The sequence below is a fragment of the Lupinus angustifolius genome, chromosome LG16, assembly GCF_001865875.1.
Source record: "Lupinus angustifolius cultivar Tanjil chromosome LG16, LupAngTanjil_v1.0, whole genome shotgun sequence".
NCBI lineage: Eukaryota > Viridiplantae > Streptophyta > Magnoliopsida > Fabales > Fabaceae > Lupinus > Lupinus angustifolius.
The window spans coordinates 723,455-863,226 of record NC_032024.1 but is presented as its reverse complement, the minus strand read 5'-3'; the positions used below and the strand labels follow the sequence as shown (position 1 = coordinate 863,226).

The 139,772-nt window shown below is 31.8% G+C and overlaps 23 protein-coding genes, 1 long non-coding RNA gene and 1 pseudogene across 43 annotated transcripts in view; 12 read left to right on the top strand and 13 right to left on the bottom strand.

The window, feature by feature from the left end:
- Window positions 1-1,399, top strand: part of LOC109329152 (external alternative NAD(P)H-ubiquinone oxidoreductase B2, mitochondrial-like) — a 4,384-nt gene extending 2,985 nt beyond the window's left edge. Inside the window, exons 7-10 of the mRNA XM_019562826.1 lie at window positions 96-359; window positions 464-585; window positions 820-939; window positions 1,073-1,399. Coding sequence (XP_019418371.1) covers window positions 96-359; window positions 464-585; window positions 820-939; window positions 1,073-1,160 — 594 coding nt within the window. The 3' untranslated portion in view covers window positions 1,161-1,399. The remainder of the gene's footprint in view (window positions 1-95; window positions 360-463; window positions 586-819; window positions 940-1,072) is intronic.
- LOC109329907 lies at window positions 3,431-5,566 on the top strand. Its single transcript, XM_019563799.1, has one exon. It carries the CDS (start codon window positions 3,579-3,581, stop codon window positions 5,295-5,297), a length of 1,719 nt encoding a protein of 572 aa, XP_019419344.1. The 5' UTR covers window positions 3,431-3,578; the 3' UTR covers window positions 5,298-5,566.
- LOC109329906 (probable serine/threonine-protein kinase abkC) lies at window positions 7,369-12,135 on the top strand. Of its 2 annotated transcripts, XM_019563798.1 has the most exons (6): window positions 7,369-7,458; window positions 8,446-8,571; window positions 8,674-9,796; window positions 10,563-10,829; window positions 11,196-11,351; window positions 11,948-12,135. In XM_019563798.1, the coding sequence occupies exons 2-6, from the start codon at window positions 8,453-8,455 to the stop codon at window positions 12,065-12,067; spliced, it is 1,785 nt and encodes a 594-aa protein (XP_019419343.1). In that variant the 5' UTR covers window positions 7,369-7,458; window positions 8,446-8,452; the 3' UTR covers window positions 12,068-12,135. The 2 variants fall into 2 exon arrangements, with proteins under 2 accessions (XP_019419343.1, XP_019419342.1); XM_019563797.1 differs by having other exon boundaries at window positions 8,446-9,796.
- LOC109330112 lies at window positions 13,136-19,060 on the bottom strand (annotated as a pseudogene).
- On the bottom strand, window positions 23,763-27,543 carry LOC109330113 (cation/H(+) antiporter 15-like). Its single transcript, XM_019564145.1, has 3 exons — window positions 27,124-27,543; window positions 25,449-26,447; window positions 23,763-25,234 (listed from the first exon to the last, which is right to left on the bottom strand). Exons 1-3 carry the CDS (start codon window positions 27,346-27,348, stop codon window positions 23,921-23,923), a joined length of 2,538 nt encoding a protein of 845 aa, XP_019419690.1. The 5' UTR covers window positions 27,349-27,543; the 3' UTR covers window positions 23,763-23,920.
- LOC109329514 (putative cyclin-D6-1) lies at window positions 32,322-34,150 on the top strand. Its single transcript, XM_019563199.1, has 6 exons — window positions 32,322-32,657; window positions 32,742-32,828; window positions 33,027-33,122; window positions 33,220-33,418; window positions 33,520-33,650; window positions 33,751-34,150. Exons 1-6 carry the CDS (start codon window positions 32,490-32,492, stop codon window positions 33,874-33,876), a joined length of 807 nt encoding a protein of 268 aa, XP_019418744.1. The 5' UTR covers window positions 32,322-32,489; the 3' UTR covers window positions 33,877-34,150.
- On the bottom strand, window positions 34,555-61,342 carry LOC109329747 (protein PLANT CADMIUM RESISTANCE 8-like). Of its 2 annotated transcripts, XM_019563536.1 has the most exons (6): window positions 61,211-61,342; window positions 37,502-37,721; window positions 36,772-36,835; window positions 36,480-36,644; window positions 36,055-36,120; window positions 34,555-34,985 (listed from the first exon to the last, which is right to left on the bottom strand). In XM_019563536.1, the coding sequence occupies exons 2-6, from the start codon at window positions 37,675-37,677 to the stop codon at window positions 34,791-34,793; spliced, it is 666 nt and encodes a 221-aa protein (XP_019419081.1). In that variant the 5' UTR covers window positions 37,678-37,721; window positions 61,211-61,342; the 3' UTR covers window positions 34,555-34,790. The 2 variants fall into 2 exon arrangements, with proteins under 2 accessions (XP_019419081.1, XP_019419080.1); XM_019563535.1 differs by lacking the exon at window positions 61,211-61,342 and having other exon boundaries at window positions 37,502-37,932.
- On the bottom strand, window positions 41,693-44,062 carry LOC109329745 (nitric oxide synthase-interacting protein). Its single transcript, XM_019563533.1, has 2 exons — window positions 43,763-44,062; window positions 41,693-42,611 (listed from the first exon to the last, which is right to left on the bottom strand). The coding sequence occupies exons 1-2, from the start codon at window positions 43,999-44,001 to the stop codon at window positions 41,936-41,938; spliced, it is 915 nt and encodes a 304-aa protein (XP_019419078.1). The 5' UTR covers window positions 44,002-44,062; the 3' UTR covers window positions 41,693-41,935.
- On the top strand, window positions 44,930-48,307 carry LOC109329746 (ubiquitin thioesterase otubain-like). The gene is made up of 9 exons (XM_019563534.1): window positions 44,930-45,032; window positions 45,142-45,377; window positions 45,757-45,822; window positions 45,925-46,008; window positions 46,146-46,268; window positions 47,243-47,295; window positions 47,462-47,511; window positions 47,586-47,686; window positions 47,856-48,307. The coding sequence occupies exons 2-9, from the start codon at window positions 45,213-45,215 to the stop codon at window positions 48,120-48,122; spliced, it is 909 nt and encodes a 302-aa protein (XP_019419079.1). The 5' UTR covers window positions 44,930-45,032; window positions 45,142-45,212; the 3' UTR covers window positions 48,123-48,307.
- LOC109329750 lies at window positions 46,283-46,874 on the top strand. Its single transcript, XR_002105579.1, has 2 exons — window positions 46,283-46,696; window positions 46,738-46,874. It is a non-coding gene; the product is annotated as an uncharacterized LOC109329750 (long non-coding RNA).
- LOC109329749 (probable NAD(P)H dehydrogenase (quinone) FQR1-like 1) lies at window positions 53,934-56,461 on the top strand. The gene is made up of 5 exons (XM_019563537.1): window positions 53,934-54,061; window positions 54,667-54,760; window positions 55,257-55,519; window positions 56,129-56,382; window positions 56,440-56,461. The coding sequence occupies exons 1-4, from the start codon at window positions 54,039-54,041 to the stop codon at window positions 56,358-56,360; spliced, it is 612 nt and encodes a 203-aa protein (XP_019419082.1). The 5' UTR covers window positions 53,934-54,038; the 3' UTR covers window positions 56,361-56,382; window positions 56,440-56,461.
- LOC109329744 (transcription factor bHLH112) lies at window positions 58,433-67,736 on the bottom strand. Of its 9 annotated transcripts, none has more exons than XM_019563523.1 (8): window positions 67,186-67,727; window positions 66,498-67,077; window positions 66,105-66,218; window positions 65,929-65,994; window positions 65,702-65,767; window positions 65,494-65,547; window positions 64,941-65,076; window positions 58,433-58,484 (listed from the first exon to the last, which is right to left on the bottom strand). In XM_019563523.1, exons 1-8 carry the CDS (start codon window positions 67,548-67,550, stop codon window positions 58,465-58,467), a joined length of 1,401 nt encoding a protein of 466 aa, XP_019419068.1. In that variant the 5' UTR covers window positions 67,551-67,727; the 3' UTR covers window positions 58,433-58,464. The 9 variants fall into 9 exon arrangements, with proteins under 9 accessions (XP_019419068.1, XP_019419075.1, XP_019419071.1 ...); XM_019563530.1 differs by lacking the exon at window positions 64,941-65,076 and adding an exon at window positions 58,753-58,765 and having other exon boundaries at window positions 58,439-58,620; window positions 65,522-65,547; window positions 67,186-67,731; XM_019563532.1 differs by lacking the exon at window positions 58,433-58,484 and having other exon boundaries at window positions 64,757-65,076; window positions 67,186-67,286; window positions 67,347-67,725.
- LOC109329436 (pentatricopeptide repeat-containing protein At1g55890, mitochondrial-like) lies at window positions 80,913-82,400 on the top strand. 2 transcript variants are annotated; one of them, XM_019563106.1, is made up of 2 exons: window positions 80,913-81,404; window positions 81,558-82,400. In XM_019563106.1, the coding sequence occupies exons 1-2, from the start codon at window positions 80,947-80,949 to the stop codon at window positions 82,102-82,104; spliced, it is 1,005 nt and encodes a 334-aa protein (XP_019418651.1). In that variant the 5' UTR covers window positions 80,913-80,946; the 3' UTR covers window positions 82,105-82,400. The 2 variants fall into 2 exon arrangements, with proteins under 2 accessions (XP_019418651.1, XP_019418650.1); XM_019563105.1 differs by having other exon boundaries at window positions 80,913-82,400.
- Window positions 83,501-89,070, top strand: LOC109329430 (kinesin-like protein KIN-14C). 3 transcript variants are annotated; one of them, XM_019563096.1, is made up of 18 exons: window positions 83,501-83,606; window positions 83,642-83,701; window positions 83,856-84,065; window positions 84,157-84,301; window positions 84,772-84,881; window positions 84,970-85,089; window positions 85,296-85,499; window positions 86,044-86,253; window positions 86,365-86,439; window positions 86,598-86,744; window positions 86,857-86,992; window positions 87,100-87,209; window positions 87,333-87,494; window positions 87,585-87,802; window positions 88,043-88,124; window positions 88,211-88,315; window positions 88,412-88,516; window positions 88,632-89,069. In XM_019563096.1, exons 2-18 carry the CDS (start codon window positions 83,657-83,659, stop codon window positions 88,812-88,814), a joined length of 2,367 nt encoding a protein of 788 aa, XP_019418641.1. In that variant the 5' UTR covers window positions 83,501-83,606; window positions 83,642-83,656; the 3' UTR covers window positions 88,815-89,069. The 3 variants fall into 3 exon arrangements, 2 of the variants coding, with proteins under 2 accessions (XP_019418641.1, XP_019418640.1); XR_002105535.1 differs by having other exon boundaries at window positions 83,531-83,701; window positions 88,632-88,883; window positions 88,921-89,070; XM_019563095.1 differs by having other exon boundaries at window positions 83,531-83,701.
- Window positions 89,978-91,729, top strand: LOC109329444 (thioredoxin-like protein CXXS1). Its single transcript, XM_019563119.1, has 3 exons — window positions 89,978-90,126; window positions 90,324-90,446; window positions 91,319-91,729. The coding sequence occupies exons 1-3, from the start codon at window positions 90,028-90,030 to the stop codon at window positions 91,469-91,471; spliced, it is 375 nt and encodes a 124-aa protein (XP_019418664.1). The 5' UTR covers window positions 89,978-90,027; the 3' UTR covers window positions 91,472-91,729.
- On the bottom strand, window positions 91,989-94,080 carry LOC109329435. Of its 2 annotated transcripts, none has more exons than XM_019563103.1 (4): window positions 93,339-94,080; window positions 92,986-93,126; window positions 92,731-92,871; window positions 91,989-92,403 (listed from the first exon to the last, which is right to left on the bottom strand). In XM_019563103.1, exons 1-4 carry the CDS (start codon window positions 94,014-94,016, stop codon window positions 92,095-92,097), a joined length of 1,269 nt encoding a protein of 422 aa, XP_019418648.1. In that variant the 5' UTR covers window positions 94,017-94,080; the 3' UTR covers window positions 91,989-92,094. The 2 variants fall into 2 exon arrangements, with proteins under 2 accessions (XP_019418648.1, XP_019418649.1); XM_019563104.1 differs by having other exon boundaries at window positions 92,731-92,877; window positions 92,992-93,126.
- LOC109329442 (pathogenesis-related protein 1-like) lies at window positions 100,552-104,957 on the bottom strand. Of its 4 annotated transcripts, none has more exons than XM_019563116.1 (2): window positions 104,407-104,957; window positions 100,552-100,577 (listed from the first exon to the last, which is right to left on the bottom strand). In XM_019563116.1, the coding sequence occupies exon 1, from the start codon at window positions 104,915-104,917 to the stop codon at window positions 104,420-104,422; it is 498 nt and encodes a 165-aa protein (XP_019418661.1). In that variant the 5' UTR covers window positions 104,918-104,957; the 3' UTR covers window positions 100,552-100,577; window positions 104,407-104,419. The 4 variants fall into 4 exon arrangements, with proteins under 4 accessions (XP_019418661.1, XP_019418659.1, XP_019418660.1 ...); XM_019563114.1 differs by lacking the exon at window positions 100,552-100,577 and adding an exon at window positions 104,037-104,214 and having other exon boundaries at window positions 104,401-104,957; XM_019563115.1 differs by lacking the exon at window positions 100,552-100,577 and adding an exon at window positions 104,037-104,202 and having other exon boundaries at window positions 104,406-104,957.
- On the bottom strand, window positions 100,799-101,342 carry LOC109329443 (pathogenesis-related protein 1-like). Its single transcript, XM_019563118.1, has one exon. The coding sequence runs from the start codon at window positions 101,300-101,302 to the stop codon at window positions 100,805-100,807; it is 498 nt and encodes a 165-aa protein (XP_019418663.1). The 5' UTR covers window positions 101,303-101,342; the 3' UTR covers window positions 100,799-100,804.
- LOC109329441 (basic form of pathogenesis-related protein 1-like) lies at window positions 111,151-111,771 on the bottom strand. Its single transcript, XM_019563113.1, has one exon. The coding sequence runs from the start codon at window positions 111,754-111,756 to the stop codon at window positions 111,235-111,237; it is 522 nt and encodes a 173-aa protein (XP_019418658.1). The 5' UTR covers window positions 111,757-111,771; the 3' UTR covers window positions 111,151-111,234.
- LOC109329440 (uncharacterized protein At3g49720-like) lies at window positions 113,310-117,219 on the bottom strand. The gene is made up of 7 exons (XM_019563112.1): window positions 117,117-117,219; window positions 116,149-116,295; window positions 115,928-115,967; window positions 115,524-115,565; window positions 114,345-114,719; window positions 114,206-114,261; window positions 113,310-113,683 (listed from the first exon to the last, which is right to left on the bottom strand). Exons 2-7 carry the CDS (start codon window positions 116,269-116,271, stop codon window positions 113,531-113,533), a joined length of 789 nt encoding a protein of 262 aa, XP_019418657.1. The 5' UTR covers window positions 116,272-116,295; window positions 117,117-117,219; the 3' UTR covers window positions 113,310-113,530.
- Window positions 118,760-121,372, bottom strand: LOC109329438. Of its 3 annotated transcripts, XM_019563109.1 has the most exons (5): window positions 121,288-121,372; window positions 120,340-120,518; window positions 119,543-119,724; window positions 119,310-119,446; window positions 118,760-119,203 (listed from the first exon to the last, which is right to left on the bottom strand). In XM_019563109.1, the coding sequence occupies exons 2-5, from the start codon at window positions 120,506-120,508 to the stop codon at window positions 118,885-118,887; spliced, it is 807 nt and encodes a 268-aa protein (XP_019418654.1). In that variant the 5' UTR covers window positions 120,509-120,518; window positions 121,288-121,372; the 3' UTR covers window positions 118,760-118,884. The 3 variants fall into 3 exon arrangements, with proteins under 3 accessions (XP_019418654.1, XP_019418652.1, XP_019418653.1); XM_019563107.1 differs by having other exon boundaries at window positions 119,310-119,724; XM_019563108.1 differs by having other exon boundaries at window positions 119,310-119,724; window positions 121,283-121,339.
- LOC109329431 (myb-like protein X) lies at window positions 122,649-126,505 on the top strand. Its single transcript, XM_019563097.1, has 9 exons — window positions 122,649-122,905; window positions 123,311-123,375; window positions 123,480-123,541; window positions 123,880-124,962; window positions 125,075-125,150; window positions 125,246-125,335; window positions 125,425-125,610; window positions 125,708-125,913; window positions 126,008-126,505. Exons 1-9 carry the CDS (start codon window positions 122,743-122,745, stop codon window positions 126,273-126,275), a joined length of 2,199 nt encoding a protein of 732 aa, XP_019418642.1. The 5' UTR covers window positions 122,649-122,742; the 3' UTR covers window positions 126,276-126,505.
- On the bottom strand, window positions 126,861-130,734 carry LOC109329429 (receptor-like protein kinase HAIKU2). Its single transcript, XM_019563094.1, has 2 exons — window positions 128,014-130,734; window positions 126,861-127,534 (listed from the first exon to the last, which is right to left on the bottom strand). Exons 1-2 carry the CDS (start codon window positions 130,568-130,570, stop codon window positions 127,179-127,181), a joined length of 2,913 nt encoding a protein of 970 aa, XP_019418639.1. The 5' UTR covers window positions 130,571-130,734; the 3' UTR covers window positions 126,861-127,178.
- LOC109329434 lies at window positions 134,090-136,147 on the bottom strand. The gene is made up of 2 exons (XM_019563102.1): window positions 135,662-136,147; window positions 134,090-135,057 (listed from the first exon to the last, which is right to left on the bottom strand). Exons 1-2 carry the CDS (start codon window positions 136,115-136,117, stop codon window positions 134,239-134,241), a joined length of 1,275 nt encoding a protein of 424 aa, XP_019418647.1. The 5' UTR covers window positions 136,118-136,147; the 3' UTR covers window positions 134,090-134,238.
- LOC109329439 (soluble inorganic pyrophosphatase 6, chloroplastic-like) overlaps window positions 137,317-139,772 on the top strand; it is a 3,256-nt gene continuing 800 nt past the window's right edge. The window contains exons 1-5 of the mRNA XM_019563110.1: window positions 137,317-137,690; window positions 138,207-138,367; window positions 138,899-138,999; window positions 139,098-139,279; window positions 139,568-139,666. Coding sequence (XP_019418655.1) covers window positions 137,427-137,690; window positions 138,207-138,367; window positions 138,899-138,999; window positions 139,098-139,279; window positions 139,568-139,666 — 807 coding nt within the window. The 5' untranslated portion in view covers window positions 137,317-137,426. The remainder of the gene's footprint in view (window positions 137,691-138,206; window positions 138,368-138,898; window positions 139,000-139,097; window positions 139,280-139,567; window positions 139,667-139,772) is intronic.

Genomic DNA, 139,772 nt, shown 5'->3' with positions numbered 1-139,772 from the left:
TGACTTACAATTAGTATCAATATATGGCTCCATTAATTTATACTTACTGAAATATTCTATTCATGTGCAATGTGAATTGGTTTGTGGAATTTCAGGAAGATATTGCAGCCATATTTAAGAAGGCTGACAAAAATAATTCCGGAACACTAACGGTCAAAGAATTTCAAGAGGTTATGGGTGACATCTATGAAAGATACCCTCAAGTGGAGCTATATCTGAAGAACAAACAGATGAGCAACATTGCTGATTTATTAAAGGAAGACAATGTTGATGTTAAAAAACAGCTGAATATTGAAGAACTAAAAAAAGTACTTTCCAAAGTGGATTCTCAGATGAAATTTCTTCCTGCTACAGCACAGGTTCATGTTATTTTGCTTGTGTTATTCTCTATATAAGTATTTATTTGATGCATGTTTCATGCTTCTCAGTGAAATAACTTGTAGTTTCTGAATATTCATACCAGGTTGCATCTCAGCAAGGTATTTACCTGGCCAAGTGTTTTAACCGGATGGAAGATTGCGAAGAGAATCCAGAGGGTCCTCTCAGGTTCAGGGGAGAAGGTCGCCATCGGTTCAAACCCTTTAGGTATACTACAAGATCAAACAACAATAATGTTACACTTGCTAAGGATTCAGAGTATAAAAACTTAGTATTCAAAACAGAATTCTTAAGGCATCGAATACACTATTTCGAAAACAGTTTCTATCCTTGATTTCTTAACCTGTTAGCATTCTACTAATAGTAATAAACAATGATTCAAGTTTTATCATTAGTTGGATAATGTTTTACTCATTAGAACATGGTTGCTTGTGCTTGAAGGTACAAACATTTAGGCCAATTTGCTCCTTTGGGAGGAGAGAAAACAGCAGCACAGCTTCCTGGTGATTGGGTTTCAATTGGCCATAGCAGTCAATGGCTTTGGTATTCTGTCTATGCAAGGTACTATTCTCTTCTTTTTTTTGCCTTACATTTCTAAAACTGCCTCAATGAACTTTGAGACATTCTCATTTCAAGTTATAAAATTGAGTTTGTAAATTACTAAACATGCTTCATTCTATCATTTGAACTGCAGCAAGCAAGTTAGTTGGCGCACACGGGCGCTAGTTGTTACAGATTGGACAAGGCGTTTCGTTTTCGGGAGGGATTCAAGTCGCATCTGAGTAAGGGAATCGACACATTTTCTACAGGCTTGCATTGGCAAAAATATTGCAGAGCTCATCAGTCTTCAAATTCTTTTGATACAGCAAAAGTTTTGCTTTGATCCCACCAATTCCTTGACTAATTATAGAGCCAGAACTCATGATTTTTTCCCTGCTTCTTGTCTTTGAGTTGCAGTATTATTTTAGTAGTTATAGTCTTGCATTTTTTTACTATGTTTGGTCCTGAGATACCATCAAAATGTTCTTCTAATTATAATTATTCGTCTTATAACTAATCATTGCATTGGGTTCTTTTTTACTTTAGAGATGAAATTTCTCAAAGGTGAATTTATCAATGAAGTGTGTGAGTAAATAAGAGTATATTCAACTTTGAATTAATTTAGTAAAGTGCCCATATATTTCCAAAAATTAAAAAGCAAATACATGAAGGAATGCTCTAGAAAAGAGTGACATGACATGCATGCAATATACCTACATGAGAGGGTTTCTGATTATGTCCTCCAAATTGAGGCAATAGGCATGTGCTGATGGCAGAAACTTATACACAAGAGCGATACTTGTTGAGAAGAGTAGTCACAAACCCCGAAATATATTAATATTTTACTCATAAAAGCGAATGTATATATTTAGTAGTACCAAAAAAATCATATTATATATATATATATAAGTTATACAATATTCTTTTTACTTAGTAGTCTAGTACTAGTAATGTCTCATTTGTCACGTACCAAAGTTAAGAATATGCGCCTTAAATTGATGGTGATTAATTATTACCTCCAATTTTTGATAGCCGACAAGCATAAATTTTGGAAAAGTTGATATTGTTGGAGAATGTTATTAGTGAATAGTATCTTCATGCTTTTTTTCTAGGGATTGTCATCACATATTGTCACCTTTATCCTTTTGCTTTGAGTTTGGCCACTTCCTTGGTCCTTACGCTATCTCTTCAACACCCATCTTGTCCCTTAAAACAATGCACAATGCTTAGAATACAATAACTTTTTTCCTACCCAACACCTTATTTTCATCTATTTTAAAACAACTATTTTTTAAGAATAACCAAAATACATGTACCTATGTTTTTCTAACATTAAAAAGATCACCATAAAAATAAAAGACATTATTTATTGTCTCACTTTAGTTATACACAAAATAAATTATTATACCCCTTAAAAACATATAACATTTATTTAAAAGAAAATGAAATGGGTAAGGAATAATAGATAGCAAGAGTTATATGACTCACCAAATATGTTGATCATAAGATTGTAATTTGATAGTTGTGTATTACCCTATTAAATTATATTTGTTTGACAAAATTAGTTGTAAGTAAAATTTGTTAAATGAATAAGGGCATGTAATATTTCATTGAATTAAGTAACATTTTGTCATATGTGGAAAATTAATGGAAAAAATTAAGAAAACAATTATTGAAAACTTACACTTGCTATTTTTATTCACCAATAAGATGCATGCATGCTTTGATTGAGAATTTGAAGATGATAACGTGGCTAAAAATTCATTGCAAAATCTTCCTTAGTGAGGGGTGCTTGTATGGTAGTAAATTCTCCTTTGGGTTTTGTTGGAATGTTCTTGGCTATACGTATTTTATAATCAACAAAAAGAGGGTAGAAAAAGAGAGCAACTTTCTCTGAAATAGTTATGAGAGTAACTCCCACTTTCAATACAAAAGGTCATACAAAAAGATTGCATTTTTAGAACTGAAATTAATTGGATGATGTTGATTTGAACACATGGTCTATATGTTCATTATTATGTATTATAAGAGAACTTCAAATATAATTTTCAATCTAATTGTACGAATCACCATTATAATAAGCACCCCTTCTAATTGATTTAGACGTTAAAGCTAGAGTTAGTAGTTAATAGAAAAGAACAAAAGTTAACCAAAAATAAAGTTTTGCTTTGGAAAGTAGTGAATTTAAAAGTACTATAAGAACCCATAAAGTGAACCTATTAATCTAAACTTTCCTTAATAAGTAGCTTTAAGACACCAATTAACCTTACATAATAAAAAGTGCATTTTTAAAATGCTTCAAAGTTCAAACCCACTTGTCCATTTCTTGATTCATAATTCAGTTGCCTTTTCCTTCATATGTTTAAGTACTTCATTATACTCATTTATACAATATAATAATACTTTTATTATTAAAAATATATATAAAATTAAATATTTGTCTAACAATTAATCGAGAGGATTCTTATTCTTAATGTAGAGAGAGTAGAGTCCAAGTTTGTATGATGTAATGTAGTTGAAATAGGATAAGTATAGATCTGTAGTCAGAACCACATTCTCTCTCAAACATTCTTCTTTACTTAGATTCTATAACCGCCGGAATATTCTTCAGAACCCTCTCACCGGAAAATCAAATGGGTTTCTACCATTGACTACCCAAAATGGAAAGGACCTCGCCGGAACCATCTACTGCCGGAAATTCCAATCTCCGGCGAGCCATTCACTTCATTTCCTCCCTCATTTCCATTTCTCATTCCATCAGAGTCTTCGCCGGAAAATGGAAACTCATTCGTACCAACCTCGAAGAGCTTCATTCTGCACTAATCGCCTCTGATAATCCTGATTCCGGTGAGAATCCCTCACTTTCCGGCATACTCCGTTCGTTACTAAACACCGCCGGCGAGTGCCATGACCTCGCTCGCCGCTGCTCCGACGTGTCGTACAGTGGGAAGTTACTGATGCAGAGTGATTTGGATGTAACGTTGGTGAAGCTCAACCACCATGTGAAGAAGCTCGATGAGATGTACAATACGGGTATTTTGATACGTAGCCACGCTCTTATTGTATCAAAACCTTGTCTTGGTGCTTCAAAAGAGGATATGAGGTTTTACATAAGGGACCTTTTGACAAGGATGAAAATCGGTGATGTGGGTATGAAGAAAATGGCTTTGATTAATCTTCATGAGGTTGTTGTTGAAGATGATAGGTATTTGAAGGTTATTGTGGAAGTTGGTGATGTTGTTCATTTGTTGGTTGAATTTCTTGGTTCTTCTGAGGTTGTGATTCAAGAAGAATCTGTAAAGGTTGTTGCTTTGATTACTGGGTTTGGTGATTCTTCATATAAAGGGGTTTTGATTGGTGCTGGGGTTGTTGGTAATTTGATTAAGGTTTTAGAACGTGGGAGTGAGGTTGGGAAAGTTGGTGCTGCTAGGTGTTTGATGAAATTGACTGAAAATTCGGATAATGCTTGGTTGGTTTCAGCTCATGGGGGTGTGAATGTTTTGTTGAAGATTTGTGGTAATGTTGATTCAAAAGGTGATTTGGTTGGTCTTGCTTGTGGGGTTTTGAGGAATCTTGTTGGTGTTGAAGAGATCAAGAGGTTTATGGTTGAAGAAGGCGCGGTTTCGACCTTTATCGGGCTTGTTAGATCCGAGGATGAAGCAATTCAGGTTAGTTCCATTGAGTTCATTCAAAATATTGCCTTTAAAGATGAATTGGTTAGGCAAATGGTTGTTAGAGAGGGCGGTGTTCGTGTTTTGTTCCTTGTTTTGGATCCTGAATTCTCTTATTCATCTAAAACTAAGGAGGTAGTAATGAGGGCTATAGAAAACTTGTGTTTTTCTTCATCTAATTGTGTAAGTACTTTGATAAGTTATGGATTTGTAGATCAATTATTGTACTACATTCGAAACTACGAGGTTTCGATTCAAGAGTTGGCATTGAAAGTAACATTTAGATTGTGTGGAACATCAGAGGAGGCTAAGAAAGCACTAGGTGATGCTGGCTTCATGCCAGAGCTTGTTAAGTTTCTAAATGCCAAATCATTCGAGGTTCGCGAAATGGCCGCTGAGGCACTTTCCGGCATGGTCATGGTGCCTAAAAATCGAAAGAAGTTTGTGCAAGATGATCAAAACATTGCCCTTATTCTTCAGTCGATCGACCCCGGAAAGGGAAATTCCGGTATCAAAAAGTTCTTAATCTCTATCTTAATATCATTAACAAATTGCAATACTGGGAGGAAAAAGATTATGAGTTCTAGTTATGCCAAGAATATAGAAAGGCTTTCAGAGAATGAAGTTTGTTCTGATGCCAAGAAACTTGTAAGGAAACTAACCACAAACCGTTTTCGCAGTATGTTGAATGGAATATGGCACTCTTAAATAAATGTAATTCTTTTTTTCCCTTAACTGTATAATTCACATAAAGTTTACCATAAAGTTTTGTTTTTCTTGTTCTTAATCTGTTTTCAGAGTATATTTAACTTTGTTGTAGATTTTCTTGATCACACCCTGGCATTGCTTTTAGCATTTAGCTATGGCAGTAGTATACAGAAGAAGGAAAGGATTAGATTATATGTATTATATCACAGAAGAATGTATTTACTACTGTAATATATTTACATAGTTTGAGTTTTACTTGTGTTCCAAGTTTGCAAATGTTCTTAAATTGATGCACATTACCTTTGTTATATTTATTCTATTCATCATTCTCTATATAGCATCTAGCGCTGAAAAAGATCAGTTGTCTCCGACTCTGTCCCCATTCCTGTCTCAGCCGATTAAAAACTGATACTTCAATAAAATAAAAAATTATAAAGTGTTGGCTCTCATTCTTATGCCGAGTGAATGCAACCAATGCGAGAGGGCAAGTGAATGGGAAACATGCAGTGGTGAATGTGAGAGGAGGTACAAGTTGCATTCACGGTCCAAAATACCAATTATCGAACCGATCATGGTATTGATATAACAGTTTAACTATTGGTTCATTTATTAAATTGCATAATAATGACGTTAGATATAAATATATAATATATTAACATTGATGTTGAAAAATCAATAAAAAAACCAACAATTTTTTATTTTCATTAAAAAGTTAATTTTAAATAAAAATTAGCTAGCATGATTGATACAGTTCAATTGAAACCAGTTTCTATAACTGGTTTCGACCGGTATAATTGCATGATCGATATAGTTGTTGTACCGTATTAATATTGGAACCAGTTTAACATTTGAATCGACAAGCACGAACCAATTTTTATAATACTGCCAAAATGTATTGGAATAAGACAAATGAAATGATATTAAGGCAATTTTATATAACCACATGTGCAAAAAAAAAATATAAACTATAAGAATTGTACATAACCATGTATGGGAATAAATATAAACTATATAAGATTAGGGATACAACTTTATTTCATGTACACCCTCAAGTACAAGTGACCCTAGCCACTAGAAACATCTGAAAATGTGGACCAAGTTGGATTATACTGAATCTCACAATTTCCAACTTCTCATCCCAAATAAATTATATGGTGTTAAATAATTCTATAATGTAAATTTTAAGACCTTAATATACTTTTTTGTCATAAGTAAGATTTGAAAAAAATTACATTTGTAATTATACTAATTAAAAGTTAATGTGGGTATATCCACAAATTTGTGTTGGTCTAAATAAAAATGAAGTGCACAAAAAATTTAGGAACCAAAACCTATCTTTGCTTTGGCTCCACTTTCTAGAATAAGAATACAATATGATAAACCATAGGTTAAGATAAGATCAAAAATTGGCTTATATTTTATATTAAAGACGACTTTTACTTCCCAATCTTGTTACAATGCATAATTAATTAGAGAATATACTATCTTATCATATTAAGAAATAATTTATCTTCTTAAATACATATGATATTTTACATGTATTTTATTCTCCTTTCTTCTAGAAGCTTTTATTTTAAAATATATTATAAAAATAAAAAACAAGATACATGTCAATTACTAACTTAATTTAAATAGATAAGTTATTCTTTAACATGAAGAATACTTGATTATAAATTAATTGTGTTTGAAATTTATATTACAAGATGTTCACCAGAATGAAAATATATTATAGAATTCAACATGTATATTTTTTGCCAAATATAAAAAGCTTTTTAAAAACATGCTACTTAATATATATTTATTTAGATTGGAATGAGTCTCTGTTTAAAATTTAATTATCTCAACGTGCTTCAAACTTCACCTAGTTTGAAAATAGCTATATTTTCAACTTGATTGAAGTATGTAAATTATTATTTCATTCAACTAGTGAGTTCAAATTGATTTGATTCTATAAGAGTTCAATTTTTTTAATTAACTATTAACTTAATTAGTTTAATTTATTGATGATTATTTATATAAATTTCGTATAGCACAAGATATAAGAGGATATATTATTAATTTAGATTAAAATATTAGATCTTAGGTTTCTTTGTTATTGTATGAGATTGAATCAATTGTTCTATCTCACAAAAACTAGCATGTTCTTTTCCTTCACGCACAGGTTCTCTCTTCTATCAATTATTCCCCTTTTCATTTTATTGTTTCCAAATTGTTTCATTTTTGCGTACTACGTTTTTTATTTTGTTTTTCTGCTATTGAATTAAATGTGTTAATTAGTGATGTATGGTGTGTGCTTTTTTGTTTAAAGGATTAAACTTTAGTGCGTTTTAATTTTGGGGTTGAATCTGGATTTTAATTTTATAGTGGTATGAATGATAAAGCTTGGATCTTTTACACCATTGCTAAATACCTTGGACAGTGGAGATATATTCCATGTAACTTAGCTACAAAAGTAATTGCAATACAAATATATCATGAAAAAATTTGGGAATAAGATTGGGTGAAGGCTCCAAAAAGTTAGGAACAAATAGTAGGTGCATTTTGTACTCTGTTTCAACCTAGTTTTCAACTATTTTTTGTCTTTTGTTAGAAGAATTGAAGAGAAACTTTTGTAGCTACCAGGATTTTGGTATGAATAAGTCAAAAAAGCTTAATTAGCATATGTATATTGTATGTAAGAAATTTTAACATCATTCACTCTCTGCTTTGCTGCAATTGCCTTGCCCTTTACTTCTCAGTTCTCGGTGAGCTTATCGAAACTGGGGCGCATAGTCGCACCCTTTGTAGCTGCCCTTAACTCCTTATTTTAATTTCTAGGTTTCTTTTCTCTATTTCTTTGTAGTATATCTTCTTTTTTTAGGTTTTCCGGTAAACAAATAATTAAGTGGATGGAGAAAGTAAAAGAGGGAATAAGGGATGTTCTGTTTTTTTAATAGAGAAATGATAGGTATAAAAGACTATTAGAAGAGAAATGGGCAGCGCCGACAATTTTTTTAAAATTGGGGGTGGTCATAGCATCAGCCACTCGTGCCACTGGTAGCTAAATGACGATTTATTTATTCACTGTATTTATGAATAAAATAACTGGCAATTCAGTTGAATTATGTGATAAAACATTGTTGTGATTGACATAATGATTGGTTTGCAGACTTTAGATGCTTGGGGATATAAGGAGAGTTGCCCACTCTCTTCTTAGAATCTATAGAAGCAGACATGTGGATGTGAGTAGAAATGGAGCAATTGCCTCAGTTGGACCGAATATCCGTCAATGCAGGTTGTACATGCAATATAAGTTTCCTAGTCAACTACATAATTCATTTTTGTGGTATAGGTCCCATGGGACTGGGCAAAGCTTTCACAAATGCTCTTCTTTTAGGAACTTTTCTGCAACCTCGGCGAGTAATGCAGTCATACATCATTCTCTGGTTCCATGGAAGTTGCTATACAGAAAGTATTCTTCCAGTGGCCATGGTTCATTTTCTACCATAAATATAATTGCTCAGGCAGTGAGCTTGGCTTTATCTCGTTCCTATTTGCTAGTTCCTGGTATTTTTGCATTTGCGTGTGGAGAGCATGCATTGGCTCAGCATAATTGGGTAGATGTAGAACGTTACCAATCACAGAGTGATTTGTATATGCGTGCTCAAGATGGTTACAGCTACATGTTTTCATTTGTATTTATGGCAGTAGAAGGTCTTGTCTTACTTGTGAGAGCTCTCTATCTAGCAGTACTATTCTCTCCAAGCATCGTGATGGCACCATTTGCAGATTACTTTGGACCAAACTTCAGGAAACTCTGGCTACGGGTCATTCATCGTACACTAGAAAAATCAGGTCCGGCATTCATAAAATGGGGCCAGTGGGCAGCTACCCGGCCTGATCTCTTTCCTCGAGATTTATGCATTAAACTTTCAGAACTTCATACCAAAGCTCCTGAGCATAGTTTTAGCTACACAAAGAAAACTATAGAAAGAGCATTTGGTCGAAAAATATCTGAAATTTTTGAGAATTTTGAAGAACTGCCTGTTGCATCCGGAAGTATTGCACAAGTGCACCGTGCTTCATTAAAACAGAGAAATCCTGCTCAGCAAGCAAAGCCCCTTGTGGTTGCAGTGAAGGTCAGACATCCTGGTGTGGGAGAATCAATTAGGAGGGATTTTGCTATTATTAATTTGGTGGCAAAAATTTCAAAGTCTATTCCTGCTCTCAATTGGTTAAGATTAGATGAGAGTGTACAGCAATTTGCAGTTTTCATGATGTTTCAAGTTGACCTTGCAAGGGAAGCTGCCCATTTGAGCCGTTTTATTTACAATTTCCGTCGGTGGAAAGATGTTTCTTTCCCTAAGCCAGTCTACCCATTTGTGCATCCTGCTGTTTTGGTGGAAACATATGAAAAGGGAGAAAGTGTCGCACGTTACATAGATGATCTTCCAGGGCATGAACAGACTAAATCTGCTCTTGCTCACATTGGGACTCACGCACTTTTGAAGATGCTTCTGGTAAATTATTTCATTTGCAAATTTTTGTGCCACTGCTAACTTCTGGTCGGTGATATAATCATTTTTAAAGCTTTCATTTCTAACACAAGATTTTACTAGTATTTGCATTTGACAAAACTGAAAATACAATACTTAATACCGAGTTTATTGCAATGAAAATTTAAACATTGGTTTTTAGTCCTATGCACATATAATTTATTTAATTTTAAAACATGCACGAGTTTATTATTGGCTGATGCTAATTTTTGAGTGCTGCATTAAGTTGTAAATGCTTAAAAGACAAATAGAACTCAGCATAATATTTTAAAATGTGTTTGTCCATGCGTATAAATAACAAGTAAGCATATCCCTAGATAATACAACTAGCATTTAGCAGGTGTGCTTTAGACAATCCAGATTTGTTTCTTGAAGCTGTCTTTGCTATGGGGTAATCTGGTTTTCTTAGCACTTTACGGTGTTTAGCTAATGACTATTTGGAGGGGTTTTCATTTTTTAATATAGATCTTTATGAGAACCATTTCTTAGTAATTAGCTTGTCTTGTTTATTTTGGGAGGATAATTTCATCTATGGCTGTAATTGCTTATCTATAATGATTTCCTTCTGTCAAAATAATAGTCCGTATTTTTTACTGCACATGTTGATCAATTAATTATCATTTATATCCCAATCCTTAGTTGGAACTGAAAGAAGGCAAGTTCTGTAGCAGTTTTAATTTTGAACACCATATAGTTTTAACTTCCAAGATTTTGGAATGTCTTCTTTCAGGTGGACAACTTCATTCATGCAGACATGCATCCTGGAAATATCCTTGTTCGAGTGCCTCAGAGCAAGTCTCGCAAGCGGCTCTTCAAATCAAAGCCTCATGTAGTTTTCCTTGATGTAGGCATGACTGCTGAACTTGCTGGTAGTGATCGGGTAAATTTACTTGAATTTTTCAAAGCTGTTGCCCGCCGAGATGGCCGGACTGCTGCAGAATCTTGTCTCCGTTTATCAAAGCAACAGAACTGCCCAAATCCAAAGGCTTTTATTGAGGTAAAATATTGTTTCTTTTGTTTTCCCCCACTTGCATTTACTTGTTTTTAAATATGGTTAAGTTCTGTGACATTTATTATCAACATTTGTATGCACATGAATATATTATATATAGACTAATACACAATGCAGACTTTTCTGGTCCTTGGACTAAGGCTTGCTTTTTGTTACTTGACACACAAAAATGGGATAATATTTCATTTTATCACGACTTTGCAAGTAGCCATTGACAATGTTTTTTTTTGTTTGACTGATTGATTTCTAAACAATTATGTGTATTGTTTTCTTATATTATCGCCTGTATTTTGGACTCTCCTTGAATATGATTTTTGACAATCTATACATTTCCGCTTGTTTTTTAAACAGGAAGTGGAAGAGGCGTTTACATTTTGGGGCACCCCAGAAGGTGACCTGGTTCATCCTGCAGATTGCATGGAGCAATTACTTGAGAAAGTTAGGCGTCATAGAGTTAATATTGATGGCAATGTTTGTACTGTCATGGTGACTACCTTGGTTCTCGAGGTAATTATTTTTCTTCTTTTTACCGTAGTCAGTAACATTGTTCAAGCATGATACCCTTCTAAATTAAGCTTGGTGTAAAGTAAGAAAGTGAGTGTGTATCCACCTTTGATAAGTGCATCAAGATCTCAACCCATTAAATGTTCTAACTTTCTCACTTCACATTCAAGTTCACTTTAGACTTTACTACCTGATTGACATGCATGGAAAACAATACTGTATATGATGATAGCATTAGAGGTTTAGGGTGTGTTTGGCTGAAGAGTTTAGTTAAGTGCTTATTCAATAAGCCTTTTCGAAATAAGTTGATAAGAATTTATTTTCATAAGCTTCTCTAATAAGCTTATTGTAATAGCTAGAAAAAGACCATGGAAGGTAATTAGCTATTTCCATAAGCTTATAAAAACTGTTCTCATAAGCTCTTGCAAAGGCTCCTTTAAAAGATCTTCCTTTAAGCTCTTTAGCTTATGTAAGAATAGCTTATTGAACAAGTACTTAATAAAGCCATTTACCCATACTCATCCTAAAGTTCTTATCCCCTTTACAATATGTATTTGCTTATGTGATTGACCTGTTATTGGTAATTATTCATTTTGTAGGGTTGGCAGCGGAAGCTTGATCCTTCATACAATATCATGAAGACACTGCAGACATTGCTACTTAGAGCTGATTGGGCAAAGTCTCTTTCTTATACAATTGATGGACTCATGGCTCCTTGATCAACTTTCCTTCTTTGTTGAAGCTCTAGAGAAACAATTTTGACAGCATAATCCATAACATTTTACCTCTCCTAAAGGGTTAACCCACATTTGCCCTATTTTGGCATTGTACTTATTTTGGTTTGGTTGATTTATATTATAGAAATTCGACAAAATTTTACGTTGGTAGTTGATTGTATAACATAACCTATCTTTTATTCAGGCTTAGGACCGATTATGCATAAACTTGGTGTAGCAAAGAATTGTTACGAGTGAACACAAACCATATAGGATTAATAATCATTGGATATGATTTATGATATAATATTATGCATCTTTCGATTCATGTAATTATCCCATTAATATAATGAGACTAAGGTTTGGTTGAATTTATTTTGGTTAATTTCCAATAGTTATTACTGTGAGCATCACAATTTACAAGAAAAATGTAAGTTGTAAGAATAGAAGCAGTGAGTATTTCTCCCCCCTCTTAAAATGCTTTTTTAGCAAGGGATCCTAACATATCACACTTCATATGATTACTATATATATATAGAGAGAGAGAAAGAATGAGTGCAATTTTGAGTAGTTGGTTCATCACAGGTTTTGTTGTGTGGATTTGGGTGAGTGTTCACAAATTTTTTAAGGTGAGTTCAAGGTTAAGTGATTTATGTTTGGCTATTTTATTGAAAAATGATATTAGTACAATAATATTTGGATCAAAATTGCATTTAGATGTGTAAAAAAAGAAAGAAAATAACCCATTGAGTGAGGAAAGTACATTCAATTCCCTCAACCACCAAATAGAAATGCTCAAATTCCTTGCTTATTATACTCATGACCCTTAGAACCACTGTTTCAACAATGCAAAGGTGATTTTTGATGGCTTCATGACATATCTAAGCATGTGTTGTTTTTTATTCCATCATGAATATCTCACACACCATACTTTTTTCTTTCTTCTCACTCTTTAATTTCCTAAAATTTCTCTTCAAAAGTAAACATTTGTAGAAGTATACAGACCATACTTTTTTTTTATCCAAGAATAAGGTAAGATAAATATCACAACAAACAAAATAGAATTGAAAGTAGAAGTAATCAACTTAAGTACCATGCTAGATCTTAATGAATAATGGGGTTGGGAATTATAATCTATATACCAAAAACAAGACATGGTTTAAAGCCACAGACACGAGGTTCAAAGGTATCTAAGAATATATGTTGGCTTATGGAATCATGTTCTGCATGTAAGTTCATGTATTTCTTTTATTGCTGTACTCATGCTATTAAGGGCCATTTTCTTCACCTGTTTTCATGAAACACAACCTTGTCAATTCATGCATACATCTAAGAGAATAAAGTAGTAACTGGAAATTAATATTATGAAATCTACCTCTAACTTGTCTACTTTTGCTTTATGGTCTTTCGGGAGTAGACGGACCTCATCGATCAATTTGACACACTCAGTAACATTCTCAGGGGACACAAATTCCAACACCACATGAACACAACACTGCAGAGAATCAAATACACTGGTCATAAATTCAGACAACTTGAGAAAATCAAAGGCCTAAATATATTAATGCTGGGATAATAATATCACCAACAATCATGTAGAAAGTAAGGTCATTAGTGTGTTCATTCTTTGTTTTTCCTTCTAACTTCATGCACACAAAGCAAGTGTTGATAGGGGCATACACTGATACAATCTTGAGGAATCATTTGCTTAAATGCAAGACTTCGAATTTGAGATTGTCAAGAAATTTCAAAATGTAAAAATCACGTTAACAATGTTGTATATCAAGTTTAAGAACAGTTGAAAAATTCTGTTGTTTAAATTAACCAGAGAGAAGAGAATATCATATATTAATGTAAAAAGAGACCTTAGGATTTCTAATCTGGTATGGACATCCAGCAGGAACGATGACAGCTTCTCCAATATGTTGCTCAAAAGTACATGGTTCAATTTCTGTTAAAAGTGAAGGTGAGTCAATTAAGCTACCTAGGAATGTGATAGCTTATGAAAACACATAGGTATACTTACTGAACTCCTCTTTTAGTCTCATTTTGTGAGTATCGTCAAGGAAGAAGCTCTGATCTAGAATTGGATGAACCATCTGCATAAGAGAAACAAAACCAATCATCACCGACTCAAACAAGATCATGCTTAGGTAGTGTCTTGTTTTGAACTTACCTTCTCATGATATGCATCAATATAAGAGAACTCATTGTGATGTCTTTTAAGGTATTCTAAGAGCTTCGGTACATCTTCTTTTCGAAAGACATCCCATAGGGCACAATTCTCTGTAAGCATTTTACTTTTATAACCGGCTGTGTTTTCAACGGGATTTCCAGGATCATGATCTGGAGATATTTCGTCATGTTGAGTTGTCCCTTGGTGAGTTAAAGAGCTTTGTACTTTTTCAGTATCAGAGTTGGAACCACATTCTCCGTCTGCAGAAATATTTGTATTTGAACACTGACTACCGACTGTTCTGTCTTCAGTGGAGATGCAAGATGTTCTATTAACTCTCCTGAAAAAGTCCTTTCTGTCTCTTACCATACTCCACAACACTTTTTGTTCTGTGTCTTCTGCATTGTCTGTAGTATTTTTAGAAGACTCCCTTTGACACAGAGCTTTGTGCTTTTTCAATAGCCTTCTTATTTTAGTAAGCTGCTCTGCAGACAGAGGGTCGTCTCTGGCATGTGCCATAATATTAACCTGGTAAGACACAGTAAGCAGCACCATGTAACTTATTATGTGCACAAGAAGATTTTGCTAAGTGCACCAGGAACTGCTATTTCACACTAACATTTTGGAGCAAAACCAATTTTTTGTCTAGTATTTTTGAAGCATCATCTACTGCATGCATCGTATTGGAAAACAAGCATGGGAAGAAAAAAAGGAATACCTGAAAGGAGAGAAGCTCTCTCCCACATATATTGGAGTATGCAATAACTCAAAACACGACGATACTATGTACTTCATACTTCTTTTTCTTTGCATAGACCAATATTAAATGCTTATTAAAATAAAGCTAGGTAAGTTCACAAACAATTTTTTTTTATTTGGACTAAGGAAATAATTTCTATTAAGCAGATTATCTGAATAAGGACTGGGGTAATTTTTGGTTTTAATATATACTTTTCGACATAGTTGAGTGGTCTGTTGAATATAACTATGAACAGCAAGGCTACTAAAATAAAAAAAACTAGCAAAATTTGTACAACTGTAAGAATAAGAGGTGCAGCATGACTTAGTGGGAAAAGTTGTGTTTTCACATACAGACATACAACAAGCACATATACAAGGTACAGGGTCTCCGTTGCACACATGGGGTAATCAGTCTTCCCGAGCAGGAAGCATTACATGAGGATGCTTATTACTTCAGAATAAGATCCTATATGAAATATAAAAAAGAAGCGCATTCCATACTAATATAGTAATATACACCACTTTTCCATTCTAGATTTCAATAAATATATAAACTATAAGTTCAGAGAAAGTATTATTCTAGATAGATATATTTAAGAAGTTAAAAGAAATATAACAAAGGGAACACACCACATCATATGAGTCGTAATAGAGCTTTGTCACAGAAACAGCTTCTTTGTCAGCACAGTCATATGAAATATAGACATATGGTCCTGTGTCATGTTTTGAACTCCCTTTTGGCAAATTTGCAGCTAAATTCAGAAGACCAGACACGGGGTTCATGTAATCTCGAACTGGTAGAGCATTAATTACTTCAGCAAAATAGGCTGGAAACTGTTCTTTGAACAGCTGCGAAGACAACCACCCCTTTAGTTTCAGCATCTCATGGCAAGTATTTTTATGAGACTGGTATTTAAGTGACCCAGTAAAATACTGCTTAATGTTGATTTCCACCTGCCACGGAGTAAGATTTCCCAAATTAATAATACTACACTTATTAACATTTTCTGTTTGGGTTTAAAGTGCAGCTCCACTGTTATTAAGTACATAGATCAAAGATTCAAACATGATGTGTATAAGCACCTATGTATGCCAATTACCACTAGCAATAAGTAATAACTAGGCAAACAAAAATTAATCTATATTAAGTCATACATTAATTTGAAGAAATACCTTCCTAAGCTAGCACTGACTTTTTTGCTATACTAAATAGTATCAATTTAAAAAGATTACAACTTAGAGTTAATGGATAAACTGACCTCGCACCAATCCAAACAGGCTTCAAGTAAGTCCTTATCATTCTCATATCTTGTAATGCTCCTCTCAAGATAAGCACAGATCATTACCAGTGGATCCCAACTGAGCTTTGATGTACTTTGGAGTACATCTAGCACTACTACAGGATGACCTTTACCCTAGTGTTTCTGAAAGTGTTCAAAATGATTGTGTCTGATGTCCAAAACTGTGGGATAAAACAAGCAATTATCGTTAGAATCTTCTCTTTGAGCGGCTTCTTGCAACTGCTTATACCCATTAGTTTCATGATCTTTGTCATTACATAGTGAGCAGCTTGAATTTTTATCCAAAGTTTCAGGAAAGTCATAGCTGCAAGCTATTTCTTCTGCCTTTACTTCCATCTCTTTGACCCAACTTAATGGAAAAATACATCTCAAATCAAGGTGGCTGTCACCACAACCACCTAGCTCTTTAGGAGGGCATGATACACTGCCAGTGCCGTTAGAACTCGTCCACTCAGGCAATATTGAAATAGCACTTAAATTGCTACTAGAACTGGCTTTATCGTCTGAAAGGTGGCTTTCACTGGCAATGCAAGTGTTCATTTTGTCAGGTAGCTTGGACATAGAAGAGCTAATTTCTTCAGAGGTGCTTCCTTGGCTAAATTCCTGACAACAACTTAAGCAAAGGCTATAGGAACAACTAAGGCAACTTCTATGAAGATCCAAAATGGTTGTTTTGCAGTGATTGCTGAGACAAGTGTTACACAAAATTACATTTGTTAGCATGAAGCACTATGAATGGTTTGAACTTAATAGCATCAGAGGAAGAGATCTTACCAGAAACTTTCCTCATTGCAACCAAACTGGACCTGCTTGATGAGAATATCAGAAACTCTTTTCCCTGTCCCAAACAAAAGCATCAAAGATAATCATGTTGTTATCAGTAAAAACTAATTCAGAAATCATCCATGTCTGAAAATGATGTACTACCTTTAACCTTTGCTTCTATTTCTAGCTCAGTCTGCTGGTCTTCACTTATTTGTTTTAATACAGGAAGAAGCATACAGATCAAATAATGGAAATGCAATATTCTATCAACTCTGCTTTTACCATGCAAATATTCCTGGAAAGAAAGGGAAGAAAATTGAAGTGTTAGAGTAGAAAAGCATCCAACATTGATATCAGACCTTACTTTCATTGTCTCTGCGTTGACTTGCAAAACAATCTTTACAAGTGCAAGTTCCCCGGCAAACTGGACATGCCATCTTAACTTCATCTTGAGTCTCAGAATACCTAAATTTGTTTCAAAAATTAAATTTGCAAGTACCTAATATTCTGAACCTCAACATCAAAGATGCAGACTGCATACCTCAAACTGGTAAGTATATCAGTAGTTAGTATTTAGTACTGATCATTGTTGATCAGTGTGGTATCACCGTTTCCAAAAATTACCACAAAAGAACAGGGGCAAGAAAGAAGTATGAACTTTGATAACTAATTCAAAAGGATATCCTTTCAACTAAGGAGTTCTAGAACTGCCACATGAAAAATCTCCAACAAGGTATTTAACTGATCAAATCAAACTTAATAGCATTGTCCAAAATATAATACAAAGTTAACAATGAAGCAGGACATTCAACATGAAAGTAAGTATATGCACAAATAATATCACACAGTTTCAATTTTTCATGATAAAAATCGGTGTAAACAAACTAAAAAGTCCTAACCGTTCTTTAATACAATCCATGCAGAAGAACTCCTTCTCACAGTTAGAACACTTTATAAAGTTCCATGACTCACTCCTCTGGCACCAATGACACCTCCTCTTTCTCTTACCCTTCTTCAAGTTCCTTCCACATGAAACAATCTGAAAAAACAAGCACCGGAATCATTTTCCCCCTTTTCTTAAAACACATAGACCTGAATCATTTTTCCGCTTTGCGTAAAAGAAAACAAACAACCTTAAAAAACATAAGCACAAGTAGTGTGACAATCAAGAATTTAAAAAGCAAAGAACACTTACATTGGTGTTCCTGTCAACATTCTTTGACCTGAAGTAACGAGTTGTAAGTGTAGCCGATCTCCGATCAAAGCTCGAAACTTTAGCATCAGAATAAGAACCCACATTGTGCATTGAAGAAGCAGGAGCAATTTCCATAACGCCATTTGGCAATTCTCTTCTTAACTCTTCTTCACTGTAACACAATTCATCTTCATCAACTTCTTCTTCCATAATATTCCTCTTCTTCTCTTTCTGATTTTTCTTCTTTGTCTCCTTCTTCTTCTTCTTCTTCTTCTTCTTCTTCTTATTATCCCTTTTCTGAATCTCTCTCTCCAGAACCATCGTTAACAATTCTAGCCTTATATCACAATTTTTCTTTTTCTTCTTCCTCGCAGGCCCAATTACATCTTCTGAATTCTGCTTCCTCTTCTTCTTCTTCATCAATTTTTCCCTAATTTCCACGTTTTCTGAAACGTCACCGTTTTGGTTGTTGTTGATGTTGTTGGTGCTTTTTCTCTGAAGTTTGAGTGAATCAGGAACCTTCTCCTTATTCTGGCGATGACGACCTTGAAAATAGTGAGTATCACACAGCTTCAAGCCTATCATCACTCTCCGCCGGCATCGCCATTTCCGGCCGTCGGTGCGGCTGCAACGGAGGTGGTCCGGCAGAGGCTCCTCCTCTTGCTCTGTTGATTTTCTTCCCATAAAAAAAATCAGTTATTTGAAATTGGGATTGATTTTGATGCAGAAAGTGAAAGTGGGAAGAAAGGGTTTTCAGTTTTTAGACCCCAAAATGAAAAGAGTGTATTGTATTTATTTGTGAAGAAAATAAATGAGAGACAGAAGTTTTACGATTTCGGAAACTTCCAAAACCTTGATGTTTCGAATAGTTATGGGCTAATGTGACCGATGGACTATAATTAGACCTTGATACATTTTGGTGATCGCAAAAACCTTAATGTATTGACGTATGTAATAGTCGTGATCAAATTTAAAACCGTAAGTTTTGTTCGATCTCTAACTCTTAATCTTTTGGGTTTTTTTAGGATTACTGTTTTAATCTTTTTTACCTCAGAGATAAAGTGAAAAGCTTTTAGAACCAATGTTGTTATGGATCATGTTGATTTTCCTTATTTGATTCATATAGTAGGGGGTATATGGTTCTTGTTGCTGTTTTCATTTTTTGTTCTAGTTTATTGTAGTTTCTAGCAACAGGAAGTTAGAAATAGAAGGGTTGATAAATCTGCATACCATGTATTGCATGGTATATTATATGAAATTAATATTTGCTGATACAGTTTAAAATCTATGCATCGACAGTATAAAATTTTTTATACTATCAGCACATATGACTCACTCTTGATTTGAATCTGTCATCATCATATTCCAGCATGAATCAACCTGAGTTGTTGTGTTACTTATAAACTAGTACATTTTGTAAGAAGTATGATTCTCATCATTTTTATTTACTCTGTGATTCTGATATTTGTTCAGGGTCTCCATATGAAATTTGGTTGAATTTCTTATTTAAAAAGTTTAGTAATTTGTATATTGCATGAATCTGACTTTGTTAAGGCTTTTGGAAAGTAAACATGTTTTACCTTAATCAGTATTATAAAATGAGTTGCATTGCTTTGTATTATAATAAAAAAATTGTTGGGTTTGTTCAATTATGAAGTCCCACATTAGATATGCGGGAAGGAGTGAAAGACTTTATAAATAGGAAAAATCCATTGAACTAATGCCTTAAAGTTTTAGTTCAAGATGTGATTTGAGGCCAATTGCAGTCTAATATGATTTCTTGTCCCATGTCAGCAAAAATAAAGCAGGCACAGCAATAATAGCGAAAGTTTGAAATTTTCTTGTATGCGACAGAACATGATTCCATCAACATGATGCTCCATTCTTGAATTTCTACATTTACATGAGCCTCAAAATTCTATGCACTGCAGAATGAAATCCTTCAATATTGTTCCCTGAAATTCAATAAATTGAATAGAATAAAAAAGAATGCAACTTTAAGATTTTATATGCACTAGACATCATAGAAATCAATATAAAAAAGGTAGAAGAAAGAGAGAAACATAAGTTAGCTACATTAAATGCATAAATGCCATCACCATGCTCCATGACCATACATATACCACATTCCCAAAAAACATGATTGAGTGCAGCGTTGATAAAATCATTTGGCATCTACCCGAAACTTCATCAACGCTGCACTCAATGATGTTTCTCCGATGTGGAGAGTTTATAATACTTTACGAGATCCACATTTCTGTTAGAAATTTTCTTTCTATTGCATCTCTTATATATAAATATGATTTACCACTTGTAAAACTAAACTAGACAATGTAGTAACACCAACCTCTCCTATAGATTTGTACTACATTATTATTATTTGTACTGCTCTTTCTATCTGTACTGGTCAATTGTACTGTAATGGAATCTTGTACTACTATTTTTGGTCTAGAATAATTATATTGTTTCCTGTCATAACTTTTGTTGAAATCTGCATATATATAATAAGGTAAAAGACACTATGTTAAAGACACATACTTGATGTGAATAGAAAAATGTATATACTTTATAATTTGTAATTATATGCAGATGATAAATTCAACTATAAGATGGGTTTTGGGCTTGAATGCATTGAGCCTTTTTCAAATGATATAAATTTCATCTTCATTCTTTCTAGCATTTCTTTTCTTTTTTGTTTTACACAGTTTCTTTTTGCTACATACAAAAAAGTGTATAATGTTTAATGTGTATGGTGTATTCATTATCAACTTTATTGTTTCATCTGGATTTCTTTATCATTCTCTTTTACAAAATGATCAAGTTTATTACTTGCAACACAAGTCACTTCTATTAAACTCATTAAGAAATTAACCTTGTCACCATATACTTTTTCAGTTATTGACCTTGTAAATTGTTGAGAAGACCCTCCTTTCAGTTAGAATAATTGTCACTTTAGCCATCACACAACAATCATAATTAGAATATGAGATTAAGCATCACAAATATAAGTCATTACAATCTGAACTTTGAAGAAATAGTTGCTTCAAACTTTTTTCTGGTCATTTGCATTTTCAACAAATAGTTCATTCCATTTCTATCTATGTACATTCATTATCTATGTACAGTTTTATATTACAGATATATACAAACACATTCACTATGTACAACCAAAAAGTTAGTAATGATATGTACAATAATTTATAATTTATGATCTATAATCCTTTCCTTCTATGAGCAACTTTACCTTGAGCATCTTCATGCATAATAGCCAAAACTTCATGAGGAGGAATATCTCTCCAAATTGTAGGTTCATTCAGGTGATGCCCCATTTGAGCAAATTTATCAGCTACCCTATTCCCTTCCCTATATATATGACTCACAATGCAGTTATTAAACCCTGATAGAATTGAATTTATATGATTTATATGTCTTCTTACTTCCATGCATCTAACTTGTCTCTTTTGCACTATAATTTCAACCAATGTTTTAGCATCTCCTTCAAACCAAATATCATTGTTCCAACCATTTTCAAGGACTAATTCAAGGCCTCTTCTAAGTGCTAGAAGCTCAGCAATATTGCTATTTGCTTGTCCTATGGATTCAGCATAGCCAAGCAAAAATTCTGCATTGTGATTTCTTACCACTCCTCCAATGCTAGCTTTTCCACTTTTACCTTTGCATGAACCATCAAAATTTAATTTGGTCCAACCAATCCCTGGTTTTTTCCATGCTACTGGAATTGGTTCCTTATGGAAATACCTTATCAGCTGAGAAACTGGACTATGAACAAGTTTTTGGCACCTTAAAATATTTATGAGGTCCAACATTATTTCTTCTCCAATATTTTAATTTCTGTCTAATATATTATAAGAACATAACCTACCAATATATATGTACAAGTTCAAAATAACCTTAGAACATAACTAGTTTCTGATAATCATAAAAAAAAAGTATGCAACTAATTACCATGCCCTAATAGTAATATAGAAACTTCTTGCAAAATGGAAACAAAACATTTAAAGAAGAAATTCAATGTTGCACCATCATATATATTACTAGGAAATAAAACATTGGAACTTTTCTTGTTGCTGTTTCCTATCTCTGAATGAATTTCCACTAAATACAAAAATAGATCATGAATGTTAAATGCATACCAATTCTGAGAATGGAATTTGAAAAACGATGATGTAAAGACTAGGTATAATGAAACCAAAGCCTTCAAACTTAAAAGGTAATGTTATGGAAGAAGAATACTTATAATGAAAGCAAATAAAACTTGCTTCACCGAAGTTCATATTATAATGAAGTTAGAGTGATGAAAAAGTAAAGAAGATTCAGAATTTTACACGCTCAAGGCAACATTTTGATACCGGAATAATTGAAAATGGCCAGAGAGGTTTCTTCAGGAACTCTCAAGCATATTCTTTAAATATTTAGATAACCAACTTTACGTGCATGAATTTGAACAATACCGTATATAAATTTTGCCCTAAAAGAAGACATGTAACAACCATTGAATTGTATAATTAGTAAAAAACTAAGAAAAAGTACTTATATTCCAAATATGGGAACTGAAAAATGGCTATATTTGTCTGCACATGCAACAACCATACAACAATGTCTGCATATTAATTAAATAACGTACAAAATGGCATTAATGTAAAGAATAAATAACTATACTCATATCATACATAGTACAAATTACAAATTTGGTTTGAGAAAAAAATATATGCACTGAAATATAATATAATTAACTCAATTGGAAATCAATAAGAGGTATGATAATGCAGCCATTGTGAGAATTTCTTGGAATTTTGTAACATGTTGGGCTATCTCAACAAGAACAGTATTGGGATCTTGTTTGAATAACCCTTTGCTTTGGAAGATCCGTTTAACAAACACATTGTGAATAATGAATTAAGTAAACTTGCATTTATAACCTCATGGTGTCACTGTGAAGTAGAATGCTATTAATTTCCAATTTCAGCCATCTCACAAGGGGGAATATATATATATATATATATATATATAACTTCCTATTAGATATCCACCTTATTATACATTGAAATAAAAACAATTGGGTACCTAGAAAGATTACCATTTACCAGTGACAAAATAAAAATTATTAATTTTTACCTATCAATTTCATGTGATATCAAAGGGACATAACAGACAAAGATATCAAATATAAGGTTTTTAGTTATATTATTTAATATTTTGAGGTCATGTTCAGCTTATATATCAAATCATGCTAGTTAATAATTTGGATGAGATTGAGAGGAAACTAAGGTTGGAGATTGCAATATTTTCAAGCAATCATTATTAAAGCATTTACCAAACTATAAGGTTACCAATAAGACGTTAATCTAGTGGTATAAGGCTCCACTCAATTTTCGCTCCGAAAGAGATTAGTTACTTACCCAAAAATATGAAAGAATGCCTTGGAAGTAGTAGGGAAAAAACTATACTCATTGACTCTTATGTTGGAAACATCATCTTGGCTTACAAGAATAACAACACCTCATACATCTATTACAAATTTTACTTGTTGATAAACCTATTTGAGTCCTAAAAAGATAAAAATCATGAGCTGTATAGAACACTGAAACTTTCTTTGAAAAATCCATATAAGAGTAGTTTAAATCAAAGAAAATGAAGTGTTTGATTGTAACATGTAATTAAAATAGATGATTGGCCATTGGCATTGGCATTGGTGCATATCTTGTTGCCATTGACATGTGTCTTACAGAAGGATGGTTTTCATTTGAATGCCATGGTTTATCAGATACATAAATCTCTTCTCCTTCAGGCCCTTCTCCTATATATTGATGCATCACTAATACTGATGCTGATGTTTCAAAATCTGATGAAGCCAACAAATCTCCAATTGCACCAAGTTCTGGACACTCACTCCAATCTGTTAGTCCTTCTGTTAGTGTTGCTGATGATGTTGAACCTTGTCCTCTACCAACTATAAACAAATCATTCACATTGTTCATTGATCTTATTGCTGATACTGTTTCCTCTCCATTATTCACAACTTTCTCTATGTATTCAACTGACTCATCATTTTCACACATAATCTTGAACTCATTTATATACTCCTCATTTAGTCTTTTCTCTTTTACACTTCCATTGTTATAGTTTATACCCATTTCTCTTTCATCATCTACTTCTTTTGCTAGTGTCACTGTTTTTGCATCAATCCCTGGAATAAAATGCATGACTGTGAGATGAACCCTTGGATTCCTTGACATTCTCCATCCATAGGATAGTGCCTCCCTATCATCTGGTCCTCCGAAGTATAACACGGTTATCTCGTGTGATGCGAGGCTCGCGGTTAATCGGTTCAATCCGTTTAGGCCTCTATCAACAAGTATCCCAACTGAGCAAGGAGAATTCTGTACTAGATTATGGTTCACCATTCTGTATGCTGGATTTGTTTCTTGCATTTCTCCATCAACTGTTTGTTGCTTGTGGAAAGGAATTATGATGATGGATACTCTTTTCTCTTCGGCCAAGTTGCATACGTCTTCATGCATTGTAGAGTAAGGTGAAACTGCTGTTAAGGGTTGGACTGAGACATAACCAATTTGCTCCTCAAAGTTCTGAAATGAATTGATGATGTGGTCTGTTTGTGCTTGTGTTTTGTTGAGGGCTGGTCGGTCGGATTTTCTACTGGCATGGACAATGAGCATGGCAGAAGCTCTACCAGTGAGTTCAACTAAGTGGAGCACATAAGCACAAATTGGAGACTTTTTGCTTGGGTGAGTTGCTTCAAGGAGATTTATTATTGTAGGGACATTTCTAGGAACATGAACACACACTAGCACTCTTAACTCTGCATCAAGTTTTGAATTTTGCATTGTTCTTTTTTTGTAAGGTATGAGCCTTTTCCTTGGCTTATAAATCAATGTTACAATGGGTGAAATAAGTGCTGTCATTACAAGTGTTACAATCACCATAATTGAAAATGTTTCATCACCCAAGACCTGCATATAAACAATAAGATTAGCATGCCTAAGCCATAGTTGCGATCATAATATTGTGACTTTAGTAGTCTTCACAATTGTATGCAGCTGCAATTGTGACAGTATTTTTGCACAATTATCGGCGATTGTGATAAACGCATAGTAACCATAACTATAACGACAATCACAACTGCAATTTAAACCAAGATTTTGTTATTGAAAGTGAGGTGCGCACCTTTTGTTCCCTCCCAACATTGAGCACAATCATCTCAACAAGGCCTTTAGTGTTCATAAGTAAACCAAGGATAATACCTTCACGAGTTGGTATCTGGAAAAGCAACGAAATAAGTACAGTTCCGATGACCTTGCCAAGACAAGCAAGAGGAACCACCATGAGTGCACCAAACCATCTATTTGCACCTTTAACTAAGCTGATATCAGTCTTAAGGCCGCTAAGGGCGAAAAAGAGAGGTAGTAAAAGCCCTGAAACAAAGTCTTCAAGTTTTTCTATTATAGTAGCTCCAAGTGGACCATTTGGAATTACAAGGCCATATATAAAAGCTCCGAAAACAGAATGTGTTCCAATAACATCTGTAATGAAGGCTGAGATCATAACACCAGTGAGTACAAAGCATATTTGGAACTCACTGAAAGGTTGTCCTTCTGGTGTTCTCCTTATCATCCATGAGATTCCAGGCCTAACAACAACGAAGCAAAACGTAGCGAAAACACCACTTGTTAACACAACCCAAACTGAAGCCCATGTGTTAACACTATTCTTCTCAGATAAGGCAATAGCTAGAGCCAGCAAAATCCATGCACACATATCATTGATTAGAGCAGTTGAGAGTGCAAGCTTGCCAAGTTCTGTGTTTATGATCTTTAGCTCAGCGAGTATGCGAGCGAGCACAGGGAACGCAGTTACGGATAAAGCAACACCAATGTAGAGTACAACACTGGCTCTGCTCATATGTAAATGGTGTTCATCTAAGAAAAAAGAGAAGAAAATACCAAGGATAAAGGGCAATATCATTCCAGCAATGGCTATTGACACCGCCTTTTTTCCGGTTCTTTTGACAACAGCAATGTCCATCTCTAACCCAACTAGGAACAGGAAATATATTAGACCTATGCTTGCCATTGTCTCTATCACCATCACACTTTTTAGAGGGAATACTTTAGAGGCAAATTCTTCATTTCTTCCCAGCACTGATGGCCCCAACAATAGCCCACCCTGAAAATATTATCACACCAGTTACAATGTTAGTCGAAACCAAATTTTCTCTCGATTACATGAATTAAATGACGCAACAGTGTCCTACCGTAAATCATGTCTATACCGATAACATCATTGTATAAAGATTCAACAAAGTTTTAAGTTAGTTCATTCTGACTAGCCAACTTTGCAGCAAAGCACAACATAGACAGAGTATATATAAAATATTTGAAACCAACAAAACCAATGATTGAGGTCATGTTCTAGCTATATTGCCACAACTTATTGTTGGTGCAGCAGAAACTGTGTCCACATCCCCAGAAGCGTTGATCAGCTACTATTATATTATTAGAGAATAAGAATTACAAACTCTAGCACATCATAACTAAAGACTTGAGTTCAATATATAACATTGGTTACCCTACTCTATTCTAATACTAGACAATGTGGGACTAACACAATAACATATTTTAAGCATCCAAACACTTATAAGGCTGATGCTTATACTTATTTACCTGCTCTTATGACAAATCATGTAACAAGTCCTTGATAGTAATAAAAGGAGCTATAATTCATAACCATGTCTTAATATTAATCTATACATATTAGAAGGTGACAAAGTTTGAATTTGACTCTATATGTTTGAATTCATAAGAAGCATTTAATTAAAAAGAAAGATGAATAAGATAATTACCATGATTTCACCAATGACACGAGGTTGATGAAATGGCTTGAGAATGAAGACAAAGAAACGTGTAGAAAGAACAACTAAGGTTAATTGTAGAATGAATAAAGGAAGAGAATATTCTAAAGGGTTATCACCATCCCATAATCCATTTGTTGTTGTCATAGCTGGTGTATAACATATTAATGATTTATCTGTTGAATTTGTTGATGCAATAATGCTTGAGTTATCCATTTTCTCTTAACTCCAATATCAATAATATGTAATAATCATGCAATAAGGAATAACCACCACCACCACCACCCTTTATTATCTAGGTAGAAATGAAGGTAGCAGCTATATCCTTTGCATGCATGTGTTATTAATTTTGTTATTGGAATTCAGAGAGATCAAAAAAGATGAAATGTGACAGGACAATTTTATGGATACCCTGCCACACAAATGAAGGACATGTTCCTAACTCATCATGTTAATGTATACAAATCAAAATGCATGTACCTATCTATCTATCTATTTTTAAAAGGTAAGTGTTGTGGTACTAGAATGCCTCCAAATATATCTCATATGTAATTTTTTGTACCACTTCATGTATTATTAATTTTGATTAGTTTAAGAAAATTATTTAAATTAAAATTATAATTATTAAATATTTTTCTGGTCAATCATATCTCTTGACACATAAATATAAAGGGCAGAAGAACAAAGCTGTGAGATAGCGGATGTGCTGTCGTGCTATAAACTATTCGGTAAATATAATAAGAGAATAAAAAATTTTGTCCATAACTTATTTACTCCTATTAGTAAAAGTATGACAAAATATTTCTACAAAATCATTTTCTACAAAATATTTCTAAAACTATCGGTAAATATCGTTACTTTTACTGACGAGATGAGATAAATTATCTCGAATTATGAGGAGATATTTTATTCTCTTATAATAAATACTAATCACCACCCTCTGATTTATTTTTTATTTCCTTTTTTGGTTTATGATCCGCTTCAAGTGATCAGAAGTTTATAATGTTTCAACTTTCAACTAATTCAAACATGGAAAGGAAAAAACTCATTACCAAAACTCAAATTAAATGGTTATAAAACTCAATTTGAATACAATAAATGAATAATACTCAAATTTTGAGACAAAATCATGTGTCACCATGGGTAAATGGATTGGATTCCTAAAAATACATTTAATAAAAGTAAAACTTATGCAAATTTGGTCCTTGAAATATAAAAGTAAAACTTATGCAAAAATTGGTTTCTGTAATTTTTTTCTCAGCCTCATTTGATTTCTAAAAAAAATAAAGTAATTAAATAGTAATTGAAAATTCTATCTACGTGAAAATTTGGTCCTTGAAATATAAAAAATCTGTCCAATAGGCTTTAAATAAAAGTTTGGTGTGACAAATTGATCTCTCAAAATTTATTTCTTAGAATAATTTCATTCTTAGAAAATAGACTAAATTGACCGAAACCAAAAATGTAAAGGATGCATTTTTTCCATGTAGAATATAAGTACCATCAAATTATTTTAATTTTTCAAAGACAAAAATGTCCAATAAACAAAATTATAAAAAATTAATTTTTTTCCGGGAATTAAATTTTTTCCGGGAATTAAATTTTTTCCAACCAAATAGTATACACTACACTAGATCTTTACTATTTTTTGTACATTTCCCAACATTCTTTGCAAAAGTGTTTTTGGGATTGTGTCAAATGAAATAAAAATGTTAAATGAAGGTGTCAACTGAAAAAAAAAAAAAAAGCATGTTAAATGAAATGTGAATGTGACATATGAAAAACAAATTATAGGATGGTGTTAAAGGAATTATCCATTAAATATGGACTAACATAGCTTTTATGCCCTTCACTGCCAATAAAACATATTTAATAAAATATTTGGGTAATACATTTAATCATAATAAGAGTTGCTACATTGTTATTGTATCATCTACTATTAATATTTAATCATTATTAATTATTAAGTAAATATAATATAAATGAATGATGAATAATATATTAATCATATATAAATATTTACACTAATACTACATGAATAATATATTTCAACAAAACATTTTTCCTTATTACAATGAGGATCTCATATATTCATTTTATAGAACACAAGACAAATTATTACTTGCTCTATGAGCCCATAAGAATCATTTGTATATCGAGTAAGTGCATGACATACATTTTACTTAGTATTTAACTAGTCACGTGTATTCTTATGTTAAGTTTAATAGAAAAAATATACATAAAATAAATAAATGGTCAATGAAGGGGAATAGAGATTTGGGAAGAAGAAAATAATGGAAAATGAGGAATAGATATAAAGGTTCTGGATTAAAAAGACTGTGTACACGTAGCATTTTATTTGCTGATTATAAAATTAAGAAGTTGTTTGCGAGTTGAACTTTATAGAGAAAAGCAGGCTTCAAATAGAGATAACAAAATGGGTATTGCTCACGGGCGCGCCCGTATAGTCTGTATTTTTTTGCGGGCGCATGCAACTTTTGTCCATTTGCCCATTTTGCTTGCCAAGCCCACGGGCATTTCTATTAGGCAATGTAGGCGGTCCACAAACATAATTTAAGGAAAAATTAAGAAAATTTCAAATAAGTTACGATGTAATGTGATTTTTAATCTCTACAAAAATTGTAATATAAATGTGATTTGATCAACTTCATATAAAATATCAAAGTTTTTGTTAATTTTTTATCTTCAACTATTTTATTTTATTTTATTTATTATATAAATCTTTTACTTTTTTTTAATTATTCAACAATGTCGCGGGCTGTCCGCAAGCCCGTTAACCCATTTTAAAACGGGCTAAGCATTAAATTTTGTCCGTTAAACAATGCGGGCATGCCCGCACCCACTTAAATTATTGCAGGCACGTGCTAAACAAGTCGAGCGGCATGTTTTACCATGTCTAACTTCAAATTATGAAATACATTATAAAATGACTTTGAAATATTTTATTCTCTTTTAAAACTCAACCTCAAAATAGACCTTAAATTCGAATTATTAAGTGTGAAGTGAATCTTTTAATCACTTGAACATCCTCTAGATTTATCTTTTATCTTTCATACATGAATTTTTCATAAGATATTTTCATATGATGGAAAAAACCAAGGAGAAATTCCATAAGATTTGACACTTAGTGAGTACTAAATTGGATGATTGTGACATACAAGTCACATGTAATGGTACCCCTTGTTGGTAAAGACAAGTGAATGTCCTTCAACATACCCAATACCATTAACATTTTATATAATTCCTACAGCATGAGTGTCAATTTATGTGCCTACTTTCTGACACACTCTTCTCTTCTTCATCATCATGTGAATAACTCTGCTCTTATGTCTTTTAACACAAATGTCCAATCACCATTACATTATCACATATTAAATCTATATACCAATTGTTCAATATTCTTCCATATGACAAATATACCAACAATAATATCATTGTTCTTTTGTATAGAACTGGGGTAAACCGGATAATTTAGGTCTGACCAGGTGAGAGCTGATGAAGAAGAAATGGAGTTGATGTTGATTGTTGTTGTAGACCCATCGGGAAGATAGGTTTTCCGACGTTCAAGTCAGTAAGAGTTCAGAGAGATAGAGAGGCAGAATATAAGTAGAGAGAAGTGATTAACATATAATATATTAGAGATAAAATACTCCCTTATTTATAGAAGCAATGCAGCTGACGTGTAGGCGAGTAATGCAGTTGATGTGTAGGCTGCCCATTGACCAGATTGGGCGGTGCTAGACCTGAGGTGGAGCTGATTTGGGCCTTGAAGCCAAGCCCGTAGGCCCAACCTAATGTTCTTGGCCTAACTCTGAAATGCGGGACAACCCAGAATGATTGGATTGCCATGTGGCATCTTACTCTGACCGGACTGGATAACCCGAGACTTGGTCGGGGACAACATCGTACCTGATTTATTCGAATATTGCCATCGTGTGGCTGGATTATCTGGGCCGGAACAATCATACATTCTTAAAGTTTATGACTATGGTGTAGTAAAAAGAATCAAAACTAGTCAAAGTTATTTATTATCATTGAGTATGTCATAGTAAAAGAGGGTTCCCTTTTGTTAGTGTTGGGATTCAAATAGGAAATGGGTCAAAGGGAATAAAGTAAAGAGATTTCATAGCTATGATTGAGGGAGAATAGAGGTTTCTTGCTTCTTCTTTTTTCCAAACAAAAAGGGTGTGCCTTATATAAAAAACACAAACTAAAAATGGGTATAAATTAGGACATAATTATAATGTCATGTAACATTTTTTATCTAATAATAATAAGCTCATTTGTTCATCAATTAAAACACAAAGAATTTACATAATATACACAAAGGTTGAAAACAAGTCCTAATAGGACAAGTTGGATTTACCAGCTACTTCTATAGAGGTATATATATAGGTTGTACTTAGTGGTGGATTTATGCAGCATGCCTCAAAGTTTAGCAGTTCTTTTTTTGGGTAAAGAGGGGAATATATACCACAAATATCAAGCATAAGACCACTTCTTTTACTCTCTATAGTGATATAAAATAGACATGTTTTTTAAATTCCCTTAGATTTTGGATTTTTATTTGTTATGGTCAATTTTGGGTAAAAGGAATCATGTCTTTGAATCCAAGGGCTGATAATGTATGAACAGATTTGAATATGTTGCAGTCAATTTTTTGGTTCACTTGGTATAGTATATACACATAGCGTTCGGATTCTCTGATATTAGGTCTCCAATACTGAAGTATGATAGGAAGTTAAGTATATACACATAATGTCACGTGTAAGTATCTGCATCCAATATTGAAGATCGTCTCTATTCATACACATACGGGGTTAAAAAGTATGGCTAATTGGGGTTTTAAACTTGTCTCAAGTAATCATCTTTTGCATGAAAAGTTAGAGTTAAAATACAAAATGTGTTACCTACATTCCCACATAAGCAAAATAGGATTGCATGGTTATGCAATTACACATATAATTTTGCCTAAAATATGTAACCACTAATTGTAGAAACCTATGATTTATGAACATCATTGATATGTGTGGGGACATTGGGTTCAACTAACATAGTACTCCTTAATTTGAACCAAATTATTGTCACAAAGAATGTAATGCTAATAAATACTTGGTCCAATTCTTAAGGTCCTAATAAATAACTGAGGCAAGGAACAAAGAATGCATAACATGGAATGTGTGAATAATTTTTGTGCCAACTAAGAAGTGCAGAAAGTGAAGCTTCTCTTTCTTTCTTTTACCACTTTTTGTCTCAATATCTTTCTCATGACATCCTTAAATTCCTCAATAATAACTATAACAAGTTGAGTCTAGCATAAGAAAGTGAAAGAAGATATGGAGTTTGATCTTGAAGACCCTTTTGCCAGCTTCAAAGAACACCAAAACTGTATTGTATCACAACTCTTTGCATCAGAATCTGATCATATGCCCTTCACAAACTCCTTAACTGCAACACATTCTCACCTTTCGTTACGCTGCGACGCAGTTTCTTTCATACTTCAGGTGAAAGTTATGTGTGTATAATATGTTAAGTACATCTTCTTTCATATCACATTTGCTATAGTTTGCTGTGTTATGCTATTTCAGGTCCAATTTTCATGCAATTTGGAGCCTTCTGTAACTTATCTTGCTATAAACTACTTGCACCGTTTCATGTCCAGGCAAGAAATTCCGGTAAGCAAATTTCTAGTGGTTTGTTTCCCTTTAGGAGAGGTTTTAAATTGCGGCTTTATATAAGCGCGGACATTTACAATTATGGTCGTGGATAGCGATTTAAATTCTTGTTTAGCTTAAAATTTGAAACAATTTTACATTGTCAATAAATAAGATTCCAAGATTTCCATTATTTCAACTAGTCCTCTAAGTTTGCAGCAGGGGAAGCCTTGGTTACTTAGGCTTGTTGCCATATCCTGTCTTTCTCTTGCTTCAAAGATGAAGAACACTCGGTTTTCGCTTTCGGATATTCAGGTAAATCTTCAAGTACATCTAATTACAACCATTAGTACAAGTACATGTACAATGGCATAGTAACTTGAACTAATGGTATTTACAATCAATGAAACAGAAACAAGGTTATGTTTTGGAGGCTCAATGTGTTCAGAAAATGGAGCTTCTAATTCTTGGTGCACTGAACTGGCGTATGAGGTCAATTACACCTTTTCCTTTCTTGCATTTCTTCATCTCTTTATCTGAATTCAAAGATCAAGCACTGAAGGAAGCACTTAAAGAAAGAGCTTCTGAGATAATCTTCAATGCTCAAAATGGTACTACTTGAAATATTCAAACATGTAAAATCCACTATAATCTTTAGCTATTCAATTTCAATCAACACAAACTCTGAATTGCATGATTCTTATGGTTGCAGAGTTTAAGATTTTAGAGTACAAACCTTCAACTATTGCAGCATGTGCCCTTATGTCTGCATCTCATGAACTATCCCCGGCGCAATATTCTATTCTGAGAGTTTCAATTACATCTTGTGAGTATATAGATGAGGTAAGTTTACATTCAACCACTACTTCCCTTTAAGATTTAAGGGAAGTGTTTTGATTCTTTGATGGTTTTAGCATAATAAAGTTTATGATAATTATTGTAGGAGACATTATCCAAGTGCTTTAATTTGATACAAGAGATGGTGAATATGGAAACAAATGAGTCAATGATGGATACAACTACAAGCTTTTTAAGCACTGAAACTCCCATCAAAGGGCAGAGAATTTGAGGGTCTTTTTTGCAATAAAGAAATCTAGGAGGACTGAAGAGAAAATAGTCAATATTATTTGGTCCATGTGTTTTTTGTGTATCATTATTTCCACTTAGTCCAAAATTGAATGGCTACAAGGCTTTGATTTGGACTATGGAGAGTTGAGAGATTCATACACTCCTAGTCACATTAGCCAAAAAAGAGAAAAGGGAAAGAGAAAAAACTACTGCAATCTATTGCATAGAATGATATTCAGAAATTATTTACAAAAATGCCATGTGGAGAGGGAGGGATTCATTTGAATGTAATTTAAAGTTTGTGAACATTATCTTATAATTATTGTATCTTTAACATGTCATATTTCTCTCCCTCTATATTGGTAATTATTGGCAACAGAAAGTTACAGTCAAAATTTTAAACACCAACATTGAAGATATTATGACATAATACACATGTAACAAATAGACTAGTAATGAACATTTTCAAAAGGCCAAATTTTAATCTGCATACTAGAACTATACATAAATGTAAGTGTACAAAATCAAAGGGAGGTTCAGCAGAGATATCAGGGAAAAAAGTATCATTCCAATGGTTAACATGATTCAGCCCATAGTGATAAACCTGCAACATGTTCAATACAATTTTTGTGTGGTGAAACCTGTTACAATACATTGCATCCATAGAGAATAAGAGTAGTAGAGAGTGAATGCATTCATAAGTCATAATAAATATTCATTCTGTCTATGGCAGACAAATGTACAAACATAGAAAATGGCATTCTTTTAACACCATAATACTAATCAAACTATACTAAAGAGGTTAACAAAATAAGACTATTCCTTGAGAAAATAACAAGATCCTATATGCACATTTGCAAAAACTAACATCTCCCTCCATCAGGGATAGAATTCAGATGAAGAATCATTGGTTGGTCAAGATTGATTGCTAACATCTATGCTCTTCTTTTCCATACAACTTTCATCACTATAATTGATAGCCACTACATGAGGAGGACTTAACTCAAACAGTGCTTTACTCCCATCACTAACACCACCTATGCATATTGTGTCGCCCCTACCGTGCCAAGTGCCGCCTTGAACGTTGTTCATCTCCAGTGTTCTAGACTCCTGCATCATATTATAAAGATGCCAAAATTCAATACTATGTTTGACACAACTTATACTTACATATGCCTCCATTTTGTCTATATTCACCATTAATCGGAGTGCGTATTGAGAGGTACAAGGATGTGATTATGATGTGGGATAAGATGGTCATGGGAATCAAGAAGGCGGCAAAGGAGACACTAAGTGAATCTAGAGGTTGTGGACAACAGAGTAAAGAATCACGGTCGGGACAAAAGCGTCAAAAACAAAGTTAAGGTGAGAAGGTAATGTTATAAAGCATGGTCCTTGTGTAAAACTACTCAAAGTTCAAAAAAATACAGGGTAGCTAAGAAAGGCAACAAGAAAGGTAGAAAGCAAAGGGAAGGAAGCATCTATAGGCTTACAAAGGGTAGCAAAAGAAAGACAAGAGACTGTGACCTAGTAGAATGCATTAAAGATGAAGAAAAAATCTTGATGATTGACGAAGATATAAGGAAATATGGAAGAACTATTTTCACAAGCTTTTCAATGATGATCATATTCTTTACATTATGATAGGCTAAACACTAAAGAGGAAAATCATAATTATATATTTAATCGTAGAATTCGAGAATTATAGATGAAAGAAGCTTTGAAAAGGATGAGAGCGAATCATTAGTTGACTCACAAAGTTGTTTAATAAGATTATATGGGATTATAACACAACTGTAAGACCTGCACTGTTAAATGGACTGGCTATTGGGCAGTAAAATACCGACAAGAGAATAAACTCAATGCAGCAGAGATGATAATATTGCGTTAAATGAGTGGACATACTAGACAGCGGGAATGAATGCATTAGGAAGAAAGTTAGGATAGTTCCTATTGTATAAAAGATGGTAGAATCGAGTCTTTGGTGGTTTGGGCATGTGTGGAAGAGATTAGTAGAAACCCAATCAGGAGACTAGATCAGATGGAGGTTAATCCAAAATTTAGAGGTAGATGGAGACCAAAAAAACCATACACAAAATGGTCGAGGGAGATTTAGAAATCAATATTTTATCAATATACATAATTTATGATATGTAGCATTAGGGAATTCTGAAATGACCTGACATAATGAACAACAAGGACAGACAAAATGGTGAGCACAATCGTCCAAGGAACTATCCCTACCCTGAAAAAAGTACCAAAAACTAGTGTGTTAGACAAGCCATTGTAGCCGAAACTACATCGAAGTTACTCAATATATATATTAGATAGAAAAGTAAAAGCATGTGAATAAATAAAATCCACAGATTACTAAGTCACATGACTCAAAGTATCCATATCAGCTAATCTTACTCTAACACGCGTGCACACAGAACGCAAGCAAAAATGGAAAATAATATTTGTCGCATCCCCAATCACATAAATGATAAATCCAAGCGAATTGGATAACGAAAGGTTACAGGATGCAACTATGGTTGAGAGAGGAACAAAAAATATCTATGAATAACAAAGTATTACTAAAAAATTGTGGACATAAATACACACCTTGATGTTGAATTTCCTTCTCATACGTGTTCGGAAGAATCCTAAGTATGCTCCAACAGTAATGATGAAGGCAATTGCCAGGTATAAATAGTGGTGACGTCTCGTGATAGTAAAGGCAATAAAGTTAAGAAAGGCACCCATAGCAAGAAGAAAATAAGCTACTGTCTGCAACGTAAAACAAGCAAATTAAATTTCAAACAATAAAATGATGAAGGTGTAGAAAGAGCAAATTTTAAAAGTGATTCCATTTCAAGACAAATGCACTGTGATTTTCCCCACAATTTAAATATACCTGAACATAGCAAGAACCAAAACCAGCTCGCTTCATGTTCTTCCCGAATCGGTAGCAAGGACAACTGCAACACAAAACAAGCTATTACTTAGACATGATATATCACTCACATCCTTGTGAATAGCCGCAAACTCCAGCACATTGTCTGTGTGACTTTTGGCATCCCAGACTTTCATTTGTCAGACAGGTATTTAACGAATACATGTATAAAGAAGTAGACAAAGCGCTCGAAATGTGTAAGAATAAGAAAACAACCAAGTATCTTAGTAACTCAGAAAGAATAAATGTCAACCTCACAAATCCCTCACCCCATGTTGAGAAAATAATAATAACAATCGACTCCCTTCGGAATTCTATAATTTAATTAGTGAAACCAGCTAGTTCTAAATCGCAAACTAAACTATAATCCACATTACAGTTACCATGAATCACATAGGGATCTAATGACAAAAAGGGAAATCTAAACAGGTAAGAATTAAGAGTTCATTCTCTTACAAACTGAAATTATAACCTCATAAAGATCCGTTTATCCAGAAATTAAGTAAAGAACTATCCCTCATTTCATTCAAAATTAGCAAAGCTTATCATAACAAAATACAATAACAACAAAAACCAAATCTCTTATACGAATCAAATATTGTCGTAATGTTCTATCATAAATAATATCGCGTAAATTGATATGAAACAGGATATAATGAAATAAAGTATGGGAAAAGAGAAAGAAACAGACCAAGCAGATTGAAAAGCAATTGTACGGTCATCAAAACAATCAAAGAGTTCACCCTCCCACAACCTAAGAACACCACCACCTTCACCTTGTTCTTCTTCTTCTTCATCTTCAACCCCAAGTTTCTTCTTACCCCAAGTACCATGTGCAGTTTGCATAGCCACAGAAGAACACAACATATTAAAATCCAATAGCCTCTCTTCTTCTCCATCTCCGCCACCATCTTCCTCCACCGCCACCACCACCCTCTCCTGCTTCTCCAAATCCACCATACCCAAAATACCCTTTTCTCAAAGATCCTTACTTTCGATACACCCAGATGAAATTTCAGATTTTTGAAGCAATCTTTGGGGGTTTTGCTTTATGGGGTTTCAAGAATCAGAAGAAAGATTACAACTTTTTACTTTTATTATTTATTTATTTGTTGTTGAGATGTGTGTGATGTTTGTTGGCGGGTAATGGTCTTGTGGTGGGTCCCATCATAAATGTCCCTGGTTTTGCTGACGTGGCCACTAAGATATAGGTTCAGATTTTCATATCCTGATTATTAGGTATTTATTACGGCATATTAAATTTTTTATTATGATTTTTGTTATTAATAGAAACTAGAAAAGGGTAAGAAATTTGAATAGAAAAAGGTATGAAACTTGACCAAGAATCAAATTCTTGTTGTTGACTAATAGAAAAAAGAATTCATATCTAAAGATGCTATCCAAAAATAAAAATAAAAGTTTATTTACTAGTTATTTAGTTCGATAAACTTGACTTATAAATTAAATAAATTAAATTTGAATTAGAAATTGAGACTATGAAAATAACTCAAATGAAAACCATTTTTATATAAAAATTATAGAAACGGTAAATTAGGTCCTTACAATTATATATGGATATTATTCAAATTTAGTTAATAATTATTTGATAAAAAGCCATTCGTGGATATTGATTATTTTCACTTCTCATGTGAGCAATTGTTTCCATTTGAAACACTGTATGTACATACATACATATATATATATATGCAAACAATTTTTAATACATGAAGTTTGATTGATAATTACATTTATTATTAAAATTGACAAACTTTATTCATCTATATATATAATTCATTAACACCTAGTTGCCCTTTAAATTTCTGCTAATGAGTTAGAGCTCGTTAAATTGTTTAAAAATTCATGAACTTTAACTGTATAAATAGTTTGATATTAAAATTGACTCGAAATTCAACTCAAGTCTAACCTTAATGATTGGGTTGAATCACGTTCATATGAACTCATTTTCACCATTAGATGGGCATTGAAAATAAAATTATAGGTAAAGGCAAGAGTTTTGACATGATTATATTGTCATACCGCATATTTTGATATATTATATGATATAATCCATATATCCTGCAGTTTAATGATTTGTTTGAATGACTTGTGAATGTAAAACCAATTTATTGTCAATTAACCAAGTTGCTTTATATATGATATGGGTTTAGAATGAAATTAATGGAATATAGCCATATTTTCTTGGAAAGTAGTAAACTTGTAGCATATTAAAACGAATTAATTTAATCATATTATTTTATAAGAGAGACGTTTATTTTCATTAGTTATTGATTATTATAACTAATTTTTTTTACTATCATAAGTTGACTATATTGAAAATCTTCTTTGCTTGGATATTTGTTTGTGCCTTCAAACTAGTACTAGCTTGATCAGACAATAAAAGAGTCTCGAGGAAAAACATTTCATATACAATAGGAAGATTAAAAAAAAAACATTTCATATACAATAGGAAGATTAAAAAAAAAACATTTCATATACAATAGGAAGATTAAAAAAAAAACATTTCATATACAATAGGAAGATTAAAAAAAAAACATTTCATATACAATAGGAAGATTAAAAAAAAAACATTTCATATACAATAGGAAGATTAAAAAAAAAACATTTCATATACAATAGGAAGATTAAAAAAAAAACATTTCATATACAATAGGAAGATTAAAAAAAAAACATTTCATATACAATAGGAAGATTAAAAAAAAAACATTTCATATACAATAGGAAGATTAAAAAAAAAACATTTCATATACAATAGGAAGATTAAAAAAAAAACATTTCATATACAATAGGAAGATTAAAAAAAAAACATTTCATATACAATAGGAAGATTAAAAAAAAAACATTTCATATACAATAGGAAGATTAAAAAAAAAACATTTCATATACAATAGGAAGATTAAAAAAAAAACATTTCATATACAATAGGAAGATTAAAAAAAAAACATTTCATATACAATAGGAAGATTAAAAAAAAAACATTTCATATACAATAGGAAGATTAAAAAAAAAACATTTCATATACAATAGGAAGATTAAAAAAAAAACATTTCATATACAATAGGAAGATTAAAAAAAAAACATTTCATATACAATAGGAAGATTAAAAAAAAAACATTTCATATACAATAGGAAGATTAAAAAAAAAACATTTCATATACAATAGGAAGATTAAAAAAAAAACATTTCATATACAATAGGAAGATTAAAAAAAAAACATTTCATATACAATAGGAAGATTAAAAAAAAAACATTTCATATACAATAGGAAGATTAAAAAAAAAACATTTCATATACAATAGGAAGATTAAAAAAAAAACATTTCATATACAATAGGAAGATTAAAAAAAAAACATTTCATATACAATAGGAAGATTAAAAAAAAAACATTTCATATACAATAGGAAGATTAAAAAAAAAACATTTCATATACAATAGGAAGATTAAAAAAAAAACATTTCATATACAATAGGAAGATTAAAAAAAAAACATTTCATATACAATAGGAAGATTAAAAAAAAAACATTTCATATACAATAGGAAGATTAAAAAAAAAACATTTCATATACAATAGGAAGATTAAAAAAAAAACATTTCATATACAATAGGAAGATTAAAAAAAAAACATTTCATATACAATAGGAAGATTAAAAAAAAAACATTTCATATACAATAGGAAGATTAAAAAAAAAACATTTCATATACAATAGGAAGATTAAAAAAAAAACATTTCATATACAATAGGAAGATTAAAAAAAAAACATTTCATATACAATAGGAAGATTAAAAAAAAAACATTTCATATACAATAGGAAGATTAAAAAAAAAACATTTCATATACAATAGGAAGATTAAAAAAAAAACATTTCATATACAATAGGAAGATTAAAAAAAAAACATTTCATATACAATAGGAAGATTAAAAAAAAAACATTTCATATACAATAGGAAGATTAAAAAAAAAACATTTCATATACAATAGGAAGATTAAAAAAAAAACATTTCATATACAATAGGAAGATTAAAAAAAAAACATTTCATATACAATAGGAAGATTAAAAAAAAAACATTTCATATACAATAGGAAGATTAAAAAAAAAACATTTCATATACAATAGGAAGATTAAAAAAAAAACATTTCATATACAATAGGAAGATTAAAAAAAAAACATTTCATATACAATAGGAAGATTAAAAAAAAAACATTTCATATACAATAGGAAGATTAAAAAAAAAACATTTCATATACAATAGGAAGATTAAAAAAAAAACATTTCATATACAATAGGAAGATTAAAAAAAAAACATTTCATATACAATAGGAAGATTAAAAAAAAAACATTTCATATACAATAGGAAGATTAAAAAAAAAACATTTCATATACAATAGGAAGATTAAAAAAAAAACATTTCATATACAATAGGAAGATTAAAAAAAAAACATTTCATATACAATAGGAAGATTAAAAAAAAAACATTTCATATACAATAGGAAGATTAAAACACTGTTGTTTTGTATCTTGATGCTTTATGCACTTTTTAGTCTCTCATATTTTTCGATCTTAACATCTTAACAAACAGTTTGGTCTTGAAAAAACCTAAAATGGTCTCTACAAATTTCAAATGTATGATAAATTAGTCCTTGTTGGGGTCAAATTAGTTTCTACCAAATATTTTCAAACATACTAAAAAGAATTAATTTGACCTACATTTGATATTTTTGTGGATTCACATGAGTATTTACTCTTGATTTTTTAGACGGAACGAAATTTCATTTTATAAAAGGATTAACTAAAGAAGAAGAAAATAAAAGGATTGGGTAACTAAGGGAGGGGATTTTTGTATGTGAAAGTGATATATTAGAATGTTGAGAAATGAAGTTCAGTTTTCCTTAATATAAAATACTTATTTTTTCTTGAATTCTTTAGGGCACCAGATAACATCACAAATAAAATAGTAAAATCATACAAAGTAGAATACATGATCAAAGTTAAGGGTAGATAATGATGTGTTACCAAGGCAACATGGTAACTTTGTCTTGAGAAGCTAATGCATAATCTTATTGTTCTGAATTAAGTTCATAGATCAGACAAGCTAAACCAGTAAGTCTTCAAGTCTTCATTGCAGGTCTAACCAGCCCCAACCCAGAACCACTTCCCAAATGCTTGAAGTCTCTGGCTTCAAGATGATCTCCATGACCAGCAAAACCTGTTCCTCCTTTCTCCAGGTTCACCATATGTCTCTCTTTACAGGCCTTGTTGCAAACGATACATACTTTATCAACAGCCACGAACCGGTCAGCACATTTCTTGCAAAATACATGCCCACATGAACTAAGGGCCACAAGTGACATTGTGTTGGTTAGAGTGACTTTGCAGCTAGGACAAATGTAGGTCCTATCAAGATTGTTGGATTTTTTATGATCACTAGTATCTTCAGTGAATTGGACAGGGAAAAGTGTCTTTAACTTCAGCTTCTCATTTCCTTCAGGACAGACAGTACTGGTAGAAGGTGCTTCCACTTTAACAGAAGCTTCTGGTGTAGCTGAAGGCAGCCAAAATGCCTTCATTGTCCGAAGGGCTTCCTCCTCATAGGAAGTGACCTTCACACTGTTAGCCCCATGGAAACCATTCTTATCACGGCTATAATTTCTATCACTGTATTGTGGCAAAGCGCCATGATTTTGCTGATCAAATGCATCAAGCTCTTTAGCCTTTTCTAACATCAATCTCTCTTCTTCCTCTTCCTTTTCTTGCTTCTGCTGAGTAGCATGGGCTACAACCCTCCTGTTTTATTGTAAATACCAATATCATAACCACATCGTTAAGATTAATAACATTAAACAGGTTTTATAATAACATCCACAGCAGCAACTCCAGCAAAGAACATAATATGATTATCTAAGAAAAAATGTAAAGGGTACTCATTCTGCATAAGAACTCAAGGGGAACAGCAGATTCGAGATAGAACTAGTTAATACGGTTTGTTAATCATACGAAAAATTTCGAAAATTCAGCTATGGCAGATAGAACATAATTTTACAAGATTGTCCAAGCAACATCTAAGACAAGTTAAAGACCGACCCTAAGGGACTAGAGAAAAATATTATGAAAATTCTGTAGAACAGGTCATAATTTTACACGATTACCACGCAACATCCAAGACAACAAGTAAAAGCCTTTTCTAAGCGACCCAGGAAAAATATTATGAAAGTTCCGAGTGTAAAGCATTATAATTTATATGAAAATGGAATTATGGATGATAGAGGAAAGTTGTGTTAAATCAAGCTAATCTAAAAACTCGTAGAAGCCTGTAGTGATGATCAACTGGAACCATATCAGCGGGGGGAAAAGACTAATGTACACATAGGGGCAGATTCATGATACAACATTCACTTTGCGAGACTGAAACCTTTTTGTGAATAATATGGTTATGAGAGGGAAAAAACACTTATATTCTAGTTAGTTAAATTACTTAATCAAAATATTTGACAAGTTTTGCAAAACCCTTAATCTCCATTTCACTAAAAACGTCGCAGGAAGACAAGACCACCTTAAATGTTTGATTTTATCCATTCTTCAGCAATTATTAGGTGCCTAAAAGGAACATCCACACAATCATGTACTATTCTCTCAAAATAAAGTTATAGGAACATCCACGCAATCCTGTAGTATTCTCTCAAAATGAAGTTATTACATCATTATTAGGAACCTACAAATTAAATGTCAAAATTCTACACAGCAAGTAAAATTATTAAAAAGACAATTTTCTAAAATTCACCAACCTCAACATTTTAAAACTATAGTTTTTTAAAAAATTCATCTTGAAATAACCTACTCAATTAAAAATTGGGGCTATTTTGAGCATAAACTAAACCCTAATCCCTAATATAAAAATTCGAAAGTGATGCATATGAATAATAGAATCGAGTAAATACCTTTGAATATCTTTCTTCTGAGACAAGAGGCACTCAAGAATGCACTCTTTGCAGAAAAGATGTCCCTTCTGACAACTCATAGGGTCAATGAAGGGTTTCAAACAAAGAGAACATGCATCGAATGGCTTTATTGAATCTTTCCCTAACCTCTCTTTTTGGGTTCCATAACCAAGCTTGCGTTTCTCATCGTACGTGAAGAACGCGAGATCGTTGTTGTTCTTCGAGTGTCTCTGAGGCATTTCTTTGATTTAGATAAGAGGCTTCGTTTGTTTCAGATCTTCTTCTTCAACCTTACGAATGGAACATCGAGTTTATTTAATGGGCTTCTTATAGAGCCATTGTGCTATTGGGCCTGTGTTCATGGGCTTTCCATTAATAAGGAGAATTTTTTTTTTGGTTTCCTACAAGTATCCTCGCACGGGAGGCAATCATGTCCGAGCCGGGAACATCCACAGTACGTGGGGCTAACTCTCTCAACGAACATTTTTTCCATCCACAAGACTCAAACCCGGGTTATTGCTTAAGAGGAATCAAACATGTACCTAAATAAGGGGTTATTCAAAATGTAAGGATTCGACTCCTGGTTACATTTTATAGGTGGGTTAATCACAACATCCGAAATTGATTAATTCCTTATGCTTAAAATAAAGATTACTTTTTGTAGTACAAAATTAAGTATATCATTAATTCCTTTGTATGACTTGAACTTTAAAGTGAATGATACGAAAATATGAATATTGAATCATATAATAACAATGTAAATAACTCTTGCAATATTGTGCATATATGAGACCAAACATTGCTTGCCATTATTATTTTTTAAATTATCCTTTGCTTATATAGATTGGACCTGACATTTACTCTCTAAGAACATATCATTTATCTTAAGTGGTGTCTCATTCCCTATGCAAAATCAATTAGAATATTATTTTTTATTACTTTTTAAAAAAAAATTCTTTTATTCACATATCAATATATAATTAGTTTAAAACATATAATAAGATACTATTATCTGCACTAAATCGAATCTAGACACTAAATTTTAATTCCTATTTCCCACAATGTTTGGGTTTGGTCTAATCATAGCTTTCATTTCCCATAGGACACGTGTCAGGAATTCGTTGATTAATTAATTATGTGTGAATAATATATAAGATTGATTACAAAGATTTGGGAATTTAGGGATTTGTTTCACTTCACTGATCTCGAACTATTTCTCTCCATCACTGATCCAAACCCTTGCAGATTCCTTCTTGCGTTTGCGTGGAAGGTTAAGCCCTACAACTTTCCATTTTCTATTTTTTTTTTGCTTTTCTTGAATTATTTTCTCTCTGAAAGCTAACTGGAGAATAATTAACCGTGATTTCTTTCATTTTCAGTTACAGCTAAAAAAAAAGATTTATTTTTGGGAATTGGGTGAAAAGCGGTGAATTGGTTCAAAAGGGGAAAAATGCAGAATAAAGATTCATTTTTTGAATATGAGGAAACAGATTCTTTAGCATTTCCGATGTCTGAATTCGATGAATGTAGCAATTTTGGTGATGATGAAATTCTGCATCAAAAATCTTCAATTCAGGATGAGGAAGCCAATAAGGTCCCATTTGTGGGTGATAAGGCAAGGCTAGTTGCATAAACACTTTCAAATTTGTTATCAATTGATTTAGATTCAATTAGTTTACGATTTACAAATTTTACATGGTATTGTGGTTATACATGCTCTTCCCCTGAAACTTTGAATTTGGTTTATTTAAGGAAAGTGATAATTGTGTTGATTGGATTACTTTATGTTCTTCATTTATCTCATGCTATGTGGCTTCTATTCATAGTTACATGGTTCCTTCAAAGTGACGAACCACATACCGGATTCCATATAACAGAAGTCTTTGTAATAATATGGTTAAAAGTGACGAACCATATAGAACTTGACACTAGAACTAATACTATGAACCATATAATTGTGCTTCTGTTATAATTTTGCTATGACAAATTGGCAGGAACCATTATCTAGTTTAGCTGCTGAATATCAATCGGGCAGTCCTATCTTGCTGGAGAAAATAAAGGTTAGGTCAACCTTTTCTTTCTCCACTTATTTGTATGTGTTTTACATTCTCCTAGCATCTTAACATGTTTCTTGAACCTTTCTCTTGTGATATGTAATACAGGTGCTCGAAGAGCAATATGCTGCCATTCGACGTACTCGGGGAGATGGGAACTGCTTCTTCCGCGGCTTTATGTTTTCATACCTTGTATGTTTTAATGTGTATAGCTCAGAATCAATTATCCTCCATTTTATGTTTGGATGACTATTCTGGGGTCTATGGCGTAAGACATCAAATATTTCAACAATTTTGGTAAATGGATTAATTGCCTTGCTTTATTTCAGGAGCATATTTTGGAATCTCAAGACCAAGCTGAAATTGATCGTATCAAAGAGAATGTGGAAAAAAGTAGAAAAGCACTGCAGACCTTGGGTTACCCAGACCTGACTTTTGAAGATTTTTTTTCGGTAACATAAGTGCCCCCCCCCAATACTCCTTCTTTTCTATGGTATATGTGATTATTTATTTTAATATCTTAAGATTTCTTTGGCAAAAATGTGTGCACACTACACAACTTCTAAAGTTTGAAAATTGCTACAAAGTTTTGGTTGCTATTTATGAAAGTAGATATAATGCACTGATTTACTGAATAATCTCCTAAACTTTGGTCTAGTTGAAAGTAGATACCATGACTTTTCACATTTGACCACTAAGCCCTTATCCTATGGGAAATGTTTGAATAGATTCTTCCATCTATCCATTTTTAAGTTGTTAATGGTTTCTTTAGTCATGTTGTGAATTAGGTGACTACTTTTACTTATTTCTAACTATTGTAATTGGTAACTCGTTACCCAATTACAATGTCACATGATAGAGGTTATTGAGCTGAGTTCTTGTGAAATCATAGACTTAAAACCATGATCAACAAAACAAAAGCTGAAAAGTAAATGCCTCTAGAAGTTACATTTACAGAGTATGGGAAATGATTTCTTTTGGTGAAGTCTGGAGTATTATTGCTTCACAAATTATGCATATCTCCTTGCTTTTATTCAAGCTTTTTCAATGAAATTGACGAAAAAAGGGAAATAGAAACTTTTGGCTGTTTAGAAAGTGTTGTATTGAAGGGAAGAATCTGGAAGATCTTCTGATCACATAGGTGCCATTTAATCCATGTTACCCGACCTCACCTCGTGGAGAAAAGCTTTTTTTGTTGTTACTTGGCATATTGTTCTTCTTTGTTTCATGGTGAAAATATAGCACAATCCAGAAACATAATGCTCAAATACTTAGAGAACATGATTTTAACTAGAACATGGTGGATTATAGTAATTCTAAATCTTTAGAGGCATTTTCAGAGGTTTAAGTTTACATGTACAAATGCTTTCCTTATTTATGGATATAATTTTACTTATGGTTATCTTGATCTTGTAAAAAAATTCAGTTATTCCTTGAGGAGCTGGATTGTGTTATTCAAGGGAAAGAGAATTCTATAAGGTGTTAACTTCTTCCTTCACCATAGATTGGCATTTATAATCATGAGCTGAAACTTGAAAGCATGATATGTTCTTGGAATATTTAATTATCACAATTTGGTCATTATCTGTTACTTTCTTTTTCTGATGTGGTTTTGTTTGAATGAATTGTATAAACATGATCACAGTCATGAAGAGCTTGTTCTTAGAAGCCGAGATCAATCAATATCTGATTATGGTGTGTTTTTTAAACCCTTCCCAAATGCCCTGCTCTTATTTCTCCCATTTGTCTTGACAAATTTGTTTGGTTAGTTGTTATGTTCTTCAGATTTGTTACATCTGCTGCAATCCAAAAGCGCTCAGAATTTTTTGAACCATTTATACTGGGCTTATCTAATACAACAGTTGAACAGGTTCGTTCTATGATGAGAATTTTTCTATTCCTCCAAAAGTTCCTTGTCAAGTTAATATATGACAAAAATGAAACACCCCAGTAGTTTTATTATTGAAAAATTGTCCATGTTTTCAATCTTTTGATTCTAATATATTGTTCTCCATCTCATGTTGTTTATTTTGGTTTAGTTTTGCAAATCATCTGTTGAACCAATGGGCGAAGAGAGCGACCATGTGCACATTACTGCTCTTTCAGATGCCTTGGGTGTTCCAATCCGTGTTGTCTACCTTGACCGCAGCTCATGTGAAACGGGGGCTGTCAGCGTAAATCATCATGATTTCATGCCCGATGATGGCGATCTCTCAAATGCTGTTACTAGCTCTGAGAAGAAAAATCCTTTCATCACGTTGCTATATCGGCCTGGCCACTATGATATGCTCTATCCAAAGTGTTGATGAACTTCTTGTGAAAACCTTTTGTCTGTTACTTTTTTTGGTGGTTCATAGGGCTGTAACAACTATGCACTGAGCTTAAGCACACTTGTGGTCTATAACCTTGTTAATATTGAATGTTCAATTGTCTACAATGATTACTTGTTTATAAGAGATTGATCAGCAATATATGCCAACATTAATGCTCAGTAGTAATCAAAAGTCGACAATCTTAGAGATCTAGTAGTACCTTATGTATTTTTTATCGTACCGTAAAAAAGTGTTATCTATAAGTCACTCACTCATGTAGCTACAAGTACAATCGATTGGTTCTTATACATATCAAGTTACATATTGTTTGCTTTTTCATTTAGAAAGAAAATAAAAAACATTTAAATCAATCATGTTAAGTTATGGTTGATTGTCTTTTTTCATAGTAATTGATTGGCAATATATTTTTTTATTTTAAAAAATCAATATATTAATAATAATTGATTAACTTCTTGACCGACAATAAATTAATTAATAATAAATACTATAACAAAATAGGTAGAAAATCTTAAAAGAAAACTGTCACGGATCACATTCTGATACTAATTTAGATTTAGGTATATTTTCTCATTAAATTCTCATTAAAACTACAACGTTCAGCATTATTTTTAAGACAATATTTAAGAACTTCAAATTTTAAAGTTTTTTTAGAAAACTAAAAATGCTAATTTTTAATTTGAATCTAACATTCTAATGTTGATTTGATATTGTTATGTTCTAAAACATTCTCTTAAGATATAATAGCAAATTGTAATGATAAATGGAAAAACAGAATTATATTATATGACTTTATCTTATAATATGACACTTTGACATCTGTACTTGTTGAGATGAACCCTTAGTAATACAAAAAGAATTTTATTTTGATGTTTTACATTTTCATATTTTTAGATCTTTTAATATTTTAAAAATTCAATGTATATTTATACTTTATTTTTCAACCATACATTTTATGTATTCCTTCATTATTTCTTCCTTTATCTCTCCATTTTTTAATGTAGTTTCTAATGCAAATTTAAATATGTTTATAGTAAAAAACTATATTAATATTTTATATGTTTTAATGATTTCTTAAATACTTAAATTATTTGCTTAAAAGTAAACATCATCAAAATGTCAATAGTTTAATTCATGTGTACAATATTTATTGGTAGGACAATTATGCACCCAAATAAATTAGTTCATTAACTGCAAAATGAATAATGCCCTTAATAGTACAAAAAGAACATAACATCAGAAGAATAAAATGAATGATGTCATTCATTTATATTACTTTTATCTTGATTGTAAATGAATGATAAATGATACTATAAAACACTCATACAATATATTAATGTATACATCTTTTTTCTCTGGAATGAATGGGTAACATTCAACCTAAACATCCTTCATTGAATTCCCTCAAATTAAATTTCCTTTGTAAGTGTCTTTTTTTAATATTATAATAGGAAAAACAATACTAGTTTTGTTGAAAAATAAAAATAAAATCTATAATTCCCTTAATTGGGAAAATTTCCTGGCGTGACACTAATAAAATCTATAATTCCCTTATTCTAATATACTATCTATATTTAATTTGTTTGGGCAACTGAAATAATAAAAATGGATACTCTACAAATTTGATGTGTTATTTATGGAATTTTTTTGTTCAACCTGGTGGTGATTGAGAATGATTGCAAAGGAAAATTTACTCTCTATTATTAGCTATAATTAATAATTTGGTAATTCATCATTCCTATTAATGTTTTGATATTAATTTGATATAATATTTATTCTTTTCACTCAAATATCTTTCAAATATACAAACATACGTTGGTTCAAGTGGTACATGTTTGATTCCCCTCAAGCAAGAACCTGGGTTCGAGTCTTGTGGATGGAAAAAATGTCCGTTGGGAGAGTTAGCCTCACATACTTGTGGATGTTCCCGGCTCGGACATGATTGCCTCCAGTTAAGGGTGGAAACAGGCCAGGCCAGACCAGACTTTGCCTTAAACAGACCCAGCCTATATAGCGCATAGGAGCCTGGGCCTGGCCTGTTAGCCTGTTTAAAAAAAAATTCAAAACATTACCTCCAGTGTGATGACACCCGTAGGAAACAAAAAAAAATATCTTTCAAATATGTACCAAAAAAACATCTTTCAAATTCTCACAGTTAAATTAGTATTACTACTAGGGTTGCTGATTGTATGGTATAATATAATATAAAATGTTACCTTAATTGCACTTTGTATTATCTATAAATAGTTTCCAGTAGGGTACCTCATTTGTATTAATCATATAAAATCACAAAACATTAAGTTATCTTCACCAAATGGCTATCAACATCATTCGTTCAAACCTTTTCTTCGGTTTTTTGTTCATTGCTTTGATTTTGTCTTCAGCTACAGGTAACAAAGCCATTTTCATAACTCCAAAGGGAAAAATACTTATACATAGGGCTAGAAATAAAGTGAACCATGTTATTAAGAACTGATTTTTTAGTATTAACAATGTTATTTCTTATTTTTTTTTTTGGGTCCTTTCGGGTTCGTGGCTACCCATTCCAACAAGTGTTGTTCCAAAGAATCGAACACTTGACTTTGGGGATCCAATGAAGTCTTATAACTTATATTTCTAGACCAACACATTTATAACTGATTGTTATTAGAATACTCACATCCAAGATGAGTATAAAATATGATTTCATAAAAATTATAATCATATTATTATTAATATTATTATATTGATGATTGTAGGATCAAGAAATGTGTTTGAAAATGGTGCAGCAAGGATTTGTGAGATTGGGCATGGGTGTCCAAGTGACAAAGATTGTAATGCTTTTTGTATAAGCATTTCCTATAAGAATGGCCATTGTGGACCTCAGGGAAAAGTTTGTTGCTGCAATTAATAATAACGTAAAAGATGTATGTATTGACAATGTACGAGTTTTATACATTGTCACAGTATAATCCATCATTGATATTTAATCATAGAAATAATTTCACACTCTTAATAATATATAGTACTCCTAGTCCTAGGTCACTAGGTGTCATAATAATTTTGTTAAATGAGTATTTCCTCTAATAATAATGTGTTAAACACAATTCTTGTAATTTTTCCATATATAAAATGGAAAGTTTATGAATAAAGTATTTGAAGTTTACACTTATATGTATAAGCGTATTTCTGCATGTTGTTTTTTCTTCTTATCATCTCCTTTAGCCAATTTGTATTATTTAAGTTTGTATTTATTTTTACAATTGTTATAATTTCCCCATCCGAATATTGTTTATTGATAATTTAGAACTCCGAATAATAAGTTCCTACAATTTTACATAATTAAAGTTGTTAGTTAATTAGATTAACATGTGTATTCTAATGTAAAAATAAAAAAAACATTGTGGCGATTATTCATAGGAAAACTTGAAATCGAAAAGTTGTATGGTCTTTGATTTTTCATATAAGCAGGATAGATGCTTAGTTAGAAGCAGGATTTGTATAATAGGCATTTTCTCTTACTTTAATGAATAAATTACTATATTCAAAATTTAAAAGTTATAAAGCTTTTATTTTATTAATATTTTGGTAATGTTTACAATATTATTTCCAAAACATGATTATTTTATTTCCTTTATTTTGTCAATATTGTTTCCAAAGGCCATTAAAATGTTGTAATTTTCAGCTCATTCAATTTCTTGGTACACATTATGTATGTAATTTATATTTTGTAAGTGTTGAGTAATCCTTAATACATTGGTAATTAATATATTTATAGAAACATATTATAATTTATACTTCTAAATTTATGTTTGTATTGTCCTCAAACTTAAAATTTTCGGGTCAGCTACTAATTCTCACACAACATTATAATGATTATATTTTTTTTCACTTATACGACCAATCATAATTTTATAGAAATAAATCTACAATAATCCATCATATTATAATTTTGTATTAGATTAATTAAAATCTTTACACTATAAGTGAAGTGATAAGTATATTGGGACAAAACTCCATAGTACACCGACGAGTGTTGGTTTAAGTAGTACATGTTTGATTTCCCTTAAGTAAGGTCTTGGGTTCGAGTCTTGTGGATGAAAAAATTGTCTGTTGCGAGAGTTAACCCCATTTATCTATGAATGTTTCCGCTCGGACAAGATTGCTTTCAGTGCGATGATACATGTGGAAAACAAAAAAAATAAAAAACTCCAAAGTGGACAAAAAGAATGCAACAAAATCATTTGTGAGTAGTGAACTTTGGTAACATGATGGAGAATGCTTCTATTATGCTACCCCCTATAAGGGCAACATAACCTACCAAAAGTCATTTAAAGGCTATGATTGTGATTCTGAACCTTCCACTACACATTTTGAGTAAAGGAGAAAGAAAGGAAGGAATACTCTATTACCTATCATAGCAATACTCTTCCACATGAAATGGGAACATGGCTTTGCTATATTATACTATTAATTCCAGGACTTTATATTGTCATGTTATTCTTATTTTTTTATTAAATCATATATTATTGATAGTCATAGTATTACTATTTAAAGGTAAAAACAAATTAAAGACTCATTTAATAAATAAAATATGATCGGTTAAGTTAATCATTTGATCATATATTTTCACTCAAATTTTATATAGGTTCTTGTAATTTACGAGTGTTGAATTAAGTCTCTATACTGTAAACAACTTTTAATTATGTCCCTTCAAACACAAGCTTTAGCCGTTTAATTAAAAACTGTAATTAGTGTGAAATTAATTAAAAAATTCAAATACACTTAAATTTTAATTAAAAAATATTCTTTTTTTATAAAGGTAAGGATGACCATTTAAAAATTTAGTACAATCTTTGAATTTTTTTAAAGGGATTCATATGATTCAAAGTTTTTTTTACAGTGATCAATTATATTTCATTATCATATAAGTAAATAATTAATTAATTATTGTATTTCCTAATAAATGTTTGTGTCACACAAATAGATTGAACTTTAACATTTACTTTGTATAATATCTACGAATTCAAGGAAACCTATTAAACTAACAACTTTTTGATTAGATTAGTTTAAGCAAATGATAATAATAATACAAATGAATAATGATAGGAGGAACTTTCCTAATTTGGCTTTATTGGTACAATTAATGGTATATCATTCAATGAATGTAAAATAGAAAAATACTATATATTTCACACAAAAAATCAAAGGTCAAGATTGAAACTAGCACCATGTGTTATTTCTCGTAAAGTTGAGTACCAAATAATTTTTTATCAAAACTTTCTCTACCAAATATATAAAAATTGTATTCAAGGATGTTGAAACTTCAAGTTAAACCAAAACAACTTCTCAAGGATTGTTCTACAATACTTCTATTCCGTTGTTCGCAAGTATGCTTACAAGATCATAATATCAACTTTGCAATAATTGGTACTAGTAAAAAAAAGTATTATCGACTAGAAACTTTTTAGATTGTGACGGCAGCCGGAAAGACGATAATCACAATTTAAATTAGTTATCTCCTTATATGAGCATATACTTTATTCTTTTTGTAGTATTAGAAGTTTTAATAAGTTAATTGAGGTTTGAACGTGGGTTCAACAACTCCACCGTCTTAATGATGTAATTTTAGTAGTTGAGATCCACTAATCATGGATTAGCCATAGCCACCATCAACTTGTATTTATCAAAACATCAATGTCAAAATAATAGTTAACTATAGTAAACAAATAATAAGGATAATAAGGACAAATCAAATGTCAATATTGGCTAAATAACAAGAATGAATTATTATTAAATAACTTATCTCACAAGTTATGTACTATATAAGAATAGGTCCTTTGTTAAGTTTCATTCACCAACACTTTCTTTTAGTTTCAACAGAGCCAGAGAGAGCATATCAATTTACTATCAATGGCTACTAAAGTTTACATTGTGTAAGCTATTCTTTTTATTTCCTCTAATTATTGTCTTTTATGTGTTTTCTTGTTGCCCAAAATCACTAGCTTATATGGTTAAGTTTTGATCACTAGTTGAGTTCCAAAGGTTATTTTATTTTTCTGGGATAGATGATCCTTGTTCGTTTATCGGTCACTGCTTTCCTGCTTCATTAATTTTCTTCATGTATAATGATTGATTATAGGGTTATATCTTGTTTTTCTCTCTTTTGTTGATTGATTCACCTTATTTGGGGATGGGGATCTACTATTCCCAAAGTTGTCCCGAAACCTGTCTCTAACCGATCACAGTAAAGTAAAAATTGATAAAGTCATAAATATTTAATTTTTTATCCAACTTTTGAAGGATTTTGATATGTGAAAAACAAATGAATGTTTATTACCTCATAATTTTTTAAAGGTTTTGTATTAATAGGATTATTTCTATATTTTATTTCATAAGGGATACTAACTAGGAAATTTGAACATTTTGCACATAACTCATATATGTCTAGTATCATAATAAATGTATAAAACCCCTGTGAAGTTATAATTAATTGCATCATGAATAATCTGATTGAAACTTGGATTTCATGCATGTTTAGTTACCATACTACGTACGGACATGTTGAGAAGCTAGCTGAAGAGATTAAAAAAGGAGCAGATTCTGTAGAAGGAGTAGAGGCAAAGCTATGGCAGGTTTGTAACAATAGTCTCTCCATTTTCATTTTCATTCAAAGGGTTTCCTCTCACCCTATATGGAACTAATCTCTTTCGAGCTGTGTGACTATCCTTCTTAACAAGTGTAACTCTTAGTAATCAAACTTTTGACATTTTGAACTAATCGTCCTGAGGATTTTTTTTTTTATAAGCAAGAGAATTGGATTAAAAACACAAGGCGTGCTAACCCAAAAATACAACCAAGAAAGTACAGAACAGTTAGATAGTAGTCAGAATACAAGACCACGAATCTATACACCGATTAGCAAACGACAATGAAATACAATCCGATTTATAATTACAAAACCAAATCCAATTTATTACAATCCGATTTAAGAAGACTTCACACCACTAAATTACCAGGTTATTGAATTATTTCTCAAGACAATTAAACCAAGCTATCTCCATATATATATATATATAATAGTGAATTTTGTGTGTACACTTTTAACATTATATCTATATATATATATAGGTACCTGAAACACTATCTGAAGAAGTCCTAGTGAAATTAGGAGCAGCAGCAAAGAGTGATGTTCCAATTATTTCTCCACATGAACTTCCTGAAGCTGATGGGTTTTTGTTTGGATTTCCCACAAGATTTGGAATGATGTCTGCTCAATTTAAAGCATTTTTAGATGCAACTGGTGGACTATGGCGTACTCAAGCACTTGCTGGAAAACCTGCTGGTCTCTTTTACAGCACTGGTTCTCAAGGAGGTGGACAAGAAACAACTCCGTAAGATACTAAACATCTTTTGTGAAACTCTGTTAGTTAATCGATTATCGTAAATGTTAATCAGATAGTTGATTAACTTTGTTAGTTAATCGATTATCATATACAAAGTTCACATTAACAAACTGAAACAACTACTCAGTTAATCGATTAATTCTTTTCATTTCTTTTTGTTAGAATAGGTGAAACTCTGTTGGTTAATCGATTGTCGTAACTGTTAACCAAATAGTCAATTAATTTTATTGGTTAATCGATTATCGTATACAAAATTTACCTTAACAAACTGAATCAGCTCTACTCAGTTAATCGATTAACTATAGTGTTAATCAATTAACTCGTACACAGTTAATTTATTAATTACAGTATTAATCAATTAACTCTTACAGAATCTCACATATTCAAACATTTTTCATCTTTCGTTAATAATTATAGCTCTTTTTCGGCTCAACGCACGAGCCTACCACTTAATAACTGAGTTTGAAAGAATAAATATACACAATCTTACCCTACAAGTTGAAAGACTGCTTTCAGGATATTCGGAATAAATCAACAAATAACCAGAAAGATGAATGATTCTATGTGTTCAACTTTTATGATTTGATAATTTTACAGGTTGACATCTATTACTCAGCTTGTTCACCATGGATTGATATTTGTACCAATTGGATACACATTTGGTGCTGGAATGTTTGAGATGGAGAAGGTGAAGGGTGGGTCACCATATGGTGCAGGAACTTATGCTGGAGATGGATCAAGACAACCCAGTGAGTTAGAATTGGCTCAAGCTTTTCATCAAGGCAAATATTTTGCTGCTATTGCCAAGAAGCTTAAGGGATCTCACTGATTTTTATTCTCCATGTATCTTTGTAACTTGTGTATCCATTTACTATGTTGTCAAAAATAATAACATGTTACTCATGGAGTAAATTAATGTTTCATTTCAAATACAATTGTTGTTCATTGTCATTATTTATCATTATGCTTCAAGATAGTTCTTTATTTTATAATAAAAACAAAAATTTGGTTATTGCTATTACTACTCCCTCCTTTGGTGTCTTATTTTAGAGAGAAAAAAGTATTCTTATTTAATTGTTATTCTCAAATTCAAGATAATATGGATTACTATTTTAGTAATATATAAAGAAATAATGGAGAAATGTAGAGAGGTAGAAAAAATAATAATAGTTTTATTAAAAATAAATTGGTTCATTGATTTGCTTGATTTGTGACATCTATAAATTAACAAATGAAGTATTATGTTGATAGAGTGATAGCTTTTAGTATCAACCTAGGAAAATCATCTATACTAAAATAATTCTATCTTTTTATTCTCAATCAATGAAATATTATTGGTGGTAATGGGTTAAACATAAGGAAATATGATAGAACAGCCTGCTACTTGATAAGGAACCAAGATCCTCTATCCCAAAAGCTTAATGTCTTCATGTCCCAAGTTAATCATATCTCACTAAATTACATAAAAATGTTATTTTATATATTTTTTAATTTTTTTTTCAAGTATGTGTCAAATTTATATTGAATTGTGACATAATGAGACATCAAAAAGTGGGACAACTGATCCTCATTCCTGATAAGACATGATTATCTCATGACAAATAAAAGAGTATCCTAGAACCCTTAGATCATAATTTACAATAAATAAATAAAGTATCCCTAATATCAGAAAATACATTATTTACTCTATTAATAAAATTATGATAAAAATATTATTTTTAATTTTTAGAAATATCTACATAGAAAATGATTAAATATAATGTATGTCACAGTTTTTTAATATGTAATGGAGATAACTGATGATGATGATGACTTCTCTTTATAAAATTAAAAACAGTTGAATAAGATAATTAAATTGGACCTTTTGGGGGTTTGAAATATTTTGATTCTGTTCAGTCGTTCAAAGTAATTGTTGTACATATATTTGTGCCCTCTAAATGGAAGTGCTCTGTTTTATTTCTTTTTTTGAAAGACTCTTCAGTTGGACTTTGCTTAATATTTGGCTCAGTTTTTTTTTGTTTCCCATATGTAACTTCATACTGGAGGCAATCTTATCTGAGTTAGGGACATCCACAGGTACATGAGACTAACTCTTCCAACGAATATTGTTTTCATCCACAAGACTCGAACCCGAGACCTTACTTAAAGAGGAATTTGACACATGATTGAGGGATTGTGATGTTGATATGGAGTAAAAACCTATTTTTCATTTATTCTATTTTTTTTCTTAATGTACCCATCTACTACATTATATAAAATAAATAAATGCAATCATCTTGCTTCATCATAATTATAACCAATGTTCTCATGGTAGCAAATATGAGTGAAAAAGGTACTAGGTTAATAATTCTTCACACACTTTATCATTGATTATCAAAGGTACCATGAATTCAAGTGTAATACATGTTTGCTACATGCCCAGCATTCTATGTCCTTCTTTTAAGAGTTACTTCCTTTTTTTATTTGTTTTCTTAAGGTTTTCTCTTCACCAATCACCATGCCTTCAGATTTGGTTCTTCTTCCTTTTATACATACAAACATAATTATACAAAATAGCACATCTTTTATCCCAAACTACATACCACTACATGCGTCTTTCATTATCATCGTTAAGAAAATGTAAAGTTAATATATATTTAAGGGGAGAGATCCACTTAGTCTTTATCCTAATCATCAATTATAGGGAAATCTCATAATTTGAATTAGTGAGTAGATCTAAATCATTAGATGTTCATAAAATTGATGGTTATGATGAGAAATAAGTTTAAAAACTTACTCTTCGAGTAAGTGAACCCTCACTCTATATTTAATCATGTTTCATTTTTTCTGACCAATAAAAAACAAAAAGTACACTTAATAATACAAAGTTTAGGACAGAAGAAGATGTGACTTTGTTATTACATATTTAACTATGGAACATTAGAAACTCTCTTCTAGCTGCTGTTGAATGCGCCTACAAGTGTAGGAGTCTTGAAATCAATGGTGGTCTCATTAGTTACAGGGAATGTGCTTGAAATAGGAACCAAACATAGCCCTAAGCTTCTTAAATCTTGGGTTGGACCTTCAGAGTCTTTCACATTATCACAACCCTTCAGAAATATATACACAAATATTTCAAAATCCATACCAATATATAGTTAAACCTCAACATGTTAATCCAAAAGCACAGTACATTCAAAACCTGAAATTATAGTTATATTTAAATAAGCTTTTTCAAGTACCTGCTGGTATTGAATGGGAGATCCATTTTCTAGATATGAATTGCTCAAAACCTGAAATTAAGGAACGAAAAATATAATCGAACACATAATAAAATCCTTATCATAAAACTTTCCTTTTTGAATATTTTATACCATGCTAAGAATAATTAGGGTTTCCTTTAAAATAAGGTAGGTTAGGTTTAGAACAATAGAAACATACACTCACTTGATCATGAAGGAACTTGACGTAGTCTATGGTTTCTTGAAGAACGGATGCTGTATCTGTCTGTGAAAATCAACAAGAATATAATTTATGAGGGTTAGATCTTTTGACCGTTAATGAAGAGGGAACTGCGATATAAAAGTAAAGAAAAAACAACATACATTGACATTTATATAATTTTTATTTAAAATAATATTACACCTTTCCGAAAGGTGAAACCAATTGATGAAGAGCAGTGATACGGTCCCCATCTTCACTTTTGGAACCTGTCCATATATATCATCAACTTGATCATAATCTAAAGTGTAATTATTACCATGTTTGAACAAAAACAAGATCAAATACCAAGTTTTAGATGAATTTAAACCATATATATGCTACAGTAGAAACCTAATATAACATTACAACTTAGCTGATATATTTGGTCAATTTTCATGACAATTTATACTTTTAGAAACCTAATATAAGGTAATGTCAATGGACACATAATACAAAAGCTTAAAAAAACTAATAACCAGCTCAATGGATGTTTATAAAATTTATTGAAAACTATTATTAATTACCTTGTTTAATAGAGTACTTTGGGAGATGGGTTTGTCTTCAAAAGTTGGTGTTTGATATTGTGCTTGTGATGAAGCAGAAACACCTACTCTTATGTCATTTAGTGCCTCAGCTGAAGCATTCCAGAAAGGAGTATTGTTGGAAAAGTGCAATCCACTAATAAGCTTCTGCTTTTGCACAAAAGAATTAGGGACTTTAGACCATGTTGTTGGTGACAATTCATTGGAGGAAGATGTCCCATAGATTGGTGCAGTTGAATAGGAATAGGGGTGAGCTTGGGACGGGTTAAGCATGTTCCTCATTTGTTTCTAAATATTGACCGAGTCAATTTTTGAACTCGAACTCATCCCTAATTAGGATAGGACACGTGAGAGACGAGTCCAAAATAAGACGGTCAAGATAGGGATGGGTCTGGGTTGGAAAAAGACAAAATGATAAAAATAGATTTTTTTTTCAAATATTTAAGCATGCACAATCAAAATTATCATAATTTGTATATAAACTCAACTAAAACCTGCATCTCACGTATATCAGTATATAAACTACAAACTATAAATTGCATCATTCAAACTAAAAATTATCACAATCACGTGACCGAAAATTATAGAAGACATTAAAAATTTCATAACAATTTAAACTTTGTATCAAATTTGAAGGGTAACCATAGGTGCTTGTTGTCTCTATTGGAAACCACATGATTGGTCACTGCTAGTTACAGAACTCAGACCTTGTTGATCTAAGCAAAATTCTTGTCCACTACTAAGTCACATCACTCAAAATACCCATATCACTAATCATATATACTCTAACGCATGTGGACATAGAATGCATGCAAAAATGGAAAATAATATTTGCCGCATCCTCAATCACATAAATCCAAGCAAATTAGATGACAAAAGGTTACAGGAAATAACAAAAATTGTATTGTCATATGATCATATATCAGAAACTTCTTCATAGGATTAATGCTCCAGCAGTAACAATTTCATTACAGATATTTGGAGGATAAGTATAATTCAAAAATATGTATACATCTGTCAAAACCTATCTATATATGAATAACAAAGTATTGCTCAAAATTTGTGGATATAAATACACACCTTGATGTTGAATTTCCTTCTCATACTTTTTGGGAAGAATCCTAAGTATGCTCCAACAATAATGATGAATGCAATTGCCATGTATAAATAGTGGTGAGTTCTTGTGATTGCAAAGACAATAAAGTTAAGAAAGGCACCCATAGCAAGAAGAAAATAAACTAGTGTCTGCAAAGTAAAATAAGCAAATTAAGTTTCAAAGAACTAATTACCAAAAATTAAAATGATGAAAGTAGAAATAGCAAATTTTACAAGTGAATCCATTTCAACAAAAATGCACTGTGATTTTCCCCACAATTTAAATATACCTGAACATAGCAATAACCAAAACCAGCTCGCTTCATGTTCTTCCCGAATCTGTAGTAGCAAGAACAAAAGCTTATCGTAACAAAAACACAATAACATCAAAAACCAAGTCTATTATACACGAATAAAATATTCTCATAATGTTCTATCATAAAATAATATCGCGTAAATTGATACGATGGTGCGATCATGAAAACAATCTAAGGAGTTCATCCTCCCACAACCTGAGAACACCACCACCTTCACCTTGTTCTTCTTCTCCATCTCCGTCACCATCTTCCACCACCACCACCACCCTCTTCTGCTTCTCCAAATCCACCATACCCAAAAATACCTTTTTTCTTTTTATCTTCTCTACCACCACAAAGATTCTTACTTTCGATATACCCAGATGAAATGTAAATTCAGATTTTTAAAGCCATTTTGGTGAAGCATGGGAAAGCAGTGAAGCACGAATATTTTTTTTGGTTTCTCGATGGTATTGAAGACAATCTTGTCCGAGCTGGGAACAGGTACGTGGGGCAAATTCTCCCAACGGACATTTTTTCCATCTATAATACTCGAACCCAAAACATTGTTTAAGGGAAATCAGTATCACTTGAACTAACGCATGTTAGTAATTAAGTACAAATGTGATAAAAAGAAATAGATATTTTCATTATTTAAAAATATTGTAGTTAAAAATTTAATAATAAAATATTTGTTTGATGATAATACAATTCTTTTCACTAATTCAATAAATATTTTTAGTGGATCAGAAAAAATATGATAAAAGAAATAGAAGTATATGATAATCATGCAATAATAAAAACAAATATGTCATTTTCAAGTAACATTAAACCTGGTCGGATTCAACTACTCCAAGATAATGTAATTTTAATATTTGATCCACCAATCATTCAAAAGCCATCACCATCTTGTTTCTTGTATTAATCCAAAGATCAAAGTCAAATTAATAGTTATTTATACAATAAACAAATAATAAGGATAACAACAGCAATACTAATTTAATATTTCGCTAAATAACAATGACAATAATGAAGAAATAATCACCTTATAGTGTTAAAACCATAACAATCAAGACTAATTTGGGTAGTGAAATGTGAATATAGTTCTGATTTGTGTATCATTTCCTATCTCATTCACTTAAATTTACAAATATAGATATTAATATATTATTTTTTATAAAATAGAATTAAAATAAGTATTATTTTTTATTTGTTGGAAAACATTAATTGGTCCGGGAATAGAGGATTTTGGTCTTCTTCAAACTTATATGCAATGCAGATGATACACACAATTTTGATTAGAGTAAATTACACTGATATCCTATGAGTTTTAGTGAAATTACACAAACGATCCCTATATTATTTATACCTACAAACACCCCATGGTTTTTATACATATCTTACACTAACTACTCTTTTATGAGAAATAAATTTGATTTTTTGAACAAAAAATATGATAAGTGTAATTAAGTTAAACAAAATATGATATATTGTGAAAACACAAAGAAATAACATTTGAGTCAATACATTTTCATTATTTTTGTTCGTTAAAGTATAGTATAAGAGTGATTTAAATATGTCTTTAGAATTATTTACACATCTTATATTAAACCAAAAATAATGAAAATTTATTGACGGATATACTATTTAGACATGTTTCCACAATATATCATATTTTGTTTAACTTAATTAGACTTATATCTCTTTTTGTTTAAAAGATCATACTTATTTATCATGTAGGGGTAGTGACTGTAATGTATGTATAAAAAACAGGTTTTTTTTGTATGTGCAAAAATGGAGGGATGATTGTGTAATTTTACTAAAACTCCAAGGATGTGAGTGTAATTTACTCAAATAATTTGATATATTATTGATCCAAAACTTTAATAATTAGCTTCCATCGTTAGCAGATCTGTTGTGTATTTCTAAAAATATATCAATGGTTTAGTTTGTTTTAAAGACAAACGAGTATAGAATTCATTAACTTAGAATAAGTAACTTACCTAAGCTTCTTTCATTATTGAATAAAAAATATACTCATTATTTTGTATTATTATTTTTTTTGGGTACTACTAAAAGTATTCTTTCACATTTTTGGTAAGAAACTAATCTCTTTCAAAGTTTATGATTATTCATCCCAATAAATATAGCTTCTAGGAATCTTGAGAGTCTAGTGTAGCCTTACAACACTAGATGAATGCCTTGTTGAATATATCATTATCTTTGTAACCAATAAAAAAACATTATTGAATCTTTAAAAACAAGCCACACCCAAAGAAACTTGAAGTCCACTAACTCAATTTCTTATACAACTCAGGCCCAAACTGCAAATTAATCTCTCACTTTTTCATATACAACAATGCCACAAAACTGAATATTTTCATTGTATATGCTAATAGTCATAACTTTGGGAATAATCAATGTCAACTAAGTAACTTTATGCTTAACTCAGTATCTGTACATATTGCAACCTAAACTCCTTTTATCCTTTTCAAATTAGAACATTTCACTTAGGTCAAACATTTAACTTGGCACCACTACTATATATGGAAGAATCTAACATTTGTATACACCAATGTTCTTTCAAAGAATTTAAGTGATATTATTTTGGGGTGTGAATGGACTGCAAAATCAGAAAAAGAAGGAACCCTTTTCAAGAGCTGGAATAATAACTTGTATTACAAGATAGGAAAGACAAGACTTGCTATATTGATTAGCCAAAACAAGAAAAGGTAAAGTTTTGTATCAAAGTAAAGATATGCGAGAAGGAGTCATGATATAAATATCCTTTATTAGCCTCACAATGATGCTTCATGTCTTTTTCTATCTTACTTTATGAAGTTCCTTTTATGTATAGTCATATACCTTCTTTTGTAACGAAGGATGTTGGTTCAAGTGGTACATGCTTGATTCCCCTTAAGTAAGGTCTCAGGTTCGAGTCTTGTGAGTAAGGTCTCAGGTTCGAGTCTTGTGGATGGAAAAAATATTCGTTATGAGAGTTAGCCCTACATACTCATGGATGTTTCCAGCTCGAATAAGATTGCCTCAAGTGCGAGAATACATGTAGGAAACCAAAAAAAATATATACCTTCTTTTGTATTAAGTTAGCAAGCCTTTATAAAGAAAAAACTAAGAATTGTTAACCATGGACTAGGACTAATGATCAAGAGATGCCAACAAATAGATTTTTAATTACAAAAGTTGCACTTTTTCATGATTAGTCACTTCTAATGCATACATGGATTCTTTAGCTTTAAGCTTGTTTCTCTTTAGATTACTTGAAATGATTATTTAGCTCTCTTCATTGGTCCACCGTTATTTTATAAGCTTTACTAAAGAAGGAATGTGATGATATATTCCATGACCTAGCTATGTATATGACAATACCATACCCAACATTTTGATGTGAACATGTTTTTATACATTGACCATGTTGAATATCAATATTGATAACATATCCGATATTAGTTTCGGAATCCATACTTTATAGAATCGTGATTGAGAAGATTAGAATTTATATGGACAGAACATAATTATTCCTACCCAAAGACAATGATTTCATCCGTGCTTCAACAACCATGCTTTAGTGCTTCAACAACCATGGTAAGCGAAAGAAGAATAGAAGTGAACTTAACACACTATCTTGATCTGAAACCTTAAGATATCAGGTCTATGAGTCTATCAACTTATATGTTATTTAACTCATCCATTTTTACCCAATGTGAGACCTTTTCATTCACACTTGGAATACCCAACATTAAAAACAAAAATAAAAGTTAGTGAAACCCTTTAATGATACAAAATATATAATAACATATATGTCTAGAAGCAGGAACAAAAGGCTTATTAGCTAGCTAAATTCAGGCATATATCTAAGAACAAACTCTATAATCTATTGTCAATGCCCATGAATTTAGCAGTTGTTCCTGCCCCCTCTTTTCGATCTATATTAATCTTCAATAAGCTGATTAAGCTATATATATATATATATATTCTAGCTGCTGTTGAATGCACCTCCAAATGTAGGAGTCCAGAAATCAATGGTGGTCTCATTAGTAACAGGGAATGTGCTTGAAATTGGTACCAAACATAGCCCTCGGCTTCTTAAATCTTGGTTTTGACCTTCAGAGTCGTTCATATTATCACAACCCTTCAAAAATATATACACAAATATTTCAAAATCCATACCAAATATATAGTTAAACATCAACATGTTAATCCAAAATCTCAATATTCTTGTTCTCCAAAAAACAGTACATTAATTCAGTAGCTCAGAGTTTGAAAATTCCACTAAATTAGTTCTCTTGTGGACTAATATAGTGACACTCTTTCAAAGATTTAAATTTACATTGTGTGTCCAATATTTGCATTTTTGGGTACAGAGATTTAACTCATATTGTATGTAAAATAAATAAATATGAATGTAGTATTGATTTGATCTAAATAAAGTTTCAAACAACAGAAAATTTAAGGTTATATATACTGTTATTATTATTTTACTTTGCACACGAATTCGTTATCCATGGTATTATATTATAGTTATATTTAAATAAGTTTTCTCCATTACCTGTTGGTTTTGGATGGGAGATTCTTTATTTTTTAGATATGAAGTGCTCAAAACCTGAAAAAATTACCAAAATTATAATTAAAAACATAATAAAATCCTTATCATAAAACTTTCCCTTTTGAAGAATTTACACTGTATATGTTAAGAACAATTAGGGTTTCCTTTAAAATAAGCTAGATTAGGTTTAGAACAATATATAGAAACATACACTGACTTGATCATGAAGGAACTTGATGTAGTCTATGGCTTCATGAAGAACAGATGCTGTATCTGTCTGTTAAAATGAACAAGAATATAATCTATAAGGGTTAGATTTTTTTACCTTTCAACTTCTGAAAAGGTTACAGGCTTAAATTATATCATAGTCATGCTAAGCTGTGAAGGAGAAAAAAGTGAAAAAGAGAAAGAAAGATCCAAAAAGAAAAGTTAAGTCACCTTTCCGAAAGGTGAAACCAATTGCTGAAGAGCAGTGATACGGTCCCCTAGCTTCTCTTTTCTAACCTGTTCATATATATCATCAACTTCATCAAAATCTAAAGTGTAATTATTACCATGTTTGAACAAAACAAGATCACAAGTAGTTTAAACCATATATACTACACAAGTTGTACCTTAAAAGTTGGCAATGGTGATGGAGTTTCAATTCTTGGCCTCTTGAAATCTGGTTCACAACCACTCTTCTTCCCCACTGATATTGTGTTTGAAGATTTATCATCTTCCTTGACCTGCACTTAAATCAATTATTCCCCTTAGGTCTAGCCCAAACAAAAGTACTTTATTTTTTGGGTATGATAATATGATTTTCCTATTGTGTTTTCTTATAGACAAGATGATATATTTGGGCATTTTTCATGATAATTTATATTTTCAGATTCCTAAATTAATGTCAATGGACACATAATATAAAACCAAAAGTTATCTATAATAACAATGATCTTAAGAGAAAAACTACTAACCAGCTCAATGGATGTTTATAAAATTTATTGAAAACTATTATTAATTACCTTGTTCAATAGAGTACTTTGGGAGATGGGTTTGTCTTCAAAAGTTGGTGTTTGATATTGTGCTTGTGATGAAGCAAAAGCACCTACTCTTATGTCATTCAGTGCCTCAGCTGAAGCATTCCAGAAAGGAGTATTGTTGGAAAAGTGCAATCCACTACTAAGCTGCTCCTTTTGTGCAAAAGAATTAGGGACTTTAGACCATGTTGTTGGTGACAATTCATTGGAAGAAGATGTCCCATAGTTTGGTGCAGATGAGTAGGACATAGTAGATGGGTTGTTGAAAAGTGAGTTATGTGGTTGTGGTTGAGGATAAGCAGGTTCATATAAGCTTTGTGTCAAATTTGAAGGGTAACCATAGGTGCTTGTTGACTCTATTGGGAAACCACATGATTGGTCACTGCTAGTTACAGAACTCAGACCTTGTTGATCTATGCAAAATTCGTGGTTCATTGGGGCATTAACTGTGGTTTGTGATTTATTTGAGCTCCATTCCTTTTGGATTTGTGAGTTATTAGAAGAATCTATACCTGGTTCTTGTGTCATAGAATAAAAATTGCTCTCTTGGCTTCCACTACTATGACTGAAAAAAGAAACAAATAATGATAAGAAGAATAGAAATAAATAGTAAAGCATGGTTCATAAAATGAGAAAAAGATATATTTTTTTTCTAAGGAAAAGCAAGACTTACAATATAGATTGATTCCAATTCAATGAAGTTGAAGAGGACAAGCCAAAACCCATCATTTGTATGGTGGTAGAATCCATCAATATGCTACCATTTCCACTACCTGTTGCTGATTCACTATGTTGTTGTGGCTTGTGAGCATCAAGAAAACCAAAAGAATCATCAGAAACCAAATTATTGTGATTAGTGTCCTCAACACAAGATCTTGTTGGCTTCAAATCCAAGAAATTAGTTTGCCATGTGCTATAGTTCCCTGCATCATTAGCAGCCACTGAACATGTTGATGATGAACTCATAAGAGGGAACACACTTCTTGTTCCATTAATACTCCACCAGTTTTCACCAACTTGAAGAAACTCCTCAGCCATGATCAGATTTGATTATTGATACTACTTATCTGCAAAATCTATGTTGTTTTTCTGAAATTGATGACATTTTTTGTTTCTTTGTACTCTACTTACTATGTAATTATGAAATATAGCATGGTCAAGTATCTATTTATATAAGGTTATTGGGCTATATAGTAAAGGTTATGAAGATCATAAATTTTATATATGGAACGGTTAGAAGGGTAGGACAGTGTAATTTACCATAACCTAGTTGATATTACCGATAGAGATCACTTGTCCCGAATAGCGTCTCGTACCAAACTAATCATAATACTATTTTTTATCACATTTTGCTTTTAAAAATATTTTTCATTCTCGTATCAACATATAATTAGCTTACGACAAAAAATTTGATTCGAGTCTTGTAGATGGAAAAAATGGTCACTAAGAGAGTTAGCCCTACATACTTGTGTATGTTCCTGACTCGGACAAGATTGCTTCCAGTGCAAAAATACTCGTGGAAAACAAAAATAAATAACTGAGTACAAGAGTGTACATTATGTGGGTTAGTGAAACCAAAACACCACCATATAATATACTAATAATAAGTTAAAAATACTTAACCTAACAAACCTGTAGCAGGGTCAAAATTGATATGTCATTGGTCAAGGACCTTGTCCCCTTAGAAATTGATTTTTCTTCTTAGGCTAGAAATATAACACTACACATTAAATACATAAATTTGGGTTTAGGTGGTCAAATGAGATTTATTATACGATTGTTAGACATTTTTAAATTTCAACTACTTCATAGATATACTTGTGCTAGATGTCAAATACTTATTAAATGTATACGTTTAAACCAATGTCAACCCCATAATGTACTAATATTCTGTTTCGTTTTGACAAGGACATGGAATGGAAATTTCAAAAAAGAAAGTTGGAGTTGATTTGGATTCAATAACCACAATTAGGTCAGATCCATAAGTTTCATTTCTCCTTGAAATTGCTTTGAATTTGACTTACAAAGATTTATATTTAAATAATAAGCTGAAGTTTCTTTTTTTTTTTGTTTCTAACAAGTATTCTTGCACTGGAGGCAATCTTGTCCGAGCCGAGAACATCTACAGATACATGAGACCAACTCTCTCAACGGACATTTTTCCATCCACAAGACTCGAACTCAGATTCTTGCTTAAGGGGAATCAAGCATGTACTACTTAAACGTTCGTTGTTAGTTTCCTTTTAAATTAACTATGAATTCTAGTAGCTTGTTCCTTTGTGTGCATATTTGATATTCTTGGTACATTATGTTATGGACCATAGCCTAATATTGAGTGCATCTTAATAATGGAGCTTTGAAATGTCCAAACAATTAATTAGTATATCAGCATGGTATTGGGACACTGATTTATCTTCATTAGAATTAATCCATAGTATTTTAGTTAAGAACAAAGCTACTTTAATTAATTTTGCGAATTAGTAAATCAGATAAGATACCCAATATATTTGTTAATTAATTTTGAAAAAAAAAAGTAATTGCTTGCTGAAAAAGTTGCAAATAATGACATAAACACATTTAGTGTGAATGGTATGCTGAGTATTTGTACTTTTGGGTACCTATTAAATTAATACAAATCCTTTTTTCTCAGGGAAAAAACATATACCATGATTTATACACATTACATACACATGGACACACATACAATATTTCCTATAACTAGAGCACCAGCTATTAATTTTTTTTAAATTAATATAATTGAGAACATGTCCTTTAATTAATATAATTGATTTGATTTATAGTAAGCAAATTAAGCAACTAGTATAGTAGTAGTGGTACTATTTTGTGGACAATATTTATTATTCCAAAGTATTAGAAACGAGAAACATGACGTCATGCTTATGACCAATTGAGGTGGTAAGAGTCAACAAAGGACCCACGCCAAGCATGCGCGCGTGCAATAGGGACGTGGGGCCTATTGAATTGCCGCGAGTCAGAGTTTGAGGGCTCTTTAGTCTCTTTTCTTCATTTTCATACTCAACTCTTTCACGCAGAATGATTGATCTAGTTGTGTAAGATTTATTGAATTCCGAAAGTTAATAATTCAACTTTTAGAAGCGATATTTAATAGGAGAGATAACCATGAACTCTAACATTAATTATTTCTTTGCTCAAAATAGTAGAGATATTATTCTTAGGACAAAAAAATACTCAACTCTTTGCCTTCTTTTACTTAGAGTATTTTCACACCGTAAGAAATTAATTCATGTTTAGGATATATGATTATCCTTCTCAATAAATGTTGTTCCCAAAAATTGAAACTTTGACTTTTGGTTTTTCTAAAAATTTAATGAAACTTTACGGTACTAGACCAATGAATTGTTGACATCCTTTAGCCACTTTAACTACACGTTAACAACAATGTGTTTATTATATATATACCCTTCCTATTTTTCTAACAATGAAATTAAAGTCTATTTCATTTGAGAAATATTGTTTTTAATTTTCACTTTATATTATTATTAAGTGTTTGTTGTAGGTCATGACCCATTTGGATTTTGGAGCTTCTTCCTCGTCTTGTTTTGTTCCCAAAATTATTCCTTTCTTATCGTTAAAATAAAATAATGTCCTCTATTGCTCATGTCATGGCACACCATTGCTCAAACTAACTATATACTCAATAAAAAAAATACATTTACCAATAATTCCTTTATAACCAAATAAAAGAAACCATATAAATTACCAAAGGTAATTATTAATTTTTATAACCTTTGTATTTGGGCGATTATATGTGTACCATTATCAAGAATCAACTATCATAGTCGCAGCATTAATAAATTGTTGGATTGTTTTTGTCGGATTTTGATTAAACAATACCATAGATGTAGTGTGTGAATATATATATAGTTTATAAAAATATGATTCGTGTCGTGCGTTTGTAATATGGCATGCAATGTGTTGAATGAAATGAAGCAAGGACACGAAAAAGAAGTTAAGAAAATTATAGAGTGCCATATGAATATGGAGACAAAATATATTTTATAAAACATAGTGATGATCTAGTGTTATGCGAGATGGGATTGAATTTATTCTCGCACGAGAGACAATCATGTTCGAGTCAAAAACATCCACAAGTATATGCTGCAATAATTATTTTTTCCATTTATAAAACTCAAACTTAAGACTTTGCTTAAGGAAAATCAAACATGTATTACTTGAATCAACGTCTGTTGGTAGATGGGATCGACTTTGACAACATGAGATCTAAATTCCAGTTTAATATTTTTTTTGAAAGACAATTTAGTTTGACGATAATGGGGAAGAAGAAAAATAAAGTAATTATTAGAAAGTGATAAAAGGAAGAAAAGGAAAAGGGAGAGAAAGAAATTAATTGAAGAAGACATGTTTGGATTTGAGCATAAAGTAGAATTGGTTGTTGTTTTTCTTTTGTACACGGTTGTTTTCATAACCACATGTGTTTTATACCTTTTGCTTAGCTTGTAGATTAATCAAAGTGGGTGTTTTGTTGTTGGTAAGCTTTGTGAGTCAACCCTGATGGTTCTTATTTATTACAACAGCTGCCCACTAATAATAATAATAACACTATTAGATCGGATGAAGATCACCTATCCCAACTTGGTCTACGTATCTTGCTATCTACCAATTCAGAATAAGGGGAAAACAAAATATATAATGATCCATTTTTTAAGTTACATTTTCCGATAACATAACAATCATATGTGATCATCCAACGTTTTTTCCATCCACAAGACTCGAACCCGGGTTCTTGCTTAAGGGGAATCAAACATGTACCACTTGAACCAACACCCGTTGGTAGCCATGTATGCATTTACTACTATTTATGGTAGACTATGACATATTAATATTCTTACTATTTTATGATACAATTGAGGAGAGGTTTCTTAAGAACTTGCATTAATAATCAAGAAACAAAAGACATGCATTAAAATGGTTGACTTGATGAATTTTTATATAGAGAGGTATTTTTTTTTTGTTTTAAAGGAAATGAGGTCGATGTGCTTAAGTTGATTGTGGTGTAACTCTATCAACTAATCATACTCTCATTTAGACTTCTTTATGAACCCGTTGAACACAAGTCAAATTATAGACATGTTGTTTAAAAAAATACTAAAATATTTACTAATAGATAGACACGTAATTACTAGAAGTGAATCTATTAGAATGTCTAGAATGCTTATAATTGCCTAGAGGAGTTGAATCATGTGATTTTATAAGGTTAAATCATGTAGATTATTAATTGGTAGTTTCTCTAAGTTAATATTCTATTACTTAATTTTATTTGAGACTTTTTTTTATATTTTTATCAATAATATAAAAAATACCAAGGTGTTTTTTACATTTTTGGGTAAATATTTAATTTATTTCAAGGTTTGTGGCTGTCATTTCCAACAAGTGTCACTCTTAAAAATTGAACTTTTAATCGAGGAAATAGAATAAGGTGATAGTTTGATTAATTATTAATTTTGTGGCCAAGATTAAATCTCACCAAATTAATCTTGGTGGGGTGGACAATGATAATTGACCCTTGGTCCCACACACATCGAAAATCCTTGGAAATTAATTCTTACAACAAATCATAATTGTCTTTTTATAGGCCAACAATTCATAATTGTCTTAGTCTCTTATCTGAAATCTTTGATTTTTTTTTGTTTTATTTAAGTTGAAATGAAATTCCTTTTGTTTTCAACGTATTGCTGTTCTAGCTAGACAAACACTATTCCTTTTTTCTTTCTTCTTTCAATCTTTTCAAATTCGGACATTGTCTTATATAAGACTGTTTTAAACCATTCATTATTAATTATGATATACTATTACTAGCCCTCGTCCTATTAGAAAGTAAGTCTCACATCGTCTACTTCATTGTCTCAGGAATGATTTAAATACATGTTGGGTTACTCCTCTCATTGCTAATTGGTTTGAGATGAATGGATCAGAGTCAGAGCTCAATGTCTTTCTGGTTGTCATGGATCAAAAAATATCATTTAGTTATGGATCAAATGTAACGTTTCGCCTGATTTTGTATGATATGGTCCTTGTGGCTTTTGCAGAATAATGTTGCGTTCACTAATAAGAAAAAAGATGTGTCACACTTGGTTGATTTAATCAAAGTTAGATCGTGGTATTGGTATTCTTCTAGTGGGAAAATTGGCTTTGCCATTTAGCCAATGGTGCTTAAATGCTAAATTTTGTATTCTGAACTACTGTAACTTACAGATGACTTGATTCTATTGTATTCGGTGTGCACATCTTGTGCTATTTTAATACACTGTTGTTGTTTAAAAAAAAAAACTTTCGCCTGGTCCAACACGACTTATGTAGCCTGGTCCAGCATAGCTTATATAGATGTGACATGTTGAAAAGTACGTCCCACATCCTCTACCTGTTCATTTCGGGAATAATTTAAATATTTATTGGCTTTGAGATAAAATCTTCACATAGATACATTTTCAATAACTGATAGTTCATTTTAGAATCATTGGTCCAATTTTATGACACCTTGGGCCAAACCTGGATGAATACACTTTCACCTCCTTAACAAATTGTCATTTAAAAAAATTCAATGATTTAATTTTGTTCCTTCCAATTAAATAATTTCCACCTCCACTTTTCATTTTTGAGTATAGGGTCAATGATAATCTCATGGTTCAAAGGACCTTGAAAAGCAAGGTGTCAAAATGGACTTGAACAATGTGTTGAACCTAAGCACTCTAATACTTCTTTCTTGTTTGTCATTATTGCACAACAAAGAATTTGCTTCCACACACCCTTCTACAAAGAATTTGCTTCCACACACCCTTCTTCTCCACCTTATCTTTGCAAGTATATAAGATTGTTTCATTCTTTGTCCAAAATCAATCACATGTTAACACGTGAATAATTTTAAATACAAAACATAATAAAAATAGTTTTTTGATTGATTTGGAATAGAGAATAAGACATCGTTTAAAAAATGTGATCTCTCCTATTTTGATGACTAGGCTGTCATGCTAAAGATAAAAGAAATTAAATAATAGAGAAGAAGATAGGATAAAATGCATTATTTTATAATAGTTATTTCTAACTGAACTCCACCTATGCCATAGCTAGAAAAATAGGCTAACATGTTAGCACCATCACACAATGTAGATTGCAACATAATAAGAAATTATCCTTTCATATATTTCTTTCCATGAAAGGAGCCCTCAACTTAATTATAAATAACTAATTAAAAAATTATTAGAAAGGAGAAAAAAATATGTTCATAAACTTAATTTTTAGTTAATTTTTTAGGTTTTTTTTTCTGAGTATGCCAAATTAATTCACTAATTAATTCCTAGCTCGTCATTAACTATATAGCAATTGCTCCATAACAAAGAGGTTTAACTGCTCCTTCCTATTCATTTACTAATAACTGATAAGCTTGTTTGAATAAAAAAATTTGTTTCCCATATTATATCCTCGCACTTGAGGTAATCCTGTTCGAGCCGGAAACATTCATAGGTATGTGGGGCTAACTCTCCCAGCGGACATTTTTTCCATCCACAAGACTCGTACCGAACCGAGACCTTGCTTAAGGGAAATCAAGCATGTACCATTTGAACTAACGTCCGTTGGTTGTTTGAATAACTTTGATTACAAGAAGAAAAATTGTTACTTTACAAAAAAGGGATAATAGTTAAATTGTCTGAAACAAAAACAACAAATAAAGAGGACAAAAATGACCAAAAATCTGGGTTGAAATGAATATAACGATAGATAAAAATATCGAATGTGCCACATGCTGATGTATGTAATACGTTACAAGAACTAGATTAAAAAAAACTAAGAGTTTTTAACTATACAAAGGTAGTTTCTCCAATTCAATGTCTCCATTTTAATTATTCTACGTAAAAAATCATAGCTTCATTTTTGGTTCTGCATGTTGCCGCAAAAATATTTATATTTAATAAAAGGGTTTCATTGATAATAAAACAGGGTTTGGTTTTCTTCAAAATAAAATATATAAGGAGTTGGTTTGTTTTCTTTGTTTGTTACTGTTTTTTCTTCCGTATTCTCCAAATGTCCCTAAACTCTAGGTAATCAAGTTCTGTTCAACTGCTTATAACTATACTATTCATTATTCCTAATGAGACAAAATCTGAAGTCATGCTATTTGACATGCAAATTAGGGTTTCATTTTATTGGGTTCAAATCTATTTGCTTCAAATCTTCTTCAGTTTTTAAGTAAATGCAGAAGATAGAAAGAATGTTATTAAACTGGTCAATGACTCGGTCAGGATACTGAGTTAATGAGTAACTGATTTAACCAATGGGTTAATGATTAGATCGATTAACTCGGTTTGCATTAAAAATTCTAAAAAAATTCATAATATTATGTAACAATATTTAATAATGGTATACTCAAAATTTAAAAACATTATCATGCCTAATTAAACAACAAAAAGATAACATTTTATTGCTATAAAATGACACAAGTAAGTTGATAACATCATCAAACAACGTATGAACTATATTTTAACTACAACAAAAACATACAATAAATTTAAAGTTTAATTTAACAATGGAGATTTTTTTATAGTGTAAATTAACAAATGACAAATATAACTACAAATAAGTTAAAAGTACTCATTTTTTTAGTGAAAAATGACATCAATTTGGTTGTTTTTAAAAAAAAAATATTTTTTTGATTGACTCGCTCGGTTCGACCGATTCAACCACCCGAGTTACTAGTTTTAGGCTTAAACTGATTGAGTCAATCAAATTTGATGCAAACCGGTAAATGAGAGACTCAAACCGATTAAATGTCCGGTTTACATTTGAATCGGTCGTACCGGTTAGTTTGAGCCGAATTTTATAACACTGGATAGAACCCCTTTAATCATTTATGTGTATAATAAAAAAATGAATTAAAAGTTGGTTGAAAAATTGACAACAATCAAATAAAGGAATTGGATAAAAAATGAAGAGAATAAAATAGATAAGAGTGAGATGAATTATATCTATAGTTCTTCTTAAGTAAGTTGCACCTAATCTAAAGATACTGCCAAGAATCATGCATTTTCTCATGAGCTCTTCTCTAAAGCCTTAGGGTAAGTATACTTAAACCATGTAGAATAATGAACTCTTCTTCTTGTGAGGTCTACTTCTAAATCCTTAGGGTAAGTTACTTGAACCATGCAGAATAATGAGAACTTTCTTCCCCTACATATTTCAAGACATCAAAAACTTAAATAAAATAAGCACTTGCAATAAGTTTGGTCATATTGTTATTGTGAATCAATTGTTGATCTAGTTAAAATCTTGAGAAGATGAGTGGCTGAAAATTGAAATCATATATGATTATGAATTGTCAACATAATAAGAATATTCTTACTCTACTTTCTACTATGATCTTATTTTATGAATTCTGTTGTTAAATAAGAACGAGAAGAGATAAATAAGAATAAGGAGAGAGAACAAAAAATGTAGATGTTTGGTTAAAATGAGGTAGATTGTGAGACTCAAATAAGAATAAAAATGATGTTTGTCATTGTGGAGAAAAAGTGGATGTTGTTCCTATTTCATAGGAAGTTGTAATAAATTATAAAATAATATGTAGCACTCAAATAAGAATGAAAATGTTATTTGTCATTGTGGTTGCTATCTAAGTTACTTAAAAGGGAAAGTAAGCCCATTTTGAAATCAGAGAATCACATAGGAAGTTGAAGACACAAAAACCTTATAGGTGTTTGACCTTTGGCAAATGAGTTTAAAATCTATACATTAACTATGTAATTTTTTTTTACACTATTAATACATCATTCATCATTGATTTATATTAAATCCTTAATAAATAATGAGATGGGAAAGGTATGTAAAAGGTAGAAAGCCCTAAAGAAATGATAATGGGATATAGTAAGCCCACATATATAGAACTAGAGTGGGCTTATAACTATATACAAAAACTATAGCAAATAGAATAAAATATTGTTCTGTTATAAGTATCTCACTCTAAAGCCTTATCTCAAATTTCAGTGTTTCTTGTTATGGGGTACTACTATATGGACAAAGATCTGCTGTCCCAAACCCTGTCCCAAACTTTGTCCTATATCAATCATATTATGTCACGTGAGTTAAAAAAATTAAATATTCATAACTTTATCAGTTTTGCTTCATTGTGATTGACCAAGGACGTAGTTGGAGATATGGTTGGACACATCAGATCCACATATAGTACATACTAATGTTCAAGGAAAGTTGTTCCATATCATATCATTTTCTTTCTCTCCTTATTTTCCTTTTCTTTTTATTTTACTAAGAAGGAAACTACTCTTGTAAAGAGAAATTTATACTTGATCCTACATTGAAAATATGCACTAGCATCACTTTTTTCTTAGTTGTTTTATGAGATCACATTCACTACAATATCTAAGGAAAAAGAAAAGAAGTACTGAATTTTATAATGATTAGTTGGTGGTATAACATATTTTCCAAGTTTACATTAGCCAACACAATTAGAAAACAAAATAATGTTAGCACACATAAGGTTTCATTTTTTACCACAGAATCAATCCTCTTAACTGTGTATAAAACTTGAATCATTGAAGATAACTCTATCTATTATTAAATAACTAAAAGTCAATGTCAATTTGCTCTATATCTCACTAATAATATCTTGCAGCAACTTCTTGATTTGATGAACTAAAAGTCTTTCACCATCTGCACCCTGAATAATAACATAAAATCAGCTTCTTTCATAATCTCATAAAGTCTTCGCGTAGCCGAAAACCGATGCATTTAAGTATGATTATAGCATATAGTTAAGCTTCTAAAGGTAGCACATATGAAGAGTATACTACTCAAATTTAGCATTTCTCATACCTTTCCTAAAGTCACATGCATGCAGCCTTCAATGAACAATGCTCCTTTTGTGTTTATTAGATTGGTATCTACGAGCTCGAAGCCAAAAAGATTCATACCCTCCATTAATTTCTTGAAACTTCCTCTTTTATTCTCAATGATGATCTTCACCCAAAATTTATTAGCATCAATTTGTGCCAACCTTACCCCTTCCTGTGGAAAGTAACAACAATAACATTATCAACTAAAGTTATAGAAGCAACTCATAAATTAAACTAAGAAAATAGTATTATATATATGTTGCCTGAATCTCCCATTTATTCATATCTTCAGCAACTTCAACTTCAACTTCAACTTCATCTACATTTTTCACTGTTTTTTCATCTGAATTTGCTTCCATTTGGTGAAGCTCTTGAGTGAGACTTTCAACTTTGCCTTGTAACTCCGTGATGTAAGTAGTGGCATCATCAATAATGGTTGCTTTATTCATCTGAAGCCAAAAAACAAGTGTCTCTAATCATTTTACATCAAGATAAAAAATGCATTTTCTATTATGTGTCTATAAATAATGGTTTGTGACTATAAAACAAAGCAAGTTTTCATTGGAAAATGATGTATATATACTTAATTTTCCCATATAAACTTGCGATATTAGATTCCTTAACAAATGTCGTTTATAGAAAAACCGTATCGACAATGATCGAATAAGAAAGTCGAGGGTTTCGGAGCTTGCATTAGTGATGTTCGGTACTAAAGACCGCAACATTAAGAGCCTGTTACTTAGCTTCTCCCTTCTCCTCCTTTCAGTTTCAAGGTTCTTGGATTTGAACTCTCTTGTGTCATCATTATAGTCCTTCTTCCTACCCATTCTTCCCTTGCTACTACCATTTTCGGTAGCAAGAGAAAACTCTTCTATATCAGTACATAGCCAATCTTCAATTCCATACTCCATATTTTGGAAGAAAAAAAATGATCTTGAAGGTAATGTTTTATAAGATTTTATGTAAATTGAGGAATGATTTATGTATGTATAAATGTTGGTATTGTTATATAGACATAGGTATAAGATATGATAAGTTGATAAGTACATTGAAGGTGTTTTTGTATGGTCCTAACTCCCAAAGTTAATTCAGGTGTGTTTGTTATGATATTGAAGAGAGAGGGTTTTGGTTATCAAGTGTGTCTTTTACATGATGGGATCTTCATAACAGAATGTGATTTATGTTATTTTCTTATAATATGAAATTTATATTTTTAGTTAATATCTTATACAGTCTCATTACATTGTTAGTCATTTATATTTAATAATCATTAGTTCTTCAAAAAATAATACAAATAAATGATAGAGGATATACTATCTGTTATATAAACATTTAGACTAATAATATATAGATATTACAATCACTAAACTTTATGTGCATTTTGGTCAAGTATGGAATAACTTAGGTAGTTGGCCTTGTTGACTGAAACTGAAATTGCACTTGAGTAGGTAGTTAGAATAAATATGATATAAGACCAATTTGTCATATGGTGTACCCACTCTCCTCACTAAAGATAGGACTTCTTTTTGTAAGGAAAAAATGACTCTTGTCAATTTACTTCATAACAATGTAGATTAGTTGTCCTATTTGATGTCTTCATTCAATTAAAATTTTAAATTTTAATAAAAAAATTGTAAAAACATGACTAATATTTTTTTATTGTTTATTTGAATTTGATTGGTCCCTAATCTTTGTCCATAGTTTCTCATATTTTTTGTTATCATCGAAGTGTTCTAAATTTTAAGAAAGAAGTGTCATATGTTTTTGTAAATTGAATTGGTGTGTGATCATACGTATATTCAATATTGTGAAGAAGAAAATCTCCCAAGATTAGAAGGGGAGGCCTGGATATAGTTTGCAATAGACCGCAACGAACCAGAATAAAATTCATCTTTGCGCGTTGTTCTCTCCTTAAAATTTCTTTACTTTTCTTGCTGTTTCAATTTGATTTAATAACTGATATTTTTGTATAATTGTTCACTGCCATATGCTTATTAAGAGTGCTTAAAAATATCTGTTTTATCTCTGTTCAATTGCTTTTAAATAACTGTGCAATCTACCTCTCTGATCATTCTATTCTGTGCATGTGTTAATCGATTAAGACAAGGTGTTAATCGATTAACTGAGCTGTTTCCAGAATTGGGTTTTGGTGTGAAAAACGGTAACTGATAACCACTACACCTATTCAACCCCCTTCTAGGTGATCCTAGGTCATTGATACCTAACAAGTTTAGATACAAAGATAGAAAGTATTGGTCAATGATTGCCGGAAAACTGTTTGAGATTAATGTAGACATTTTTATGAACGTGGGTGGTTTACCATGTACTGGTGCTAGTTTAACTGATTGTGGTTGGGCAGACAACAACTCTTTCAATGCTGCTGAAATGTATAAGTCTTGTTTGTGTAGACCTCAGTTATATGTTCAGGGTGAATTAACCAAAGCTAGGTCGCTGTCCGTAGAGAATAGGCTCCTACATTATCTGATTGCCTATATTCTGATTCAGAGGAACACAAATCATGCACAACCTACAATGAATGATTTGAGGTTCATGTTTGCTATGAAAGAGAACATAATGATCAACTGGCCTGACGAGATTCTGAAAGTCATGTACAGCGTCTCCACTTCACAATCAAGGTTACTTCCTTATAGTATATTCATTTCGCGAATTATTGATTATCTGCATCTTGATGTTTCAGATACTATAGTGACGGATTGTTCTGACAAAGATCATTTGATTGGTGAGAGTCTCATTCATAAGATGAGTATATACAAGTACGGCAACACATGACAATATCAAGATGACTTTAACACTATGAATCTTGACCCCTCTGGTGAGGATGATCAAGATGATACTCAAGAGCCATTTGCTGCTACTTAGGGGGAGTCTTCTGGTCATGCATCACAAGAACCAGCTTTCAGACAAGCCTACTTGGATGCTATGGAATAACGTCTCAGCAACTCGATGGATCTTCACTTTCAGTCTCTGAATGACTCATATCATACGAATCTGGAGAATTTTGAGGAGCGTCAGAATGCTTATATTGACAACCATTACCAATCCTTGAGGAATTATGTTCAGACAACGGGTGACTCACAAAACAGAAGGTTATGTGCTGAGTTCAACAAGCTGAATACCCTCATCAAGGGTGGTGGTAGCTCAATGATTCCCGACAACGAAAATCCTCCATCTCATCCCTAGTTAGGAGGCCTTAGAGCTTTAGTTTTATCCTTCCTAGCTTATGGATATTGTTGTTCTTGAGAACTTATCTTTTATTTCATGCTTTTTGCTTTCATATGGATTGTAATAACTCTAATCTTCTGCTGCTTGGGTAAATAACTAATTCATAATCTCTTTGGATACATAGCTACCTCTTTCAACCAATATTGTTTCCAAGAATCAAATCTTTAACCTTTTTCTGTCTTGAAATTTATCACGTTTTATATTACTAGACTAACACATTTTTTTGGGTAGAGTTTTGTCATATGTGATAACATGAAACTACTTTACCAATAAAGTTTTAACAAAATATCATGTGGTCTTCATTTGTAATTCTCCTCCGTCGCAACTTGTCCACCGCCGTCACCGCCGTCACCGCCGTCACCTCACCATCAGAGTCCAGCATCATCAAGTTATTCCTAAGTGACCTCCACAATGAACGAAACCTTGACACCCTCATCCGCAACTTCAAAACAGCTTCCCATTCCCACCGTTTCCGTGCCAAACACGGCATCTATGAACGCACCGTTCGCCGCCTCGCCTCCGCCGACCGCTTCCAATCAATCCATGAAATCTTACAATACCAGAAGCAATTCAATGACTTCTCTAAAGAAGGCTTCTCCGCTCGCATTATCACCTTGTATGGCAAATCAGGCATGTTCGACAATGCACACAAGCTGTTTGATGAAATTCCTCAACGGACTGTGTTATCTTTGAATGCCCTGTTTTCTGCTTATTTGCATTCCAAAAAGTTTGATATGGTGCTTAGCCTGTTCAATGAGTTACCGTCTAAGTTATCGATTGAACCGAATTTGGTGTCTTATAATACTGTCATCAAGGCGTTTTGTGAGATTGGTTCTTTTGATTCTGCTATTTCCATGCTTCAGGAGATGGAAAGTAAAGGGGTTGAGCCTGATTTGATAACTTTCAATACCTTGCTTGTTGAGTTATATGCAAAGGGTCGTTTTGAGGATGGTGAGAAAATATGGAACCAAATGGAAGGGAAGAGTGTTACTCCTGATGTTAAGAGTTACAATGCTAAGTTAGTGGGAATGGTTGTGGTGAAGAAAACCAATGATGCAGTTGGGTTGTATGAGAAAATAAAGAATGAGGGTGTCAAGCCAAATTTGTTTAGCTTCAATGCTTTGATTAAAGGTTTTGTCAATGAAGGTGATTTGGATGAAGCTAAGAAATGGTATAGTGAAATAGCAAGCACTGATTTTGATCCAAATGTGGAGACTTTTGCAACACTTCTTCCGTTCTTGTGTGAGAAGGATGATTTGAATGCCGCCTTTCAGGTGTCCAAGGATATCTTCAATACTAGGTGCCGATTTGGTCCGAGAGGATCATTGTTGCAGCAAGTGGTGGATGTGCTGGTCAGTAATTCAATGATCTCAGAGGCAGAGGAGATTGTGAAACTCGGGAAAGCCAGTAGCCACTTCCGCTATAAGCTAAATTTGCCAGAAGGTTAGTAGAGTAGCAGGACGTATTTTTAATTGTGTTCATTACTGTGGGACAACATATGTGTTCCCGACATTCTAAGCCTTAGTAATTAGTTTGCTTGAAAATGGCTTAGGCAATTTGATTGTACCTTTGTTTTATTTCTTTTTTGCTGACTATTATTACTTATATTACGTCATAGTTCCATATACTAGTAACATGTTTCATAAAATCAAGTGTGCAACATGCCTTTGTGCATCTTCAGCAGAAAGTTGATGTTAACTCATGTAGCATTCAAGGTATGAGCCATCAAGACCATTTTGATCTTGCACTCCATTTTACCTTAGCTCCTTCTAAATCATCACAAAGATGAAGAATTTTTGCTACCGAATATATAATGTTTACAAAATCATGATCCGTGATTGTAACTGTTTTCTTAGTCATGTCTTGATCGAAGAGTAAGAAGAATGCATGGAGAAGCATTACTATGCACTCCTGTGCTCACAATTCCATTGTTCAAGTATTCATCTGCCATTGGAGATTGTAAACCCAATTATTTTTTTACTTCTAGAGCGTTTTCTTTTTCAGGAACAATTGTCTCTCTCTCACACACATATAATATAACACAATTTTTAATAAACTAACTGATGTATTAATTTGTTAAATTAGCAAAATGCAACTATCCTCAAAATACAATAAGAAAAAATAAAACATCTTGTTATTACAATTACTAGATATTAAACGTTGATTTAAATGTTAAAGTTAATAGTAGAAACAACTAATTTCATCTACAACACAATAAATAAGATGTGGATAATCTATTATAGTTGTTGATAATGACATAGGATACAAAATGAAGATTGATTCAGACTCAGTTATGTTGGAGAGAAAAATAATGAACTTTCACTTTATCCATCAATTATGATTTGGAGTTTGAACTCTATTGTAATAAAAGGATTTTTGAGATTACAAACATACTGAAAAACATCAAAAATATGTTGGGAGAATTAAGTTAATATAATTAATACATTAATTATGAATTATTCATAAACTATTAAAAAATATGTGAAATAATTTTTTTACAGATTCATAATTTATACTTAATTATTGATAGATAAGGTATTGTATGTGTATAAATTATTACCTTAACAATATGAAAAAAAGGGAGCACATATGTTGTCCCACACTTTGAGCCACTTCATGTACCATGGCTTATGATTGGTTAAAAAAATATTTAATAATTAAATTTTATCTTAAATATATTTTTTCTGACCAATCATAGGCCCATAAGACATGTAGTGACACAAAGTGTGGTATAGCAGATATGTACCCGAATAAAATAATATTAAACTTATTGCGGGCCTCTCAGTGAAACAAGACCGTTGCGTTGAACTCAAAATTTTGAAAGAGGTTTTATTTCCGGTTCAACCCGGAAGAGAAAGCTCCATCTACGTATAATAGAGTTTTGCATTTTGATTGAACCGCCAGATCCAAATTCAAATTTCTCTTCTCTCCAAACCCTAACATCATCATCTTCATCATCATCATCTCCAATTCACTCAGATCATGCTTTCGAAGCCTCCCATGGCTTCTCGCAACCAGAACAGGCCTCCTCGCAGCCCCTCTAATGTAACTTAACCTCTCTCTCTCTCTCTCTGTTTTCTCTTTTTGATTTTATGAAACCTGTGATTTTATTGAGTAACAGCTGAACAAAATTAGGGTTTTGTTATTTTGCTCAAATGGGTGTGTTAAAGGTGTTTCCTTTGTTTTTATTTGGTTGCAGAGAAAGGTAGGTACAGGAGAAGTTCCTTCAGACAAGCGTAGAAGGATTGTTGGGGCACGAGGAAGGGCTCCACTCGGTGCAATGAGCAACAAGCCAGATGATGTTGCTAATACCGAAGGCTCCGAATGTGGCGCTGTTGTTGACTTCACAACTGAGGAAGTTGAGGCACTGCTCAATCAAAGAATGAAAAAGGGGAATTCTTATGATAAGGTTTCTCTTATCTTATCCCACATAATGATGAATGTTTGTTTAATTGTTGATTATTTTGCTTATGATGTTTAGTTTGGGGTTGTTTTCCCAGAAAGAAATGGATCACAGGGCAGATCTTGTTAAGAGTTTAAAGCTTTGCGTTAGGTGGTATAAAAGGGTTGAAGAAGGTTATATCCAGGAAAAGGAAAAGCTCCAGATTGAACTTCAATCTGCTGAGAAGAAGTGCATTGATGCTGGTGAGTATTCTCTCAATTGAATTTGTCATTTTTTGGGTTGATAAGTTAAACATGATTTTAGATTCTAGCTTCCTTTACATCTTCAGAATGATTTATTTGTGTTTTAAGCATGTTATATTATGATTGCAAGTTCGCTACAGTTTTAATTGCAAGATATTAGGCATTGCTGTATGCACTCTGGCTTTCAAGTATATTGTTTATTTCTTACATATAAATAGGGACATAACTCTTCTGTGTAATTATCAGTGATGTTAATGATTTTTGTTATGAAGGAAAAGCCATCACAGTTCCAAATGCACAGAATGCTTGTTGATGACAGTTTTTTCTTCTCTTTGACAAATTTAAAAGAACTTGTTCCATTTAAAAGAACCAGATAATTTTATTATTTTGTGATAAATAATCCATGGAAAGTTAAAAAAATCATGTCCCAAGAACAGTTATTCAGTGTTCACGCATCTGCATTTTTTCAGAGACTGAGATGAAGAATAAGATAGAGGAGTTGAATGAGACTATATCTAATCTGAGGATGACAATTTCCTCTTTAGAAAAGAGAATTACCAAGGAAGAATCAGATAAATTGGTAAGCTTGATTGCTACAACGTTGTGATTGGATATCCTGAGCCATGTTTTCCTTTGCTTGATCTCATATTTTGTGGTTTGACAATTAGGAAGCAATAGATTGTTATAGAAAAGAAAAGGAAGCTAGAGGTTTGGCTGAGCAGATGCAAGCTTCTCTTTCAACCGAGCTTGAGAAAGTTCGAGATGAGAAATCAGCTGCTGAACGGAAGGTAATACTATGCTATAATATGGACAATTGCAATTTTTGTTAACTGTTAAAATCCACAACTAACTTACATAATAATTATTGCCATTCTGTAAAATTTGGGCTGCATTTAATGATGTATTATTCATGTTTATTGGTTATTTGATTCTTGCAGCTTGTTTATTGTATTATTATGCTGTTTTTCCATTTTGAAATTGTTGAAATTTTCAGGCTAATTCAAATGACGATTTGTATAAGAGATCACAAGAGTATAACATGAGTCTACAGCAGTACAACAGTCGCCTTCAGTCAGATCTAGAAACAACTAATGAGGCTCACAAGCGACTGGAAACAGAGAAAGCGACCATTGTTGAGAATCTTAGCAATGTAAGAGCCCACAATAAAGCATTGCAGGATCAGTTAGTATCTTTTAAGGTGAGTTGTTTCAGTGTGATTATAATATTTGATTTTAATTTTGTGGAATGTCGTCCTCATATGATATTTGGTTAATTGAGAGTTTTAATTATTGAATTTTCATATTGATATTGTAAAATCATGTACAGATAAAGTAAATATTTTTTTTTGCATTATCCACTGCCTTTTTGGGCACGGAATGGGAAATGAGTAGCTTGGCATTTTGAGCTTGCCTTGTAGTTCTTATATTGCTTACACTGCTGGAATTTCAAGTTGCATGATAATTTTAACACGTCACAACTCATATGCAACCTATTTGCGAAGAGCAAAAAAAGGGAGGCCCAATGCACGATGGTCTCACCTTGTGAGGTCTGGGAATGTTAGATGTATGTAGCCTTACAATCCCATCTATTTCTGAAGAGCAACAAAATGGAAATAAGTTTGACTTGGAACCTTGTGAACTTTGTTACTATTTTAAATGAGTACATTTACTCATTTACTCTAGTAAGTATATTAACTGTCTGATTTTTTGTGGTGACTGGTTCTCTTGCTTGTTGTTTCTCAGGTTTCACAAGATGAGGCTTCAAAGCAGAAAGAGATGTTGGTAAACGATCTGAATTGCCTCCGGGAAGAATTAAAACAAATTAGAGACGACCGTGATCGCCAATTGGGACAAGTGCAAGCTTTAAGTGGAGAATTAACAAAATACAAAGAATATACAGGGAAATCAGTTGCCCAATTGGATACATTGACAATTAAAACAAATGCTCTTGAGGTTTGTTGTACTATTTTGTCTTTATGTTTTTTTTGACACTTTAATTTATTAATAACAAATTCTTGTTTCCATTAGATTTATAACTTATGGGATAGTGATCTTTTTTTATAGGAGACATGTTCTTATCAGAGGGATGAAATACTTAAGCTGCAGCAACAATTGACTGCTGAAAAGGATAAGTCAAAGGTAAGTCATTTAAAAAAAAGAATTCTATGCAACATTTGCTTAACTTAATTAAAATATAACAGTGCATAAATGATTAAACGGTAATGATTGATGTTTTGCTTGTAATTACCAATTAGTTCCCATTTGACTAAAACCAACTTTTATTTTCTCCTTGGTAGATGGCTAATTTATCTGCTTCAGAAACTAGAATAGTGTTTGAAGATCAGCAAAGAATCATACATGAATTACAAGAAAGATTGGCAGATAAAGAATTCCAAGTAATTGAAGGAGAGAAATTGAGGAAAAAGTTGCACAACACTATCCTGGTAAATGTTTTCTTTTTGCTGAATATTTGTTATTCCCGAAAAAATGTCCACTTATTTGCCAGCTTTTGGCATAATAAATAGTTCAATGGTACTAAACTATTTCTGTTCACAGGAGCTAAAAGGCAATATTCGTGTGTTTTGTCGTGTGCGACCTTTGCTACCGGATGATTCTACTGGAACGGATATGGTTGTTTCTTACCCTACGTCAACAGAAGATCTTGGCCGGGGCATTGAATTGCTACAAAGTGGTATATACACCAGCTTCTTCCTCCCTTCTCTTGTGCTACTATGAGTAAGATCCAGTCCCTGACGTGCCTATTTAAATATAATAATTTCATCATTGAACAAAAAACAGGGCAGAAGTATCCATTTACATTTGACAAGGTATTCAATCATGACGCTTCTCAGCAAGATGTTTTCACAGAGATTTCACAGCTGGTACAAAGTGCGCTAGATGGGTACAAGGTCATTTCTACTTTGCCTCATTTTTCTTCATTATGGGAATTATTTACAATTGCTTTGGTTGTTGTATTTTTCACTGTTAAACTATGTCTTGCCTGACAAATGGATTATGGATTGTTATTGCAGGTCTGTATATTTGCTTATGGGCAGACAGGTTCAGGCAAGACATACACGATGATGGGTAGACCTAATGCTTCAGATCTGAAAGGGTTGATACCACGTTCTTTGGAACAAATTTTCCAGATTAGCCAGTCCCTTGAAGATCAAGGGTGGAAGTACAAAATGCAGGTAATTATACTATATTCTGCTTTTCATGTATTCCATTTATAAGTCGAAAGTTGAAACACTGAACACTGACAATTTTTGAATTATTTGTAGGCTTCAATACTGGAAATATATAATGAGACTATCAGGGACTTGTTGGCAAATAGGTCAGGTGGTATTGACCCAACACGTACAGAAAATGGTGTTCCTGGAAAGCAGTATACTATTAAACATGATGCTAACGGAAACACACATGTTACAGACCTCACTGTAGTGGATGTTTGTAGTGTAAATGAGATTTCCTCTCTCCTGCAAAAGGCTGCACAAAGCAGGTAAACTTGAAACCGGCAAATGCCATGTGCTTGTTACAAAGGACAAGTATTAACCTTTTCAATTAATCAGTTAATGAGGATGTCAAGTTTCTCACGATACTGTGAAATATTTTCAAAATAAAACTTAGTGCACTTGATTCAGTTGAAATATTTAACACTTATCATATAAGATACAATTAAAACATGCTCTTGTTTGTTATTTGATTATAAAATAGAAATTGTTTCCTAATGTTTTTCAAGGTCGGTAGGAAGAACACAGATGAACGAACAGTCTTCACGAAGCCACTTTGTCTTTACTTTGCGTATATGCGGGACTAATGAGGTACATTTTGTTTTCTATACATTAGTATATTCTTTTACTGTTTTATCTTGATACCATTTTCTGATGTACCTTTTTATCATATGTAGATCACTGGACAACAGGTTCAAGGGGTGCTAAATTTGATTGATCTTGCTGGAAGTGAGAGACTCTCAAGGAGTGGGGCAACTGGGGACCGTTTGAAGGAAGCTCAGGTGTGTACTTGATTTGCAATTATTATGAACTTGGGTCTATGTCAATGACTCTATTTTCTTTAATACACAAGTAATGAAATTTTGCTATGTGTTCAGGCTATCAACAAAAGTCTTTCCTCTTTGAGTGATGTCATATTTGCATTGGCAAGGAAAGAGGAGCATGTTCCTTTTAGGAATTCAAAACTGACATACCTTCTTCAGGTATTCTAAGCTATTAAATTCGTTAAATTTTCATATACTTTAGCTACATGAACCAAACTATGTAAATGTACCTTTTAATGCCCTTAACTTGGTTTATGTTGTTTGCATATGGCAGCCATGCCTTGGTGGGGATTCTAAAACTCTGATGTTTGTGAACATCTCACCTGATCCATCTTCAACCGGCGAGTCACTTTGTTCCCTTCGATTTGCTGCCAGAGTGAACTCATGTGAGATTGGCATCCCAAGGCGTCAGACATCCACGAAGTCCTTTGATTCTTCTCGTTTGAGCTATGGCTAAAACAGTTCTGCAGCCTAGCCAAACTCATGATTAATTCATAACCAAATGTAACTGTTATTTACTTGCTTCTCAAGAGATGGAAAAGAACTAAAGAAGTGTTGTTTTTGTTTTTTGATAAGTGTAACTTTGTTAACTTCTGAGATTTCAGCTTGTATAAATTGATTGTAGAGGCTTGGCTTTAGCCTCAAAAGTACTACTACTAATGATTTGTATTGTACTATTTGGCTGTGACACAATAATATTCAATTTATTTGAGTAGCTTATTGATCATAACTCTTGTGTCCTAGCTAAGATTACTCTTAATCAATTATACACCACAATAAGTATAATTTCTATGCTGTATTATTTTGGATCCTCAAAAAAGTTCAACAACTCTTTTTTTTTGTTCTTCACACAACCTAGATTAAAACCATGGTTAATGGGAAACAACTCAACTTGGAACAATAACATAGATATCCATGTTTGATTGTCGGTATAAATAAATAAATAATAAACCTTACTTTCAATAGAAATAGCATAATATGGCATATGGAACCCACAATAAAATGATAATATTCATTTGAATTTATTAGAATATTTCTCAGATAGGGGAAACTATACTATCATGTACATTTTAATATTTAAACATAGTTAAATTTGTAAGTATGCAATTTGTAACACTAGAGAATTGATGTATGTTCATCATACATTTGTATTACTTTTTATTAAGAGTCAATCATTATTAAACAAAAACGATGGTTGATGCATATTATATAAAATAAAATGAGGTAGTATTAATTTGTAGTGGTTGAAAGCAGTGGGCGTCCATTGAAACTAAATCCCAAGGCAGAGAGAGAAGATGGTAGGACCTGACAGTTGGATTGGATGGTGGAAAAGTCAGAGAATCATCTTCCAATTATTACAACTTTATTGCCAAATAAAGAAAAATAAGATGTAGTGGAAATGTTCCAACGAATTCTTAGGTTTATTCAAGTGTGAAGTCTAAAAGAGTTTATAAGAAGGAAAGCCATGAAACTAATACCTTAAGGTTTTCATTCAAGACGTGGTATCTTAGTTATGACTCTTCACTCTTCCTATACCCATATAACAATGAAACTCCCCTGCAGTTGCTCTCGATTCTCATATAAATAAATCAGCCTCATTTATCCACTTAAATCTAGTAATCAACAAAAAACCCTTTTGCCATCACCAAAATTTTCAAGTACAAGTTGAAATGGAAGTTCTAGAGCAGAACAAGTCCAAGGTTGTGATCATTGATTCATTGCAATCATGGGATTTTTATCTTAATCAAACTTCTAACCAAGATTTACCTGTAAGTATATGCTATGTTGTGCCATAAGCTGCATGTTTATGATGCTTCAATTAATAGTAAAGTTTATTCACATGATATACTTATGTTGCATTTGGCTATTTTAGTGTGCAAGTTATATTCAAAACACACAAAGATTTCTATGGTTGCTTCAAATTTGGTTTTCTAATTATAGCTTACAAGGTTATATGTTTTTGTAGATTGTTGTGCACTTCACTGCTTCATGGTGCATGCCTTCAGTGGCTATGAATTCATTTTTTGAGGAACTAGCTTCAAGCTATTCTAATGTCTTGTTTCTCACTGTTGATGTTGATGAAGTCAAGGTATTTTCTTTTAAACCATATGCTTCTGTTCCTAGATGCTAGATACACATTTTGTATATGCATACACAACTATTCATTACTTATCTTTCTTTTTTAAATCACTTTTCTGCTTGTGTATGTGACATGTTGATGGACCATAGGAGATACAAAAAGTTAGGTTTAGTGAAGAACCAAATAAACGTGTTCGACCACCCGAAAACTTAAGACAATGAGCTTATAAGTATGTGACATGTTGTTGATGGACCTTAGGAGATACAAGAGGTTAGGTTTAGTAAAGAACCAAATAAACATGCTCGACACCATATATTGACCCGACAACTTAAGACTATGAGCTTATAAGTATGTGACATGTTATTGATGGACCTTAGGAGACACAAGAGGTTAGGTTTAGTGAAGAACCAAATAAACGTACTCGACACTATATATTGACCCGAAAACTTAAGACAATGAGTTTTTAAGTTTTTTCCACTTATATACTCTTCGGTCTTCACTTAACTCATTTTTAACAATCCTAGGCTTCAATACTCACACTTGAAGTTCCTACACAAGTATTCTCTTTCGAGTTTGCTATTCAGATTTCTTCTGATTTCAGCATGAATTGTTGTATTTATAGCATTTCTCTCCCACCCACATACCAAAAAAACTGCAAAAGTAACATGCTGCCATAAAATCTCAGTCCTTATTTTTACCAAACTTTTTATATAAAGGAACCATAAAAATTTGCTCTAGATAGAAGAATACACCCAGAGCTATATAAATTATACATATTCTGCTGATCATTATCTTAATCATGCTCATGCTTAAGGCATTGAAACAAAAAAGTTAACTTTTTTTGTTTAATGTTTTTGATATGGTTTGTTTTTTGGGGTCAGGAAGTAGCTACCAAGATGAATGTAAAGGCAATGCCAACATTTTTGGTGTTGAAGGATGGTGTTGCAGTTGAGAAGGTGGTTGGTGCAAATCCTGAAGAGATAAAGAAAAGGATAGATGGGTTTGTTCAGTCCATTTCTGTCTCAGTGGCATAATAGTTAATAGCATCTATATGAATATGATATTTTACCTTTTGCAAGTTGTAATATATGTGCTTGTGTGGTCCTACATAATGGTATCTTCATCAAAGCCTTTTGTGGTGGTGGGATGTTACATGTAATTTCCAACTTTTGTTACTACTCTCCAAAGTTTTTATGTCACCTAAAATTTGTATATTTTATAGTTTCTATGTTGCATGGTTTACCCAAACAATGGGGCTTAAGTGAAAGAAGCATTTAAATGTGATTTTCTCTCGTACTGCTTCGCTACACAACTCACATTTGGAAATATCCGACATGTTGATCATTTAGTACTATGAGGAGTAAATGCATGCACCGACACTATATAAGTTTTATTCATTATCAAATCATTCACGACTCATGTTTATGATATATTGAATGTGTATAAATCTTTATATCGATAACATAAATATTGTATTCTTTTGTTAATTTGATATGATTCTCTGACTTGTTTTTATATGTTCTTCTATGACATATTTAACTTGAAGGATGGTATAAGAACAAAGTCTAAGGTTTAGTTTGACAATAACTATTGTTGTCAAGATTGTAGTGAAACAAAAACTAGCATAAACTCAGAAACTGATCTAACAAAATTGTCTCTAACATGGTAATTTGAACCCCATGGATCTCCCTGATTTATAGTCTCTCAAAACCTTTATGGCACCAAAGGTGGTCATTAGAACAGTACTTAAAGACATAACTATGCTAACTGAGAAAACTATTAAAGAGGTCCTTCCATATTTCTTAATTGCCCTTTTTACCACTAATAACCCAACTAGTGATGCAACAAAACACATCATGCCAAATATGATTGCAATTTGTATGTGCTCCATTCCTAGCAACATATATTGAAATGATGACATGGTAGAAGAGAAGAAAACCATGAAAGAACATGTTGCTGCAGTTACCTGTACAACAAAAAAAAGCTTAAGTAATTGGTAAATACCAGCTTACTTGTGCTGTAATCAACAATGAGAGAATAGATTGCACTTATGCTTATAGCTTATGGAATATTTAATCCATTTAATTAGTTTGGGTATCGGTTTATCACGGTCGAACAAAGTGCTAATACCTTACCCAGTCCGTAATCTATTTTGGATCTTAGACCTCTCAATAAACAAAATATTTTATCTAAATTGGATTAAAATAAAGTTTTCTATGTTTTAACCATAAAAAATGTAACGCAACTCTAAAAAGTCGTGTAACCGAAAATCGTGCAGAATATTGGAGCTTACCTCAGGTGCTATTCCAACATGAAGAAGAAGGGGATTTATCAGCATTCCACCTCCAATTCCAAAGACACCACCCAATATTCCTGCTAGTAGTGCCACCAATGGAAAAACAAGCTTATTTGGTTCTCTATTTCTAGTGAGGTCCTGACCCTGCATATCAGTTTGAAGGAAGTTAATTGCTTAGTAGAGTGAAAGCTGTTCTATCATTCTATGTAACACTGAGGATTAGTAAAAACTGTTTTTTTATCTATGGTGTTTAAGAACCTCATGTTCAAGAGTTTGGTCTTGAAGGCTTTCTTTTCTAATTACAACCCAAGTAGTGAAAACTACAGCAAGAGGTACTTGAACTGATGAGAGAAACCAGTATCCTACACCACATGGCTCCATTGGAATGATACTCTGCACAATTTGAACAATTGCATTAGAGGGTCCTTCATCAAATATTGATTTGCTACCTTCACCTTATAACTTAAGGTTTTGAGAAAGTTGGTGAATGAAGATATCATGATACCATGCATTCAGTTTTAATAAATCTAATGCTTAGAAGATGATATAATATTAACATGCAGTCTCACTATTTAGACATAAACTAAGATAGAAAACAACCTCACCTGTCCATATTTGTTGCCATGAAGAAGATTTATGGAGAAAAAAGACAACCAGATCAAAAGTAAGACCCACAATTTCAACCAAGGGATCTTCAACTTACTATTTTCTTCACTAGTTACATTTTCCAATAGTCCATTTTCAAGTTCCTCATGCCCATTTTCTCTCATCATATCTTCTGATTCAATCTTCCATAACAATATTCCACTTTTGCATGTTTTTGTTGTAGACCAAGCAAGAAAGAGTGCGAACAGCACAGTAATCAACCATTCTGGGAATACAAGGTTACATATAACTCCTACACTCACTCCTAATAACATGCATGGTTCTGATGAAAGTGCTATGTTGTAATCAATCAATGATTTGCCACCAAATTTAGGACTTGTGGTGCACATGTTGTACATAACATTTGCAAGTGAACCTCCTGTGACCATGAAAGCTGAGAAACTTGAAGCTGTTTTAAGGTCTAAACCAGCAATAATAGTTAGTGTTGGTATAAAAAGACCACCACCACCTATTCCACCAGCATTAGATATAGAAGATGCTATGAAACATAGAACACCTGCTAGCACCAAATGATCATCAATATTAAGGATATCTGAAATGGGTTGTGTTTGTTTTGCATTTGAAGGATTTAAGGCAATGAAGGTGAGAATTAAACATGTAAGAGTTGAAGTCCTCATTTGTTTATAGTTTATGAGCAATTGTGAGGAGTTTATGAGTTCCTATATGAATGACATTATGCCTTTTATATATAGGAACTGTTAACAGTGCCTATTGTTGATCATGCAAAACAAAATGCATAAGATGTTAGTGTTACAACTTATACATTATTTGAACAAAAAATTGTCGCTCATTTGAACAAAGAGGTAACTTCAGATATAAGATGTTTAATAGTATATAGTGCTTATATTAAAACTAAAGTTATTAAAAATATATTTGTCTTCGGTTAATAATAATGGAGAGATTGGTTTAGTTTATATTAGGGTTCAGTGTATATATGATGTATCAATCACACAAAATGAGATGATTTTTTGAGTTCCATTGGAGAAAAGAAGCAAATAGATATAAGCCAGAATCATAAGAGGAAGAGAGTAAAGACTAGAGAACATAGAGATTGGGACAAAGATGTAACAGTGGTCACATGAAATAAGTTTAATTATATGATCAAAAAAGTTATATTGTACCCTTCTTACAATTTCTGCACATGTTCTGATATTATCAGAGTCATATCCCATCCCCACAATGAAAGTATAGAGAATCCTTTGTCCAAATATTTAAGTTTTATTTGCATAGCATAACAAGTTAAAAAATCCATACCATAACCTTCTATATGTTATATGTTACCTTACCATAGTTATCAAAGATAATAAGGGATACTTATATATATATATATATATATATATATATTTCCCAGACATCTTACATAATGCTCGTGGTGACCGACTGAAAAGCTCTAGTAGGATTTGATAAGGACAAATGTTTGTGTAGATTGTGTCCATTTTACATGATGATCTGAACCTGAAATTATCATGGTGCTGCCAAAAGCTGCAAACACATAGAATAACAAAATTAACCGATGTTTTTTAGTCCCACAATTATTTTTTTTTGTAGGAAATTAAATATGATATCAATTCTATAAAATTAACCTATAAATTCTCTTACAATTTTTTTGACATGTATCCCAAAGTAATAGTTGATTAATTTACAAGTAACGCGTATCATGAGTATCTATAAGATAGTTTTATAAGAGGGTATATAATTATTATTGATGACATTTGTTAAAGTTTCATCTCAAAATTAATTGGCTATGAGAGGAGTAGCCTAACAAATATTTAAACCATTACCGAGACAATGAGATAGACGATGTGAGACTTAAAAACAAAATGATACTAGTTTAGTAATGTCATGAGTACAATGAAGGCACTCAATTCCTCATACACCCACATTTTCACTGCATCTTTACCACTTAGGTCACCATTTCTCATTGCAAGGTTCTCTTAGTAAACCCCACCATCACCTGAGTGGACTAAGTTGCATGCACCTTTACGTTCACCACCATAGTTTTGTGCAAAAGCAGCAACAGTATCATTCAAAACCAAGTTTGAAACTTTCACTTGTGACCTTGCAGCGTTGTGGGCGTTATGTTAGTCTTCTTGTGAGTCTTAAGCATTGGTAACATGACCCATAATCATGTTGATTATGCCCTAGAAGACACACAAGAATACAGAACATGATGAAACCATGCACACTTTTAAAGCCCCGTTTTGTTGGTTATATATAAATCTTATGTGTGTGCTTCATGAAAAAGGTTAAAACTCTTTCGAGGTATTTATAGGGTTTAATATTATATCGCAGGTATATAATTTTGTACGTAGTTTGAAATGTAAATAATTATGCAACGTTATGTACAAGCATAAAATATCAATAAGAGAATATTCAAAAGTTTAATTATCTTAATTATTCATTTGTGTTGAAAGACTTTTCATTTTCGGAACTTGTGATTCAATTTCTCATACACATCCTTCTTTTAGAGATCGTAAGGAACTATATCATGTCAAAGTCGAATTATAAGATTTTGGCCTATGAAAGTTAATATTACAATAAACTAAACTCTGGAAAATTATTTATGAATAATTTCATATAATTTAAAAAATAGAGTTGGAAGATTAACAATTTTTCTGCTATGGCATAATATATTTTCTTGGTTTGGTTGTTCTACCTTATTGTCTGATTGGTAAATTTTCATGCTTATAAGTTCTCTATTTAAGTTAGTACCCCTTTTCTTCACTAGTTATCAATATTACTTTATCTGTTTAGGTACCGTCTTAGATTACATTTTTTTTTTATATATATATAATTATAATCAAACCTTAATTATATTATATACAATTGTCTACATATACGAGACGATATCATAACAATCTATTATAAATTATATCTTTTTAACAGATTGTTAATCTTTAAATTTGTTCTGATCATTTCGGATCTCCATAAATACATCCATTTTTTTAAGGAAACAATTTTTCAGGATAAGAAGTGTATCTAATATTTTTATATAATATTTTATTGCAAAATTATTCTTTTTGAATGCTTAAAAAAATATTCCAATGAGGCTATGACTTCAAGACCTGATATAAAATTATATATTTTCCAAAATCTTCATTCATTAATTACAAGTAAATATGACACAATATTTTGATTATTTTATTTACACTAGTGGATCAAATATTTTCTTTCCTATTAATTCAGTGTATCTTTTTTACTCTTAAGGCTGTTGCAATAAATTATGTGAAGAAATTAATCTATTTGACTTAGATTTAAGTGCTCTTTCCCTAAATTACCATATATCATCTCCTCATAATAACTGACTCAGTTGTAAATTTTTATTAGGTTAAATATATGTATTGTCAGTATATATTTTTTAATAATTATAATACATTATTTATTATTGATTTATTGTATTTTATTTAAAATCATTAATAATTAACATATGAGTGATGAATGATGTATGAGTAGTGTAAAAAACAATTACAGTATCATTGGATATATATTAAATCCAATTTTTATTCATCATCTCTTCATTAATTAGTTACACATTTCTAAAAATACAAGGGTAAAATTATAAAATCACAATTGAAGTAGTTTTTAATATGATATCTAATTATTTTTTATTATAGAGCATTGATCTCCTTATATACATGTTTATTTTTTAAGGAAACAATTTCTCATTGTAGTATATTTAATATATTATGGAGTTATATAGTATTTTGTTACGAAATCGTGAATGAGAAAATAAGATTCTATATTTTTAATGCAAAACAACTTTTTGTTGAATGCGTAAAAATAAATTCTTTTGACACTTCAGGACCCAATAGAAAAGTATACGTTCCCTTCGTAATTTTTTTTAATAAAAGTTTGAAAATAATAGTGTTATGCATTATTCACTCATTGATTATAAATGAATATTGCACATTATTTTCATCTTTAATAATACTTGTTAATTAATAGTATATATAACTCGTTTATTTAAAATTTTATGTATTTGGATTTTTTGTAAATAAATAATATTACCTGCATATTATGATCATGTTGCATAATTAAGGGTGCCAATTAAAATTTTGATTAAAAATGATAAATTTAAATACATTAAAATTTTAAAACATATGATTTTTAGTGTTTTGTTTCTTTTATTTTTCAATTAGATATTATATATATATATATATATATATACATTACTTTTATTATTTTATAACTATATAGTATTATATATAATATTTATTATTATTTTAGATATTTATGATATTATATATACATATAAAAAACTATTATTATTATTATATATATATAAATTATAATTATACATATAATATTCTTTATTATTTTATAATTATATATTTTTCCTTCTACTTTCTTTTCTTTGCATTCAAAGGGAAAGTGATCATGTTACATAATTAAGAGCGCCAATTATCAATTTGATTGAAAAATATCATTTTAAATACATAAAAATTTAAAACGTATGATTTTTAATGCTATGTTTCTATTTTTAGTGTTTTAACTTTTTTAACAAATGAACCAAATTCATCGTTAGCATAAGATGTGGGTGTTAGCAATGTCACCATAACCAATTACAATAAATACTTTTGGAACATACACGGATTGAAATCGAAGAAATATTTTTAGTTATAAATTCATAGATTTTTTGTTTAATATTAATATATGCATTTATATTACTTTTATGACTAAAAAAATAATATTTAGTAAATCAACTTTCCTTGGATGGTTTCAGTCAATTTTAATGCCTTAAATGTTTTAATATAAATTTGATTATTATAATGAAATTATTAATTGCTTCATGTTTTGTAATTAATATTTTGTTATAATAAAGTATCTCTTCGAAGATAATTTATTTCCTTAAATTCACTAATTATTCGAATGCATATTATTTTGTCTTTTTATAATATATTTTAAAATGAATTTTTTTAGAGAAATAAGAAATAAGACACATGTCAAATAATTAATGAATTTAATGAGATAAGTTATATCCTAGTATAATAAGATATTTTATATTCCTTTACACATGTTGAACAATGAGTGAATTTAAGGAGATAATTATCTTCTGGTATGAGAAAATATTTTATTCCATTGTTACCAAAACTAGTTCGTGTCAACAGGTTCAACCAGTGAACCAGTCTTAATAGTGGTACAATATAACAATTATGTCGATCATGCAATTATATCGGTTAAATTGACCGATTTTTAATTGATCTGTACTGATACTAGTTAGTTTCATTTAAAATTATTTTTTTAATGAAAATAATTTATTTTTAAAAAAATGTTGGTATAGAGGATCAAACACACAACTACTATTTTTTATACATCTAAAATATGATCTATCATATACATTTTAATAAGTAGTATGAATAAAAATAGTTATTGTCATCTTTACTGATTTTTTCAACATTAATCTTAATATAAAATATATTTATATCTAACTTTACCAGTATGCAGTTTACCAATTGTACCATCATACAATTATACCAATACTGACTGATTTAATTTATATTAATAATATTGCTTTATTCTCTTCTCTTAATATTAGCACATGGTATTGCTCCACATCAAGCACTGGATTAAGATTAAAGGGGGAATCAAATAAACAAATTTATTTTTCTAAAAAAAATAAATGCTTAAATATGATTATCAAGAACATTATTATATATACGTATGAGTGTAAATAAGTCTGCTCGCCTATTGGGTCAATAACCTATCTTATTCCTGATCACTACACATGCAAGACTTATTTAGAATTCTTAAAATATCGATGTTGAAAAGAGTTATTACTTTTCTAATTAAGAGATGGTGAAAAGAGTTTCGATTTTTCAAATTAATTTAAAAATCATATCTTTTATAATATAGGTCTAGTTCATGTGTTATCCATTTAGAGGTTTGGACTAGGTTTACATGAAACATTTTTTCTTCCAAAAAGCCCTTTTTTATAGTAATTATGTATTAATAGTAACAACCAAATTATATCTATCTATAGTTAATTTATATATTATATCCATTTCTATCTATGTGTCTATTTTGGAATTTTTCTTCATATATGCAATTCACGTGGAGAAGTTAATGGTGCATTAATTGTCATTTCTAATGTTCACACTTACTTAATTCTTTATTGATTCAAGTATAAAAAAATAATGATCAACAGAAAAATTTAATATTTATGTATGGTCATTATAAAAAAATTAAGCAATCAATAAACCATCAACCATTCACAAATAATTAAGAGTCAATGATAATTTACATATAAATTATATAAAATACACTCACCTTGTAAAAAAGTACATTTTTATTGTATAAAATTTTCACAGTTGTATATGAGAAACAACTATATAAAAAATTCAAGTAAATCAATACAATCATTATATTTTTAAGGGGTGTATTTTTTGAAACCATACAAATAAATAAAGACATGGGTAGTAAATAATTTTAATTATTGCATTAAATATCAATAAGGAAATATTCAAAAGTTTAATCTTCTTTATTATTCACCTTATACTTTTCTTTCATGAAAGTTGTGATTCAATTTCTTATCCATATCAATTTCTTTATTATTCACCTTATACTTTTCGTTCTATGTTTAAGGAACCCATCTCTTTCAAAATATATGATTGTTTTTTTAACAAATGTCATATAAGTTGAATAATTATAAGATTTTGGCACATGAAAGTTAATATTGCATTAAACTAAATTCCTAAAAAAAATCAGGATTATGAATATGAATAATTTCTTTTGTACCTGTGTTTTAAGTCCGTTGTACCCTATTACAATGTATTTTTCTTATTTTTTCTGGAATTATAGTGTATGTAATGGATTAAGATACCTTATACATTTGACATAATATTTTTGTGTTTGCTTATAGAAGAAACCATCCCCCTATGGATACTCTAGGGTGAAGTTAAGAAAATTAGTAATTAGTAAATTAAAATAGGAAACACAAAGTAAAAGGCAATTATATATGGATTTAAATTATAACATTAAACCCACCACAATCAATATCAATTGTGAGTTATAAACACACAAACCTTATATATATATTTTTTACTATTTCAACACATTGAAAAGTATCATAACATGAATTATTTATCATCAGACACCAACGCCTAATTAAATTCATGATTTTATTTTTGCATTCTTACTATACATCAAAAGAAGTCTAAAAACAAATAATATTACATAATCACTTAGATGCAATATTATTATGGGAATAATGTATCTCCTCGTCTCAGATAATTTATCTCCTCCAGCCAATAAAAAAGTATGACATGTGTACTATTTTGTTTAGTTTTAAAAATACTTTCACAGAAAAGATGAAACATCACACATGTCATGATTTCATTAGCAAACGAAGATAACTTATTTCCTTATACGATAAAATATTTTATTCTCTATTATTATTTATGATCATTTAGTAAGGTTTTTCTCCAAGATAGTTACCAGGGGGATAATAGTTACAAGTGATGAATGTGCCTCCATTATTACACCTTACTTTGGCACAACCAATGCTTTTTGTGTTTCTCCAAACAACTTGAGTATAATGACCGCATTCTCCACCAACACAAGAGTTAGAATTGTGATCATAGTTTGGTTTCTCACCAACCCACATGCTCACTGCATCAACCCCAAACATCTCACCTGAACTCATTGCAATATTCTCACCAAAACGTCCATCACCACCTGAATGCTCAAGTAAGCAATCTTTGCGTTGATTAGCATAGTTTTGTGCAAAAGCAGCAACAGTTTCATTCCAAACCAAGTTTGGAACATTAACTTCTGCTCTTACAGCGTTTTGACCCTTGAGGTAGTCTTCTTTTGAGTCTTGAGCATAGGCAACATGACCCACAATGTTGACTATGATCAAGACATGGAAGAATAGAGAGAATGAAAGATAATTGGATAGCCCCATTTTGGTTAAAATAGTGGTTTGTGTTTGATGAAATAGGTTAGAGGTATGGTGAGGTATTTATAGGGTTTTAGCATACAAGTTTTGTAATATATGTGTTCAGTAAATATCAATTCAGTTTAATCTCTTATGATACTTTAAATATGTCTTAGATTACAGGTTAGAAAAGTTATATTTTTTTATTATCTGTCTATATATATATAATAATAATAATTAAGTTAAATTGATTAAATAGATCGAACGATGTTATAATATATTATCATAAATTATGTATTTTAACAAAATATAATTATCTAATTTTTTTGTAATAATTTCGGATAGCATTCATCTCCATAAATATTATTATTTTTAAGGAAACAAATTTTTATAATAAGGCTCTAGATTTGTGAAAGTTATATAATATTTTTTTATTAAATCATTAATGGAAAGGTAAGGCTCTAGATTTTTAACAAAATAAATTATGTCTTTTAACAAAGGCTTTAGATTCTTAACAATATAAATTATGTCCTTTATCAAAATAAATTATGACTCTAGATTTGTAAATCTTTTTCTCATGGGATGTTATATTTTTGCACTACCAATGATATTTTATTACTTTTTTATAAAGAACTAATACCTTTCGAGGTTCATAGTTGTCCCTCCCAAAAAGTGTCGCTCTCAGGAATCGAATCAACGACCTTAAAAATCTAGTATAGTCTTACACCAATAGACTAACATCTTATTTATCTGAATATATTTTAATTCATCCATGAATTCATCATAATGGATTGGATAAATAAGTATACAATATATTTGATTTTTTTGAATTGGAGCTAAAAAGTAAAAACACATTTTAAGAAGATCGTCATATTTTAGGGATAACCAGAAAGGGCAATTCTACTTCTATTCTCGAAATTGTTGAAAAAACAAAAGTCCTGTATTTTTTCATTGGATCTTTATCCTTTTGGTCCCACTGTATCATTAATTTTTTTTTAAAAAAATCACCTTTGAAGATAATTATTTTTTTAAAATGTGTTTTTTAATTTATTTTAAGAAAGTTATTTTTAAAATTACTTTTTTGAACTTTTTAAAAAAATCAAGAAATGTTTTTAATTATAAATTCATCAAATATTTTTTATATGCATTTATATCACTTTATGACTAAAAATAATATTCATAAAACCATATATCCTTGAATTATTTTTATCAGTTTTAGTGCCTCACCGTTTTTAATATAAATTTTATTATTATAAAATGAAATTATCAAGTGCTTCATGTTTTATAATATTAATTTGCATTATGTTTAAAAAAAATCATAAATATAAAATTGGCATAGTATTGCTCCACATCAAGCATTGGATTGAGATTAAGGAGAAATCGAATAAACATATTTTATTCTTCTAAAAAAGGTAATTGCTTGAAACAGTAGTTAGTTACCAGGACTTGGAGACATTTGATTTAATATGATAAGTAATTAAATATGGATAGGAAGAATGTTATTACTTGTAGATTGGAAATAAGATTTATTTTTGAAATGATACAAATAAATAAAAATATGATTAGTTAGTTAATGCATCAATACGGGAATAATCAAAAGTTTAATTTTCTTACTTATTCATTTGTGTGGAAAGATTTTTCATTTTCGGAAGTTGTGATTCAATTTCTCATATATCTTTCTCTTAAGTTGGTAATGTCAAAATGGAATTATAAGATTTTAGCACATGAAAGTTAATATTGCAATAATCTAAACTAAATAAAAAAATCGATTATGTATCTGAATAATTTCATATAATTTATTTTAGAAAATGGAGTTGAAAAATTAACAATTTTCTACCATATATTGGCATAATATATTTTCTTGGTTTTCTTTGTTCCTTAAGACACTCAATTTTATTTATAAAATAGAAGAAAAAATATAGGAAAGTTAAAGAAGGAAAAATAAACAAGCTAAATTTCACACTTAAAAATTAATTAATTACTTATTTTGGTCCTCAAAATTTTTACATGTACTAATTTTAAAATTTTAAAAATTTAAAATCATCTCCAAAAATATTAAACGTCGGTTAATTTAGACATTTTAAACATGTTTTATAATATTTAATAATGACTAATTTGATCATAAAAAGATTAATTGAATCATATTTGATATTTTTAGAATCATTTCATGTTTTCAATTTTTTAATGATGAAATTAGTATACGTAAAAATTTCGAGAGATCAAAATATATATTTACTCATTTTCATTTAGCAGTTTGAATTGGTTGGAATTATGAATTTGATAAAGATGAGATTAGGATTTTTGTTTATTAGCAATAATAATTGAAAATCTGCTCTTGTTTCTCGCTAAGTGACCAATTAGAGAGTTATATTCTCACTCAACAACATTTTTATCCTGCTGGACGAGAGTGCTTAAATCAATTTCCTTCTTATTTTATCTTATAATTGATTTTTTATCAATGAAATTGGTTGTACTTTAGTACCCAAACTTTATTAAAAAAATGTATTACAATGTATTTTTCTTATTTTTTATAAACCAATAGTGTAATATAATGGGTCAAGATACCCTTACACATTTAATATATTATTGTGTTTGCTTATGAAAGAAACCACCCCCTAGTGGATACTCTAGGGTGAAGTTAAGAAAATTAGTAATTAGAAAATTCAAAGAGGAAACACAAAGTAAAACGAAATAATATTCTGATTTAACTTATAACATCAAATACACAACAATCTATATTCGTTAACATGACTATAGGTTATGAGTTATGAACTCAAAAACCTTATATTTTTTACTCTTTCAATACATTGAAAAGTATCATAACATGAATTTATCATCAGACACCAACGCCTACTTAAATTCATGATTTTATTTTTCCATTCTTATTATCCTTATTATAGAAGAAGTATCACCAACATAATGAAAACAAACAATATTAGGATATGAGTATAAAATCTATGCATTGACATTGACAATGTAAAGATCTATACACAGTCAGTGCATCATCTATCATTCATTTGTATTACTTTTACTTAAAAGTCAATAACAATAGAAAATGACTAATGAATGATGCAACGACGATATAGAAATCTTTTACATTGTCACTGTATACATCTTTTTTCTCGATATTAAATCATTCATAACTTAGTAAGGTTTTTCCCCAACATAGTTACCAGGGGGATCATAGTTGCAAGTAATGAATGTGCCTCCATTATCACATCTTACTTTGGCACAACCAATGCTTTTTGTGTTTCTCCAAACCACTTGAGTATAATGACCGCACTGTCCAACAATACAAGAGTTAGAATCATAATCATAGTTAGGTTTCTCATCAACCCACAATCCCACTGCATCATTGCCACTTAGGTCACCAGTGCTCTTTGCAATATTCTCACCATAACTTCCACCTGAGTGAACAAGGTTGCAATCACCTCTGCGTTGATCAGCATAGCTTTGTGCATAAGCAGCAACAGTATCATCCCAAACCACGTTTGGAACATTAACTTCTGATCTTGCAGCATTATGGCCATTGAGGTAATCTGCTTGTGAGTCTTGAGCATAGGCAACATGACCCACAATAATGTTGACTAAGACCAAGACATAGAAGAATAGAGAGAATGAAAGATAATTGGATAGCCCCATTTTGGTTAAGATAATGGTGTGTGTTTGATGGAAAAGGTTAGAGATATGGTGAGGTATTTATAGGGTTTTAGCATAGAAATTTTTTAGTGGTTTGAAAGGATCTGATGGCAACTTCGAAATTAAGCAAGTATGACTAAGAAAATTGGATAACTTCCTAGTCAGGCTGCGGTCTTCATGTCCATAATTTCTCTATTAAAGTTAGTAACACTCTTTTCCTATAAACTAATCATTTTCGGGATGTGTAGTTGTTTTTCTCCACAAGTGTTGTTCTCATGAATAATTAACTTGGTCTATATGGCTTTCTAGGAATGACTTTGCTTTCAACGGTGTTAAGCATTTTCCTTAGAAGATTTTTGAAGCTGCAAGAGTTAATTCTTGGCTTTGAGTTAATGGTCAGATAGACAATAATTCTTTTTCTTACTCGGATTGAGTTTCTAATCCAATATTTTGCCTTAATTCCAATATGTAATATGTTCATGTCTTTCGCTTTGCTTTAATTTTTTATTCTTTTCCTTTGTAATTATCTTTTATTAATATAATCTTCTTTTGCAGATAAAAAAAATCAATATATTTTAATCTCTTAAGATGCTTTAAATGTGTCTTAGATTATAGGTTAGATATAAAATTAATTTTTTATTATATATATATATATATATATATATAACAATAACAAACATCAGATGTACTAAATTGATGGAAGGATAGATAATGTTTTTTCATAAATAATATTATTAAACAAAGCATTAATCTCTAATTATTTTCTCATGGTTTCATATTGCATTGATCTTCTTATATATATGTGTGTTCATTTTTTAAGGAAACAATTGTTTGTGATAAGTAGTGGATTAATATTTTGTGTAGTTATATAATATTTACTTTTTTATGAAATAGTGAATGGTATATTAAGACTCTCATACTAATTGAGAAAAAGTAACCCAATACAATGACAATAAATTAATTTATTTGGTCATCAACCCCGAATAAAATTTTAATTTTGTAAACTACTTTTTATAAAATTAAAGAAAGTAATTATCATAAATAATACAAATACACTTTTTAATGATAGTTATTTTCACCCTTTACACATTTCATTATCTCCTCTCAGTTGTGAGAGCCTGGAGGTAAGGCATAACATTATCCTCGGCTCCAAGAACTAAGGTTAAGATTATTTTTTTAAATATGTTGGCTTAATACGTTATACTCCATTGCATTTGGATTTGGGTTAATATGCTTATATCAATTGTATTATCATTAACTTTTACTATGTTATTATTAATTATTATTCTATGTATAATTCATTTAGTATTTTGCTGATTGTAATAATTATTATTTAGTATCATAAAAAAAAATATTGGACTCAAACTTTAACATACAAAATTCACATGGATAGATTTTTTTATAACTTTAGTGCCTAAATTTTTTCTCACGACCATATCTATAACATGTCAAGATGACCTAAATGGTGTGACGTCAAGAATTAAATAATTTAAAGTGAGATGTACGTAAGTGTCGTGCTCAATATGTAAGAGCATTTTTTTGTACTAACTAATGTATCTCTTCACTTTATGAGTAAGAAATTAATCATTTTCTAGATGTATGATTATCTTTTACAGGAATCAAATTCTTCATATTTTTATCAGTTTAGATATCTAATGAAACCTTACACTACCGACCAACTCGTGGTTGGTTCATGTGTGGATATTTGAAGACTTCGAAGAATGTATTGACTATTGGGGCTGCGGTTTTATATATGTACAAACAAAAAATAAGTTGCTGTTTTGTTTGGATTGTTGTATAGTGCAGCTTAATCACCACCACAATAATATCATCACTACCATTATCACATTAATATCATTATTATGTGGTGTACATTGGATAGGGTAGAAGAAAAGTTTATCCTATTCATATATCATGCATGCTTTCATGTCTTTACTTTATCCTGCCAAATTAAAAAAATATATGATATTATAATCGAATAAAATTATATTATTAAAAGGGCAAACAATATATTTAGTTTTTACGTTTTAAATTTATTCTGCACAATAAATAATTATCATAAAAATAAAGGGCACAAGTTCATTGTCATTGTAATATCATAACAAATTGAAACCAAAATTTCTCAACATACAAGGACCAAATATAAGAAATATTTTTAATTATAAATTCATCAAATAATTTATTTGTATGCATTATATCACTTTATGAATAAAAATAATATTTATTAAACCAAATATCCATGCATGATTTTAAACAGTTTTAGCGGCTTAACTTTTTTAATATAAATTTTATTGTTATAACATTAAATTATCAATTCATTCATATTTTATAATTATTAATTTGCATTATGTTAAAAAAATTCATAAATAAAAATTGGCATAGTATTGCTCCACATCAAGCACTAGATTGAGATTAAGGAGAAATCGAACAAACATATTTTATTTTTCTAAAAAAGGTAAATGCTTAAAACAATAGTTAGTTAAGGGAACTTAGAGACATTAAAATATTAAATTAATAGTTATCCAATTTTATAGTTAGTTAAGGGAAGTTTGAGACATTTAGTTCAATAGTTATCTGTGTTAATAGTTATTTCTCATGCCCACGTTTATTTAATAGTTTATTGATTCAGATGAGTAGTGAAAAAGATTAACGACCTAGTAGAGAAATTTAATATGGTGTAAAAAATTTCATTCTTCAATTATTCATATGTATTATTTAAAATTAACGAATGAACAATAAGTGATACATTAACCGTATAAAAAACTAGGGGTGACTATAAGTCGAGTTGAGACGGGTTAAGGCTTATCCTTACCGACCAGAAAAGTGTTATAATTTTATACATATTTGAATAGAGACACATATAAATATGACGAGTGAATGATCATGGAACGAGCCGGATCGGGTCACGTCTGGCCCCTACCCCGACTCTAAATATTGATCGGGTCTGATTTTTGAACTCGAACCCGACCCTAAACCTGATGAGATCCGACTATATTCAGACACAATCATAATCAGATAAGGTCAGGTCTTACTTACCCCTTAAAAGTATACTTGGCTATCATTGCCCCTACTACCGTATATACCTTAAAACGAAGACTAATACCAAGACCTTGAAAGGAAGTAATGTAAGAAACCATTTATGGCGTATCTGCATGACAAACTAGCATATGAGAAAGTTCTACCTCATCACAGGCTTCAATCAAGGCGTGTTATGTGTTTCACAAATTAAATTGAAAAATCAAACAACGAAGTTTCAAAGGGCACGCTAATTAGTTGTATACTTGTGTTTTCTTGGTCGATGGATTCACATACATATTATATAGCATCACGTAAAATTCAATTTAGTTGGAGTAAATATTAATTACCAATATCAAACGCAATTAAATTTATAGAAAAAATATATTTTCAATTCAATTGACTTCTGTAATACTCCATCGATCATTTTCATAAGTTATTTTACTATTTTATTCCACAATTATTGATTTTTTGCTTCTTATTTGTCTCTTCTTTATTAACGACAGAGAATATATCTGTGAACTGTACAAGGAAACTTAGGAAACTAAAATTTTAATGTTATAATATATTCCAAAAAATTAAGAAAAATAATTACGTTTATCAATAAGTACTTTTATTTTAAATACCTTATACTAAAGAACAATATTATAACTAATTCTTGAGAGTGGATATTACATGTATCATTTTGATTAAGCGATTTAAAAAGAAAAAAAGATAACTATCATATTTCACCCGCTCTCACCATATTTTTATAGTTAAAATATAAAACACTACCTTCAAAAAATTTAATGGTGTAATCTGAAAAAAAGAAGTCAGACAATATATCAAATATAAATACAAATCTCTCACTCAAAATGAAACTTTAGTTTTCACTTTCTCATCAATCAAAAAGTACTCCAACTTTTGATTTAAACTACATGAATCATTTACCCTCCAAAGATATAGTTGGTTTGTTTTTATGTTTTATGAAATTATATATATGTGTCATGTCCTAATGTAAAAGTATTATATATATTTTTTGCAAAAACTATGTCCATACATGCACCTTATGACTTATCCTATACTTATATATATATATTCATATCCGTGTTCTATTTTCTCAGCAATGAGCTACACTCGTCACATGCTACTTTAGCTCATATATAACGACTGAATGATCATAGAACGAGTTGGGTCGGGTCACGTCTGGTCCTTACCCGATCCTAAATATTGATTGTGTCTATTTTAGCTCATATATAATTCATCTTTTATAGCCTCTCCCTTCAAACTGCACCAATCTCAAGAGTGACCGTGAAAGATCCCTAAAGAAATTAGGTGATAGTTGCTGAAACACATTTTCACATTTAAATTGTAACCAAGTCATTAAAATCAACCCTCTTGACTTAACTGCTTTAGTAAAAGTGTAAAACCAACCCACCTGAAACAATTCCTCTAAATTATAGGAGAACCTTCAAAGGGTCCCACGGTTAAACACATTGCCCTCTTATTTTTATGTCCGTAAAGTCTTGCACTCAGCACAAATTAAGCAATAAATTCTGCATAGTAAACTTGTCACACAACAGTGTCTTGTTCTCTGTTCCAAACTAATCATTTATTAACATGTTGATAAAATAAAAAATTTAAAAGTAAAAAGAAATAAAATTGAGCATTCTGATTGACTTGGTATATAGAGTAGGACACTATTTGGAATATATGATCTTCATCCATCTTTTTATGCATGGATGTGGTATTTATTTGTTACTACACCATTCAGAAATTTCTAATGACTTCTGTTTTCTGTACACTAAAAAAATACCATATATGTATGTAACACACCATGTATATTTTTATACATTATATCCTGTGTATGTACATTAAGCTATATATCTTTCAACCAACAATTAAAGGTTAATCTCTTTATTCATGCATATTTTTATATATGGCTGACACTAGTACCTGTCTTTAATGCATATGTGATATAGGATAATATATTCAATGATATTAACATTGAAGGTTGATAGAATTGATAAAGATATTTATTTATAATATGATGTATACATAAGTGAATAAGATATTTATAAAAAGAAGCCAATAGCATTTCTTAAAACTCAATCTTTTGTGTGACGAATGAGAGAAAGAACATGTATATTGGTTGGCACTAGTGACCCGTGAACCTATCTTGGCATCACTCCAACAATCCAATCATGCTTGTACAATAAATTGAGTCAGTAACAAACTCGTTCTGACATGCGACTTCTCAGATCCATGGATATACTGACTGTATTACTCACACGCTTAAATATTTCCTACAGTATTTTATTTCCCACAAAACTGTTGGTAACACACTCAATATATTAATGGTTTGATAGTTTTACAAAAATGTACACACAACATGTTGATGTTATTTTTACCCCTTATCTTCAATTTCTTTTTTTATATGATATTGATCAACCCATTATCCTACTAATTGAATAAGAGAAAATTGAGGCAACTCCTCTATTCAGAAAACAAACATAGTGGGGTTTGAGTAAGGGTTTAAAAAAGGCAAAAGAGATAATGATTCCGTGAAGATTATGGAAAATGAACCATTTTCACTTTTGGAATTGATTGATCTGAATATTGTATGCTCTATGTGTTAGCATGTTCATGTTATATGTTATATGTGTTATGATAGTTGCATGATTCATTTTGTTTAAAGAAATTTTAATTTGATCTCCAAGTGTTAGAACTATAAAAAAAAATAACATATTGCGAAAGATCATAGCTTGATCACTTATATAATTGAGCTATTTATTCTTTATTATTTATATAATTAAGAAACTATAATACTTATTATTTATTCATATTTATGTTGTCTTATATTTCTGTTGCTTTCTGTGTCAAACTATAGCAGTTACAGTTAGTAGCCGTTATAAATTATGTCACTGTCCATTGGATAATTAATCTTTTATTAGTATTTTTCATTCTATAACTATATGCATTAATTTTCTATAATACCATTTTTAATGTGTAATTACTTCTCTAAGATGATCATTGCATCATAGAAGGTGCATCCATATTAAAGTTCTCATTTCAAGACACTTTTTATCTATAATTTGTTTATATATACTTTGTAAATAGTTATTGATGAGAAAAAACTTACACTTTTCCTCCAATGGATAAATATCAATGATTATAAATAAAAAGATTATGTTAAAAATGTGTAGATAAAAAATAATGTAAAAATATCATTACTCTTTCAAATAATGAAATCATACTAAACAACTTTATAACATTAAATACATTATATATATCAATAACTTTATCAAACATTGAAGAGAGGAAAATCAATAAGGTCTTTCACCCTCAACATTACCAGGTGGATAATAGCTACATATAACAAAGACCCAATCATTATCACACTTAGCTCTAGCACACCCGACATGAACAGAATCACGCCACACAATTTGAGTATAATGGCCACATTCATCATGAACACATGAGTTGGAGTAATAATCATAGTCCGGTTTCTCAGTAAGCCAAAACTTCACAGCATCTGAACCCTTCATCTCATCGTAACCTTCAGCTAGATTCTCACCAAAGGGTCCATAAGAGTGCTCCATGTTGCAATCTTGGATCCTCTCATTTGCATAGTTTTGAGCATAGGCTTGAAGGGTATGGTTCCATGAGAGTGGACCAACACCAACCTCTTCCCTTGCTTGGTTGTGTACCTCAAGAAAGTCTTGAGGAGTGTTTTGGGCTAGGCAAATTGTGAAGATTATGAAGAAAATGGTTATGATCACATGATATGAGGACCTCATTTGTGCTCTTGTTTGGTTTTTTTGTGTTGGAGAGATTGCTTGTGCCATGTGAGTGAATGATATATATGGTGCAAGGTATTTATAGGAAGAGAGTGGAGCAAATCAAGCCATAAAAAACACAAGAATTTAAATAGAATTATGATTTTTTTCACCACATTTTTTCTTTACACATTTTCTTATATTTACCTTTTTTCACATATTGAACCATGATCTATGCTTAAATTAGAGTAGCTCATGTCATTTGTCTTGGTTATTTTTTAATCATCGATAAAAGAATATTATTTTTTAAATTACAATGAGTCTTTCAAAATAACAATGGTGAATAAGATAATTATAATTTAGGTATAAAAAGTGAGGTAATAAAAAAAATGAGAATTCATGTTTTTTTTTTGTTTCCCACATGTATTCTCGTACTGGAAGTAATCCTGTCTGAGCCGGGAACATCCACAGTTAAATGGGGCTAACTCTCCTAACAGACATTTTTTTCATCCACAAGACTCGAACCGGAGTTCTTGCTTAAGGGGAATCAAACATGTATCACTTGAAGCAACGCCCCGTTAGTTAACTAGAAGTCATGTTTGTGCAATTAAATAAGTGTTAAAATAGTGCTAGTGGGTAGTCACTTTTCTTTCCCTTCTTTTGTAGATTCCCTGAAAAGAAAGTAGTGACAACACTAGAGAAATTTACCTATTTGCTCTTCTCATTACGTTGATAAGATGAGTAGAAGTATATATATATTATCATTTTCATACTATTTAAAGTATGACTTAAATATATTATCATTTTGTATCACGAGAAGCTATGTATATAATTAATTTAGTTGTATTAATATGTGTGGCTATTCACCAAAAACCCTTCTTAATATATATATATATATTTGTCATATATGATACGAATTCAGCATTTATGTTGGAGAGGGACCCAATACTTCACGTGTCTCACCACGACCTCTAGTCACATATTTAGAAAGCCTCGATGTATTAGATCAACTATCTCGAACAGTGTCTCATTTCATTTTCAAACCAATCAAAATATAACTTTTTGTTATTTTTTTTATTTTAAAATTTTTCAATATGACAAAATGTGATAAGCTTAATATAGAGAATATGACACGGTTAAGGATAGATGATCCTTATCCCCATCATTCTAGACATCAAAATTTCGGTGCCAAGACATGTGAACTTTCTTATTAGTCCTATTATATAATAAAAACACGAAATGCACAAGTTTTCTCAAATTGATTTTGTTTACTTTTCAAAAAGCTTATAGGTTTGTTAAAAGAATATTGTATAATAGTTGAAACTAACCAAAGTATACATGCACTTGATAAACCCGTTACATTATTAAAAGTAAAAGGAATAGAACACTAGAACTTTGTTGAAAGGAGTAAAAGTTTGTCGTGGAATATAGTAAGTGGACATTGAAAATTTTAACTATATTAACGGATTAACTTTCGGCGCAAAGATTAACTTTAGTTAATCACAAGAGAGAGGATGAGGAAGGGGTTGCATGTTTTTTTAAGATAGAGCCCATCCGGCGATCCAATATACGAGACTCCACGTGACAGAGTTCGGGAAAGATAAATGTACTCAGACTTATCCTCACATGCAAAGGGGTTATATATGGAGCACTATGAAGACAAAACAGTTTACAATGTGATTACAAAGATAATAATACACAATTAAATTCAATATGCCATAATGATTGGAATTTGAAATATCAAACAAGACTATAATTTCAACAAGTTATATGGAACTTTTACCCTTTGGGTGCTGAATAATCACAAGTCTCATGAGTTTAAAACAAGACAGAAAATATAGGATTAAGGGTATGATTTGAGGTGAAAAACTTGGCAAGCTGGTTTGTATGCTCTCTTGGTTGAAGCTTGCTCAAACTTCTTTATTGCAGTTTCATTCTCTTCTAAGCTACTCTGAACAAAAAACCTTATCCACCACGACGAGCTGCGCAATTTGGCCTTCGAAGAAGAAAATCAAACCCCGGAAAGGAGAAGCCAAATTAGAGGAATGCTTTATACTGACATGAATTTAGATAACAGAGATATAACACCATTCAGTAACAACTAAACTTTCAACACATGTCATGAAATGTGCAGTTCTTAGTTTTAAGCTTTACATTACTAACCAAAATATTGTTTTCCAAACTTGAGCAACCTTCAGTAGTGTACATGATTTACATTCAAGGAAACTCCTATTCATATTCTTCCGAAACCAGTGACATTACTTAATTTGTTAAAAGAATATCAATCACCAGGACTTCCCTATGAAACCATGTTATTTGTCTCTCTTTCTGCCCATCAAGTTTTTTTATTTTATTTTTAATTTCAATCTATGAGTATAAGTTTATAGTTTCGAAAATCGTTTTCGCACTTTCTTTTCTTCCTTTTTATAAGCCCTATAACAAAAAAGTTGCAGGTACACAACATAAATGCGCATGAACACTGAAGGTTATCAAATTGAATAAAATATAGGCCACTTACTGGACGACCAAATTTGGCCACTTCTCCACCTCTAGCTCTCTGCTGACTCGGATAACCTATAAATGAAAACGAGAAATCAGGACAAAGAAAGCGAAAGTGAAATAAAACATCATTACAGTAGCTAAACCAAGGGATATACCTGAAAAGACGACAACGCCATCAGAAGACACCCTTGCCAACTCTGGCAGGGTTTTATTCAGGTATCTTGGAGATAAGTAATCCAATGCATCCGATACAATGACAAGAGAAAATGACTTTGGACGATAAGGCAGAGGAAACTTTATGTCAGCTACGCGTACAACACCCTTGCGCACAAGATTCTTGCACTTTGCACTAACATCATCTAACTCATATGGTTCTATCCCCCAAGCGTCGGTATCCTCTTCTTTTAACAAACTAGATACCAAAGAACAAGAGTCAGGGCCGACATGCAAAACTTTATGCAAGCTGTCTCCATATGCTTTCTTCAAAATCGGCAATGCTTGTAGTACTTCTGCTGTGCATGAAGCACCACCTGCATATACATACTAGTGCTTCTTGAATTGCTACCAATGCTTAATATTTGAAATCAAAAGTTCTACATTAAATGCCAATGAAAGTGTACTTACTCTTATAGTGCCAAGACAAGACACTACATCAATATAATGTCTAACTTATAGATTGCGTAAAATTATCATCAGTTTCCAAGTTAAGAGTGTATGCACCAACAACATGATAAAAAAAGGTTCCGGACACTAAAGAAAACTAGAATTCTGAATAAACTCTTACTTAAATTTGGTTCAATTGTTCATCCTAGAGTAGTAGAGTCTACTCGGATTATTATATCAAATAGAACAATACAGGGCACCGTCTAAGAATAAGTGTATTTTTTACAAATTATAGAAACAAAGTGCAGAATTACTTCAGAGAGACGAAAGAAGAGTAAGATATCAAAATATGTTTTACAACTCTACTTTTGTGCATACAATAACAACAATCAAGCCTTAGTCCTATTAGGTGGGGGTTGGCTACATGGATCAAGTGAGTGCTTGATGCTATACATAGTCGATCCTAAGTCTGGATAAAAGGTGAACATTATATTAGGCACTCAACAACCAACATAATTTTTTGTTGAATCTCTATGATATGGATCAACCCTACTTTTACATATATGCTTAGGAAAATAATAAAAGGTTTAAGAGCCCATGTAGAGGAAATAAGAGTAAGATATCGAAGTATTTCAGTACTCCAGCTTCATGTGAACATGCCTCTGCCTGTATGTAACATGTTTTGGATGTTTAAGATTTCAAATAGCAAGAATCATAGTTAAAATATTTACCTTCAAGTTTACTTACATCCTTAATGCCACTATTAGCTCCACCTGCCATGTGAAAAATAAATCGGAGAAAAGATCAGTACCATCATAATTTTAAAGCAAGTGCGAATTCATGAAACAATATATCTTCATTATCATTATCAGTTCCTGTTGTGATGACTGGACTGTATTGTGCCATGAGTGCAGATCCTCTTGATCAACAAAAGACAAATTCAAGCTTACGGAACATAAGGGAGTTAGAGAAAACTCAAGATCTAAGACTGGACACAAAGTCAAAAATTAACTATATTTTATAATTGAAACACTACATTTTGAGATTAACAAACTCAAAATTCTTTTATTGTTTGATCATAAGATCACTCATTTAAAAGGGCTTCAGACTTCAAGTTAGCGTATAAGTTACAAACCTGAGCTGCTATAACAATAAACGATCAGAAGGATTGCACCCTGAAATTTTGCAAATATTTTTGTTAAATATGTAATCGGCTGAAACCAAGCAGAAATATAACGTAAAGTTGATCAGAGAACCAACTAACAATTCAGGAACAGGGAAAGAATAAGAAGAAAACATAGGGAAGAGAACCATATAAGAAGTCTATTAAGATACACATTTCAAATAAAAACGTACCACGACAACAAGCCCAATAGATAGTAGGGGAGAGTTGCGAGATTTAGCCTGAATAGAAGCCACAAATGGTATACTTCCACCATCTCCTAACCGACGTGTAGGATTTACAGGTCTTCTTGACATTATAACAGCAATTACGCTTCAGGCCTAGCACAAGTTTTAGCAACAAATTCAATTGTGGTGTTTCCAATAAATAAATATGTTTCTGTTTCCATTTATACAGGGTTTTCAATCAAACTCATGAAGTTGAGTTTCGAAGTGCCAACTACGACGTAAGTAGTTGAGCATAACAAGAAATTAAAGGGTTTTCCTAGAGTATGCCCTCAAGTGCATGTTTAGGATTCAAAAAAAGCATTTTTTTTATGAAATTGAAGCATTTACTAGATATATCACTTCTCAAGATAATAAATGCATCAGTTCCTAAAAAAACTTGCTTTTTTCGGATTTCTAAACTAGTTTGAGAGAAGCTCATCAATTAACTTATTGTATTTTGCAGAGCCAAGCAACTACTACTACACAGCAAAACTTGGCTAAAAACCCCATCAAACACCCTTATAGCAAACTACTTTTTTTCTACCACTTTCTATAGAGAGAAGAAAAAACATAACTTTGGCAATGATTCATGCTATTTCCAGTTATTTTACCAAAATATAACAAACTTGAAACCCATCACTCATTGATTCTCACAAGTTCCAAATGAAGAATTAAAAAAAAACACTATTGCTCTAAGGAAAAATACCCAAGCATGAGCATAAAGTTCAACACTTCAACCTAAGAAACAAAAGAGCAAATGGTTCTTAATGGACTAATAAAACATGAAAGGTGGGGTTAAGTTCTAATGAAGTAGAAAGTTCAAATGGGTACATATAAAGGATTAGAATGAAGCAAATAAAGATAAAGGAGAAAACTTTGGATTGAAAAAGTAATGAAAATGAGAATGGAGTTGAGGAAAATAGAAAAGGAGTTACCTGCTGATGCTGAAACAAGTTGAATGGATCTGTTGAGACCCAGATCTGTGAATTGTGTGTGTGAGTGGGAGAGAGTGAGACACTCATAAAACCGGTGAACATTGTAGAGTATATTTTTTTGGTACTAGTGACGGTATCACATTTGTTGGGTAAGAAATTGATCTCTCACTCTATTTTGATGGATTCATGATTACCCCTCTCAACAAATTTGTTGTGGCTCTTAAGAATCGAATACTCCACCTTAGGATATTGTGAAACAATTATACAGTATATTGAGACCAAAGTTTTGGATTTGGAATTTTGGATTCACATGCACTGTTTTTTTCTTTCTTCAGTTTAATTTGGTTTTTAATCAGTGTGCTTTTAAATTTAAATAAAAAATTTGGAAGGATAATCACACTAATTGATTTGATTAGAAAAACAATAATTGAAAAACATGAATATTTGAATTATATATAAAATAATGTAACATTTGAATTATAAGACTTGTAAATAACGCTTAAACAACTTTATTTGGATTCCAAAAGTAGATAAATAACTACTTTATCTGATACATTTCCAACAAACTTAACGAATGTATTTTAATGATTGTTTATATAATTACTAGTATATATGTTTGCACAAAGATTCTACAAAAAAGGAGGATAAGGACTACTTCATTACTCCATGTCAAACATAAGCAAAACAAATCAAAATTCAATAGGAAAATACTATAAAAGTAATAAGAGTCAAATATAAAGTTCACTTTTATTTAAATATGCTTTTGCAGGGAAATGATAAATGTTTATTTGAGGTCTTCATTATATTTTGATGATCAACACAATATAAAGCAATGAATCAAATAAAATAGTTCTAGCTTTGAAACTTAATTGGTAAGTCATTTGAAGAAACTTAAAGTAAATCATGAAACCAATCAAAGTACATATATTGAGCTTAATTGCTTAATCAAGTTATACCAGTTCGAAATTCAAGTGAACAGAGAATGGGTTCTTAGTCCTGAGATGAAGCAAGAACAAATTTGGATTCAGTTACTTAGCATGTCATGCAAATGTTTCTTATTACATGTGTGAAGATTATATCCCAAGCAATCTTGTATGGATGTGTTCTCTTGTTGCTTTTGCACTTAGCAAGGTGGTCATATACATGCATCTTTACTTCATAAACATTTTTATATATTTGCTATTGAAATTTAACAAGAACTTTCTGTTTTGGTCTTGTTATTTCATCATTTTCTCTATCTTTTGTTTACCAATTTGATTTCTTTCTGAATTATAACTGATGGCTATCTTATCTGCTTCTCTTGTGGTTATATTTAGACTCCTTAACTTGGTTGTGTTGAAAACCAAGAAGCTAATCAATAAGTGGAACACAAATGTTTCCAATAGGAGTCCACTTCCAAAGTTCCTCCATGAAGAAGTTGTGGGAATAATTACACATACCAGTAAATCAGAATGTACTTTAATTTATACATAGTTGCATGTATTGATTGCATTAGTAACTCCATGGATCTATAGACATTTGAGACATAGTATCTCCCCAATGGCTAAAAAGAAAGTGTTTTTTCATTGCTGTGAAAAACTACAATGTTTAATGTCTTATAGTTGTTTGCAGAGTTTGTCCACAAGAACTGAATATGATGTCTCTAGCTGGAATTGCATTTGATAAAAAAAATATGTAGGACAAACATTAGTTTCATTAATATTGCCTGAATCTAAAAGTTAATCATCAACTGTGAGAATAACATTATATGAAACTACAGAATAGCCTTTTAATGATAATGTTTACTTGTTTTCTCCCCCCTCTTCTTTTTCTTATGCTTAGATTTCTCTTTGGACCTGCTCTTCTTAGAATGCTCCTTTTCCGACTTACCAGCATGGGACTTCTTAATCTTCTTCCGCCTTTCTTCGTGAAGCTCCTCTTCAGAAGAGTCACAAGACTTCAGTGATGGAGGCCTTGCTGGGCCATAAATAACACGATGTTCCCTTGCATCAGGACTAGGACTAGGGTCCCTATATGGATGAGGTGGTGGTAGGTACGGGCCAGTCTCGTCCATTCTTGGACCAATACCACCTCGGCCTCGCTTCTTCCTGCCACCAAAATGGAGTTTTTTCAGATCCAAAATAACAAGTAAATGAGATTATGTGAAGGCATGCATGCACATAAAACATCAGAAAGCAGAAGAAAAAACAATACCTCGAGTGTAGAAACTCCTCAAGCTCTTCATCCTTTAAACCTTCTGGGCTATGCTCATTTTGTCTTTTACTCGAGCATGAAGCAGAGACACCAGTGCTATCATCAACTATAGCATGTCTTCCTGTGCTTCTTGATGAGCTACCATCTCTATCTCTTCCGTCACCACTGAATTTATCTTTTAATGTGTTGTTAACCCATTCATCTAGCTTATATTCTCTTTTACTTGAGCATGAAGCAACACCAGTGCTACTATTAACAGCAAAAGCATGTCTTCTTGGGCTACTTGATGAGTTTCCATCCCGATGGCTTCTGTCAGCATTGCTTTTATCTTTTGATGTGCCTTTAACCCGTTCATCCAGCTCCAGTTCTTTCTGCCGCAGTCGCCACATCTCATTCACTTCCACAGCTCGGTTTGCTGGTCGAAAGCACCAAAATAAATTCATATTCAATTAATAAAATTAGCTATCAGCTCAACACATATACAACATACTCACTGTAAAACACCATACAAAACATGACAAGGATAGCGATTTAACCGACTGAAACATTCAAGAAATGAAGTTAAATTTCAAGTTTTGACATAGGCGAAGTAGTTGTGTGTTTCTTTTAGTATTTAGTAACAACCCGAAAGAAATTAGTAGCAAAACATTGTGATTTGTGTGAATCAGCTGAAAGCAGCTCATAGCTACAGAACTAAGATATATGGTAACGTACTCGATAGAAAATAAAATAATAGCCCAAGTGGCCACGCGTACCAAGTATGTATCTAACGAGTTCCTTACAAATCCCCAAAAGTTGAACATCAAGAGCTGTTATAAACTCAAAGGACATACCCAGCATTCACCAAACTGATCAATTAAAAGATATATCTATTTGATACAATCAGGAGAGGTGAAACTGTGAATGAGAAATATAATTATTTTTCCATGCAATGATGATAAATTTTCCTCAAAAGCACAGCCAAAAAAATATAGACAGCTTAGAACAATAATAACAAAGCTCTATCTTAAATTAGTGACTAAGGAATAACCTTGTTGTACTCCACGTATAGTGGCAGAGAGGAAACGTGAATTTGGCCGACCCCGCACATTAGGCTTACAAAGATAAGCCAGGACACCTTCCTTTTGAGATTGCCGCCGCAATTCAGCTGCTTCCCGCATAAGCATAGCAGCTAATCTGTTTTCAGTCTCCAGATCCATTTAAGTGGCTGATCATATTACCCAAAAAACAAATAAGCGAAAAATAAAAACGAGTTAAATTCAATGAATAACATAACATGAACTTAAAACAACAATTGCCGGGTGGTGTGGTACTTTGTGTTGGCCGGGAAAGGGAGAGGGACAAAATAGGGTGAAAAAACAATTATCATTTTGCATACAACTAGCATTTCAAAGTTCCTAAAGTCCTCTCAATAAAAACCATAAAACTCATTGTCACTACTACAGGTAAATTACCAATTAGGCCTTTTTCCCCACTTTAGATGCTTCCTTGTTTACACGAAAATGCTTCAAAGAAAAACCTTTGTCCCATCAAATTGAATACCAATCTCAAAGAGGATATAGGTAATAAAAGATTGCACTCTAAAGTAACATCAAGGTTCAATCCCTCAAATTCACAAAAAAAAGTTGTCTCATATTATTTAGGAACCAATATAATTACACAGAGAGAACTAAAACAAAACAATCTATTATCTATCTACAGAATAAGGTTTCAAGATCAAACAACAAAGGCAGCAAAATTGGTAGCGTACTAGGGTTTAGAGGTATTGATGGAAAAGCATAAAACACAAAAAGGAATGAAATTTAATTCGATTTCATACAATTCCTTAACCCCCATAAATCCATTATATCAATTACTGCTTCAAATTCCAAAGTATAAAGGGTAGAAATTTCAGCCAAAAAAAAAAGTTTTGCAGAATGAAAAAAAAACAGATATTGCGGCGAAGTTGAAACCTTTTGAAGGAAAGGAAAATACCTCTCTCTCTACGTTTGGCTCCTTCCGCTGATCTCTTCTATCTTCGTTTTCTTCTCTCTTTCTCTCTCTCTCTCTTTATAATATTGCTTGAGATCGGAAAACAATAATATTTCTCATAAACATACCAAGAGAGATTGAACAATAATAATAGGTTAAATGATTATAACTTTTTATTATTTTTGAGATTATATTTAGTCTTTTTTATTATTGTTTCATAATAAAATTTGGTGATTAAAATATATAAATTATTGCTTATTTTTAAATAGAAAACAGTTGTGTTAGGTTGATATTAACATCTCTTAGGACTTGATGGTTAGAGCAAGTTTCATCTATATATCATTATTTATCAGTTAGGATAATATGAGATAAAATGTTTTCTGAAGATTAGAGCTTAATAATTATTTACTAATCACAAATCTATAATTAAGGAGGAGTGTAATTATGTGAATAGAAAAATTGGGCATATTGTCTCTAAATTTTATTTTATGAAGACATGCATTGAGTAAGAAAAGTGGGTGGTATGTAGTAGAGGTGGGCATGGATAACCTGATACAAAAAAAGTAAATTGAACTTATACCCGATTAAATATAATATATATAAAGTTTTTTTATAATTATATATTATTATGGATATAATTATTCGAAGAAAAAGCATATAATTAATAATAATTTTTACCAAAAAATTATTGCTCTATATGCAATTGAGTAAACACATATATAAATATGATAAATGAATAATCATGAAATAAGTCGATTAATGTTTGTCCCTTACGCAACCATAAATATTAATTATGCCTAATTTTTTAATCCAAAACCTAGATCGATAAAACCCGACTATATTGAAGACTAATCATGATTATTGCTCTATATGCAATTGAATAAACACCTATATAAATATAATAAATGAATAATAATGAGATAAGTCGATTAATGTTTGTCCCTTACGCAACTACAAATATTAATTATGCCTAATTTTTGAATCTGAAACCTAGATCGATAAAACTCGACCATATTGAAGACTAATCATGATTGGTCTAAAACATGTGAGCGGATATGGTCGAGTCATGTTTATCCATAGTATGTATATAGTATGAGAATCTGTTGTCCCACTTTTTATATCACTTTATATATCATCACCTTTGATTGGTTGAAATTTTTTTATTTAAGTTAAAATTACAATTATTAAATATTTTTTCTACTAATCATATCTCTTACCACATAAATGAGTTAGATGTGGAGCATAGTGAGATTACTAAAAGAGCCCTTAGTTTAAGCCGTTTGTGACTTTCTCTGACCAGCAACAAGGTTGTCCGAATCCTAACGGCTACTTAGAGAGAGAGAGAGAGAGAGAGAGAATTTAGGATAATAAGAACACAACAACCTTATTACCTTAACTCACATTGTCTCACTCAACAAAACACACGCTCCATCTTCTGTTCTAACTTGTGAAGTTGAATTCAATGGCTGAAACTGTTCCTTCGCCATTACCAATCATTGAAGAAGAAGAAGAGATCATAGATGATGATTTCTACGAGAAAATCCAAGCACCTAAATTCGTCGACTTGACCGCACCTGATCCTCGCCGCTCCGGTGATGACCGCCACTGGTTCTGCTTCCGCGTTGGTATATATATATATATATATGTATTGCTATTATTACTATTTCATTTTAGAGGAGAGATTCACTTACGAGTAGATCGAGTAGATCTAAACGATTAGAATATCATAGAATTGATGTTGATGGCTAAAACATGGAGTAAGTTTAAATCTTTTGATCCCAGTCTTCATTTTATTAAATAAGTTTTAATACTACAGCCACTGAAATCATGACATTTGTCTTATTTGATCATTTTCAGTAAAAATATTTCTAAAACTAAATAAAACAATACATGTGTCATACTCTTATACTCTCTTATACTCTCTTACTGACTGGAGAAGATAAATTATTTATCGGGTATAAGGAGATACTTTATTCTTCTTCATCATTATGCTATAATTTAACTATAATTTTGTTACAATTCATTATTAGGATGTGATCAACAGCATGAACAGGAATTGGACTCTGAAGCTATTTACAAAAATTTTGTTCTTCGGGTAATTTGCTCTAATTTCACTCTTAACTTCAAAATTTGTTGATTTCAGCAGTGATTAATGATTCAATGTATATGGTTTATATGATATTGTTTTGAAAATTTCAGGTTATGGCAGCCAGAAGTCCCAATCTACGTCTCAGAAAGGCTTTGAAAGCAAGAGAAACAAGGTATAATACTTTGCATAAAGCTTTTCTAAAGTGAGTTTTTAAAATTAGAAAGTGAAGAGTGTATATAGTTTTAGATCATGTACTGGTTAAGTTCTCGATGATTTTATATTGACTCGCTTTAAACGCAAGCTCACTTCGGAGTAAGAGTTTTGCTATAGCTTGCAAATCCTACTAATAATCTCCTATCCCCCCGATTACTAAATAAAGAAAGTAATTAGAAGGATTTGTAGGAAGATAGAACATTTCTCATTTTATTAGTGAAATTGTATTCAAATTGAATTTATTATTGTGTAATGCTGCTTCAACTAAGGAAATTTGTCAATTTTGTTGTTTGTTAGTGCAAATTTGAAGTGCCCAAATACAGCTCCACCAAAGTCAAGGGTGTCAAGAATGACCTTTATTTCCTCGGTCTCACACAGGATCAATGACAACAATGCCAAGGTTAAACCTCTTTCTAAGAAGGTTCCGGCTTCATCAGCAACCCCAAATGCTAAGGTGAGGCAACCCCCTGCTATGGCTAAGGCTTTGACGGCTCCAAGGAATCAAAAAGTTTCTAATTTAGAGCAATTTAGAACTGTTCAGAGTAAGAAAGCTATGAATGTTGTTGTGCCCAAGAGTAGAGTGGTTGCTAAAGCTCTAGTCTTTCACTCACCAAAGAAGGTAAAAGTAGTGAAGACCAAGAGTTCTGTAGAATTGAATACACCGATGAAAGCATTGTGTTCAGCAATGAAGAAGCTTGAGCTCTACGGCGCAAAGAAGAATGGAGAAGGATGTAGCAATACATTGCCAGTGGCTTCGTCAAGAAAGCAATTTAGGGGACGAGAGGTTAAGAGCCGTGTGTTTGATTCATTGTATTCCAATAATCGTAAGGCTCCAGAGGCTAACGCTGTGAAATGCTTGAAGGAGAATAAGGTAAAAAGCATGCAGAAGGGCCGGGTTACTATGCCTGATGAGGAAGCTGAAAATGATGACTCCAGTGACATGGAGATCGATGATAAATCAAGGGGGGATTCTCTAGAAAGATGGCATGAGTCTGTATCTTCTGGTGGTGACATTAATTCACTGTCAAGTTCGAATGAAGAAGAGAACAAGACTAATGAAGGGTGTGAAAATGAAGAGAGAATGAACCCACTTTCAGAGAAGGGGAAAATCCACGAAGTTACCAAGAGAAAGGGTGAGAAAAATTCGATGGCCTCTGGCGATAAAGAAAACGAGGTTGAACTGACCGAGAATGATAACAAGACTACTGAAGGGAGTGAAAATCAAGAGAGAAGGAGCCCACTTTCAAAGAAGGGGAGAATCCCTGAAGCAACAAGTAGAAAGGATGAAGAAAATTCTACGGCATTTGATAATAAAGAAAATGAGGGTGCACACAAAGAGAATGGTGACAAGGAAAGTGCTTCAGCCCAAGATGAGAACATGTAAGGAATTTATTTGTCTCAAAATGTGTTGTTCTGTTCTGGGTCACTTGTGTGATTGTGTTTTATTTTGTTACTTAAACATCATTTAATCAATGAGTTTTTGATACTGCAGAGTGATGATTACCAATTACGACCCGAAAAAGGCCATTGTTGGCAGCAAGCATGAGGGTTTGAGGAAAACACCGAAGGTCTGGTCTAATTTTATCATATCATTGATGTTGTTTTCTATGCTACCTGCTTCTCTGATCTGACTTCAATTGTCATCTGTATGACTTTGAAACAGAAATCTACATCAACCTTGGCTGGTACTCAAATTGTAAAATACAGAAAATTAAAGCCTACGAATCCTAAGCCTTTTAAGCTGAGAACTGATGTAAGTGATGGACACTGTTATAGTTGGTTTATTATAAAGAAGTCGTATTATTCGACTATCCTTAATTCATGTTATTTTTTACGCTGCAGGAAAGGGGAATTCACAAAGAAGCAAACTTGGTTAAAAAAGACCCTCCACCCTTGAAAGAAATCACAGACAAAGCTGGCAAGCTAATTCGGAAACACCAGAACATAAAACGAGCAAGTGAGCTTGACACTGATAATTATAGCAGCAGCGAAGAGAGATCAAACCAAAGAACACAAGGAAACCAATCTGTAAGTTAATGCACATGAGATAGCATCACTTGACATGTTACTGCATTAACATGTTTTTCGAGAATAGTAGCTGAAACTTCACCAAAACATTATGTAGGGAAGCATTCAAAGTGACAACTCCAACGGCAAAAGGCAACATATATTATATGCCAAAACACCTCATAGAAATCCTGGTCTTAAACTTCAGAAACCCAATGACATGGATAATCCATTAGATCATGGAGAAAAAGCTGTTAAAGAATTGGATGACAATTTCAACAGAAAATCCCAAATGATGCAGCACAAAGTTTTGAGGCCTCGAGGGTAAGCGATAATCAATTTATCATATATTTGATTATATATAGTCTTTGAAAATTTAAGTCTTTGGAACTTTAATTATACTAGTGTCTATTTGCAGTGCTTTGTCAAGGAAGAAAGAAAAGGTTCTCTCCACAACACCATGTAAAGTCAGTGTTATTGTTGAAAAGCCATTGAACTCAAACATATTGAAGCCAAAGGAAGTAGAAAAGCCATGTAATAACGATGTTTCTTCACCTGCAAGGAAAGTTGCCGGTTCTGTTTCCAGACCTTGCTCACAGAGAAAGAAGGCTTTAACTGTTCCAAGGGAACCAAAGTTTCACAGTCTCCATGTGCCAAAGAGCTGCATCACCATGAAGCAAACTTAAGTTCTCCCTTATTTTTTGGGGGGAATGGGGAAATGTTGTTCAATGCCATCATTGAATTTTAGTGGCTTTGAGAAAAAGTTGATAACTGTGTTTGTTGTAACATATGAGATAGATGAGATTCATTTGTACTGGACTATCAGGTTCAGTTTTGTTTGTTTAACATGTTGATTTGATTCTTTTCTGTGATATTGTTCCAATCTTTAAAATGGATAAACATGAAGTTTTAGTTATGTTGGGTCTATCCATAAAAAAATGAAATATTATGACTTCAATCATCTATGTGAAAAACACATAGATGATTGAAGTCATAGAAGTATTTGAAAACTAAGAACCTTTTCCATAAACAATACACTTGAATAAATAACATTTGTTGCTAATTACCATTACCTCAAAGATTTTAAGGTATATGAATATATTTAGTATTCCATGAAGTAAGATAAAGGATTAGCAATGTTCATTGGCATGGGTATATATGCTACAAAGGTACAAGCTAATCCCCAAAGAAAATATAATTTGATAAGAAAGATAACTTTCTCACTATATGTTTCAAGAGTTTTGTTATTTCCTCCTACATGATCCTCTTAATAATAGGGAAAGAAAATATGTACTGAAAAAGTAAATGCCTTTAGAATATAGAAAAACATTGGATACTTTCCTTATATAATCATTAGGAGTTATCTGAAGGGTTTATAGATTATTCATTTTACAATGCTACAAGCTAATCCTTCTTTAGTTTCTCAATAGCAGATAGTTCAAACTTGTAACTATATGCATTTTTTCTTGGTACAGTTTTGCAGGAACTGAAACCAAGAATATTTATCACCCCTTTGCACTTCACTTCCTATGCTTACTTTGAAAAGAGGGAAAATTTTCAGTAGATAGAAAGCTTGAAGATTTTATGCTTTAACCATCTATGGTCAAAACTATGTTGGTTAGAGTACATGGCTCTGTCTCTTCCAGCATTTGAACCACCATTCTCATCGATGGTCTCGAAGATGGGATTCGGGCAGTGCATAATGTTGCTATTCTCAACACCTTCATTGCATCTTCCTTGAAATGTTTTGAAATGGTTGAGTCCACCAATTGAACAATAGCATTTTCTTTGCTGCTCCTCATATTGTTGCATACCCAACACACAATGTCCTTGTTCTCTCCAAACTCTGTCTCAATAGGCCTTTTCCCTGTTACTAGCTCCATTAGGACTACCCCAAAGCTGTAAACATCACTCTTCTCTGTCACCTTAGCAGTGTAGGCATACTCTGTCAGAAGAAAAATCATGATGATCAATTCTTAAGCACAATAGCCAAAAACTATCAACCTAATACTTTCCTGAACAATCAGAGCTGACTAAATTGTTTTAACAATACTCATACTAAACTATGCTCAATCACCAAAATACTAGTATGACTCGTATCATAGAGATTCGACAAAGTTTTATGTTGACACTCTCTGCTTGTAGGATAAGGCTACATATACATAACCATCCCCAGACTCCAGTAGGTGAGAGTCTCGTGCATTGGGATGCCCTTTAAGTATTCAAGAATTTGATGAATTCTTGACCGATCAAAAGGAATGATACAAAGTGCGGGACAAAAGATGTTATGTCATTATCATTTCCATTTTTCTTGCATTAGGAAGCATAAAACTAGAAGCTAACATGAGCCATGTATCCAAGTAACAACAATGCAACATGGCATTTTTTCTACTATAAGAAAAAGGAATGTGATTTGAATCTTACCAGGGGCCATGTATCCAAGTGTTCCAGCAATAACATGGGTCCAATTGCCTGCACCTCCTTGCACAATCTTGGCAAGTCCAAAATCAGCAATTCTTGGCTTCCATTCTTCATCAAGCAATATATTACTAGACTTAACATCCCTGTGTATAACTGGTCTATCACAACCATGGTGCAGATACTCCAATCCTCTAGCAGCTCCAAGACCAATGTCATATCTAACCTTCCACCCCATCTTTATCTTCTTATCACAAGTGTGTAACCTGTCCCACAAGCTTCCATTCGGTAACAACTCGTAAACAAGAAGATTACTATCTTCACTTGTGATGCTACAGTAGAGCTTCACCACATTAACATGCCTTATAGAGCTGAGAGTGGCCACTTCTGCATCAAACTCAGGTGACCTTGAACTCCTTTTAAGTATAGCTGAGCTGCTCCTGCAACTTCCGCGGTCGCTTTGATTCGAAGTCCATATGTGTTTCACTGCGAATTCTGCGCCACTTTTAAGCACAACCTTGTATACATTCCCCGATCCTCCGCTACCAATCAAATTCTCATCCTTGATCCCATGAATAACTTCATTCTCATTGAAGTTTAGCATGTGGTACTGCTTGACATCCCAAGAATTTCTCTTGAGTGGCTTCTCAGTCTTGTTATGGTTCAGTTTCATGAGGAGGAAATATGCTGAAGAAAGAAGCATAAGCATAAAACCAGCCATCAAACATAGTAGAAGGGCTCTGTGACTTCTCGACTTGCCTGATTCCGATGAACATGGCTGAAATTTTTTCAAAGTCTGGCTGCATAAGCCAGGATTTCCTATGAAACCATCTCTGAAAGCTGAAATAGCTAGTGGTTCTGGTATTGAACCAAATAATTTGTTGTTTGATAAATCGAGAAGGCTAAGCGTACGGGGCGATAAACTTGATGGAACTTCACCAGAAAGTTTATTGGAGGACAAGTTCAATGAATTGAGGGTAGGTAGAGATCCAATACTAGAAGGTATTTCCCCATAAAGAGAGTTACCAGCAAGATTTATTTCATTTAGAGAAATACAAGAACTAATTGAGTATGGTATAATACCAGAAAGGTTGTTATTACTCAAATCAAAACTAGTTAGTTTCTTCAACTTTCCAATCATTTCTGGTATATGACCAGAAATTTGATTTGAACTTAGCTGAATAGATACCAATGAAGAAGCTTCCGAGATTTCCAAAGGTAACTCACCTGAGAACTGATTATCAGATAAAAACAGTTGAGCAAGAAGTTTTGCTTTACCAATACCAGATGCTATTGAACCTTCAAACTTGTTCATTGAAAGATCAATAAGTTGCAGATTTGGCAAGCTCCATATACCTGAAGGAACAACACCTGAAAGTGAATTATGATTAAGTAGAAAACGTTGCAAAGATGTGCAATTTGCGTATGTTTCGGGTATACTTCCAATGAAGCTGTTGTTTAACAATGATAGCTCATTTATTTGGTTGTTCTTGCACATGTCAAGTGGTATAAGACCAGAAAGTGAATTATCTGAAACATCTATGAACTTCAAGCCTTTCCAAAATCCAAGGTTTTGTGGAAGAGAACCAGTGAGCTTGTTATCATAAAGGGAAATTTCGGTAAGGTTTCTGAAATCTCCAAACTCTTGTGGAATTCTTCCTGTGAGTTTGTTCTGAAAAAGCTGCAATGATGCAAGGTTTGTCAAGGACCTTAGCTCAGAGAGATCACCTTCGAGGCGATTAGAAGAAGCATCAAAGTTAACAAGATTGGCAAGGTTGCCGAATCCAACTGGAATTTTCCCACTCAAGTTGTTGTCATAAAGCTCAAGTTGCCATAGCTTGTGAAGCTTTACAATATCAGCAGGAATCTCACCATACAAATGGTTATCAGAAAGTTCAAGATTCTCAAGGTGAGTGAGGTTTCCAATACCAAATGGAATATTTCCAGTGATGCTGCAATTTGCTAAGTAAAGCCAATACACTTTGTTAAGCTTTAGGACCTCAAGAGGGAAAAGAGATTCTTCTAACAAGTTATCACCAAGGCTCAAGAAAGAGAGATTTGTTAGATTCTCCAATGATTTCCATGGAAATGTTCCAGAGATTCCACTTGCATTTAAGCTCAAGTATTGCAACTTGTTCAAACTTGACAAATCAGGCACTGCTCCATAAAATGAATTCCCTCCCAAATCCAAGTACTTCAAGTTGGTGCAATTCCTCAACTCCTCATTTATGCTTCCATGCAAGAAGTTGGACCCCAAAGAGATTCTTTCAAGTGACCGAAGTGCGCAAATTGAATCAAAAGGAAGAGTTCCAACTAGTTGTTTATCTGCAAGGTTGATTTCTGAGACAAAACCATCAGTGTTGCACACAATCCCTGTGAAGTTGCATGGAGAATTTTCTTGTGTCCAAGAACTGAACAAATTTGCATTTGAACTCTGAATAGAGGACTTAAACTTCATAAGTGATTGAACCTCACTTGAATAGGATGAAGTTACAAGGCAAAGGAAAAACAAAAGAGTGAGCATAGTAGGCAGCGACAGCCTGAAAATTTGTCCGACGAACATGAGTGTGGTAAAGGTTTGGTTGTTGTAGTGGTTGGTGTTGGGTCAGTGTATTAGTAGTGAGGAAAGTGAGTGGAAATGTAAGTGTTTGAATATACAAAGGGTGGCTACAAAGTTGGAATTTTTGAGTTTGGTTTCACATTGAGAATATGATTCACATGCATAGACAGAAAGAAGACTTATGGGTAACAAAGATCACGTGTTTCCGAAAAATTTCTGTCTCCATGTTTCAAGTCAATTACATTACAACAAGTAATAAAAAAAAATTATTTTCTGTTTATATGATTTTCTTCTTAATTAGTTGACACTTTTTGATAGAATTGGATACCAAATCTTAGAACAAATGATCTCCATTTGATTTATGGGTAGGCACCAAACAAACAAGAGTTAAATATGGGCGGTGCTTGAATATTATGGGGCCATATTAATTGTTGGGACTTGGAAAATTTGAGTTTGTGATATATGATCATATAATTTCATGTTCATGTAGGTGCATTTGCATGATCTTGCTATCACTTTTTTAACTATAGATTCAACTTCAAATAATATGATGTGTTTAAAATACATCTGAATGTGAATATTGGGTACCTTAAGATGTTACTTTTCTTTAAGATTTAGAATCTCAATTTGATTACTTTAAGGTATTAATGGTACTTGGTAACATAAAAACTATTTTTTTTCAACTGGGACTTATTTTTTAACATTTGTGTAGGGAAATTTTGCTATAGTTGTAATAGTGAGACTTTGTACTAATACTGATCTATGTATACTAATTTAGTTCCTTTTTATCTGTTGCATTACTTCTATTTTTTTATGTAACAAAAGAACACAGCCTTGGTAAAATAAACAGTTAAAGTTTCAAACTTCCAAAATACTATAAAAAAATTGGTAGAATTTCAAGTTGTTTGATAATTCTTGAAATGATGAGCCAAAAAAAACTATAAAGGTCATATTTTTGATATGATGAGTCAATAATACATACTAAAAGGTGTATGTAGTAGCAACTTTTGGTCACTCATGTCATCAATGTAGAGTCAAATATGTGTTAGGTTCATGCACCTAAGATAATCACCATTGAAGTTTTTTTTGCAAATGAGAAAAAGATGTAATATAAGAGTTTTCGATATTGTAACTCTATTATCCATTATTTATTTCCAATGATTATTGACTTTAAAAAAGTAATTAAAATGAATGATAGATAATATATTGATTATGTACAAATTTTTACACTGTAAATATATACATGTTATACTCTTTAGGAGTTAACAATTATTTATAGCATATAATATATCTCAATATAAGTCTTTATAACTCAAATCTCCTTAATCAATTTAATGTATGTATTTGAATTTTAAGCAATGTATTTGCAAAAAAAAATAGTAATTTATATAATTTGATTAAAAAAATCTCAGTATAATTTATCAGATTATGTCTGAAAACTTTGATGCTACAGTTATGAGAATGTACTTTTATTGAAAAAAGCAAAAAGCGATGAAAGACATGTTTATCAAACTCCAAGTATTGGTTGACCAACTGTAATGATGTTAACCTTTTAGAAATATTTTCATCATTCATTTCAATTATCATTAATTTTTTAATACTCAATACACTGACTATATATATATCTTTATCGGTATAAGGAAAAAATTAGTGGTATAAGACTCTAATAGATTCTCAAGTTCAAGAGATTAATTTTTTATCCAAAAAAGATACTAAGGGTACCAAAAAGAATATAGTTTCATGGTGTTTCATAAGAAGGTAAACTATTAAAGAAAGAAAGCATTTACAATTTTCAAAAACAAAAGTCCATCAAGAAATGTTTATAAATCTTCTATTGTTAGAATCATTTTCATTGTCCTTGTAAAAAGACCATTATCTCACACTTCATTTGTTAACAGAATACATCAAGTAGAATTGTATCCTCTACAATGGAATCCTTTTGCTTCATCACTTTCCATCTTTTTCTTTCTGTTTGGAAATTCAAATCTTTAAACTAAAATTTGCAGGGACCTTTCATTGAAAGATCACCTCCCAAAAATAAGCGTATGCCACTTAAGCAACAAACACACGGTATTCTTTAGTAAAAGGCGAAAGAATAGTTCGCTTTGTGCTTATTGCATGGCTCCATGTCTATCATAATAAACATGCTTAGCTTTATATAGTTGAGTTATAGTTAGAGTTTCGCTTTGTTTCACGATGTGGGACTTCATTGCAACATAGTTGGGAATAAAATAAACCCGACAATACACTTAAAAACCAAATAAACCATAGTTTTCGGTGTAGCATCTCAGTCCTGACATACGACCTCATAAGCCTATAAATATACTGAGTGTGTCATTCATCAGCTTAAATACTCGTGCTGTATTTTATTCCCCATAGAACCCGTGACCTCAGGGATAAATAATCAGTATACAACTGAGTCATTACCATTGTAGCAGCTTAATGGTAGCGACTCAGTAGTACTTGTATAGTTACTATTTATCATGGAAGGCTCCTCTTTGTTGGGAATAAAATAATACAGAGACATTTAAGTTTGTGAATGACACACTTAACGTATTCATGGACCTAGGAGATTGCATGTTAAGGCACGAATATAAAACCAACAAAAAGGATATGGAAAATTACACTGACTACCTTTAAATGTAAAACTTCACTGTTATTTAGGTGCATGGCATGGGGTTGGACCTGCAAGTCTTAGAGCCATATTCATTTGAGGCCTGAGAAAATAGTGTTAATAGGAAATATATGCTATCTACTTGGTTCTCATTTCCCATGTTTTGATGCTCTTATGTACCAATTTCATTTATTTTTCTCTGCTGGAGGTGCCATACACCTACTTTGTGAAAGGTAACAGTTTGATGAAATAACCCAAATGAAGGGATCGAGACCAAGATATTGTGCAAAGAAATAAAAGGTTATAAGGTGGATTTTGTGAACTTTGGTTTTGGAAGTAGGGGATTGATCATTAGTTCTCTGATAAGTCTGCTTATCTTTGCATTCTTGATTGCAGTGACCATTGTATCCACCATAATTCTATGTTTAAGACTTGCAAAGTTGCACACAAAATAATTAACTACCAAAGCCTCAATTTCAATCGGAATTGTCAACAAAAGACTTCATTGTAAGATTAAAAGACTTTCTTAACCATGTAATCAGAAAATAATTGAGATTAGGAAAAAGGAGTTGTCTTATCTCATCTAGTGTAATACTTCCCTTTGTTCATAATGGATTTTTCTTAACAAAATCAATCCTATTAGTGGTCTACTAGTATAAGGAGTTGTCTTATCTATCTGATCTAATGTAATACTTCCCTTTGTTCATAATAAATAACAGTAAATTCTAGACCATCTTGCTGGTTTACATTGTAATTATGGTATATGACCAACAATGCGTTGGTGTAAGGCTTCATTAAATCCCCATGGTCAAGGATTCGATTCCTGGAAGTGACACTTGTTGGAATGGACATCCAAATGAAAGAATAAAACAGGATTTTTAGGGCGTAGAAGTGAAGTAGCAGTCAAAGATGGGCAAATAATAAAATCTTTTCATTAATTCATATTTTTACAAGGTTCTTAACTATCATATATGTACCAACAGCAAAAACTATGATCTCTTCTCCCTTAAAAAATTCCTTGTGGTAGTTTTATACAGAATCAAAACCATTCCCCAAATTACAGAAGGAAAGGGTTTGGCGGATGATGAACCACTGGTGTCTTCGACATGGTCACATTCCCTGTCAGAACATTTGGTGCCACTGTATCCTCCACAACAACAGGGTTTACCTGCATAACTCTCTCCGGTACGACTTTATCGCCGTCAACCTTAGCCAGCACCTCAAAATGCATCCTCACCGTCTCAGGCTTAGTCCTCCACTCGGGAAAACCTTCCAAGCTGATTCCATCTCCTTCCTTTATCTTTTTCTCTGCCTGAAAGCCTATCTTCACAAATGTCTGAGCAGAAACATCAGCCTTCAACAACTTGAATGAACCCTTCTTGTGAGCCTTAGGACCTAACACAGAAGACAACAATTTCTCAAAACCCAACAAGTTTGCATTTGATCCATTAAGGGAAGCAAGAGGCCATAGTGTAGCAAACTGAGTCGGAGTCAACAGCGTTGGGGCTTCCTCCTGGATATCGACAGTTGACAGGGCTTCAACTGCTTTGGTGTTTGCCGGGGATGATAATTCGACAAGACCTGGTGCTAGACGTTTGAGCTTCAACCTGTTATTCGAAGAGGTTGAGGAAGGAGAAGCAAGCGATGTAGGACCAACAATGCGGAGTGAGAGAAGGGGAGCACCCTGGGTACGAGAAGTGTGGCGGAGCTGGTCAGCCAAGGCCAGAAGGCCAGAAGCAAATCCATTCTGTGATTGGTTCAAGGGCAGAGGTAAATCAAGGGGATGGCGAAGACTAACTGATCTTGCACCTTTGACAGTAACGACTGCACCGTCGGCCAAAATCACCTTCTTCAATACACCAGCTTCCACATCATGCTGCAAAATGAAATCAACATCTTTGTCAGGGATTGGAAAACAAATCACTTTCCCATAAAATGATTCTAAGCTTTCCTATGAATTTTTTTATCGGGCCAGCTTGTTTAGGCTAAAAAAGTGATTCTAAGCTATTGAAAAAGGTGATTTTTTTTAACGTAAAAAATAGCTTCTAATAAAAAATAGTTTCTTCTAACAACTATGCAAATGGCAGAAAATGATTTCTTATTTAAAAAACACGAAATCAACCAACCCCCAAAAAATGCTTATATAAGTGATTCTACAAAACTAGCTTTCAAAAAAATTTAAAGCTGAAATAATATAGCTTCTAAAAAACCTGAACTTTGCAGCTTTCTTTATATAGAAACACAACCATAGAAATGTGCAAGTATCAAACGTCATATATTTATCAAAATAATAACTTTTCATGTCAGAAAAGCATAAACAAGCATGCCCCAAATAACTCATAAGGTTCCATAGCAACTCCCTATCACAATTCACAACACTACAATTTATAATTCATAAAACGACAAAAATAGAATCATAAACATGAAGAAAAAAAGAGTTAGAATTGAAATTTCAAATAATAGAAAGGGGTAAAACATACAGGGAGAGAGAGCCTGATATGATCAGCATCTTGAATCCAAAGTTCCATTGGTCCAGCCAATTGAAATGGAGCCAAAACCGGTAACTTTTCACTTTTCTGAACCAAACCGTATTTCTCTGAACCCGGTTCAACATCATTATCATCATCATGATGAACCCTAAATATAGGAAGATCCACGTAATCCCACCGATTCACATCTTCAAGAAGCTTAAACGGAATCACTTTCTTATCAATTTCAACGTCGAATTCGTATTGTACGGAATGCCCAACCTCTGCTTCTCTAGGATCCAAACCCGTTACTTTGAAATCATCCGCATTGAATCCTAACCCTTTCACAATCGATTCCTTCAAATCAGAAATTGCTTTCGAGTCATGGTTGTGAGAAACCAGAGCGGTGGCGATTGAAGAATGAAGAAGAAAAAGAACAAGGATCAGAATCGATGACGTCATCATCATTGTTTTTCATGAATTGATTTTGCAACGTTGTTGTTGTTGCTGCTTTTATTGTGTTATTAGGGTTGGGGTTAAATATGGAAAAGAAAGTGGTAGATGATTCTAGTGGTGATGACGTGGACCAATGAGGGGTGAGGAAGTTATTTGAGGAGGAATGTGATTGGATGAGAATTCGTGGAGGCATGTGCTTAATTCAAATTATGATAATAATAATAATAATAATAAGGTGCTTGAATTTAGGTTTAACTCCTTTTATCTCGCCTTAATAACCTCAAATTTATGGTCACTCAACAAATTTTGGAAATCTAAACATTCCAAATTATTCAAGGATAATGACTTAGAATATGACTAATAATAATGAATGTTGTGAGATACTAGTCGGATGTCAAATTGGATAAATATAATTAATAATTATATTTTGTATTAAGTTTATATAATTAATAACTATATTAAAGTAACATATATTTACCTTTTTTGGATCGAAGTAAAATAAAATATTATAATAATATTTCAATTTTTTAAATTTGAGGTGAACCATCTAGTTTACTTCTCAAGTAAATCTGGTTTAACACGATCAAATTAGAATTCATCTAATCAAAAGTAGTTCAACTCTTATTCAATTAAGATCGCAAACTAAAATCATTTTTGAGTTTAGTCAGTAATTGAATCAGTCGAATCGTCTAGTTATTACAACACTCATGATGATATATATACTCCTACTCACTATTATAAAATGAAATTGTACACCAATTGTTAATAAATAAACCACTCTATCAAATTATCTTATAAATCATTTTTTGACTCTAGAAGAGTGACACTTATTATAAAAATGACAATTACACATTCTAAAAGATATTTGTTCTTTATAAGATATAAATATCATTAATTATACCAAATATATATAATTAAATAGAGTACTATACGAACCTATAAATTACTTATCAAATATGGATATGTTATCCTCAACAAATAGAGATCATCTATTATTATTTATACTATATTATTAGTTGGTTTAATTTAATTAAATAGAAACGAATAAAATGTTAGCTCTATTACCAAACACGATGAAGAGTGTGATTGAACACGTGTGGTTGAGCAATTTGTGATGCAGGTGGAACCAATGATATGACGCCACCTCAGCAGTCAAAGAGTAATGAATGAAACATGAGAGGATGTGAATGAACAGAACAACTAAGGTTAGTTGCATGATTCTATCACCTAAGTGTAACATTGAACATAGACACAATCTCTCTCTCTCTCTCTCTCTCTCTCTCTCTCTCTCACACTCTCTCTCTCTCACTCATCATCATCCATGGCCGCCACCAGAGCAATAGCCATAGCCACCAACTCAACATGTTCCTCTTTTCTCACCAATCACATCCACAAACCTTTTCTTCTTCCTCGTACTACCTTTTCCAACAACAACCTTAAACTCTGTTCTTCCTCTTCATCTAAGACTAAGACCAGGTCCTACACTTGCAGGGCTATCTATAACCCACAACTTTTGGTCAAGGAAGATGGTCAACCCGAAACTCTTGATTACAGAGTTTTCTTCCATGACCAATCTGGCAAAAAGGTACCTTTTTCAGTGGGTTTTGCTTCTAATCAGTGATTAATGTGATGTTGGGTCTTCAAAGTTTATAACTTTTTTTCATTCTTTTATGTATGTATCTCACAGAGCACAGATTGGTTAATTGAAAATGTAGGGGGTGTAGAAAATAGATTCTGTAGTTTTCTTAGAGCTTGATTGAAAAGTTAGGGGTTTGTTAAGAAAATTAAAAATTGTTTTTTTAATCTGGCATGAATTGTTTTGGTTTTTTCAGTATTGTGTTTATGTATTTTGCTTAGAATCAGAAACTTTTGATGTTGGGTCTTTCTGCATCATTCAACTGTGAAATGAACTTAAATTTATCATTCAGTTAGACTTGCTTAGGAACTGTGGAATTGCCTAAGAAGACTACAAGATGTATATGCAACAAGAGAACGAACAATGAAAGTAGTGTTTTGTGAATGAGTTCCTTCTATTGTGCTGCTCATGACAATAGAGACCTGTACAGTTCTACTCACTAAAAATAATTTGTAAACTATGCAGGTTTCTCCCTGGCATGATGTTCCGTTGCAGTTAGGTGATGGTGTTTTCAACTTTATCGTCGAAATACCGAAAGAATCGAGTGCTAAGATGGAGGTTGCCACTGATGAGCCCTTCACTCCTATAAAACAAGACATAAAAAAGGGGAAGCTTCGTTTTTATCCGTGAGATACAAACTTAAAGCTCCTATAGTTCCCTTTTTGTTGCATTGTTTATCTTTGGCTGTGCACTTTTAACATAAAACTCCTTCGCTAATCCATCCATGATTTTATCTTTATCAAGGAAACATTGGCAATGTAAATGTCCTGAAGTATACATTCTTTACTGATGTCTATTCATAGCCATAAATCTACCTGTGAGCTTCAAGATACATTGCTGGATTTTTTATGATTTCACTTCTTATCATGATATCATCTTCATGTTATTGTATCTATAATAATTGTAGCACTTTGCACGTCTCATTCATCAGGCATTTAAATTCTTATGGCATTCTTTTGAATCTTATGCTTTGTTAATGTAGCTAAATAGATTCAGTTCCATATTTACCTTTTGTCGGTAAGTAAGTCTCACAATGTATGTCTCATTTTCTTAAGCATGGTCTAAAAACTTGTTGGGTTACTCCTTTCATTTTCAATTGGTTTTGAGATAAAACCTTAAGAACCCTATCCTGAAACATATATTTTGATGCTCTCCAGCTATAACATACATTGGAACTATGGCTTGCTTCCACAAACATGGGAAGACCCATCTTCTGCTAACTCTGAAGTTGAAGGAGCATTCGGAGATAATGATCCAGGTATCCATAACTGTGGAGTGTGGACTCCAAACTCTTCGATAATATTTTCATAAGTACCACTGCAAGAAAATGTGCTTAAAGTTCTTGTTTATCTGCAGTTGATGTGGTTGAGATTGGTGAAACCCGTAGGAAAATAGGCGATGTTCTCAAGATCAAACCATTGGCTGCATTAGCCATGATTGATGAAGGAGAACTTGATTGGAAAATAGTTGCAATTTCATTAGATGATCCAAAGGCTTCACTTGTGAACGACATTGATGATGTAGAGAAGCATTTTCCTGTAAGCTCTATTACCTATATAACTGATGATTTATTTTCAAAGTCTCCCCTCTGCCATCTATTTATTTACAATAATGTTGAGCAAGTTGACTACTATGTTGAATAGCTAGGGTGACTTTGAAGTTTCTGATCTACTTGGATTTGTCGATTTATTTATCGGTACTGCGAAATTGGTTAAGAAGACAAGTTTTCGTCAATACATAGATACATTATTGTGTGAAAAGTGTCGATCAGATTAGGAGGACAATATATTATTGTGTTGTAATCTTTGGATGTCTCCGCTCTCCAGGGAACACTAACTGCAATCAGGGACTGGTTCAGAGACTACAAAATACCTGATGGAAAGCCTGCTAATAGATTTGGCCTTGGAAACCAAGCAGCAGATAAGGTATTTTTTCTGCTTGAATCTCCTAATGGAAGTATACCGAGGACTTCTTTATTCTGTTTTTGAACTTTGAGTCTAACAGTTTACACGAACTTTCAAAAGAGTTGGT

Coding starts and splice junctions, on each gene's coding strand:
- LOC109329444 (XM_019563119.1), top strand. CDS start 90,028: ATGGAAGTTCTAGAGCAGAACAAGTCCAAGGTTGTGATCATTGATTCA. Junction 90,127..90,323: donor CTTCTAACCAAGATTTACCT/GTAAGTATATGC, acceptor ATGTTTTTGTAG/ATTGTTGTGCACTTCACTGC. Junction 90,447..91,318: donor TTGATGTTGATGAAGTCAAG/GTATTTTCTTTT, acceptor TTTTGGGGTCAG/GAAGTAGCTACCAAGATGAA.
- LOC109329442 (XM_019563116.1), bottom strand. CDS start 104,917: ATGGGGCTATCCAATTATCTTTCATTCTCTCTATTCTTCTATGTCTTG.
- LOC109329514 (XM_019563199.1), top strand. CDS start 32,490: ATGGAGTTTGATCTTGAAGACCCTTTTGCCAGCTTCAAAGAACACCAA. Junction 32,658..32,741: donor CAGTTTCTTTCATACTTCAG/GTGAAAGTTATG, acceptor ATGCTATTTCAG/GTCCAATTTTCATGCAATTT. Junction 33,651..33,750: donor CTTGTGAGTATATAGATGAG/GTAAGTTTACAT, acceptor TAATTATTGTAG/GAGACATTATCCAAGTGCTT.
- LOC109329431 (XM_019563097.1), top strand. CDS start 122,743: ATGGCTGAAACTGTTCCTTCGCCATTACCAATCATTGAAGAAGAAGAA. Junction 125,151..125,245: donor GTTTGAGGAAAACACCGAAG/GTCTGGTCTAAT, acceptor ACTTTGAAACAG/AAATCTACATCAACCTTGGC. Junction 125,611..125,707: donor GAACACAAGGAAACCAATCT/GTAAGTTAATGC, acceptor AACATTATGTAG/GGAAGCATTCAAAGTGACAA.
- LOC109329430 (XM_019563095.1), top strand. CDS start 83,639: ATGCTTTCGAAGCCTCCCATGGCTTCTCGCAACCAGAACAGGCCTCCT. Junction 87,495..87,584: donor GGTGGAAGTACAAAATGCAG/GTAATTATACTA, acceptor AATTATTTGTAG/GCTTCAATACTGGAAATATA. Junction 87,803..88,042: donor CAAAAGGCTGCACAAAGCAG/GTAAACTTGAAA, acceptor ATGTTTTTCAAG/GTCGGTAGGAAGAACACAGA.
- LOC109329744 (XM_019563523.1), bottom strand. CDS start 67,550: ATGGCTGAGGAGTTTCTTCAAGTTGGTGAAAACTGGTGGAGTATTAAT. Junction 65,077..65,493: donor CTCCCATCCAAAACCAACAG/GTAATGGAGAAA, acceptor ATATTTTTGAAG/GGTTGTGATAATATGAACGA. Junction 58,485..64,940: donor CTGGACTCCTACATTTGGAG/GTGCATTCAACA, acceptor CTACACTTGTAG/GCGCATTCAACAGCAGCTAG.
- LOC109329906 (XM_019563797.1), top strand. CDS start 8,453: ATGCTTGGGGATATAAGGAGAGTTGCCCACTCTCTTCTTAGAATCTAT. Junction 10,830..11,195: donor ATCCAAAGGCTTTTATTGAG/GTAAAATATTGT, acceptor TTTTTTAAACAG/GAAGTGGAAGAGGCGTTTAC. Junction 11,352..11,947: donor TGACTACCTTGGTTCTCGAG/GTAATTATTTTT, acceptor TTCATTTTGTAG/GGTTGGCAGCGGAAGCTTGA.
- LOC109329440 (XM_019563112.1), bottom strand. CDS start 116,271: ATGTCAAGAAGACCTGTAAATCCTACACGTCGGTTAGGAGATGGTGGA. Junction 114,720..115,523: donor GGATGTAAGTAAACTTGAAG/GTAAATATTTTA, acceptor ATGTATATGCAG/GTGGTGCTTCATGCACAGCA. Junction 113,684..114,205: donor TGGCCAAATTTGGTCGTCCA/GTAAGTGGCCTA, acceptor TCTTCTTCGAAG/GCCAAATTGCGCAGCTCGTC.
- LOC109329438 (XM_019563107.1), bottom strand. CDS start 120,508: ATGGATCTGGAGACTGAAAACAGATTAGCTGCTATGCTTATGCGGGAA. Junction 119,725..120,339: donor TATACGTGGAGTACAACAAG/GTTATTCCTTAG, acceptor GCTTTCGACCAG/CAAACCGAGCTGTGGAAGTG. Junction 119,204..119,309: donor GAGGAGTTTCTACACTCGAG/GTATTGTTTTTT, acceptor TTTTGGTGGCAG/GAAGAAGCGAGGCCGAGGTG.
- LOC109329435 (XM_019563103.1), bottom strand. CDS start 94,016: ATGAGGACTTCAACTCTTACATGTTTAATTCTCACCTTCATTGCCTTA. Junction 92,872..92,985: donor CTCTTGAACATGAGGTTCTT/AAACACCATAGA, acceptor ATGCAGGGTCAG/GACCTCACTAGAAATAGAGA. Junction 92,404..92,730: donor ATGTTGGAATAGCACCTGAG/GTAAGCTCCAAT, acceptor TTTGTTGTACAG/GTAACTGCAGCAACATGTTC.
- LOC109330113 (XM_019564145.1), bottom strand. CDS start 27,348: ATGGATAACTCAAGCATTATTGCATCAACAAATTCAACAGATAAATCA. Junction 26,448..27,123: donor GTGTCATTGGTGAAATCATG/GTAATTATCTTA, acceptor TAATATTTTCAG/GGTGGGCTATTGTTGGGGCC. Junction 25,235..25,448: donor ATGTTGGGAGGGAACAAAAG/GTGCGCACCTCA, acceptor GTTTATATGCAG/GTCTTGGGTGATGAAACATT.
- LOC109329434 (XM_019563102.1), bottom strand. CDS start 136,117: ATGATGATGACGTCATCGATTCTGATCCTTGTTCTTTTTCTTCTTCAT. Junction 135,058..135,661: donor ATATCAGGCTCTCTCTCCCT/GTATGTTTTACC, acceptor TTCATTTTGCAG/CATGATGTGGAAGCTGGTGT.
- LOC109329749 (XM_019563537.1), top strand. CDS start 54,039: ATGGCTACTAAAGTTTACATTGT. Junction 54,062..54,666: donor GCTACTAAAGTTTACATTGT/GTAAGCTATTCT, acceptor ATGCATGTTTAG/TTACCATACTACGTACGGAC. Junction 55,520..56,128: donor GGTGGACAAGAAACAACTCC/GTAAGATACTAA, acceptor ATAATTTTACAG/GTTGACATCTATTACTCAGC.
- LOC109329443 (XM_019563118.1), bottom strand. CDS start 101,302: ATGGGGCTATCCAATTATCTTTCATTCTCTCTATTCTTCCATGTCTTG.
- LOC109329907 (XM_019563799.1), top strand. CDS start 3,579: ATGGAAAGGACCTCGCCGGAACCATCTACTGCCGGAAATTCCAATCTC.
- LOC109329429 (XM_019563094.1), bottom strand. CDS start 130,570: ATGTTCGTCGGACAAATTTTCAGGCTGTCGCTGCCTACTATGCTCACT. Junction 127,535..128,013: donor ACTTGGATACATGGCCCCTG/GTAAGATTCAAA, acceptor TTCTTCTGACAG/AGTATGCCTACACTGCTAAG.
- LOC109329746 (XM_019563534.1), top strand. CDS start 45,213: ATGCAGAATAAAGATTCATTTTTTGAATATGAGGAAACAGATTCTTTA. Junction 46,269..47,242: donor CTTTTGAAGATTTTTTTTCG/GTAACATAAGTG, acceptor AAAAAAATTCAG/TTATTCCTTGAGGAGCTGGA. Junction 47,296..47,461: donor GGGAAAGAGAATTCTATAAG/GTGTTAACTTCT, acceptor ACATGATCACAG/TCATGAAGAGCTTGTTCTTA.
- LOC109329441 (XM_019563113.1), bottom strand. CDS start 111,756: ATGGCACAAGCAATCTCTCCAACACAAAAAAACCAAACAAGAGCACAA.
- LOC109329747 (XM_019563535.1), bottom strand. CDS start 37,770: ATGGTGGATTTGGAGAAGCAGGAGAGGGTGGTGGTGGCGGTGGAGGAA. Junction 36,836..37,501: donor ATTGCTTTTCAATCTGCTTG/GTCTGTTTCTTT, acceptor TTTGTGTTGCAG/TTGTCCTTGCTACCGATTCG. Junction 36,121..36,479: donor GAAGGAAATTCAACATCAAG/GTGTGTATTTAT, acceptor TACTTTTTTCAG/GGTAGGGATAGTTCCTTGGA.
- LOC109329436 (XM_019563105.1), top strand. CDS start 80,947: ATGTGGTCTTCATTTGTAATTCTCCTCCGTCGCAACTTGTCCACCGCC.
- LOC109329745 (XM_019563533.1), bottom strand. CDS start 44,001: ATGCCTCAGAGACACTCGAAGAACAACAACGATCTCGCGTTCTTCACG. Junction 42,612..43,762: donor CAGAAGAAAGATATTCAAAG/GTATTTACTCGA, acceptor ACAATAAAACAG/GAGGGTTGTAGCCCATGCTA.